We start from the raw sequence: 144,179 nt of genomic DNA, 5'->3' as shown, positions 1-144,179 counted from the left end.
TTAACGTGATATTGGGACAAATCAAGAGGTGGATGGAAGAACACTGATCTGAAAGTAAATGGGCATGCCCACTGGGCCCTGTCTGACTGTCCTTCTGGTAGATAGGCACTGTATATCCCAAGAAATACAGATCGAGCAGCAAGAAAGTATTTTCTATTATCTTTGCTACTTACATTGCATCTGGCAGAAAGATTGCCTTACGCTTATGTGTCCAAAAACAAGTAGGCAATTCTACTTTCTTGTCATATTTCATGTAATGTCATTTCGGTGAAAAAGTTGGACAGACAGGGTTTGCATCTTTTTCTTAGAGTTATGGTAGAAAGACACACACAAAAACTACTTTATATAGCCTATATGATTTTTACTTCCCTTGTTTGTAACAGATAAAGTTAAACTTAATGACATCAACATACATAATACTAATTTTAGTATATGTTTGGGCAAACTTTGTGACGATAACATGAATGTTCGCCACAATATGACTTGCTTATATATATATATATATATATATATATATATATATATATATATATATATATATATATATATATATATATATATATATATATATATATATATATATATATATATATATACAGTGCTGCCACGTCGAGGCTACCGTATCAAACACGTCGCGAAGTTTGGCGACGGTTCTCGACTTTGACGTTTTGTGATACTTTCATTAAAAAAAAATATATAAAAAAAAGAAGAAATCTCGCACAGGAAGTCGTGCACTACCACACAATATATCAACATTATACTCGGTCATCGTAAGTTATTATCGTTTGCACAACTCACAAACAGTAACCACTTGTATAGCTCTTATTTGCGAAGTCCTGGTAGAAAATTAGCAAAAAACAAAATATCTGCGTTTTCTATAACACTAGTTCTAACCTCTTTTCAAATGAACGATCACATTGCCCACCGACTTGAGAAACATGAAACTGTGTGCTAGTACTTTTTTGGTTGAAACGACACATGCCTATCCTTCCTGTTGTTACTTATGTTGTATGATTCGTTAGTCTGTTTGACCAACTACGTTGAACGCTTAGGCTGCATATCGTATACGAGCTGTCGTCAAATGTACCACATATTTTTTCGCACAATTTTAAAGATGGAATCAACGTTTGGCGACACTTTCATATAATATGTGAAGTTTGTTCGTAGGTTTCATTATTTCACAAGTACATCATTACCGTACCCTGAAATTTCTTTATTTGCTGTGAAGTTGTTGGAAATATAAGTAAAATCTTTCACCTTTTTAATGTGAAAAATCTCTTCCATTAGGAACATTTTAAGTCGGGTATGATTCAATTGATGTAACCCATCCATGGGGTTGGGGATATATAACCAAATTACGGTTCATGGCAGGATCAGATTATTTATTTCAATAAAACTAATTTCAAACAAGTAGAGTGCCTTGAATAAATTCAAATTGTTCATTTCGTGTCTCCAATGATAATGATAATGATTCACGAACATGTCCGTTACCATATCAGATGCAAAATTTATTGCACATTACCTTTATGGAGACAATTACAAGTCGACAAATCTAAAACCACGTGTAAACTACAAACACGTTTTTCTTTAAAGGGAATCAACAGGGACGTTTGGACTATCTTGTTCTTACTTCCACAACTCAAGACGTCTGAAGTGTGGGAATAAACCTTAAATCCATGATGGAGGTTTACCCTTTGAGGGATTTGTTTAACCATAACAAACTATCCCAACATAAACACCTTATTTACTGCATTTGTACACTGTGGTTTATCATCAATCGCACTCTGTATTTCATATTGTGTGAATATCTGTTGTTTAACATGAATGTTAATGTTTATGAGATTTTCATTGGTATTAAAGGAATTTCTCTTTGATTTCAATGTGCAATGTTTCGAGGGAGCTCTATGATGAATTGATAGTAGTCTCGTCATAAGTGACAAGTTTTTCTTCCTTGATATAATTGTATGTAACATGAGGACCCTTAGGATAATCTTGATATGTCCAGTCCTATACAAAGGAAATAAATGAAAATACAGAAACTTACCCTTTAATTTTGTAAGTTGTCACAATATCCTTTGACAATAGTTTACTAGACACTGAATAAATGTTATTTTTTCTTGTCAGTGTAGTATATCCACGGACGCGAGAAGATCCAGGTATTGTAACTTAAGAATAAGCGTTTGTGAAACATCGAACTTTGTAACAATTCAGTTGTCGTTGAAGATTTTCAATCGGAACAAAATTCATAAAATCCGTGTACATTTATGTCTTTATTATAGGATATACACTACCATAATTATTAACTAGTCGGATTGGCTCATAAAGACATACTGCTGAATTTCCGTAGTCAGTTTTTTAATTACATCTAACATTGTCTCAAAAACCGTTATACTTACACATTCCGAAGAAGAAAAACCGTTTGTCAACGTGTACACAATTAGGTATTTGGGCAAAGCAAAGCAAAAGCGATCACAAATTATTGTTTACAAGTAAGCACACGGAGCTTCCAAGACCTTTCCAAACTTATAGAAACTAATGAAGTGTCTGAGGTATACAAATATTGAGAACTATAAATGTTACAGAACGGGGTAACTAAACAGTTCCAAACAAGTTATGTTTCCTTCTATTCCTACGAAGCCTAAAATTCTGAACACTGTTGCCATGTAGGGTAATGATTCGCTACTGATAATTTTCAAATTATTATAGCTATGCAATGGTGTGTGACAATATCTATCAAAAGAGGTGACGACTTGTATGCTCAGTTTGATGACGCATATGGAATCTACCATTTGGGGGGGGGGTGCATGTTAACATTATCGTCGAATACTCCTAAACATTACTATTACGGAACCATTTCATGTGATTATATATGAAAATCATAATATGCAGCACGTGCGTCCGCCAACAGTGATGCAGTAGTATCTCTGACAACAAACACACTGTTTAGACTTAAATTGTTAATCCACCTTTACTCGATCATTTGCAAGTGGTGAGAACTGATTGAAAACATACAAGAACTAGTCAATCGTGACGTTCGCAAGCCTTGGTAGAGAGAACTACAAGCCAGTTGTATGTTGACCAGTGATCACGCACTTTTCACACGTATTCCATTTGCTTCTGTCTATTAAGTATTAACAAAACTAAAATGTATGATCTTCACAGCTAGAATTCCATAACACACGAATCAGTTACTTTATTTCGCTGTGGTCTTACAAGTATCGAACCACAATTAATTGTTCCCTGTTACTTTCACACTAAACTCGTCACTTTTCTTCGCCAATAGAACATATATAGAGGTTTTCAACTGAAAGTCCTACCCACCATATGATAGAAAATTGCTGGGGCTATTTTCAAACGTTCAACTTTGCCACTTTGCTGTTGAAATATCGAACTAGATCATTTAACCTTTACCGTAGTGATCCCCTTTCTATCTGCCAGCTGTTTCACCCAATATTTTCTAAAAACACTTATATCACCTTCAAGACTCTATAACTAGGCGTGATCGTTATAGTCAATCGTTGATCGTTGTTAAGCGTCGCAAGCCTTGAAGAAAGAAACACAAATAATCATTAGTGATCACCCACTATTTTCAGTACTCTATTTGTTTCTGTCACTAATGTAGAAAATAATGAAAATACATGAACTTCGCAGCTGGATTTCCATAACAAACACCAGTAAAGTTCTTTCATTTTGCTGTAGTCCTGTACAAGCACCTACGTATCACATAATATACCGTGGCATGTGTGTATTACTTCAAGGATTTTTCGGGAATATATACAGTGGTCGATAATTATAACCTTCCTAACTGCCAACAAGAGAGAACTTTGGCGGAAGATAATGTAGACGTGAGAAGTTAGACCAGCAAACCGAAGCAAAATTTAACATACTTGTTTGTGTGAATATCCATCAAACGCCGAGTGTGACTTACTTTTACGAGGTGTCTGATCCGATATATCCCTGACATATATACTAGGTTTAACAAATACATACAGAGAATACGTTCTAGTACAACCCACAATATATATATTAATATATATATAAATATATATATATATATATATATATATATATAAATGAAAATCGTAATGAGTTGGAAAATCAAGAACAGTGAAAAAACTTTCAGCCTCCACCGGGATTCGAACCACGGGCCTCCCGCTCTGTACGCGGACACCCTAACCACTAGGGTATGGACGCTGATTGTATGTCCAGAGGTTCGAAACCGGTAAGGAAGATCGTAATTCCACTGTAGGCGTTTGTCACCTATATCGAACAACACTAGTTCTGTTTTTGGTGACATATTTTGCCCTACTCTAGAGATCAAACATGATGCTATCCAACTCGAAAATCATTTGTGATTCCTAAAGCCGGATCTCGAAAGAGATACTTTGAACAGACTTTATGTTAATGCAATGGAGGTAAACGACAAAGGCAAATGAATATATATAATATATGTATATATATATATATATATATATATATATATATATATATATATATATATATATATATATATATATATATCTATAAATATAAATTTGTTTATATAAAACTATTAACGAATAAATAAATAAATATATATATATATATATATATATATATATATATATATATATATATATGTATATATATATATATATATATTTATTTATTCGTTACATATAAATTTGTTCATATAAAACTATTAACGAATAAATCCAACCTTCACCTCTGCCCTCCATAGTCCATACAATTAACATTTACTTTTGAAAAGAGCGAAAAATAATACAATCCTGCTAACCACTACCAATTCATTCATAGTGCGTGCAGTCTTATTCAATGATGTGTGACGATCGCATAGAACAATTCTATTAAGGTGTTATTTCTAAATCGGTAAGATAAACCAGGACTGGTAATCATGGCCAGGATAACTGAGAAATTCAAATAGAAATTCTTCTGTTATAATTATTCATTCATTCGTAGCGTTTTGGTTGATTGCACTTAAATGGTTCTAGACTTGTTTGTTATTAACGGCAACTTATTACACGTATATATTGCAAATCGAAGGTATACATATGTTACACACATCACACTGTGTGCCTCCATTAAGTATGTACACCAATATGACTACATCAAAGGAAACGATATTCACTATAACGGGTACTTATGCATCACACAATAAGCTAGGAAAGTTGTTGAAGGCAAAGTTTTAAAGTTTTGTATTTGTAGCTATTGTAATATTTTTATTTCGTTTAAATAGAAGTAGACTTAAGGTCGGGGATATTTGCATTTTTGTAACTCAAAGCAGCCTTATTTATCATCGCCATTGACTAAATCCAACATTGATTATTAATATAACTTATGGTAGCTATTATTTCTTTTGTATTAAATGAGATTTGAGATCACAACCCTTTCCCCGAATCGCACATTGTACTTGTTCCTAGCTGTAACCTACGTCTAATTCAATGACTCGGTAAGCTACACTATATTAATTAAATTTTGTATACATTTGGATTGTGCAGGGTTTGTTCAACGACTTATTTTACATAGTAAAAGTGTCACGTGAACCAAGAAGAAAATTATGGAGAGAGCTATAAATGGCTTTAAGGGTATACAGTCTCGACAAAACCAGATACCTATTCTATACAGAAAGGTTTGACGATACAAGCACAAGTAGGGAAACATTGTCAGTCCAATAAGAATAATAAATAATTACATAGCTCGCGGAAACATTGAAGACCGAAACAAGAACGTCCGCAATTTCTTGAACGTATTTCTACAATGAGTTAATGTATAGCTGCTTGTCTCGTCAGTACAATGACAAACTGGAAACTTAGTTGATATTATATATATATATATGTATATATATATATATATATATATATATATATATATATATATATATATATATATATATATATAGCACTGGATTGGTATTTACGTTTACTTCTCCAAGTTGGTGCTTAGGTTTACCTGAGGTGAAATGATTGGATCAACTTGAAATTTTACATCAGTATACCTTATGGTACTAGGACTGCATATCAGTCGTTATAAGTTGCTACCTACTTTTTGGGTCATTTGGCAAGGAAAAATCCAATTGGTCAAACCCTTACGGTAAACCTAAGTCTTGCTCTCAAAGTATATCCCCCAGTTGGTATATAAGTTGACCTGACGTACAGGCATCCGTAGTTTTCTTCACAGCCACAGCGGCAGTAGCCTGTATTCAGTGTATACGTTCTACACTGTGTACACTGTATACGCCAGGGCTAACGCATACCCGTAGATTGCATTGCTTGCAACCCATTAACAGTTTCGGCTAATATTAGATGATGTGTAGTATCTGTTCCTCTCGATGCAAGGGCACTGGGCTTGAGATCGGGTCAGTCGTTCGCCGGGTAGTTTGGTTTTCGTGTCCAGGTTCTTTCCTTGTTGACTTTTTCTTAAAAAAGTACCGTTAACACGAAAACGTCTCACCAACAACTTCAGGTAAGGTCCATGAGATTAGTCAATAAAGTTTGGTGATATTAATAACGTTGATATTATAACGTTGTTGCATACACCTTCACGTTATTTGTTCATACCCATATTTCAATAGTCTAGCTTGTAGCCTAAAACTTGTAAGGCCTAGCCTACGTTCGGCTGTAGCCTAGGGCCATAGTCCAAGTCCTAACAATACCTTAGCATTGGGTCAAGGGTAAACTGGTCTGTAGTTTGAGCTACAAATTAATACCAACTGCCAGAGAAATTAGATTTCAAGTAGGTCAGCTTAACTTCTTAGCCTACTGTGCATGTATGTATGATATATGGCCTTAGATTTTGCTGGACAATTATGTTACTGTACATTGCCCTAATCATGACCAAATACTGTAGCATGGTGGGCTTATAATTGACGCACTTAAGGATTTGATCAATGATATCTATCAATGAAAAATCCAAATTACTCAACTGTATGTGTTTTTCATATGTGTAGTTCCTCAGAAATGTTCTGATCTCAAAATATTTAAGGTTCTGTGCTTATGCACCGTACAATTGAGCAGAATTTGACCACAAAATGTCTGCCGAGTCAAGTTCTTTCATACCCCTAAATTGACACATTCGTCGATAAGCTAACTGTAGTGTAGGCCTTAGTATACATCCATTGACTTTAGATGCTGTTTGCTATGCTCTGAGCCACTAAGCTTTGACAGGTCATGTCCCAGAGAGTAATGTTTTCATATTGAGGTAATGTTGGGTATTTTAAGGGTGTAAGATTTCCAAATGGCCAAAAAACGTGCAAAACTGGGGGGGAGGGTGTTAAAAGCTTAAAAAATACCACAATTTGGTCAGCAAATACCCCAAATGGATTCAAACTCATGAAATATGTAATTCTGTTTGACTGCAAAAAAGTTTAGGTGGCCTGTTGCATCGTTGCTAGTAATAATTTAAGGTGCGTCAATTATGGAGGTGCGTCAATTATGAAGCCTTTACTATACTGTACAGTAGCTATGCCTAGATTATTAGAGACTGAAGTCACCATGCAAATGTAACTTACAAGTAGCCTGTATTGAATAAGAGATGCTATAATTGTTAGAACTTTTCAAAAGGTTCTTGGAAGTCTTTACTCTCCAAAATATTCTCAGACATTCTAAACACCACTGTACTGTAAGATGTCTGAATATCCCAGTGAGGGTATCAATAAAAAACAATTAAAGGATATATCACTAGAAAATCCAGCATCAAGTTTGGGCCAATGCAGAATACCTTTAATCTAAGTCTCTTAAGTGATGCATTGTGTTTCAAGTGTCTTATTTATAACTAGCCAAAATTTGTACAAAATAACAATGCCATGCATCCAAAAGGTTATTGAGTCAGTACATTTCCATAATGTAACTATTACAAAAGCTGAGTGCACCTAATTAAAAGTTAACATCCTCCAAAAATCTATATAACACAAAAATTTGATAAAGCCTTCTATCCCTTCCCTTGCATATACTGTAAGTCATTTTGTTAAGTCTATTTAGATCCATAAGTAATACCAAGTTGACTAAATGTGCAATATTCAGTGTTAAAGATCTGAGCTCTGTATTGCCCAAAATATATTGGAGAGAAGTGTACAATAAAAATTGAAATAATGCACATCTACACTCTGACCATTTGATATTTATTTGATTGGCACTGTTAATGTTTTCTCAGACAAATGTGATGATCAACATTCTCAATCTCAAGATGAATGACATCATTCCACTATCCAAAGGAAAAACACTGTACGATGAAGCTGCCATGCAGTGAAAAAGTCAATGTTGGAACGGTAGCAATCATAGCTAGAGCACAGATGCCATCTGGGACAAACTGATGGGGTGACCTACTGCATCATTGACAGCAAAATGGAAGATATTTTCTGAATTAACCAAAAAGTAAGTTAATATTCTGTAGGTTTGACATCGCATAAACTTGATTCCATAGGACTCTATTATCTCAAATACGAGTAACAACTGAGGTAATTTATTCCAAAGTTATGGAATGAAGAAAGAAACAATCAGAAGGGATGAAAACTTTTGTATATCTGGTTAATGTGGTGGTATCTTTTCCTCTATGTCCATAGTATTTAACTACACTAGAGCTATATCCACTCTCTGGTTTTTAATCTTAAAGGTCAATGCAAGACAACACCAAATTGTCAGGCTAGGTCCACATAAAATGTACATACATTTATATTTAAATTTTGAAATCTTTACAATTGGTAAAGCTTGAATGACTTGCAACTTTTAAAAGCACTTGCTATGGTAGGGAGCTGTTTCAGCTCCAATTGAATGCATGGCTGCATAAATAAAATGTGTAATGTTGTATACAAGGCAAGATGAATCAAGAATTAATGGGAACAAAATGGGATGGATAAACGAATTGAAATTTACAGTGAAAATAGTATATATGAAAGGTTGTGAGATGATTAAAATATTGGCTGAATTACAGGAGATTTAGTTTTGTAAAGCAGTTCATTGTTTTCATCATTTGTAGAGTGTGAGGTCATGTGAGGTCTAATCGGTAATCGCAAAACATTCCAAGCTATATTGCGCGTGCTATAATTGGGACCAAATCAGCATATCTTTAAGAGAAAGCTTTTCTTTTTGTACCAACAGATGGATAGATCTACAGGCTAATACAGCAAAGGATATGCTCTAATTAGAAATGCCAGGCAAGATTATCACACAGTTTACAGTGGGGTGAATACAATCATCAACCAAGCTTTTCATCATGCTGTACATAGTGGTATACAGTAGCTCCTTGTTGGGCTTATCAAGTAAAAGCTTGCATAGAAGCCGATGCCAAGCAAAGCAAAAGTATGCCCTGTAAATCGCGAAGTAGATTCACACATCTCATGTATATCCTCTGGGACACAGCACATCTTTCAATGGAGTTAGGAAGTTGCTGGGAGTAGTTGTTGGATTGGCACAGTAATGTAGTATTTGCTTAACATAAATGCAGAGCAGTAACAGAAAACTAACTAGTTCCAGGATATGTTACACTGTTACACCATATAAAAGATAGAGGAAATTAATATTATAAGCTTCAAGCAGACAGAACCAAGAGAATGCAGACCAGTCTTCATGGGAAGTCTTCTACATATTTAACTGTATAAATGGACTCATTCTTTTGCAATGTACTTCTTGAAATATTTTAGTTTGGTGACATTGTGGCACTACATGTTTTTGTAAGTATTAGGGAACATTTGCAGCTGCTTGTCAAGAACATGGAACTTGTTATACAACTGAAGTGGTCCTGATGCTTAAGTGTTGAGGTTACTGGATATTTTGCTGCCTTACCTTGCTTTAACTGTTCTTAAATGCATTTCTCATGTTTTAAGATGTTTTAATTTTGTATTCCAAGCAAGATCAGCAAGCCATAGTACAGTAATTTTAAACAACCACCACACAGATACTTGTGCAGGACTAAGGGTATTTGTTAAGCAGATTACTATTATAAAAATCTTTCAAACTTTTATCCCACAAAATCTCCAGGGGTACACTGCATTGTTTCTGAACCACACTTTCACAATTCTACAAGTGGGGTTCAGGGGTTATGCTATGGGAAAAGTTTACAATGTTAGGCCTGACTTAATTACTGAAAGCTTTTGGTCTTTTATTACACCAAGAACCAGTTTATTCTTTTAACAAAATTAATTTTTTTCCCCTCAAAATTGAGGGGAGTGAATACAGCAAAGGCACATGCAACTAGCACCAATGTCATGGAAACCTAGTGCAGCCCAATGAAACATACTGTAAAACCACAACATTTGTAACTATAGGTATGAAATTGTGCAATCCAGGGGTATTGTGTATAATTGTGTCCCTCCAAGCATGGAAACTCCATGATATTGTGGTAATTTGCATTGGTTACGGTATTAGATACAGCCTATACTGGTAAGTCTAGATAAATACTTGAGGTATAAGTTAGTTCCCAAAATGTTTCTCATGTATGAGAGAGGTCAGTAAATTGAGGTCATGAAATAGTGCAAGTATCCTGGTTTATGTGAAATAAATCTTGTGGAAAATATAAACTGGGATTGAAAATACAATCAACTGCTTGAATATGATTGTACAATTTTTATTGTGTCTCGTCTTTTAATATCATGCTAATCTCCACTACTGTATGTGTTTGGTAATAAGCCAGATTTCTGGGTAGAAGTTTATAGAAAAACAAATCTTCAACAATTTTTGATGAATTTTAAGCAATCACATTCACTGCCTCTATCTCTGTTTACGTTTTGAGTCAGCAACACAGTATACTCTACAGTAGTGTACAGAAAGGGACACTTTCTGATGTATTCCTGATCAATTGAAAATTGTTGTTTGACTGTTTGTAGCAGTATTCCTCGGAGGAGTGAAAAAAATAAACATACAGTGAACAGTTGCAACTGCGCATTCATTTATACATTACTTAAATTATGTTCTGATGCAATTCATGTATTATTCACTGTCAATTTTAGTTCAAAACTGCCAGTATACCATTAGTTCCTGAGCCATAATTTTTTTGCTTTAAAAATCTGGCTTTGAGTGTATAGTATTTTGTCAAAAACATAAAAGTGGAGGGGCTGCTTATCATCATTCCCTGAACAGGCTTTACCCAATTTGTTAACTATAAAGGTAACATATCAAAATGTCTGGGGACTTGCCACAGTGCTGACAATTTTCAAATATTTCCATGGTTACCACCAGGGATGTTAGAGATGGACAAACAACATTTGAGCTTTCTTTAACGTTTGTTTCGTGCCGACATTAATACTGTTTTTGGTCCAATACTAATACCTAAATAGGGTGACAGGACAAAATCCCCCCGGACAAAGTCCCCCTAGGACAAAATCCCCCAGAGCCAAAATCCCCCTGCACAAAAAACCCCCTAAGACAAAATCCACCCAAGCCAAAATCTCCCCAAGCTTTAAAAAATCCCATCAATTCTTTACAAAAATGCGTCATCCCGGTCCCTGCTATCGTCATCCAGTACCGTCATCCGTTACCCTCACCAGTATTTCCATTGGTACTCTCAGTGGTACTCTCAGTGGTTCCCGGACCAGTACTCCGACCATACCCCGACCGGTACCTTAATAGTGAGCCTGACAGTTACCCCCACCGGTACTCCTCCCTGACCAGTACCCTGGACTGTACCCCGGCCTGTACCCCGGCCGGTACCCAGACCGGTATCCCAACTGGTATCCTGAAAGGCACCCTGACACATACTCTGACATGTACCCTTACTAGTACTGGTACAATAAACAGTAATTTGACCAGTACCTTGACCGGTCCCTTAAATGTCACACCATGGAGCTATATCCCATGGCCACACTAACAGGTAGCCTCGCAATTACCCTCAATGATCTCCCGACCAGTCCCATGACCAGTATCCGGACTGGTATCCTGACCAGTACCCTAACCAGTACACTGAGTGGAACCCTGACTGGTAGAGTGACCAGTATGATGACCGGTACCCTGACCAGTCACATGACCAGTACCTTGACCGGTACCCTCACAGGTACCCTAACAGGAGCCCTCACAGTTACCTTGCCAGTACCCTCACTAGTACCCTGACCAGTCCCCTGACCAATCCCCTGAACGGTACCCTAACCAGTGCAATGTCCCATGCCTTGACTGTAACACCTGGGCCATCCCTGGTTGTTGCAGGCAGGCTTTGTATGGGTCATGGGGATATTGTCTGGGGGGATTTTGTCCTAGAACCCCTAAATAGCACTCAAAACGGATAATGGTACCAGACGGTACCTGTACGTTGTCTGCTAGATTCATACGATGTCAAAATGCTAGAACATGCACTATAATACCGTTATCAGTCGTCAGTAGGTATATACCACACTCATCTCATATCAGTATTTGTTTCTAATGTCATAACAGGCAGTGGCGGAGCGTCCATACAGTCAGGCGGGAGGGGGGGCGGACTCAAATGGGAAGCTGGCGCCCTTTTCAGCTATTCACCACTTTTTACTTATTCGCGATTATTTACTATTTTATTGCGCTCTCATCTACCTATTGACATTTGTCACATTTTGTTGGCGATGACACTTATACCTAAAGGTTCATTTCCGGCGATATAGGGAGTATCTTTACTCAAAAGATTTCTGTACGCAGCTGCGCCAACCTGTGGTGGCGCTCCGCTTAGATAAAGTCGAAAGCGCCCGTACAGACCTTTCTCGCCCCTCTGACCAATATCCCTAGATCCGCCACTGGCTCCCAATCTTCTTCCCCGTCAATCCGTCTAGTATCCCCCCCCCCTTCCCCAACCGAACCTCGTTTGTTAAAGGAATATCTAATGATTAGAGACACATATTCTAATGTTAAATCAGCAAAGAGCAAGCAATAATGATTTTATCACTAAGATTTTTTTTTTAATTTCTCAGTTACACCGTCATTTAACTTCCCACTCAATCTTACACTCCCTGGTAGGCTGGTACTCTTCCATCCCAATGTAGGAAACTTCATCGTTACACGCAGCACGCAACGATCTTTGTTCTACTTAATTGATCCTTACTGAGTCTTTCAACTTAAAAGCATATTTTTTCCAAATAGCTTAGTGAAAGTTACACAGTTTAATAAATTAGAAGCATCTCCTTGTTAAAGAATTGTATTATCGGCGTATAGTCTTCCGATAAGCGTAACTTAGGGTTGAAAGAAATCAGTGAGAGCAGGCAGTAATGATATAAACTTACATATATATATATATTTTCAAATCTCTTATTGAACGAATTATCAGCCCCCTGGTTACATCGTCATTTATCATCCCTCCCCCATCCTGCCCTACCCTTCTTCACCTCACACACTCCGCTCTATAGGGTTAAAAGAAATCAGCGAGAGCAGGCAGTAATGAAATTTACTTACATTAATGATTTTTTTAAATCTCATTTAGGACAAATTATTAGGTCCCCCTGGTAACATCATTTACCCCCCCCCCCATTCTCCCCTTCCCTTCCTTACAATCACCGCTTCTCTTACACCTAATATATGAGATATCCTCGCAAAGCGTGATGAACTAGGTCCCGCATTTATCTAATGCGTGGGAGGAACTCGAAACTTTCTTCCTTATCCGCATATTCCAAGCTTTCTCCGAGAAAAGAATTACAGTACCTATTACCCAGATTTTTAAAATAGCCTCCCTCCTCATAAAACGTGATGATCTATGTCTCTCATTAATCTAAAGCATGGATGAACTACCAACTTTAAGCATATTACAAAGTTTTTCCACAAAAGAGCTACGGAACCTACTACACACAAATTATGTAAATGTCACTAAACGGCATCCGTAGGGACATCGTGTTTTTGGTCCACATTTGAGTTTCCATCATATCTTTAATCTGCTTTTCATACATATCTTTTATTGTGATTGTTATGATAACCACATCTAAGGACTTTTGAGTCATATTATTGTATCCAGTGGAATTGTCTCGCTGAGATATAAAAGGATGAATTTTCCGTACGTTTTCACGGTAGGCCCCTCTGTTCAAGGTCAATGCACGACTATAACATTAGGTCCACTAAGTGCGGATATTGGTCTCCATTTGCCACTATTGCAGTAAACCCAACCGAGCAACGTGTCTACGGTGTCTCTTAAAAGACAATATTATTAACAAATTCGAAAAGAATTTTTAATCTCTTTGGTGTCATTTTAAAAGTATTTCTGATAACCTTACGTACAGAATTCTTTTATATGAGAAAGGTACATATAAGAAACATGACAATGACCGTGATAAAACCAATTTCAAGATTACTAGCGATCAATTCGCTCAATTTGTTTCAAAAAATGATTGAAAAGTGATATGAATTCCTCCTCATTCATTCTTTTTATTTGAGCATGTCGAACGCTTGCGATAACATGTCATTACGAATCATTGCAGACGCTCACCCAAACCGTTAAAAAATACCGTCCCTCTCCCCCCGTCGCTTCCTACACTGAGCTCCCAACAGTGGCGGAGCGTCAATACAGTCAGGGGCGGATGCCCCCCCCCACGGACTCATAGGGACTGCTGGCGCCCTTTTCAGCTATTTATCACTTTTTTTTACTTATTCGCGATTATTGACTTTTTGATGGCGCTCTTATCTACCTATTGACATTTGTCACATTTTGTTGGCGATGACACCTATTTATTCTTCGATTATCTCCAAATTAGCAAGGCCCGGAAAGGGTCATTTCCGGCCATATAGGGAGTATCTTTACTCAAAAGATTTCTGTACGCTCTGCCCCAACCTATGGTGGCGCTCCGCTTAGATAAAGTCGAAAGCGCCCATACAGACCATTCTCACCCCCTCTTACCAATACCCCTATAGCTCCGCCACGATAACAGGAGTGACTTTCCATATGTTATTGGTAGGAAATTGCAGGAATTATTGGAATCCTCAATGAAAACTATACGTAGGTAGTCTTGTTTGCGTGGGGATTGAGTTGTGTAGGTGTTACACAAAAACGTAGATATGCTTTCTTTGTTCTTGTGGAAAGCCGCTTTCACTTTGATATCAGATAAACCTGTGGTACATGCAGTGACGTAGCCAGGATTGTTCCAGTGGAGGGGGTGGGCGCTTGGGGGGGGGGCTTGACCAATTCCTGGGAGGGCGTCTTGTTACTACCTGAGTGGAGTGCCACCATGGGTTGGCGCTCAGCGTACGGGAAATAAAGCTATAAAGACCTCCTAGATCGTTGGAAATAACACTTCCCAGGCCTTGTAAGCTGCTCTAAAGTTTCACAACATCCTTTATTTTGAGATCCCCATGTCTTGATATGGTCATCAAATAGTTTAGAGAAATAGAAGAGAAAAGACAATCTGGTAAGTTGCTTTGAAATATCATGACATATCTCGGCCTATGCGCTATGTCACGTCAGGTTTTTCAGCAACTATAGCCTACTGCCGGTCCGCGGTCGAAGGGTCGTTCATGAGTGGTCATCATGGAGATTCGATACCATGCAGACCAATGAATGATATATTTTTCGCACATGTAATTTTTTCGACACCCAAAATCCCAGTGGGCGGGCGACAAGCTTTCATGGGGCTGTCGCCCCCACCCCCCCCCCCCGTTGCTACGCCACTGGGTACATGGTGCCGAAGCACATATCTTCAAAGTACTGTCTCCAACTTTCAATTGTTTCAAGCTACTATGTGACCAAAAAGAAGTTCTCAAGATGAAGTTGCAGATCTGAAAGGACCAGTAATTTTACTAGGAAACCTTTCGACCACGTACACCTTTGAAGTAGGATAGGATTACACAGTATTTGAATTCTTCATCGATCGGCTTGTATTAAATTAGCTGAAACTCTATAGACCAGTCTTGCAAGGTTTAAAGAAATGGCTCCTTACATAGTTGGCATGATTCAAATTCATCCAGATGCAAATTCATCAATATAATTGGTCGAGAACTTGCTAGAACAGTAAGCTGTCTGAATTAGCATCTTCAGATCGATTATGGGTTTGCTGAGTTAGGGAGCAATATTTTCGAAGTACAAGGACCAACCAATGAACACAATTTTAACATAAGAGGCAGAGATAAGACACTATAGCAGAAATCATTATGTCTTCTTTCTATTTATTACTGATAAATGCAAATATTTTCATTAAAAATCATTATGAAATTTCATGTTACTTTCAGAAATATATAAACAAAGCAACTTCTACAACTTCAGCTCATTCACATTCATGCTATCAGCTAGAAAATTTACCATGAGGCACATTTTCTATGAGGCATTGATGTGAATACCACTGACATAACTTGTGCTATTCAAATGGATAAAGGGCTTGGTCAAGTCATGAATAAGGCTCTGCCCCATATATTGCACATGTACAAAAAGGGTTACTGCTGTACATGCAATACTTTTTTGATGGGGGAGAGAGGGGGGGGGGGATGTGGTAACATGTTGAAAAGACCACATCTTTTAATATTTCATTTTTCTTTTGAACATATGCAAATGCTAGAAATGAAAGCACTTGGAAATTTCTTAAAGAGATAGGCAGTTGTTGCCCTTGCACTGCTTTGAAGTCTGCACCACTGTAAATATTGTTGAAGGAGTGGAGTTCTGCGAATCTCTTGATAGTCAAGTAATAAATTTTTCTTTCACTGTTTGTTAAACAGCTCCTAGCAGTAATATGTATTTACATGACATTGTATCTGAGGTTCATTATGTAACCGGTGTTTTCTACATACAGTCAAATTAAAAACCAATGTTAAACTTGTTCACCTGCAATGGTCTAAATTCAAAAAGTACATCAATATCATAACTCTTTTGCATGTTGTATAACGGTACTGAATTTGAAGTGGATTATATTTATCAATGAATATAGCAATGTTTTGGGTAAAAGCAATTAAAGCATCCACTTGAACTTCATGTTTTCCTTGCATTGTTTGCTACTTCCTCCTATCTAGATTCGAAAGGGACATATAGATAAATGCTCAATACCTCAAACAACATTATTTAACCTTGTTTCCCACAAAAATGTTCTGTCCCAGTTTCTGTAAACTACTCGGGATAAATGGAGGGGTGGGGGGGGGGGGGAGTTGGACAGGTTGGGAAACTAAATATTTGACAGATGTTGTATTTGACAATAAAATTCACCTTCCCAAGGAAGTAATACAGTTCTTTAAGTGGCATTTTATGAAGGACCTACAGTATGTAATGATAGCAGAATTGTTTATTGCCTCCTGCTGAAATGTCCAATAAAGACTCGCAGTATTGGAATGTTCATCAGATTCCTCATTTTATAGAAACATCTGTGTTTATTGAAACTTTCCTAGGATGTTGCCAACAAGATGCAGTTGAAGTCTACTGTACCTTGTTGTCAAAGGTGGAGCTCACAAAAAGTCCTATCAACTAGTCTTATTCAAGCAGTGGCAACATATGGGAAAAAAGAAAAGCAAAATATGGTACAATTTTGTTAATATTATTTTGAACTATTTATCCCAACACCCTATCCTCCTTTTAAGACTTTTGCAAGCTTGTAAACCAGTTACAGCACTCATGCAACATGATATGACAAAGGTTCATTGTCAGAACATGAAACTAGCAATTTGGAGTAAATTTGTTAAAAGAATGATGAAGTTAATACACTGAAATATTGAATGGGGCTCAAAAGAGCTTAAGAAGTCTTTTGAGGTACATTACTTGTTCTGATAAATATATTAATTGCCCTAAGATTCAGCTATTAAAGCAGCTACTAGTCAGATACTAGATAGTATGGGATCATGAAGGTTTTCAGATTTTACCTATATTGGCCTCAAATAACCTTTGACTTGGCTAAGAGCACTCAGCACATGATACACCTGCATACAAACTTCCATTCATCATTCCAATATTGAACTATCATGTTAACATGGCTTTCAGTTTCATATATCTAGTTATCTCACATGGGCTTCTGCTATACTGTACAAATTTATAGAATAGTACTCAATGTCAGAAACCTATATGCACTACATATGACTACCAACTTTTCCTTGTTGAGTTAGATGCTCTATGTTACTCTACTGACCTTGAGTAGCCTTTGACCCTCAATGAAGCCAACACCTACTGAAAATTCCAGTATAAATATAAAATTAATGAAATGATTCAGAAAATACTTTAACAGAAAGGAAAACTATTATAAACACTTCTGTTCATACTGACCTCAGCGTAAAAAATTTAGAGACCAAGAACATATGGTATAATAACTATTAGCTAACATTTCTTCCTTCTACTCTGCAATTTTGAGAGAACAATAAGCAAAATTGATACTGGCAAATGTAACATAGCAACAATAACAATAATTCACAAATGATGATGACATCAGAAAAAGTAGCAACCAAGACAATGATGATGATTTGAAAATCTTAATGAGCAATCCTAAATGTAACTAGAATATCACTTTTAGTAGAGCAGGGTTCTCACAAGCACGTTCTAAGCTGGCCGTGGTTGTGGTTTGAATATGATTTTGCCTCTCCCTGCATGGTTTGAAAATTGAGCGCCCGGGCTGAACATTTATGAACCAGGAAAAGCTTGCTGCGACTTATCTGGTCCGAAAAAATTATAGCATGAGGTTAATTTCCTCCTGGGTGCATAATTATCATAACAGTTCAAGAATTTTTACCAAAGGTGATCATATTTGAATATCTGGAGTCGGCTCGGACTTGAAGGGTCTTGGATTTGGCTCATACCAAGTGAGCTCGGACTTGGCTCAGACTCTGGCTAATTGGACTCGACTACAGCTCTGCCATAAATATAAAAAGATAATGGATTGTTAATAATTTATTATATGATGTTGAGAAGGTAGAGACTTAGAAAGTTAACTCCTAAATGTAATGGATAGCATTAAACTCTTCGTTTCACTAACAAAAGGATTCTCAAATACAGTACTAGCAACATTACAGCTGAAATAATGGATCACCAATACGATGCAGTGAAGAAAGGGGGTTAGTTAGTTTCACTAACAAAAGGATACCACATGCAGTACCAACAAGAGGGATGCCCATTATATTGAGGGTCCACTAGACTTAAGGTTTGCTAGACCCAACACCCCCATTGTGGGAAGCATTATTGAGCGTCTAGTTAGCATTTATTGGGTAACTGAAAGTATTGAAGGACCTTGGTGACTCCCCTCCCAGTAGTTTTATAACATTTATGAACCAGGAAGAGCTTGCTGCCACTTATCTGGTCCGAAAAAATTATAGCATGAGGTAAATTTCCTCCTGGGTGCATAATTATCATAACAGTTCAAGAATTTTTACCAAAGGTGATCTTTGGTATCTGGAGTCGGCTCGGACTTGAGGGGTCTTGTATTTGGCTCAGACCAGATGGACTCGGACTTGGAACGGGCTCTGGCTAATTGGACTCGACTACAGCTCTGCCATAAATATAAAGAGATAATGGATTGTTAGTAATTTATTATATGATGTTGTGAAGGTAGACACTTAGAGAGTACTCCTAAATGTAATGGATAGCATTAAACTCTTCGTTTCACTAACAAAAGGATTCTCAAATACAGTACTAGCAACATTACAACTAGAATAGTTGATTACCAATACGCTGCAGTGAAGTAAGGGAGTTTAATAAAGAGCATCCCTCAATGTAATGACTAGGATGAAACTCTTAGTTTCACTAACAAAAGTATACCACATGCAGTACCAACATGGGGGGGGGGAGGATGCCCATTACATTGAGGGTCCACTAGACTTAAGGTTTGCTAGACCCAACATCCCCATTGTGGGAAGCATTATTGAGCATCTAGTTAGCATTAATTGGGTAACTGAAGTATTAAAAGACCTTAATGTCTCCCCTGCCAGCAGTATAACAACTGGAATAATGGATTGGTGAAACAATGTTTTATTTGATGAGGAACAGATACAGTGAAGTAAGGGAGTACATGAATAATAGTTAATGCAATGAATATGATTAAAATCTTTGTTTTACTAACGAAAATTATTCTCAAATACAGCAACATAAGAATTTGTATAAATGGATTATTAATAATGAATTTTATGATGCTGTGAAGGAAGAAAATTCATTAACAAATTTTAATTTGTATGCTGCATGTCATATACCTGTCCAGAAACTAAAAAGAAAAATTCAAACTCATAGAATGCACCGTACCTGGCTCCAAGCAATGACATATAAATCTAGTCCTCATTGTATCTACAGAAGTTGTTTGTCCAATTTTAATCGAAAGCCTTTCCTTTCATTGAAAATTTTGATCTTCAGTAAAAATATTCTTCTGTCTGCAGATTTTATTGATGACAGTACTTCCTTCTCTTGTGGAGAAATTCCACCAGCTCTTGTTAACCTACAACAAACCAAAACAACATTTCAATCATATGTCAAAGTTTCACTGAAGTACATTCCATGTAAATATTTTTTTAAAGCCTCACATTTTGATATTGACATTGTTGCAAAAGGTACAAATAAACACATCATAATCAAGGTTAAAATGTGATGGTGTGTTAACACCTCAAGTCTTTGCTTCACAATCCTACCTACAATTCATTCCAGCCTGCCAGATGGCAGATTTACAGTACATTTGGTTTTCAAAGACTACACATTAAGTCATTTCAATTCTGATAACATTCTATGATGGTGGAAGTAGCAAAGTAAAACAAAAGGTTTGGCAGTGGACTTGGTGGGAAGTGGAAAGTCTTTCTTACATTACTTTGTTAGCCGTTGCCTTAGATCGTTTTCATTTTTTGAAAATAAACAGCAAATTTTCATCATCTTTTTTCCTGTTGAAACTTAGTACAGTAAATTTATATTATGTATAGTGTGTGTTGATCAGACTTAGAGGATATTAAAGGGAAGACTTTAGAAAACTAATTTCAGGTCATAGGGATTTAAAATATATCTCACAGTCAATACTTACTGAATATCAAAGACAACTAGGGATGTTTGCAATATATGCTTGTGGGAGCTCCTTATTTCCATATAAGCCATTTCTCGCTGCATCCCATGGTCAGCATGAACCAGCAGCTCAAAGTTACAGTATTTTGATATCCTGTGTCGACCTTGAAATTGCAGCCCTGTACTTCTTGCAATAAAGTGGAGCATATCTGCTGTGGTGTTCTCATTCTGCATTCATGCATTCCTCAAATTGTGCCAAATTTAAGCAATCTTTTCTGACAAGAGAATGAACATAAATAAGTCCAGATAATTGTTTCATAAATTGCAGGTGGAAGTCTTGACAGTGCAGTTCCCTATTTGATGTCAATACTTAGTGTACATGTTGTCCAATATTCATGTCAGTTTAGTTAATTTAGCTATCACTTTTTTCATGGAAACCGCATATATGCAACAATTGAGAAAAATGCCACACTAACTAAGTTTGAATATTGATCTATTATTTGGTATGTAAGTTGTACCCAGGAATTTAGCATGCAATCACTTCAAGAGATTGACTGAGTATTCATGCATGGTTCAATGCCTCATCCCGCATGCAGTTCATTTACTTAAAAATTGCATGCACCCTAGACTATGTATACCGGTACATTTAGTCCCTCAACGTATCATTTGGGGTTTAAGCTCAGGACTACTTGTGTACACAGACTTTGGCATTATGACTGAGCTCATTTTTAATGTTTGGTTTCAATGATGTTGAAACTTTCCACTCACGATGGCATATGTGTGCGTGTGCATTGGTAGGAGTACTGTGTTTGTGATCCTACTGTAGCTTGTAAACACAGTTTCTCATGACAGTAAGCTTTATTGGACAGATCTCACAGTTGGTACAGTATGTATGTATAGATGCATCACAAGTACAAGAAGCCTATTGTTTTTGGGGAAGGTCAAAGGAAATTTAGGTAAAAATGGTCAAATTGTGAAAACTCAATTTGAAGCATGGATAGATCTATTTATTGGTATGTCTAGGACAGTGGTTGGGTCAACAGGACAAACTTGTGAAAACCTTATTTAAACCATACATCTCAAAGCAGGGTACACTAGCTTGCAGAGATATATAATGTTTAGTATCATGTTATATCGCTACAGAAGGCTTTCAGTGTTCTTTTTAGATCCCCAACTGTCACTTTGAAAATGTTGTTTATCACAGTTCTCAATAGTTTTTTGCTGTATATTATTAAGATACAATAAGTTGTACATGCAGCCTACACATATACAGTAGCATACATGTCAGATTGACAAATTCATAAAATGAAACTTATTACATAATGGAAACCATGTGCAGTGCAGTTTGCATAATGGTGATCTATTTATACACCCAACCAGCTAGTATCGGATCATAGCAACATGTTACCACATGTATGCATTTAAGTGTTTTGTCACACAGTACAGTGCTAACATCATACAAGGGAGTTTTATTTGTTCCATAACAACTCTGATCATAATAGCCTGTTCGTGCAGGGAGTTGTAATGGAACAACTCCCTGGTTTGTGCTACAGTATGGACATGAGAACTATCTAGTGCCTGTTGAACATTAGTCTTGTGCATTTTCATGTTACTTACTAACACCAAATTACTGCACACAGATGGTCATTTTTAAAAGTATGAAAACTGAATACAATCAAGAGCTTTTATTTGGACATGATACCCAATATGAAACTACTTTAGTTCCACATACTGTATGTATGCTGGTTTTTATCATGAATGATTTTTATAGGAGCCATGATTTTTTTTTTTTATGAAGTAGGTCTGGATTCCCTTGGCATTATAACCTGATTGAAATTTAACCTTTGTGATTGCACTAATATGTGAGACCATTGATCAACCTAATTAATAGCTTTTAATGATGAAGACACTGATAACAATTTCATAACTCATTAGTGTGAACACAATGCAAGGTTCAATGAGGTACTGTTTACTTCCTTAAAATGTATAGCTGGTGGTTTTTCAACATACTCTAATCCTTTCAAATATGTTACATTGAATCTTTACACTTTTCCATTGATATATCACAGACTGTGTTTTTTGTTATGGGACTCTGTAAAACTGGATCAAACCTAGCAATTTTGGACAAGGAATTTGCTCTTTTTGCAAAAACTCCTAAGTGCTCAAGTGACTGTACAGTAGGTCACCCTGTGAAGGCATTGTGGGACTTTGAGGAATACTTTTGATCAAGCTATTACTTCAGCACTAGTAACACTACCCACATCATAACGTTAATATCAAAATGCCTAAATAACTTAGCCATGATTGCGTTGTTATTCTAAAATGAATACTCAATTGTTTACCTTCAGCCATGATTCATCCCATAGGTGCAGGGGGAAAAAACTCATGTTACAAAAAATTGTTGTACACTGCTACACTGAGGCCCTGTGTGACTTAGTTCTCTGAATCAGAACCAATGACACACCACTACTACTGTACGCACAGGGCTAAGTGATGCACACTAACACATATAGAGAATATTGTGGGGATGAATATTGTACCGAGACGGCAAACGTTTTCACATTTTTTACTTTTGTAACTCGTTTATGGAATCTATCTGGCCCTTTCTTTTACTGTAGTGTTCCGTTTGCTTGAGTATCTGTTTTTGTGGAGTTGTGACTTTCTGACTGCCTTATTTTATGGCAGAGAGATTGAGACATACCCAAAGATTTATATTTCGTGAAATGGTTCAAAATTGCATCGCACGAATGCAAGTTCTTTCATACCCCTAAATTGACACATCTGTCGATAAGCTTACTGTAGTGAAGGCCTAAGTAAACATCCATTATCTTTGGATGCTGTTTGCTATGCTCTGAGCCTCTAACCTCAGAAAGGTCAGGTCCCAGAGATTAGTGGTATTATATTGAGGTAATTTTGGTTATTTGTAGGGAGTAAGATTTCCAAATGCCCAAAACATGCACAAACACAATTTGATCAGCATATACCTGAAATGGATTCAAACTCATGAAATATTTAACTCTGCTTGGCTGCAAAAAGTTATGGTTGCCTGCTGTATACAGTACTTAGTTGCTAGTACTAGCTACAGTAGTAGTAGGCTAGTATAGTAATAGTAGTATAGTAAAGGCTTCGTAATTGACGCACCCCCGTAATTGACGCACCTTCAATTATAACTAGCAACGATACAGCCCGCCACCTAAACTTTTTGCAGTCAAGCATAATTACATATTCATGAGTTTTGAATCCATTTCAGCTATTTGCTGACCAAATTGTGGTATTTTTTAAGCTTTTACCACCCTCCCCCAAGTTTTACACATATTTTGGACATTTGGAAATCTTACTCCCAAAAAATTACCAAACTTACTTCAATATGATACAACTACTCTCTGGGACCTGACCTGTCTGAGCTAAGAGGTTCAGAGCATAGCAAACAGCATCCAAAGTCAATGGATGTATACTTAGGCCTACTCTACAGTTAGCTTATGGACGAATGTGTCAATTTAGGGGTATGAAAGAACTTGACACAGCAGACATTTTGTGTTCAAATTCTTCTCAATGGTACGTTGCTTAGGCACAGAACAATAAATATTTTGAGATCATTACATTTGTGAGGAACTACACATATGAAAAATGGATGCACTTGAGTGATTTGGATTTTAGGTTGACAGACATCGTCAATCCAATCCTTAAGTGCGTCAATTATGAGCCCACCATGCTACTAGTAGTAGGCCTAGTAATATTTGGAGGTGCGTCAATTATTAAGCCTTTACTTTAAAGATCTGGAAGATCACCAGGCTGCAAAATGTGTAGGTTGACCAGTCTGTTACAAGTATATACTTTAATTTATTTATCACATTTTATATTCCGAGTATCAGCAAAGGCAGTAGCAGGCAGCTGTGATTTACCATAGCCAGTAATACTGATAGGTCCAATTTAGGGCTAACGTTAGGCCTAGGCTAGTCTACTCTAACTCTAACCATGGTCTTACTTTATTTGTGTTCAGCATGAAGGTATTTACTCTAAATGTTATTAATATATCAGGAACACTTTTAAGGAATTTACTTACAATGCATATACTCCACCAAAGTTCCAAAAGCCAACTTCAAATGGGCAACGTTTACGGTAACCTGTGGCACTTTCCTTTGTAGACTACATGGCTAGGCCCACATAAAGTAACGTTGAATGTAGGCTATTGGGATAGCAACGATACGATCCGATCGACTGCCCTACCACCGAACACAGAAAGAACTGCTTATAGATGGGGGCGTTGTTTCGTTACGTGTAAATTTGCCAGTTAAAATAGAAACTCTTATTTTCTTAAATATCCCAAATTAATGGAAGAAAAAGTACAATTACGAAGATTTCAGTGTAATTAGAGGAACCTTTAAGTTTCGGAACTATATATAGCCGCATTTGGTCAAAATCGAGGTGTAAAGTTGGGATCAACATATATACCATGTTCGTAATTCTGTTATATACCCTTCGGAATTACCTCCACTTTTGAAGGGAAATTTTACCCTTTAAATGAACGATTTTTTTTTTGTAACTTCGGAATTGAAAAGTTTATGAGGTTTTCTCTTAACTCGAAGTAATCATTCCTCAAAGGGAGTGATATTGATTGAACAAGAAGACCCTAGACTTAGGTTTACCTGGTGTCAGGTAAACCTATCCCCGAGGTAAACCTAAGTCCCAGCTATCATGCTATGAAGTAAACCAAAATACCAATGTGTATATATATATATATATATATATATATATATATATATATATATATATATATATATATATATATATATATATATATATATCACACGTATAAGTATAATCAGTAGTAGCAGAAAGTGCTCAATACCGTAGTAGAGCAATAATATCACATATAGACAAGATATACAATTTACACCATATTGCTACCCTGGGTTTCACGCACGCATAAAGCGACGATCTTCAGGCCAGTGGATGGCCAAAAACAGACTACTTCTTTTTCAACCGTTTACGGTTCAATAGCTTGGGGTTCCCTTGGCGACACGAAGAAATAAGCTCGGATCTCCTATTGATTGTGTCACCTCTTGTGCGTAGGATTTCCAGTTTTTCTTCTATACAAAGGTTGCAGTTATCCGATTCCCGCTGATAAGTGCCGGATTGCCTAATTATGTTCCATCTAACCGAATAATCCACCTTTTGTCTCTTCAATCCCCATATGTGTTTAGATAACTCAGACTCCTTTTCGTATTTTATCATAAAATCCCATAATGCTAAAGTAATGAAAAAAATTCAACCTGGGAACCCCCATAAGAACCTGCAACTGCAGAGATAGAGGGTGAGTGCCTTGTCAGTGCCGTGGTATATAAGGCCACAGTTACTTCCGGTGACGATGGCGCCACCAGGTCATATGTCGGGCTTACCGGGGGCGATGTCAAATCTAGATATAATAACCACACTAAGTCTTTCAGAAATAGTAAATTAGAATTTTAGCAACATTTTTAAAGAAATTGGTGATGTAATAACTTTACAGGATACTGTAAATATATAGCTCAAAACTTAGAGAGTAGTAACTGTCTATAGAAAAGTGATAAAGTCAGGCGACAGACAACATTTCCCATAAGCCTATTATCATGTCTGTATTTTCTTCTTGAGATGATACAAGGGTCGGTCATTAAGAAAAGGGTAAAGTCAAAGTATTAACCAATTTAAAGTTTACACATGGTGTTTTTATACGCCCAAATTATTCATTTAGGAGATTACTCAGAAGCAACTGTTCCACTAGTGAGTGGAAACACTGGGGGTTGTGAAAATAAGTGAATAACTGCTTCACAACATATAGTAGTGAAAACATAATAGTGTGTTTGTCATTTCCATATATATTTTGGAATCTCGTACAATCATAACGATATCTATGTACTTAGGCGCGTAGTAACGGTTCAGTGTAAACAAAACGCAATTTACGTGTAAATAAACTTTCTTAAGCAAAACGATTTCTAGCGAATCCTCCATTGTCTTGGTTTCTTTCATTAGCTCAGTACTACGAGTGTGTATCTATTCAGAATATTGTTTAAGCATGATACGGTTCAGTAGCCAATTATAGTAAAACATTATCGGTTATGACTACGCTTTTCTTGTTACTGGTTACACACATGTACACTCTGCTGTTTTCAAACGTTCAACGGATATTGTTATAGCTTACCGTTGTCACACGTACATATGTACAGTCTACTGTAAACTAAAAACTAAAAAAAACTTGTCTTTTCTTTAATAACAAATGTATTATCCAACGCAGGACCTATCGCGAGATCGATCGAGGTTAAAGCTCCTGTATTACTTGGATTACTTGTTTTCAAACGTCTAACGGATATGGTTACACCTACCGTTGTCCCACGCATTCTCTTTTTACTACTCCTCTGAAGATCAAACCATTTTGAAAGCTAAATCACACAAAAAGGCAAAGTTAAGGGTTCACGTTACGTTCAAAGCAGTTACAAATATTTTATTTACCGAAGATAATTGAAAATGAAAAATTTAAGATACATTCTGACCATTTGTTTTATTCCCGAGATGAGTAATATGTGACTGGGAATGTACTCAAATATGGCAACATTGCATCCTACTCCCTAGTTCATGGAATGCGTTGCAACAATAGTATTGACAACATTAGTGCGCTTCTAGAAGATATTTGTTTGTATAGTGTAGATTTAACACACATATTCCGCTTCAAAACCTATAAACCTATAATAATCCCATCTTAATATTTTCTCGAACTATCAATTCTAATCTTTGCTGTGCTGTCTGTGAAATGTGCTCATTTCTGTTGGTGGTCACACGTGATGCTTTTCATGATACTAAAATATAATCATTGGAAGCCGTTCTGTAATCATAGTTGCTAGGAGTATTCGGCGAGAATGTTAACATCTCTCACACGAAAGAGATATAGTCTGTACAAGTCATTCATTTCTGGCATTACTGATATATGTCAACATAAGAATCTTATCCTTAATCTGACAAAATCCAAAGAAATGGTGTTTGAAAATATTAACATCAAGCATGCAGGTCTCATCCAAACTAAATTCGAAAAACTTGTAATTGAGGACTCTGAAGTTGAACGTGTGTCTCATACCATGCGTCTTGGTGTGCGTATAGATAACAAATTAACATTTATATAATATATGCTGTGCCTGTTTGGTATCATTTTCTACTTGCCTGTGATAAACAAAGAATCAGAGCATTCTTGAAGTATTGTGCTAAGATTTTCAGGTTGGATTATGAGAGTATGGTTGATCAGGTCAATGGTGGAGCTAAGCGTGAATTTATCAGACTAAGTAGAAATATTCAAAGAGAAGACAATCATCCGCTTCATGCAGAACTTAAATCACTGTGTCGACACACTAGCTATAATCTCAGGAATCGTGCATTGACACCAACATATAGAGTGCAAGTTTTCAGAAACTCGTGTGTATACAGAGCATTTATTTTTATTCAACATGACACTTTAAATGACTTGATTTGATGTAATTTGCATAGTTTCCACATTTTTTATTCCCTTATTGGGTTACTGTTTCCTAACTTTTATACATTTTATGAATGCACATAACATTTTATTTATTTTATTTCTTAAACTCACCATTTATCTATTTATGAACTGTATTTTATGCGCATTATACTGGAATAAACGAAACGAAACGAAACAGAAACTAACACAATTTTTTGGAGAATATCCATAAAACGCCCATTGTGTCTCATCTTTAGATCCGAGGTATTTCATGTCATATATCACAGGCATTTACCAATACATACATATGATAAGTTCTAGTACACTGGTGCATCACGTTGTCTATTAGATAAAGCGCTGATACAGCAAACCATGAACCTTGCAAGAATAATATACTTCGTTACAACCGCTGCTCCTCTCACACCTGCAAATGTCACTTTAAATTATAAACCATAAAGTTGCTACATATTTAAAGTTACAATGTAAAACAATCGTTTTCTGTTAATTTGGAATAGAGCGCACAGGTAAGAGAGGTGACAACATTTTAAAGGCTGGAAAACTTACATCTTATCAAACCAGGGTTAGATTTGAATACATATGCAATTTGACATTGCAAGCACACGCATTTGACGCTAGACATCATGTAAACAAATTCAAGTGTGCACATTTATTGTTTTATCTACAGTGTATAAATACGGCGACCACATAGATAGCCATTGTTCTAGCAATTGCACGATACGCCAAAAATTGTACCCTATCGGAGAAGGAACTACATTTAAATTATTTAAAACTAAATTTCAGTGTGAACTAGAGAACATATGAAGAAAATCAAGACAGCAGACACAAAACAATCTTTAAATTAATACTATTAGGTAAACATGTATAAATAAGAATGTAGTCTAACTCAAGGTATTACGCAACATGTAAGGGTGCCAAAACTAGCAGAATGTAAGAAAATTGCATCTAAAATCAACATTTAGCTTCGATGATCTACCGTTTGAAACGTTAGTTTCTTTGTTCAGCGAAGACAACATCGACGGATGGTGGCAGTTTTACTTCACCATAGTTAATGTTAAACAACTTTTACACTTGTACACGCATATCTCCTACCATTTTTATTCATTTCATTGGTAGGTCGATGATTACAGTAAACTCACGACTGACACGAATCACATATTACAACCTTAGACAAATGAAGAACGGTAAAAATGTTCTATTTAAAACTTCCACCAGCTAAAAGGGGCTTCAAGAATAAGGGTAATTCTAAAATATGCAGACATATGTATATCCCACGGTTAAGCAGTAATATTGTACAGTTAATCGCAGGAATATGTTAGGATGACATGTCTTTCTGAAACATTTGAACATTAAATACTGGTTACATCCAACCTTCAACTCTACATGTCATAGTCATTTGAACTTCCTCCTTTAGTCCATTTGAACTTCCTCCTTTAGTCCATATTATTATAAGCAACTTTTTAGAACAGAAAGTAACACAGTCCTGCTAGCCACAACAAATTCCTTGACGATGCTGTCTTTAGTCAATAATGTGTGACGATAGCGAACAACAATATGTTAAGGTGTTATTTCAAAATCGGTTAGATACAACAAAAACTGTTATTCATCGCCCAAGGAAACCGAGACAATCGCATAGCAATTCTCTTATAATTGTTCAATCAGTCGTGTTCTAGTGGCACGTACTACACATGTCTATATTGCAAATCGAAAGTAAACACAATACACACATCACACGTTATGTGCTTCCATAGCATATGTACAGACAAACGATTACATCAAATGAACCTTTATCCAATATAACGTGTTGTGACATATCATATAATAAGCTTAGGAACTTATCGAAGGCAAAGTTTCAAAGTTATAGTTATTTGTACCAATATAGGTATACTTTGACGGTTTGGATATATGTTTTTAGGAAACACGAAACATTCTACTTAACAACGTATTGATTATGTCTAACGTTATGTACTAATTTACTATACGAGAACTATCTTTTATTTTGTAATTAAATGAGGACTGACGTTACAGCCCCCCCCCCCCTCCTCTCCTTCCCAAATTGATAAGTGAAGCCATAGTCCTAGCTGTAATTTACGTATACGTCATTGGCGCGATGAGCTAAACAATAGGTATTTGAATTTTGCTCGTATTCAATTTTGCAGAAAGTGTGAAACGGCTTCTTATACATAATAACATTATGTAAGTGTCACATACACTAAGAAGTCAATTGTGGAAAGAGCGAGACTGATATTGAAAGGTTGACGATTCGAAGACAAATAGTGACACATTTTCAGTCCAATATAAAAAAATAAAAAAATTAAATCGCCCAGGGGAATCGATGAAGACCAAAACAACAACGTCCACATTTCTTGAACGTATTTCTACAACAGGTTAATTTATTGTCTCTTCTCCGGTCAGTTATATGACAGGAGGGTAATTTAACAGGAGGGTAATTTAACAATAACTCTAATAAATATAATCTTCAAGGTACATTATATAAGCTTTTTTTTCTCTCTCTATTATTTAAGAAGGTTAACATCATCGTATCTCGAGTCAAATATCATACCAATTTTTCGTGGAGGCTAGCAACTAATCTTGTGTGTGTTGTTGAAAAGTAGCGTTGTATATATATATATATATATATATATATATATATATATATATATATATATATATATATATATATATATATATATATATATGTATATATATATATATGTATATATATATATATATATATATATATAAATATATACATATACATATATATAACTGATTGACTACCAAAGACAGACACTTTTTCTGAAACGTTTACCCTTGATAAACTGAAACTAGATTGATGATTTTTAGATACATATTGGTACACTTTAGAAAACCTACCGTGAACACTATGGTAGCTGCATTTCTTTACGAACAAATGTAAAAACTAAAATGGTTAAGCAACACGCATTTCATTTATTGATTATGTGGTATTACATATTCGTATCTATCAGGTATATTACGTATGATAGATACCTTTATGCCCCTAGGTTTTTCATAACTATATAACGTCATTTAATAGTTGTTAAGCAGTATTAGATAATATCACCATGCTTGTTGCAAACTTATGAAATGTTCTTGGTATGCCATATCCTGATGGTATATCGATCGTTATCTACATAAGTATCAGAGGTTTGAAGAAAAAAAATGTTTAGGCATATTAATAAAGAAGTTGGTGAAGACATAATTTCACCGGATACTGTAAATATATTGTTAACACTTAGAGAATAGTAATTTTCTGTAGAAAAGTTGTAACAACAGGCAAAAGTCTTTTTGTTTTGACTAAAGGCGATGATTAATCAGTTCCATTTCTATTATAGATAGCTTTGTCGTGTGACCTTAAATACAATACACACATGCAATGTAATTAGATATATCTACATGTTTGTATAGCTGTAGATAGTGAATATTACTTAAGCCATCAATAATTAAACTTTCCATACGTATATTCTCATGCAAGCAGCGATGGGGGGGGGGGGTGGGGTCGAGGGGAAGTGGGAGTTAGTGTATGACACAATCACAAGTTTCGACATGGTATTGTAATTAACCCAAATAATTCATTTCGGGGATTATTCCGGAGAAAAAATTGTTATGACACAGAAAATAAGTTAATATATGCTTCACAACATGCAGTGGTGGCAACCTAATTGTGTCTTTGTCGTTACAATGACTGTATCTGTTCTATAATCTCGAAAAATGCCGAACACTACCGTTGTACCCGAGCGTGTAGCAACGGTTCACTATAAGAAAACCAAGCAATACGAATACACACACTTTCTTAAGCAGAACGATTCAAGCGAATCATTCTCCTTTGTCTTGTTTTTCTTTCATTAGCTCAGTACTACGTATGTCTATGAGTTTCGATAATTGTTTAAGCATGGTACGGTTCAGTAGCCAATCATAGTAAAACGTTAACGGTTATGACTACGGCTTTGTTGTTACTGATTACACATATGTACAATCTGCATTTTTCAAATGTTCAACGGATAGTGTTACACGAAAAATTTGTCCCACGCATTATGTTTGCTACCACTCTTCTGAGTATCAAACCATTTTGAAATCTAAATATCACAAAACAAGTACATTGAAAGTTTCAAGTTCAAATACTGAATAACTTCGATGTAGTTACAAATGCCATTAAGTTACCGAAGATCAATTAAAGATGAAACATTTTAGAAATATTATGTTCCTGTATGTTTTAATTCTCTAGACGAGGGATCTGTGATTGGGAATGTAGTAAGATATGGCCACATTATCTCATACTTACTAATTCGTGAAATACATTGCAACAAAGGTATTTGCAGAGATGGTTTTTGACAACACTAGTGCGTTTCCAGAAGTATGACTTTCTTTGTCGTACAGTGTTAATTTAACACACATATTCCGCTCTACAACTTGAAACCAATGACAATCCTGTCTTGACGTTTTTACTCCAACTAACAATAAAGTATCATTTAAATCGGAAATACTGCGACTCAGAAAGGGGATATACCATGTATGACAACATTTGTCTAACTAACGTGCCCTAAAGTTAAAGATATCACCGATTGATTATTTTGCAAATAATTGGTTCACTCGCGCAATAAGTGGACAGAATGTTGACAACAAAAGGTCAACTTCAAATTTATCATGTTGTAGTGTTTTGTAGGTGAACGTTTACAATACGTGCTTGAGATCGTGTGTGAATTTGTGAAGTCTTGCGTGTGAATATAGCCTCAGTCAGTATGGTGTCTATTTTCCTCAGGAGGTAAACTGAAAGTAAAAACACAGGTTCGACTAAAATTATACTTCTCATACTGGCAATGTTATTGTATATGCATCTCGATGTAAATGATGTTACGTGTGTTGACACGCATTTTCTTTGTAATACAATGCAGTAGGTGAAGACGGTTTAGCAGATCCTTTATTTTTTTCATGAGGAAATCGGTAAAAATGTCAGATTTTTTTTTTCCTTTTTCTGAGGGGGGGGGGGGAAATCGATTAACCGCAAGAGAATTAAAATCACGGAAACGTTTCTGCTTTATATCACAAAACTATTCAAGTTCACGTACAATGATAATGACATGGAGACAAAGACCTATCGTTATTTACATGTATCACGTGTAATGTTTGTTTTCGTTTGAACAAGTTTATTTTGTAGTATTTTTACATATTTCTACACGTCATTTCTATTTTCGTGCATAACTCCATTACGCACCATCAGACATATGAGACTGTTTTCATGCAAAATAGGGACAAACAATAACTGTTTTAATTTATTCAATATCCGTCTATTAATTAGGTGCTAATAAACTATGTACCGTCTGTTTATTGCAGGATAACCCACGAAATGGATATAACTCAAGTGATGCATCGATTCACACAAAACACAAATAAATACTTCTGTTTTATCTCTTGAAATCAGCTTACTGTGTAGGATACTTTAAAACCACCAACTAGAATGAAAGAAAATTCAGTGCAAATTAACGATCAATTAACGAGCAATTGTCTCAAAAGGGTCCCACGTTAACGTTTTGTGAGTACGCTACTCTTCAACCGATGATGTTTTCATAATGGGAAAAGGTCCACTCACTTAACAAAGTAAGGCCCTGTTATATACGCACATCAAAATCAACATATTGTAACATTTGGACGATACATACTGTATTCGATGTTCCTCAAATGTCCTCTAGAGAATCTACACAGGTTATTACCCTGAAATACTTTTCTTTTATACTGCTATTATGTTTCTGATAAGTGCTTTTTAAATGTACTTATGATACCATATCTGTGCATGTTGTAGAAATCTGTATAACAATATGATTTTATTCTTGTGTGCAAAGATTAAAATATTTCCGTTTTTGGTCTAAGTTTCAACGTTATTAACTCCCGGATCTATAATAGATAAGTCTTTCTTAATTTAAGTATAATTATTTGAGAGATGTGTCTTAAAATATGTTAATGACCGACATATCAATTCAGAGACAAAGCAGAAGCAAACTTGAAGATTTATAGATGGGAGTACGCTCCTTGGAACCCCGGGCTGCGACTATTTTTTTTTTCCCAAGCTGAACTGACACTGAAATAATAACCTCGATTCTGATTGGCTCTCAGCGAGCACATGATATACTTTAGTATTCAACATAGATCCCTCCACACTCTGTCGATTTCAGTATGATCAACCCGAACATATTCAAGATATTCACATTAGCAACTTTCCAAAACTTTTGGTAGGTATATATGAACGAAAGTAAATAGTATTCTTAACAAAATGAAGCAACTATTCCCAACTACTGCGCCCATTATAGGCAGTCCTCGATCCTTTGTTTACTCGCTTGACTCCGCTCTACACAACACATTTAAATCAATGTAGCCTATTTTATTGTGTATAGTATTAAACACAATAAAACACAGTGCATTTCTAAGTGAATACATGCAGCTGATGTACATATGTACTAGGTGTTTGTGTACATTCGGAGTTGCGATACTTTTAGTTTTATAATCATAAACTCAAAATGTAATCAGTCAATGAATCATGATAGGCCTAGTCGAATATGCAGTGGCCATGAAGACGGCGAGCGAGTGTGTGCCAGCCAGTGAGTGTACAAAAAAAAAGGTATTTGTCGATATGTCTGTGTCCTTTGACTTGTTAACTAGTTGTATGTAGCCTTATAACCTATACGTACGGAAACCTATTGGCTCGCTGAGAGCCAATCAGAATCGAGGAAATAATTCCAGTGTCAGTTCAGTTTGAGAAAAAAAATGTATTCGCCGCCGGGCTTCGCCCTTGGACCCAATCAGAGCCTTTAGTCGGGTGTCTGGACAATGAAGGTTTGCGCAAAGGCGCTCGCCATGTGCGCTAGGCGCACTCTCCCCGTCAATGTCATCCATGTTCAGTCATTCATGTTCCAACCTCTCAATTTCTAACTGGGATTGACACCCCTGTGTTATTGTAGTACGTTTTCACAGCAAAACTCGATAACATCAGTTCATCGAAAAGACTTTTGAACATAAATAACGAGTTTTTCACCAGACATTGCAATAAACAGATATATGCCGTATATATATAAATATCATGTTTTTTTCAGTCTCGAACATATGATATTTTACTCGTTTAAAATAACTTTTACTGCGTTTTTATGCGATATTTCATCGGTCCTGCTTTGATAACAAAAACCTTATTTTGTTACATCTGTACTACTCTCTCACTCCTGTATCTGATATCAAGAGTTACCAACTCATCACAAAATGATAATTTATAATGCAATTGCGCTGCAATATTAGGGTTAGGTTTTCACGTAACGAATGATCATCTGTTTTACTCCCGCGTAGACTTACCTAGTTTGCAACATTAGGGATTTAAACCGAAAACCAAAAGTCTTTGCTGCCGTTAATTTATTTAAATTTCAAACATTATCGTCTTGAAAATGGTATTTTTGTTGCGTCGTATTCAATGCATTTAAGAAAATATTACCACTAATTTATAAACAAATAAATAAAAGAAAACATCTGAAGAAGATCCTGCTGGGATCGAAACGTCAGGCCCACGTAATATTACACGTATTTATAAAGTAGAAATATTAATTCTCATCTGTTTATCCTAAAATAATTTCCATTATTGGATAATGCATGTTGGGAAATATAACAATTGATGTTTATTATGCCATAAAATTGATGTAGTACCGTACAGTATTCTCCCAAAATATGATTGACATTGTATTTTGCAGGAAATATGGTTGGAGGAGTGCAAACAGGGAGGAGATAATAACTTTCGTTGGTGATACCTGTAGAGGGAAAGTATCTGAAGGGCAAAAACATTTTCTTGCCGGATAATCATGATTTTCCCTTCTGTGTAAGATGTACCCTCCCTTTATTGTTGAGTCATCAGTTGATGGACGATAAAGTGAGCATTAATATAGAAATATCACGCAGCGACTATGTAAAATAGAATGATACACTGTACAAAAATAAGTATAAGAAATAACTGATCTTTACTTAAACTGGAATTTGTCCACCTGTTTAACACAAGCAAACAAAAATGAAAAATCATGTAGCCTATAGATGATCCTAGATTTCGATTTAAATTATTTTTATATTGTTACTACATCTATTCGAGGATGTTTTCATTGATTAGTCAATTGGTATGCTATTGGGTAGGGTATTGTAAAATGATTCCAGGCCTGTCTACCTCTTGATGTTTCCCTGATCTCTTCGTCTGTCTGCCTTCTCTTCTCTCACTTGAAGGTATGGTGTCTTTGAATATAGACCTTACAAGATCATTGACCCTGTGACATATACACTTCTTGATGGTGAGATGATGTCTCTTCTGAATATGCTTTATATGAATTCAGAAACATTATATCGCCCCCATCTTTGTTTCTCCTGGCGGTAGGGGCAATTATTGCTATTATTTACATTGCAGATATATTGAGCCAAACAAGTATGTAACTAAGCAGCCTCCACCTCCTCCTTCAAGAAAGAAAAAGAAGTCAATAAAGGTAAGGTAGTTTGTCACAAATATTGCACTAGTCTACTGTCGATATAGTCAGCCTTGTAGACAACAGCCTTGTAGACAGTCTTGTACATGTATCTTTACTTAAACTGGAATTTGTCCACCTGTTTAACACAAACAAACAAAAATGAAAAATCATGTAGCCTATAGATGATCCTAGATTTCGATTTAAATTCTTTTTATATTGTTACTACATCTATTCGAGGATGTTTTCATTAATTAGTCAATTGGTATGCTATTGGGTAGGGTATTGTAAAACGATTCCAGGCCTGTCTACCTCTTGATGTTTCCCTGATCTCTTCGTCTGTTATTGCTATTATTTACATTGCAGATATATTGAGCCAAACAGGTATGTAACTAAGCAGCCTCCACCTCCTCCTTCCCCCCAAAAAATAAGTCAATAAAGGTAAGGCAGTTTGACACAAATATTGCACTAGTCTACTGTCGATATAGTCAGCCTTGTAGACAACATTGTACATGTATATGATGCATTGTCCGGAACAAGGGATTGGTGACTGTCAGACTTGAAAAGTCTATACTCATCAGTACTTAACTTTTCAGCGCTTATTTTGGTCTTTTGATAGTAGTTTACAACCTCATATTCCAGTTAAGTGTTGCGCTTTGCTCTTTTCCGGTAGCAAACACTACATTCATTTTGGCTAGCGTTAAGTGAAACATCGTCTTTGACATATTAGGGCTACCAGGTCTTGCTTACCTTGCAGAGATACATTTGTGTTACATGTTAATAACTCCCCCCCACACAATATACACCACCGTCATGGGTAGGCGACCAAGTCAGGAATAATATAAGACAATTGTGTAACTATTGGCCTATACAACGAGTAGGGCTTTATATGCTCATATTGAAATCAGCTTACTTTGTAGGATACTTTATAACCACATACTAGAATGAAAGAAATTCAGCGCAAAACCAACTTAACGGCGTTTGAAAGTCATAGCATTATCGATATTTTATTATACCTAGTTGATTTTGCTGAAGGTCGTAGCGTCATCCGTTAAAATGTATCCAACGTCGGTACATATGGCAACCATAATGTAAACGTTTGTAAGAGAAAATAATAGATTCACGCTGTAAGGGATGCCCTCTGATTGTACCAGAACACAGAGTCAACAATAATGAAAACTCATTACTTTGGGATATACTGCACACACAAAGCAACATGATTATTTACATCATGTCTAGATTGTCTGTTCGGCGCATGCCGGGCTAACGGCATTAACAAAAGGGCGCCATCTAATGTATTACGATGGAGACGGCTGTACTATACAACTTCGGAAGAATAAAACAGACACTGTAGATCAATATTAGATTCAAATGTTGAACGTAACTTATGTGAAATATGCGGTAAATGTTTACAAGCACAAACTTTAACATGTGAAGCGAGAAGTTCCTGATACCAAAGGGACATAAGGAAATATACAGAAATGGGGAAGTTTTCGGTCTGCCAGTTCTGTTAATATTGGGGAATTAACTTATGGCGCAAATTGTACATCATCATTACGGCTTAATAACTCAAGTGACAATGTAAATCAATATCAGTTTATAATTACTCCTACATATTCTTAATTTGTTAAGGCAAAGAGGATTAGAAATAATTATCATAGGTTAAGTGACATTACTCGTTAATTTTAATTATAGTTTGTAACAATCAAAGTGGTCCCAGATGCCAGCAAGAAGCAGATTATCCATAGCGCCCTCATCAAAAACAATGCAAAAGAGACCTATAACACTAAGGAAGGATAGCAAATAAGAAAATACCATTAATTGTTTAATTTAACCATGTTATATATTGTGTGCAGAAATATTGTGCTATCAATGACCACCATAAACGATTAAAAGGGAAGTTAATGTTTCGATTATATTTTGTGACTATCGAAGTTATACATTAATTGCTTAATTGCACTTCGACTACAATAAATATCATTGAAACGGATTAATAATGTATTACCGTTTTACTGGCCCTCATATAAAGATTCAAGTCACTTCTTAATTCAATGGGGGAATTTTAAAGGTGAATATTTTTTATTTGTACAATGCTGCCTTAAGAGCTACTAAATCGGACCTAACTTAAAACGGAATATCACGGAGAATAAGTGTTTATAAATTTCATTTGGTGAAGGGGAAGCTGGGGTGCTACCAGTGGCGTAGAGAGATTTTTGAGCCCGGTTGCAAGAGTAGAACATTGCGCCCACCCCCCCCCCCCACACTACTGAAAGAAAAATAAATTGCGCACGAAGCGTGCGAACATATTTAATGATACTTTTCAGGCAAGTCGCCACAGTCTCTCACCCCCCACCCTACTAAATCAAATTGAACTACCACGCCTATGATATTTCCACCTTTCGAAAGTTAATGCCTTGGAAGAGTATATTGAAATACCCGTGACATTTCCGTGACATGTTGTCATTACAGAACACAGAACAGAAACAAACAAAAAAGAAGAGAAAACGGTCGAAATGAACAGAAAATAAAATCACAATCTGTATTCAGTAACTGTATTCAGTTCAGATTCTTATTAGTAACTGGAATATATGCATGCCTTACGAGATACATCAATTTCGTAATGTTTTTCTAAAATGTGCATATTTTTTTACGATAATTCTCTCATTTCAGGGCCCCCTCAACCCGGCGCCCGTGCGCGTGCCCTTCCTTGATCCCCCTAGCTACGCCACTGGGCGCTATATCAGCATCAGCTCCAATTACCCCACGGCAACTCCCCTTCGAAGTTTATAACATGCGTAAATTCGCCTCTGGCCCTTCACCGATGTTTAGCCCCTGAACTTTTCAGGGGAATTTGAATTCCTCTTCCCACTGTCTTGTACGTCAATGGCGAGGGAATGCCGAGTCATGTGAACTTCGCGAGGTATAACTTTAATTGACATTTCATTCGTTGAAATCCTGGGCACGACACTGTTGTGAATGTTAACTTCATTTTGTTTGCATAAACAATGCATTCGCTAATAATGACAGATACGTCTAACTTGCAAAACAGTCTCATATTACTAACTTATCCTTTCTCGCTTACGATGTTTGTCTCTTTACAGTCTGTTGACTTGGTTGAACATTTGTTTTCTCAATTTGATTTGTCCAAATTACCATAATAGGGGTGCTTTAGTGTCAACGTACAGTGACGTCAAAAAGAAGTATTAAGCTTGTTTAAGCTCAATTATATGGGAGTATTTTTCGGCATCCGTAGTTTAGTGAGTGCATGTGACTGTACATGTGAACAGAACGTCGCTTTATAGTATTATACTCATTGTTATAGTCTATGTTATAGACAATGATGTTTGGCTCACACAATGCATCAGGAAAGTAACATGGAAGCAACTATCTACATGTCTTTTCGAGTTTTTCTTATCTTTAACATGGCCCATGCTGTGATTCCAGCTGCTGTACTTAATTACCGAAAAGCGGTTAATGGATCTGTTTTGCTTAATGCTTGTCACACTTGGGAAAACAACTCCCTTGATTGGAAATTTCAAAACGCATTACTTTTTTTTGAACATCTATTATTGCGTCCTGAATTTAATGAAAGTTTGCACTTGTTTCAAAATAAGTCATTATTCATCCAGCCGATCTCGTTGCTGAATATTGGAAAGTACGAATGCATCAAGAACCACGAGACTTTGCAAACGTACTTCTTAGACGTGGAAGGTTTGTAACAGTTTTGTGTTGTCACGTATGTCACTAAGGCTACCACAAATCACGTTTTTCCTTTCTTTCTTGAGGCAGAGAGGATGGGAGCGGTTGGGGGGTTGCTGGTTTTCCATCAACCAGGTATAACATATTGCCAAATGAGAAAAAAAATAGTCAATCATTCGTTTGTTTCGTGCCATAGTTAAACGTTATATTAAGTGTCTAGTTGTATGTCCTTAACATATTGTCTCTCTTTTAAAATCGTTTCTTGCCACAACCAGTTCCACCGACTTTATCTGTTACTGTAGACGGGCATTCTTACCATGATAATGGAGATACGTTTTACATACCTTACAATACAACCATATCTGTATCATGTTACGCTACTGGTAGCAGACCTCCAGTAAATATTTCCATTACGGTGGACAATGTAGAAATATCACCATCAGATAGCAACACTACAACCAATGCAATTTTGAACGGCAGCACTTTTGATTCAAGGATGAGGTTTTCACTGCAAACAACCGAAGAAACAGGAAATATTTCGTGTCATAGTAGCAGTTTAAGCTACTTCCCAGAACAACGGTTGGATGTTACCTACTCAACTTATGGTAAGAAAATTATATTAATAACGAAACTATATAACGTTGAAACATTGCATGGACCTTTTCGATGAAATAATTAGCAAATTAAAAACCGGTTTCTTTTGTAACTACAGACGTCCTATATTATGGTCAATGTCAAGACACATCGCGCTAAACACGAACTGTCGATTTTTTTTATATATACGTGTACATGAAAATGGGTATCGTTTGCCACGCATTTGATGATACGTTAACATAATTCCTGGTATAAGTCTTCAACTTTAGAAGTTGCTGATGGTTTTTAGTTGGTTTTTATTTCAACAAAAATCATACAGTCGTGTGAACATATTCTTATTTTGCGCCTGTGATATGATCTTTCAGAGTGGAACACCAATTTCGGTTAAAATATAATTTCATTAAAAAAGAAAACATGATCATATATTAACAGCTCTACAAGTTAGATGACAGATTAGTTCTGTTTTTTCTTTTAGGCATCGTTACAAATAATGCAGGTCTTTTTTTTCTATTGACGGAATACAAATATAGAGTATATCAGAGTAAACAGCTTACATTAAAAGCAAATATTAAGAGCTAAAATAGTATATCCTCTTTGAAAATAACTAATATGTCTACTACTAGATGATGTTTAAATTCAGAGTTATTGTCTTTTATATATATCATCAGTATTTCTTGTCCACCTTCCTTTGTATTAGTTATGTAGTTGTTGTTATCATGAAACAGACTACATTATCTGCAAGTCAGTTAGATTTTCATGCCCTAGTGTTTCGGATATTTCGTATATAAATTAAAATAAGTTGAAAGACTGTTTAGGGACGATGTTGCACCTTACCATTTTAATGATTAAAAAAGAAGGCATATTTAAAGAAAAAAAATCTTTCGAGATGCATTTATGCAATTAAAATACTTATATTTCACAGCAAATAACGCGTACAAAGCCCTTAAAGTTAGAAAGCTTCATTTTATCGTATGCTTCGACGACTCGGAGTTACATGCGTTTCGTTTAGTTTACATTTAATAGTTAGGGTGATGAGTGCAGTTTGCGAACGTTTCATTCTTAATGCAGACTCTATAATTGCACACACAGTTAAGTGGTCTTGGGACAATGGATCAATATATTTCTTCCTTTTAATGTATCTATCGGTGTGTTGGACCATTCACAAATGTATCGTTAGGGGGTAAGCTTAGTTCACGTCCGTCGGTGATTTTCAACAAACTGGTATATTAGACTGACGTTTCAACATGACATGAGACGAAAGCTTAATTCGACATGTCTAATACTAAATTCATTTATATTGGTTTTCATTTAGCTTTCGGTAAATAAATAAAAAATAACAAACTTGATAAGAACCAGGGTGCATCATGCAAATAATTCATATCAATACACTGTTACCAGACTTGAGTGCAACATGCCATATATTATAATAAAGTATATTAGCTGATGCTATGGGTTAGTGCGACAAGTTGAATTTTCCAAAGCAAAGGGCATCATCTGAATGCAAATCCATATCGTGATTGTATACTAAATTAAATTGTTTTAAAATATAACCTTTATTGTGTCCTTAATTTCACCTAGTAATCGACTGATCGTTTCAGAAGCTTCGCTAACGTAAACAGTTTGTCTAAATGATGACTCCTGTAAAGATAAATTTACAGTGATAATTTCCTCATTACCTTACGTCATTATCCGTGCAAGGAAGCATTAACAAGCAATTCAAGATCAAGTTGAAACAATTACAACATAAAATGTGCAAGTTATATCCAGCAAAACTACTGGCTCGATTGAGGGTGATTTTGTTGAGTAAATGCGTATAACTGTATTGTTTTTTGTTGTAAATATAATCATTTATCTCCCGTAGGGTGCACTTAACCTAATATAATTTCCACCAAATATTAAAGACACTTTATTGTTAAACAAAAATTTAACATAATAACAAGCTTCATCTAAATGATCTCACGAAGAACCCCAGTTATATGCATCCAACGTATAAGCTATATACATAACATGTGGTTGCAAGAGGGACGCTAAGGGGGGGGGTGGGGGTGAGAATCATCGTGTACTATCTTGACAACATCGACGCAAGTTGTCAAACTTGGAACAAATGATTTTCCTTTGTCGAATCCTCTCAGAAATAACATAGTCACTAAATAATTGTATTTTACTTTTTTTTGCATTTACGCAGTTCCACCAATGATGTCACTGAAGATTAACGAATTTCCACTCAATCAATCTTACTTCTGGGTTCCCCAGTACAGACGAACGGTTATAACGTGCTTTGCTTGGAACGCAAGGCCGAATGTGAACCTTTCCTGGTTAATAAATGATCGCGATAGAATCTATACACAGAAAAATGTGACAGAAGGTGATACAAAACTATACAATTCACAATCTCTTCTGGATTATATACCAACACAATACATTGAAACGATTTCCTGCTATGGCAATAATGTGATATCATCAGAGTACCATGTAGGAGTGTCACTGTATACTTATGGTAAGCAAACAGCTTAAATTATCGTAGCACGCCAATGATAAAATCATAACCTTGCAAATGTATTTCGTACACACCAATTAATAGATCACAGCATCAAGTGGCATATAGCAGTTCAAAAATTCGGTTAAGACAAATCATTATAGTAAGTGTTCAAGAATATCAGAGTAAATATACGAACACGAAGAATTAATCTAAAAGAACGTTCACATCTTTTCTTATTAACCGTACCCTCTAATCTTTTCCGGAGACCAGACTTTATTAACAGTCATGAATGATTTGCAAATAAACTCGATACCCAAATGTAAGTAGCAACTGATGGCATCAAATCTATGAATCGATTTCACTAACCTGACGAATTGATACTTTTGAAAGCCGTAGATTCTAAAATTATGTATTCCATTGAATCATATCCTTTTGTTTATCCAATTTCTTGTAAGTCCTTATGTCTAACCAGCAATTTAAATGACAGTTGAAAAAAATACATCTTGAAATTTGCAAGTATAAGCAGCAAAACTACTGGCTAGATTAAGGGTGGTTATGCTGAGTACGTGTGTATATCAGTATTGTTATTGTTGTGAATAGATGAATTAAACTCACGTAGGTGTGCTTTATTTAATATGATTTCCACCATATATTACAGAAAATTCATCAAAATTTTTAAACAAAATATGAACACAATAACAAGCCTTATCTGAGTTATCCCAAGAGGAATCTAAGTTATATATTCAACGTAGCTAAGCTACTTAACATGTGTTAGTAGGAGGGGCGTTAATCGGGTGGGGGGGGGGGGTGAGAGTCATCGTGTACCATTTTGACAAGAGCAAAGTTGTCAAACTTGAAAGAAATGGTCATCTTCGTCAAATCCCTCACAGAAATTACATAGTCACTAGGTAATTGTATTTAACTTTTTTGTTATTTACGCAGTACCTCCAAGGATGTCACTGAAGATCAACGAATTTCCACTTAATCAATCTTACGTCTGGGTTCCCCAGTATGAACTAATGGTGATAACATGCTTTGCTTGGGAAGCAAGGCCAAAGATGAACCTTTCCTGGGTTATAAATAATCGCGATAGGATTTATACAAAAACTAATGTTACAGAAGGTGATACTCAAATATATAATTCAAAATCTCTGCTGCATTATAGACCAACACAAGAAAATGAAAAGATTTCCTGCTATGGCAATAGTGTGACATCATCAGAGTATCATGTGGGAGTGTCACTCTATACCTACGGTAAGTTAACAGCATCGTGTATCACAGCACACTAGGAAGCAAACTGATAGAAACCAAATATTGTTAAATGTAATTCCCGCAACGTGTACATTTTAGCGCATATATAAGTCGGTATTACAAAAATGTTTTACAGGTATTTTATTTCTTTTTATAGCGTAAAAAATGGTGCATTTGATTATAGTTAGTAAGATTTCCCTGTTCAATGTTATCCTCCTTGACTGTAAAAATATCGCTCTTCCAGTTTAAAGTGCACAATAATCAAATACAATATACAATTCTAGTATTCATTCAACATTAAACAAGCTTAGATTTCTTAAATAGCATCTTAAGGTATGTCTGATAAAGCTAATCGATACCTAATATATGTCACAACTGCATGTGTATTTCTTCTGTTGATATAAGTTTTCCCACAGCTTTACATTACTTTGAATGGAGAAAGAACCGATAAGAAGTATGTTTCTGCTGGAGAGAATTTGACTGTCATTTGTCATGCGGATGGAGCAAGACCTACAGCAGTGTTATCATTTAATGACCGCAATGAAGTTGTGACTGAAATGACCCCGACCACAAATGCGTCCAGAAGAATAACGTTTGTTTTGATAAATCCGCTGAAAGAAGAGAATGTTACATGTACGAGTACACAACGACGAGACAGTGAACGTGATCTCAAAACAAGTGTCACGGTGACCGTTACTCTGTCTGGTAAGCAAACAAAGCCTTCCACTACGTTATGTAGACATATATGTCATTCTTAAACGTTGTTACAACTGAGTCTTAAAGTAGACAGTCTGCGCTTCTAGTAAGACGCTAGATGACGAGCCTATGGATTGAATGTAAATCTTCTGGGAACTTGGGAAAAACAAAATCCTAAAAAATTAAACTTACGGAACGTTTCAACATTATAAACATAATTTAATGTGGGATATCAAAGAATGTTAAAAGTTCGGCTTTCTGTTTCCCAGTTCTGCATTTCGTAAGGTGTCTATTTAAGCTTTGGTTTTTTAAGCATGCATTTATGTAGAATGTTAGCTTTCATCTTCATATGTTTTATTCCAGAAAACAAAAACAAAAACCTAACAGTGTTTATAACATTTCCCTATGTATCCCTTTTTCAAGAAATAAAAAATATGTGTCAAATTGGGTGACACTGAATATCATATGTCCTTAAGTCAGTCACTTCAGTTGATGAACCTCAAGTGATTAACTTATCTTATGATGTGGTAAGAATTACACCCTTAGAATTATAACAGTATTTTTTTAACTCTCTACAGCATATCAAAGTTAATATTGTTCCGTATCCTTCAATAAGATTTTGAGTGACGAAAATAGTTAAACATATTTTCTTCTCTTACAGACGAGTCGACAACTCAACCAACACTTTCAGGATTGGATATCATGAGTAATTTATGCTAAGGCTAAAGAGCTCTCAAAATATCTAGTGATGATCAATAACTTTAATGCTTTGAATTTATTTATTCTAATCTCATATATTAATATAGTTTGGTTTGTTTCTTTGTTACAATATTTCGCAATGTTGTTTCGTTATGAAATGATCATTGAGTAATCATGTAATTTTAATAGAATGCTTACTACAAAGTATAAAGTGAGATCAACTTACAGTGAAAATTAACTATTACAGAGTTTCGTTTCTTCTAATTCTTGCTTGAAAATAACCAGCTACAGAGTATCATCATTTTTTTTTTCTCCAACCGGTCTCAATTTTCCTTCAGATAGGTCAACGACAGAACCCCACACCTCAGGACCGCAATCTTCAGGTTTTCTTCCATCAAGCTATTTATTTAATGCTAATAGATTAATTCACGATGGTAGATCTGTAGCAACAATGATGCAGAGGGGAATTTATTATTGAACTCTCTAGTATTGATACTATTTTTTTCTAATTTATATTATCACACTTTTCTTAGATCCATAGTTATTCTTGGAATATACGGAAATAGGAGTTAAACGAACCTCTGACGTCATTCAAAGTTACTTTACTTAGACTTGAGTAGGCACTAACATGTGAAACTAGTTGAATGTCCATTTACAAAACATGTCCATGATTGTATTTAATGATGTTAATTGGTATTTCACCTGTAAAGTATCCATATATAACATGTTTCAATAAATTGTTAAGATAATTGGTAAAGTCTCAACTTTCTTTCAGGATTTGGCTATCTTCAATGGATCATACTGAGTATTGCTATTCTGTTAACTTGTTTCTTGTTTGTCTGCATCTATAAGATAACAATGAAGATCAGAGGTAAGTTAAGTGGCTTACAATTGGTCTGGTATGCTATGCTATGAGATAATCATGAACACAAACATTATGGTTGTGCGAACTTTACTATCAAGAGAACCAATTTGAAGTAGACTTACGAAGTATCCAGGGTGATTGTAAATAATGATAACTGGTTTGTAGGCATGTTCAATATAAAATGTTTTAATGCTGGTTTTCAGATCCCTTCAGTCTCCAATATATGGTAGAATAATTTTGGAATTAACACGATATTTCCATATTTTCTGCAGCTTCGATGTCTTTTAATTTGTCAACGTAAGACTTTCATTTTCGCTTTTTTTGTATTGTTGTTTATATACTTGTAAACTCTCGACTTTTTTACATTAACATTTGCTTGGTATTGACTTCAAAATGACATACTCAGCAACAAAGAATCAGACTTTAGAATAATGGTCGTCATTGGTTGGTTATACAATGACTTTCTAGTTTGCTCTTTAGCCTGATTTATTTTTGTAGGTTACTATAGTCTTATCCTCTTAGCTGTTTTATCTGTATATTGTATGTCGTATATTTTTGAGTTTGCATCTTTTGGTTTCTTAGCCTGGTTTTTCTGTTGATGACTTTCTTTTTACTGTACAGCGCTTCGAGATTTTTGGGAGGCGCTATATAAGTAGTATTTATTATTATTATTAGTATTATTATTACTTAGAGTGGTCACGTAAGTTATGGTATATGTTATGACGACTACATGTCCATCCAGTCTATGTCTCTGTAAAATGAATATTGCCCTAAAATAAGGTCGCATGGATGCAGGGTTAACTTGGTGTGTACTTTGTAATACATATTTATTTAGGTATTAGACTCATTTTTTAAATGTTCAAACCTGCAAGCTTTTCTAAACAAAGGCTTTTGGTTTGGAAATTAAAACTGCAGATAAGAAACGTTTAAAGATAACAAAAGTTTAACTGAATGTTATTAATTTAGAGATGCAGATACGACCCTCGGTGGTTCAACTCAACTGCAACTCAACACTTTGCCGGCTGAACAATCACGTAAGTTAAAAAAAACGTCTTAAATCACTATTATAAATCATATACATATCGTTTGTAGTTGGAATCTTTTTAACTACTACATTTCTGTCTTTACTTTAGTTTTACAGAATCCGTTACAAGGGAGTCTAAAAAACAAACAGAAGTAAGGACTAATAAACTAAAGGCCAAACACAATCAATGATGTTAAGAATATACATTGTAGATCTCCTTGGCTGAACTCAGAAAGCCCAAAGCTGCGTTTATGGTTTAAATATTTTCATGAAAGGTGTTTAGTTATTCATTTGACTGCATGCATAAAATGTTAACCTTTATTTGTTATGATATAATATGTCAACGATATTGTTTGAATTACCAAGGGATAACTCTAATTGTGTATAACGTAAACGTTTAATCGTGCTCAATACTTTTTTATCATGTAAATGAGTTTCTTTAATTATCTTTCGAGTAGTCGAGGGCATCTCAGATAATTATAACTAGCTTTGTTACTGTCTTCTTTGATGCGGAAAAGGTAGGTGATCGACAGTTTCACTTTTGTTGTTTGATTTCACTTCAGATCAGATCTTCCAAGTATTCCGATCGACGAAAGCAATTCCATCCACTCTAGCGGCAGTGAAAGCAGTAAGTTGGTTTTATCTTAATATGTCAATTGAGGCACAGTGCATAACTTAATGATAAATGCTAACATATTATTGTATTGTTATCGTTAAATGTATTTGAATACATGATATTATAAATAGCATGAAAAACAACATCATTTAAGGTGACATACGTCTATTGTGTACATATACTTATATTATATTTCCTTTATGCGCAATATTGAGATCGTCCAACAGCTGACTCTGCCTGTAGATAGTATAAGGTCACATTATAAAGATGTGTACTGTATGACCTGTATATTATGAAAACGTATATTCCTTATAATATATACTGTCACCGTGTTACCTATAAAACATGTATGGAGTTTTCTTAATAATCATGTAAAACCTTAACTTGTGTTTTCTTACGTCTGCTTCTGCTTTACAGATTATTACTCTGCGGCAGAGGACAGAGGGACAAAGGACAGAATATTTACTGAGAGTGAGTTCTGCATCTTATTAGCTATAAAGGTCGGAACAATATACAATAGATGGATGGGTACTATAAGAATGTCCAGTGACGTCAACAAATGCGCGGTTCTGACGACAATCACAGGTAGGTCGCAGCATGATTGTTGGTACCCTTTATGTTCACCCATGTGCTTCAAGGGTAAAAATTTTAACGAAAACCTTCCGCTTGTGTTAAAAAATAGCGCTTAGGAAAGGAAACAGCGACTTGAAATGTCTCATTCATTTTTTTTAATTGTAAGTCAATTACCTTACAGAGAAATGTGCCTTCCTTGCTAAAAGCATATATGACCGGTACACTGTTGTGTTTATTACCCCATTTTTCTGCATTAGAGGGAATAACGAAGAAAAAAATTATCCATTGGAATTCATTTGTGAAACGAACACTTGATCTACCTACGACCGATCGTCTTACGAGAATTGAGGGAATAGCAGTCGACAAAAGTGAGCTATTCTTTCATCACGTACATTCATACATTACACATCCATACTGGTACAAAACTAACATCATGTTTTTTGTTGATATAACGCAAGGATTATTTCGATGTAGTCAATTACAATGCCAGCCAAACGCAGAACCCCATAAACTAATCATTTACTAAGTCTGGAATTTAGTAATGTTTTAAGAGGCATTGTCTAGGACTATTCTATACTTGTTAATTCACCAATTGTGTAATCATCATGCCATAATTAAAGCAACATAAACTTAAAAGCAATCTTCAACAATCAGTGAAGGGCATAATCGGATAATTGATGGTATTCATCGTACTCATTGCAGTTACGAATAGGAATGCCTCTTTTCCTGGCGTATACATAAATATTCAATGGAAACATATAAACGTATCATCGAGCTGCAAGAAGTATTATCATCAATCCTATATCATACTAGTAGGATTTTTATTCTTACAGCCAATCTTTACCTCGTTACTGAACATAGTGTATGTGAGACTTTGGAAAGCCGCCTTACATTTGACCCGAGTTCACATAGCAGTCCATTTTTAGTACTGGATGTAATGAAACATATCACTGCCATTGTGGAAGGAATAGAATGTTTGCAGTCGTTTGGGGTGAGTCGGTGGTACAAGCATGTATCAATACTAATGTTGCTTATTAGTTGTTGTTTTTCCAACAACAAAAAATGAATAATTATGATCATTACTATTGAAAGTATTTATAGATTACGCTACACCTGTGTTAGTGTGACAACCGGGTAACCAAAAATTCAACAAACAGAATCAATAACAACTTGCCACATGAAATTTGAATACAAAAAATGCATAAGTTATCATTGTGAACCGAATCATATAATCTCTTGATAATTATTGTTGACGGCAACAATCGAACCGCTTTTCATAATAGTTAATAGAAATTTAATAAATTGCTCCCTGATCACATCAAGCCGGCCTTGTTCAATTTGTAATAGTTTATTTGTTTGAAGTTATTACTTGTGTTTTATGTTAGCTTTGAAAGATTCGATATCAGAGTTTTCCTTACATAGTTGATTCTATTATTTTCAACAGTTTTTGCATCCAGGGTTATCGACTAAGAAGATTCTATACACAAAGGAAGGCATCTGTAAATTATATGATTTCTGCCTTGCTGAAGATGCGTCAAAGATAGTAACTATAAAGAAAACACAGGTGATTATTCATCCAGAACCAATTTTGAACGTCTAATGTATGCATAGCAATAGATTTTATTTAACATTATTTTGATGAAACTAATTCACCTCATTCATTAAACAAGCTTGCATGTTATTACATAAAATATCACCAAACAAAACGTTTGCTTACTTAATATTTCTGTCCAATGATGAAAAATATATATAACTGCAAGTCACATGTTTATTAATGATGAAAAGGGCACAATTTCTTTCTTGGTTGTCTCTGATTATTCACTGTGGTTTCCATATGTTCTAAAAATAAGAACAAAATAAAAGTAAAGAAGATAAAAAATAAATGTTTCATTCTCAGTTGTTTTTTGTAAATAAACCATGTTGCCAATATGTACGAAAAAGTCAGTCATAGTTGTAGTTTTTAAAGGTCAACTATGTAGAATTTTCGATGAACATAAAATACCACCACTGTGCATGTATGTAAGTGTATGTAATACTTAACATTGCTGTATTTAACTTTACCAATTTCGAACGTTTAACACGTAAACATGGAAAGAAAATACAGCTTTTTCGGCAACCCATTTCAGACATTCCTGAAACATTCCTACAACATTAGGTGACCATATGACGCTATATTTGGTATACAGCACTCAGAACAACACTTTTAGTCTGTTAAGTTGTATACTTATGCTGCCAAAAACTGCAACGATATTACTACCTTTTCCCCAATATGCCACAATTCTGTATTGTTGGAGATGGCAGTTATACATCAGCCAACAAAAGCATCAGAGTAGAAGAACCGACCTAAAACGCCGTAGACTTTGGATCAAGTTTGTGAGATCCTCTCGGAAAGATTTTTCAGCACCCGGAATAAATCATGCCCATCAGTCCAATTGCATGACCTTGTTTATGTGTGTGCCGCAAATATCTCATTCTGCGAAACATACTTTCGACAGCTGTGGCGGACATAGCTAATTGGAAATTGACCCTTTCAAGTCTCCTCGTAAACACGCCCTGGACGTCTTTAAATGTAACATTATATCACGCAATTGACAGTATACTATTTACTTTTTGAGATGACCGTATGTAGAACGTGTATAGACCGTGTATCTAGATAGATACACAGGGGCGTATCCAGGATTTTCCAATAGGGGGGGCGCCAGGCATGAATGATCGCCGTCCTGGGGGATGGGTCTAAGGGGAGGGGGTGTACAATTTTTGCTTTCAAAGAAGGGCTGAAATGCCAAATGGTGTCATATGCATGGGCGGCGATCCGTACTTCCGAGTGGGGGCGGGGGATATGACCTTGTTGACTATCTAAGCGTAGCGCCACCATGAGTTGGCGCGAAGCGTACAAGAAGATTTTGGGATTAACAATCCCTCTAGATGGCCGGAAACGGCACTTCCCGAGGTTTCCAAGCGGCATATACCCAACTTTAAAATAGGGATGTCATGTCCGAAATATCTCATAATCAGGATCCAAAATAATTTTTTTTTTAATTTCGGGTGTTATTTTGGGAAAATTGCCCCTGTCAATCTTGCTTCAGGCGCAACGTTAGAATGTTCGAGAGCTCTGTTATATTATTCGATGAAGAAAATGGCCTCATGCAGGCTATTATAGGCCTATACACATGCAATACACAATTACACATAGTTACATTCCTAGGTACCGATTGCTAGGGCATCCAGGTGAAACGTGTATTAAGCATTACCCTGGTTACATGAGATTCTCAGCTGTTCGAGGGAACATGTACGTGTGTAGGCCTACTATAGGGCCTATATGAATACTATGAGGGTGCATATATGTACTATATCAATACCGTGGGCGCAATAATACATTTTGTTGTTATAGGGCCAATGAAGCCTACAGTCAACTATTTTTGCTTTATAAAGACGCTTTATTTGAAAAGATCGCACTGCGTTTATGGTAGGCGAGAAATGAAGCTAAAAAAGAGCCGTACATTAACGAAGATGCATAAATGTAGGCATGAAAATATTCTTATCCCTGGCATTTGGTGGGGGGGGGGGGGTATGGTGCATTACATCCCCTCCACCCATTTCCATGGGGGGATATATCCCCCCTCCACCCAGGATCGCCGCCCATGGCCATATGTGATCCATTTTTCGACCTTAATAATAAGCAACATTTCCAGTAAATATGGACACAAAATGCACAATTTAGTATGGCTGGCATGTCATTTAGTGTTTATAGTGATAATACAAACACAATTACCATCTATGTTTCTAAAACTATTATGCCGCCGAACTTCGCCAGAACCTTTTTTTGGCAAACAAAAAATAAAGCATACGGGAGGGGGGGGGGTTGAGCGATCACCGACATCTCACATAAAGGTCGTCATCAATTTTTTTTTTTTTTTTTTTTTTGCTAAACTTTTTTCTTTTTTGGTGACGGCCAATAGGGGGGGCGCGCGCCTGTTGCGCCCCCCCTGGATACGCCCCTGGATACATATGTAATATTGTCCGTTTTGTTTGTTGTGGCATCTGTATGGTCCAAGGAGTGGATAAAACGGTACTATCTAGCAATCGGACGTTTTATTTCGTAAGTAACTGTGTTGTGATTGTAGGATGTTAGTGATCAAGGCCTGTTTTAACTAGAATTAACTCTATGGAATTGCATAAAGTCCCGGTAGTATTTCGCCCAGGATTGAACGTGAAACGTGGATTTGGATATTCACTGCTAAAGTTGGTTGATGGACGGGATACTTGTTTCTGTGTTTGTAGTTTTGGATATTAAAACGAGTAACTAAAGGGCTATGTTCAACTGAAGCTTAGTCATGCATATGCTACCCTGGCAGATTCGGGCAAGCGTCTCCTCGTAATTGTTCGATTATGTTTAGTGTTTTTTTGGGGTAATCGCGCATTCTTCTGTTCAGTTTGCGGTATCTTGCGATCAACTTGTATTAAGGAATCGGCAAGCTGCTTGCATGCTCTACAGTATATTGTATCTTACGTACCTATTGACGCTCCGCTATGTAAAAAATGCCTCCATTTGAGTAGAAATTTTGCATATAACATAATCAATTTCACTCTGTCTGCTTAAAATTGTCTTAAAACTAGTTGTTAACATTCATGTATTCTTGTTTTGAGCTAGCAGCTTTCCAAACGCTCGAAATTGTAAGCCAAATACAGTACCATTGTTTCCTATCTGTGTATATACAGTACATATATCAGCGTTTGATTATCGCGGTATACCTAATATGACGTCACACGGTGACCAGAGGCTCCTTTTGGGTAATTCTCTGTTTTCAGACATTCCAGAGGTACATGTCACGTGACTACCCAAAATGTCATCTTTCGTGGTCGTTTTTTGATGGTGTATAGAAGGTTTTCGGAGATTTTGTTTTACACATGTTGATTATGGATATGTTAACTCCCAAATTAATGGAAAATTCCCCAAAAATTGTGTTTCCATAGTTGGTGTTTACAATTCTTTTTTTTGCCAGATGAATACTGTCTCTTTCAATCAGTTTCCACCAGAATCTTTCTTCCGTAATGAATATTCTGCAGAGAGTGATGTATGGTCCACAGCTGTAGTAATATGGGAGATATTATCAATGGGTAAATAAAGTATACACATGTATTATGTGTATGAGCCTAATCCATATATATGGTCGTTATCATAGTATAGTGTTGCTAACATTTGTGTATGTTAGGAAGACGAATATTGAAAAACCAGATTCGATTAAGGTAGCATGACGTATGAAAGTAGCAATTTTGGAAAGTTGCTTTGCTTGTATTTTTAAAGTGTCATGGCTGATTTTAAGGCTATCGATATTAAAATCGTTGAGAAATCGACCTATAACCTGTCACTTAATCTAGAAAGCAACGTTTATGTTTCTAGTTTCTTAATACGCAAAATAATGTGGCTTAAACTAAAATAGCCATACTTTCATGAAAGGTGTATCGTTTTAGTTCCATGCGTTTTAAAGTACACAAATGTATTGAACCAAAGTTTTGTTTTCCCTTTTTGATAGAAAAATGTTGTTAGATACAACACACTAGTTCATTGTAAGGGATATTCTCTGAAAAATAGCATTTATGATTATTTTTTTTTCTCGAATATTTCCCAAAGGAGACTCTCCGTTTCCAGTTGATGAAGATATAAAACCCGGTCAAGATGTTAAAGCACCGACGTTAAATTGGCCTCAGAGATACTTTCAACTGAGGTATCCTTTATCTACTAAATTGACTAAATACCATGGCAATCGTTAATCATTTATTCATTTAATATACATTATGTGAACCATCGCAGTAATTCACATAAATATATCATGGAAAAAAGATCATTATATTTTTCATCGAGACTAGTAATGAAAAAAAATAACGATACAAAAATCCTGCACTAAGGTCGTATTTTAACAAATGTTAATGTGTTCACATGAGCACTGGTGAGAGATAAACAACCTCACAAAAAAAACACACAAAAAAAAAACGCATGATCCGGTTCTGCCAAAATCTTGTCAGAACTCTACGTGATGATATGGTATATTAATAATTAGGAAAATTAGGACTAGATATATAAATGAGAGAACTTAATTCTCATCTCACACCGTAATAGTGGGTGTAAACATTTAACCCATTACATTGAATACCTTTCTTTAGTATTACACATTCTGAAAGTTATATACGATAACCTTAGATCGTTTCGCAAAATATGTTATATATAAGGTTGATAACAATTTCACTGTTGCCTTAGAGAAATAGTGTGTACCAAGATGAACCAATGAATATATCATTCTGTATTTTCGTTTGACAGGAACTTGGTATTATTTGATTGTTGGAGTCAAACATGTTCTCTTAGACCTTCAATTCATCATCTTAAAGAATCATTCAAAGCAGTAAGTGAAATCGTTTCCTAAGTTATGCATTTATTTCAGATGAACAGAAAAACAAACAATGTACATTTTATTTTATAATGTTACACATGAAAAAAAGAATGTGAATTTTGCTACGTTACCGTTAAAGCCAATCTAATGCCAACCAGCTTAAGTTAATATGTTAATTCTTGTCTCGAACACCAAACTATGTGTTTAACTTGTTTCTTGGGAATTCGAAAATGAAACTTACAACGTGCCAATTATTTGTAAGTCATTAGAGACTCTCATAACTAAGAAACAACTTTTTTTTTATCTAATCATAAGTATCCACATGTAATTTTTTTTGTGTTCACAGATTTTTGAAACTCTAATAGAAAACAGTTTCTATGAGATACCACTTTCCGAATCATACATGCCAATGGGTGGAACTGCTAATTAAAATTAAATTGAAGGAATCACCGAACGAAGATAGATGAACAGTATCAGATGGTAGCAGAACAATTCGGACAACTACCGATAACCCATATATGCACATAGAGGATATTCATAACTTCAATTCTAGTTAAAAACAGAAAGCACAATGTGGAGCTCCTTGCAATTGATAGAGAAATTTATTTGCAACTGGAGGCGAAAATCAAACAGAATGATAATTACGTCAGTCTCGTTTGAACAGTGCGAATTGATATACTTGTTAACTGTTATACTTATATTGGCTAGTTATTTTCAATTGATAGTGCTGACAACCCGTCTTAGCTATTACTACAATGCACTAGTCAACGTAAATTGTGTTATTTTATGTTTTGTCTATGACTGTGATTACATTTTTTTTGAATTTGTGTCTCAATGGATAAACCTGCTAAACTATCCCTTCTATAAATATGAGGAAGTAAGCAATAACACAATATATCTCAACACGCTACCGTTTCCGGCGGCTTTACCCACTGACCCAGACCAGTGGTTTCAAATATTCCCATTTAAATTGATTCCGTGCGTTCTGAAGAGGGAAATATTAAAAAAAACTGTTTATTTTTAGAAAAAAAAATAACTTACTTTAATCTGCTTACCTGACTAACCATGCAAAAAATGAGGATTCACCTAGCCAAGTTGAGCTAAAACGTTGACTCATGATTTAAACAAACCAATGAGAGAATACATGGCAATGCATTACGAAAAAAAGCCATATTATTACGAATAACCGCTGATCGTCGATGTGACTAGCAGTCTAGTGACAACAGTAATAAATTTGCAAAATCTAGCCTATGGTTACTTATTAATATTACACTTGATATCACATACCTCCGATCATCTTCACAAGACCTCTCTGACTAGGCCTAATAGCATAACTTTATTGGACTAGGCCTCTGACTATGGTACTAATATTATATTAAGAACTAGGCTACTAACAGCTAGCTCAAGTTCCAATCGTTCGATCAAACTGATCGAAGGAATACTAACTCACTATCTTTATTGTATATTCAATTCAGCATTCTCCCCACCATAGTCCAATGTTATGAAAATAGTTGTCCGGTAATAAAACATAGTTTGGAGAAGCTATACGTCGAGAAGAAAAAAAGCGGTGTCACTATGTATAAGTACAGTACTACTACTACTACTAACAAGATCTTGCATATGTACAGTATGCATACCATACCAACGTTTGCATAAATATGATGTTACAACCATGGAACTAGGTAAATACATAAATACAGACCATGAGACGCTCAGCGACCACATATGTGGGTGACAACCGCAAGGGCTTGTGGGTTACAATTTCACGGCGGGTGGCTTCCAATTCAACAGTGTAACAAATTTAAAGAATATTAAACTAAAATTGCAGAAGTATTCGTTACACCAGTGACACTGGCACTGTGTAGTTTAGAATGTTTATTGCTAATCTCACATGTAGGCGTAGTCAATCCATTATTATGTGAACCGTTTGCGACATTTTACCGTTTTTACGCCGTTTCTGCTAGTATTAACAACAATCAATGTCATTTGCGGTCAATAAATGACATTTTATATATGAAAACATATATAATATGATGAAAATATATATATGATAATTATAATGAAAACAAATAAAAGATGAGTTGGAATATCATCTGATGTTTTATTTCCTCTACTGTACGCACTTGAAATTGAATATGGGTTTTTGTGCTTGAAAATTAGTATCACAAAAAAATATATTCCTGAAAAAGGAAAATGTCTCAGCTGAGGTGCCCATGATCCCCACCAGTGCTTGGTATACATCCTTCCAAAAACTAAATTTTTCAATTTGAATATATATTTCATTGCTTTCCGTGTATTAGGAGGGCGTTGTGGTCAAGTGGTTAAGGCAGTGGACTTGTGATCTAAGGATTACAGGTTCGAGCCCTGGCCAGATCATTGCGTTGTGTCCTTGTGCAAGGCGCTTTATCTCCATTGCCTCTCTTCACCCAGGTGTATAAATGGGGACCTGCGAGGTAACTTGTAAATATAGTTGCGTGCGCCGGTTTGTGGCTGCACCCTATGGGAAGTCCCCCGGGGGACACGTGGTTGTGGTGCACTGTGGTGCCCCAGGAGAGATTGATTGAATTGTGCACACTTTGGTGTGTAGGTGTGACAAGTTACCAATGACCAGGGGTTAAGTTGTAAAGTCGTGTGAGGAGGCATTAGCCTCATACAAGACTGTAAACCTTCAACTTTTTTTTATTAAGTTTGGCATACACGTTTTGTTTCCTTCAAACATAAAAGTTGGATGTATCTTTAGCCATGTACATGTCGTTAGATCTCTTTTTCTGTAATAAGATCGTTGGGTGCAAACTTCAATAAAAAGAATAACAGAAAATACAAGGAAAAATAAAACAAAATAACTTCATAACAAAAATTGACAAACGTAGCACGATACTGTGTTGGATTGACAACAATTCCAATAAGGAAACGTATTACTTGAAAATATTAAGAGATAATCCACACGTTGCATCAAGTTAAACTACAGCGCATGAAAGTTACTTCGTTTGACAAGCATTTGGCCTTTACGAATTTTGTATCGGTTGTATCCTGAAAAACAAACATATCTTGTGTATTAGTTGACAGATGTATCTACGTAAATTAATTGCATACTCCCTGTATATATATTAAGCAAAATAAGACGTGTTAATGAAATAGAAGTATTTAGTTTTAGTGAATTAATTCAATGTTCAGATTGAATTTTAAGAATTAAATGAGTAATCATAAAATACGAGCTAGAACAGAGTTATCCTTCAATGTTAACGAAAAGGGGGCTACAAATGGAAAAAGTCCTGATAGGAGATATATAGGTGTTAACACTTAAATGTGTATAGCTGCACTTTGGTAGCACGTTCTAGATAAAGATATACATACAAATTGTGAGGCACATGTTCTTCAGACATATTTTATAACTGGTAACTGTGGCAGATTCATTGCAAATGCTACTGAATACAATTGATATGTTAAAACATTCTTATCATTAGATGCATATGATCATTAATTCAAATGCAGCTTAATCAATGAGACAAAATGAATGCTTCCAAACGTATCCCTCTATAACAGAAAATGGAAGAGAGAAACTGTTTTGCCCCGTAGTGGTTTAATTGCACCAAATAAGCCATCGTGAGACTTGGCTAATATATATATATATATATATATATATATATATATATATATATATATATATATATATATATATATATATATATATATATATATATATATATATATATATATATATATATATATATATATATATATATATATATATATATACATATATATATACATATATATATATATATATATATATATATATATATATATATAAATATATATATATATATATGTATATGTATATATATATATATATATATATATATATATATATATATATATATATATATATATATATATATATATATATATATATATATATATGTGTGTGTGTGTGTGTGTATATAAAATGTTCAACCTTTAAATTTAGGTTTACATAAAAAGTTCAACTAGTCTTCCATAATTTGACAGAGAAAGATAAAGTTCAATATATGTATCTAAATATGAAAAACAAGAGGGCAATACATTTCTATCATCGCCAGCAAACACTGCTTTCAATTGAACACATTTAGTATAAGTTACTCAATCTGAAAATACCAGTTTTGGAGTAAAGATGACTACACTGAACAGAAGATACCCGCCAAATGTCAACTGGATAGAGCGGATATTATAACTTAACTGGAAATATCGGGTCACCATAAGTCCGCGACTTTTCACAGTACACTCATTACGAACGCAAGAGGGACTGAAGAAACCCGGAAAGGAGGGTTATTCTTAAGAACGCACGCGGACTTCAAGTACCATTACGCAAGCTTGCACACTAAGGGAATTATTAGCCTTGCGGACTTGAAGTACGAGTGCGTTCTTACGTGTGAACAAGGCAAATGAGAACAATGAGATAATTATCACAATTTGTTTTACCTATGTCGATTACAACAAAGTGATGAAGACCACTGGAATCACCCTACTTCATCTTAAAGTATTCCTAAATCATGTTACCATATAGTTGTTGCATCGGCACAGACTACTGAATGCACTTATTTCTGTTTGCAAAAAGATGATGTAGATGAAAAGGGGAAGGATAATGCATGCCACTCCAAGCTTCATTTTTCCTATTTTCTTGTATCCTCTTTCTTCTTAATAGCACATACTTTTTATATAAAGATACGTTGGTGTTCAAGGCAAACTATGTACATTGGTTGGTATACGGGATAATGCAACCCATACGATCGCTGAGAGCTTAATATGTATTATGTCAGTTAAGGTTAGACCACAGGACCACCAATAGAAACAATAGGGCAATCCAAGGAGTTGCCTATCTGATGGACATTTCATATCTAGTTCCTTGCCTTTTGATGGAAGCAAAAACAACAATTGTACATTCTCGTTTATTGGGATTGAAGTCTGCTACATAATTACCAGGTGATACCGTTGTTTGCCTAATCAGTCCATACTGGAAAATGGCAATTGCTTTACAGTATGTTAACTGATAGTGTCACCGTAAGTTAATGATGATACTTTCTTCCACTTGCTTTGTGTTATCATCGAATATATATATATATATATATATATATATATATATATATATATATATATATATATATATATATATATATATATATATATATATATATGTATATATATATATATATATATATATATTTATATATATACATATATACATATATACATATATATATATATATATATATATATATATATATATATATATATATATATATATATATATATATATATATATATATATATATATATATATATATATATATATATATATATATATATATTCGATGATAACAGAAAGCAAGTGGAAGAAAGTATCATCATAACAGTCCACGCGTGATAGATTTAGTCAACAACTTACAACTATATCGTATTGCCTTCAACAACTTAAATGTGATAATGAAAGAAGGAACAATTAAAGCCCCGATATTATCCTGTTTTTTTCCTTTTCAACACTTACACTTTCGACTTAGAACAAGGAAGTTCCCAACATTTGTTTCGCTTATTGTGTTCAAAGTAGGCCTTTTCTACCTTTCAACTCCTAGCGCGATAGCCAAAAATACATTGCAAAACCCCTTCCTTGACTGTTAATTATACTTAAGATAATTAAAGGTGTACTGTTTCTTTACCCAAGCACTGAAATATTAAAACCTGAATATCACCATAACGGATTTCGGTGACATACATTAAAATGTTCGTGTCGCAATAATACAATAGCATGTTGCGTTTCGGTATTTTTGTTATAATTGAACATCAGTATCATCTGCTGTAAATCTTATGGAATGTATAATTCACCGCTGTTATAGTACTTTGGTCAGTCCAATCTGACATAACGTAGTTTTGTTTATTCAATGTTCATCACCATCTTCCAATACTGCATTAGCAAGTCAGACATGACTATTCTGGAAAGTACAATAAGAATACAAATACTGACCTTGTGGTTATAGGTTTAAAAGCATCATTCTCTTTCACCAATTGTACCTAAAATGTTTACTCATAGTTGAGCTTTTGTGGTTCACTACCATTCCTTGTCCTATGTGTGCTGCAAAGACTCAGTAATCGTATCTTCTTCATAATTATTAAGGCTACCTGTAAAAGCTTTTCGTGGAATGCCAAGGTTAATTTTCATTTTCATTTTCTCGCATTAACTTATTTAGATGTTAGTATATGCTTCTAACGATTTTAAATTTACCTCAAATATGTGTGGTGGGCATTATATGGGTCTGTCTAATACTGGCGAGTATGGCACTCAATGTAAATCAGTAACCTGAAAATTTCAAAGAGATAATACACAGAAAGATATTATTTTCACCCAATTAGTGAAGAATGTATCAATAATTAGAGGCTACAAACAAAAATGAAAATAATAAACAAACGATGCAGTTTTATATTCATCATAAAGCATCCCAATTTAGTTAAACGTCCTTTATTGTACCATCACGAAGCAGCTTCAGTCTTCTTAAGATTGCATTTCCTATTTATTTTGAATCAATCATAACAAGACTTGTTTACAAAGAAGTGTTGACTCTGTAGTGACATGTTTAGGATATGTCAAGGTAAAAGTAATAACGTTGGTTACCGAGTGAAGCGATCTGTGAAGATACTGTTGTTGATAACATAGAATATGTGCCTGATGAGCTATGTAGGACAACTGGTTAGAGATGGAGTAAGATACTGTGACACGGCATGTACCAAACAATGGGGAACAGGAGGTAATCTCTGGCTCATCAGTATCCGTAGTGAGTGAAATGGCGGTGGACTACATAATTAACTTTTTGATAACATTATTTATGAGTCGAAACAAATAACTTATCACTCATGTTACATGTTCCAACAGAATAATAACTTTTAATGGGATGAAACCAAAATGAACCTTAAAAGAAAATGCCGGTCAATATGCAAAACATGTAACTATTATATTAACTCAAACTTATTGCAATATGATACGGTTAAGTGTGATCACTTGTGATCATTTTACAAAGTGGATCCCTTTAAAGCAGCGAGCTTGAATTCACACTCCAGACTATTACAATACATCAGAATAACTATTATGTTGCAGGGGAGATACACGTTTACTTAAAGGGTCTCATTTGATGAGAGTAATATCAAATTTACATGTAGTCCAATACACCATCGACTGATGGGCAAATTGCAAAAAAAAAATCGTGTGTCTCTCACTTTAACCAATGAATGTGAAATTAATGGTAACATCATAAACACTTCCGCACAACACGCTTATTAACTGGCTTCACAGAAAACAAAAGTCAATGCGCGTTACAAATGTTTCCTGTGTGACTTTCGAATAATAGTGTATTGACTGTCAGTCATTTTGACGTGTTAGTTACTGTGTTTCACTACTATTCAACGTTATATATACTGTGATACGGTTATCGTGCAGTATCGTGCAGTAGACTACAAGTTGACACTATTAAATCATTATTTCCTTTGTGAATTTCCTTTACTGCTTGTCACTGTAAATACGGATTTTACCTGTTGTACATCAAAACAGGAAATGAGTAGGATATTTTAGAATAGAGAATTACCCTAAAGAATATATGAGAAATTTAGTTTAAATTTAAACAATGTTTATCTATTAAGAAGGCAATAACTGTAATCTAATATAACTTGACTGATTCCATTTAAAATGAAAACAAAAACAAATACCGTGGTGCATTCCATAACAACAAGCATATTGGTAAAACAGATTTGTCTCCTGATCGTAAAGAACTTCTTTTACTATTTGTGAAGTAAAATACAATCAGATATATCTAATTTACATATCTGTATCAAACAATAGAACTTAAAACTTGAAGCAAACTAATATAACTTTGAATGATTCCATTTAAATTGAAAACAAAAACAAGTACCGGAAGTGCATTCCATAAGTATATGTATATTCGAGAAAAGAAAGAAATTGTCACTTGATCATGGAGTAATTCGTATGTAATACTATGTGTGAAGTAATAACCTTAGATAAATCAATTTTACAGCTCTATGTCTCAAACAGTAGGACTTAAAACATGAGCTCATCTGCGTGCTGATTAAGAAAACAACTTATATACAAGTGTTAGTGTTCGTGTCTACGCAGGGACAGTGGGAGTGACTATGACGCATGTGCATTTAACAACGTACATCGTTTTGGTTCAGTGTACACACGAATAGTGCATTAAAACTGTACAACTACTATATGGGGTGCACAACTGCGTAGCTTTTACTGAACTGTATAATATGTACACAAAAGCATGCATAATATGTTAAGAAAGTACATATGATGATGCTAGTAAATCATCAAAGAGAATGCCTAGTGTTCACATCAATTGTGTGTCAAACTATACTGTGCAACAACCGTGATAGTTTTTCGTAGTTATCAATGTAAACTTTATCTCCAGTGTTCATTGTCCCAATATTAAAAAAATATAGTGCAAAATCAATCCTTATAATATTGCATTACAAATTTCGATGAACACTTTATCTCTGCTGTTATCACACTGTGTAAGCAGTGTTCAAAGAAGTGCAGGAATGATTCCTTATGATAATGCAGTATAATTATCATTGTACACCCATCTTTATTATCTAGTGTACTCCTTTTTATAGAAGTGTACAAGTGCATACGTGGAATCTCTGAAGTATTAACAGCTATTGATTAGTTAAAGATCTATTATGCGAGGAAAATAAAAATAGAACAGGAATATATAAATCAAATATGAGAATGCATAATAAAATTATCTGAGCGGTTATAGACATGTTCGGAAAAAACAAATTTAAATGAAATGATCAGATACTTGTGTTATCATGAATTGAGTCAATAACATTAAAGAGATCGAGACGAATACTTGCAGAAAATATATACCAATACGTTTTACCGATAGTCACAATTAGCTCATATACCATTATAGCACAATATTGAAATTTGAGTTTTATAAATAAAAATTAATATGAAAAACAATCGCCGCGTTTAAGATTAACGCCCTTGTTAAATAATGTATTCTGCATAAAATAAAATAAAAATACCTGTAAACATGCTACAATGATATGAATGTACCCAGGGGGTAGGAATCTTCCAAAAAGTGGGGTAGGGGCACAGCATCAGAGGGGCACTTTCTCATTCCACAACCATCACTCGTTATGCTATGAATCGATAAACACTGGCCATATCACTTAAATATAATGATGTGTTAGTATGCTATCAATACTATTTATTGAGATTGTTTATCGTTTACCATGCTACAAAAGATATGGGATGCCATTTTAAAAATAGCATGTACAGACTACAATTAAAGAATTAAAACACAATATTAACATTAAAAAAGTCTCAATATCCAGAAGTCAGTTCTTCATCAAAGGGGCAAACTTAATGTGCCAGTGAGGCACATTTGCTATTTTGAAAAAAAAAGTAGAGAAGTTATATGGTATTACGCAAAGTTTTGTTTTTCTTAATGGCAAAGTTGGGTTCCAATATATTCCAAATTCTACACATCAAGTACCGATTAGTGAATTATCTTTTAAGTTCTATCTCTAATCAAGCAAAGTCAACGGTTTGTGCTTCAAAAGTATGTTTCTAGACGATACCAAATCACATCATATTCGAAATGAAAACAAATGAAAAAGTATAAACTGAGTGATTTAAACGGCATCCGTAACTTAGTGTGTACACGTGACAGTACAAATGAAAAGAACATCGCTTTGTCAGAGTTATACCGATTGTTATAGCTCATGCTAAGACAATGACGCTTGGATCACAAACATTTTCAGAAAAGTAATATGGAAACAGCTACAATCTACGTCACTTTTCAACTTGTTCTTATCTTTTACATGACCTATACTGCAATACCTGCTAGTGTTTATACATACCAAACAGTGGTGAATGGATCTCTTGTTCTAAATGGTTGCCAAACCGATAAAGATGACACAATTAATTGGAAATTTCAAGGACGACTTTTCTTTTTTGCAGGTAATTTATTGCAGACGAACTTGACGAACAGTTTGCACATGCTGACAAATAATTCAGTGTACATCAAGCCAATCTCTTTGCTGAATATTGGAAAGTACGAATGCATCAAGAACCAAAAGACTTTGTCAACGTATTTCGTAGACATTGAAGGTGTGTAGTAGTTTGTCTTGTCACGTATGTCAGTAAGCCATCACATACATATCATTATAAATTAATTGTTCAGGTTTTTTCTTTTTCTTTTTTCTCATTGAGCCAGGGAGGATAGGTTCGGTTGGGGATGTTGGTTTAAAGGGCGATTTGTACTCGTTAAATAGTATGTACTATATATAACAGGTTAATTAATTTTCCGCTCAACCTGGTGTGCAATATCGCCAAATGGGTAAGCATTATTTTATAGCCTCCAGAATTCCTTTGTCTCATACAATAACTAACATTGAAAAGGTCTTCTTCTGTTTCCTTTTAAACAATGTCTTTCTTTGAAAATCGTTTCTTGTTACCATCAGTTCCACCGACTTTATCTATGATTGTAGACGGGCATTCATACCATGATAATGGAGATACGATTTACATACCTTACAATAAAACCATACCTGTGTCATGTTACGCTATTGGTAGCAGACCTTCAGTTAATCTATTTATTACGGTGGACAATGAAGAAATATCACGAACAGATATCAACACTTCAACCAATACATTTTTGGACGGCACCACTTTTGACACAACGATACAGTTTGCACTACGAACAGCCGAAGAAACAGGAACTCTTTCGTGTCATAGTAGCGGTTTAAGCTACTACCCAGGACAACGGTTGGATGTGAGCTACTCAATTTATGGTAAGAAGATATTAAGGTAACCATATTTCATACGGAAGGAATTTAAATGTACTTTTTTGATGAAATACTTAGCAAATGAAATGCCACTTTCTAGCCATAAGCCATATTATTAGAAACTCAGTGGCTTGTTTATAGGGAGAGAAAAGTAGGGAATTAAAATAATGGGTTTTTCATCCAAATTGCAAATAAGGAAGTCTAACTCGAGAGTTCGTGCTATATGATATTTCAGACATTTCGTAAACAATGAACTAAGAGCAAATTTACTTTTCTTGAATCTACGATGGTGGATTTTATCGTTTTCGTATGTACTTAATTATGATAAATGTTGCACAACGACGTTTGGATGCTCATGAATGCTAAAAATCGTACTTTGACTAAACACATATTTCAATTATCAGAACTTAATGAGTTTAGATGTAGGAATTACAGTGTGAAATTCCAAAAGAGATTTGGTAAATAAATGATAAAAATAACACTTCTAAATTTTGGAGGCTTACATGCATTATTTTCCAGTTAATTATACGTTAATCGTTCCGCGTTACATTAAAAGGCGCAATTATTGTTTGTCTTGGCTACAATAAGTGCATAATGGCGTTACGTTTAATTTTAAGTACACTGTTTTTTACTATTCCTGTTTACAGTCGATTCATCAACGTGTTCCAATTCCCCACCGAATCCAAATATTCTATCCGCATGGAAAATCGACTTAATGACAACACGGATGATATTTAGTCCATCCAAATAAAGTGTTTTTGTTTCTTTTTATCATCGGACATACATTTTAATGTGAAGACACATTGTGTTCAACATGAACTTTCTAGATTGTTTGATATGCATGGGAATGAGAACGGGTATCGCTTGTAACTCATGTGGTGATATTTTAACATAGTACTTTGCATTAGTCTGCAGTCATAGAAGTTGTTGATGGTTTTAAGTTGTTTTTCCAACAAAAAGTTTTTTTTTCAGCGGTTCGATCTTTTCTAAGTGAAATACCGATTACGGTAAGCATAGGAGTTCATTTGAGAAAACATTGCCATATTTGAACAGCTCAATGGGTGTATAGGATAGAAATGTTATGTTTTCCTATTAAGCATCATTGTAAAAATATTGCAGGTGTTTTATTTTGACGGAGTACAAATACAGCGTATTCCACAACAACTTACACGAGAAAATGGTCACTATGTTAAATGGTATCCCTCTTCGAAAATAAGTTATTATGTCTACTAATAGATTATGTTACAATTCAAAGCTATCGTCATGGACGCCGGTTAATCAATATGCATTGGTCATTGACCTATGTGGTAGGTATATAGTTGACATATATGGTGATATCATACACTGCTTTGTTATGTTATTCATCTCTCGGTCAGCACGGATATTTCAATGCGCGTGTGTTGTGTGCTAGTTTGATTGAGCAATGACTGAACAAGTAAATGACTTTCAGAAGATCGTTATCAGTTTTCCATTATTAAGTTCTTAATACAAATGGCTTTATACATTTAGTGAGTATAAATATACCATTGATACGACTGGTAAAAGATCTCGTGTATTTAGGTTTATGTCAACTATGCTCATTGTCTCATATTCTCAACTGTTTTTCTCTTACTCGTAGTATTCCTGGAATCAGTGGACCTAGCCCTGCTTTGTGACAAGGCCTATATGCCGTTATGATGAAACTTACGCCGGCTTGCTTTGCATTTTTACGGACAATACATATCTCAAATAGTACGTATATTAGTTGATGTTTATTTACTTGTATTTGCAGTTCACCATGTATAACCCTTATTGTCAGTAGCTCGCGGATTGCAAGTAAACCAACCATTACTGTGCGAGAATAGAGAGATCACGTTCATATAGCATTTCCCAAGCCCTCTATGTGACTAATGCCCGAAGCCGCTTTTATTTCCCAAGCTTACAACTGTAAGACTAAACGATGTAACAATTAAAACCAGGTTATTATCCTGTTGTCTCTATTTCTTCACTTACACTTTTGACTTGAAATACAGGAAGTGCATTGCCTATTGTGTTCAACGCATACTACTTTTCTGAATTTTGTACGGCGATAGATAAATACAAAGTCTACATTCACACATATATATATATATATATATATATATATACATATATATATATATATATATATATATATATATATATATATATATATATATATGTATATATATATATACATATATGTATATATATATATATATATATATATATATATATATATATATATATATATATATATATATATATATATATATATATATATATATATAATGAATGTGTAGCAAGTGGTATGACAGATATATAGTAAATAAATAAAGAATAGCACACTATAAACAAAATCCACTTCACGACCGGTTTCGTCCTTTGGGACTCATCCGGCGAAGATAGGAATCGAACCACCGAGTGTTGTGTCACAGACCACAGTGATTGAACTGGTGTGTGAATGCGTATAAATATGCATATCTTATTTACGGCTTCGCTTGCCTATAAAGAGTGGTTAGTCTTTGTAGATTGTCAGATTCAAAGCACCAGGGATGCACTCTTTACAATCATAACACTTGGGTAATACGCCCTCAGTCCACACGGAGCACTCACGGACAATGCTTCTAGGAAGCTCGAAATTATCTTCCATCCTCACGCCTATCCTGGGGAGGGGGTTAGGGCCCACATAGTTATGGGCAATTTACTTTCTTAGGCACTCTCACAGGAATCAATAACAAAGAGATCCTCGTTGCGCCTCCTGGAAAAATAATCCATCAACATTCTTCCCATAACTTGACCGTCGTTCTCTCATCAGACCTGGCGTCTGTGCGGGCTCGTTGGGCCTCCCACAACAGTTACATTGTCACTATGTGGGTAGGTTAAAGGAGACAATTAAGTGAGGAGTGAAGATAATCCCTCAAACTTACTGGATTTAAGTATTTACGAACGACGACGCTACCTGTCCCTCACCCACCGCTCACGTCTACACGCGGGACCTACACGGCACTAACTCTTATCGACGCAAATGTGACGACTAACAGCTGACTTTTCCAGTTGACAGTCTTTGCCGAAGTCCGATGGAGAGCGAGAGATAAAGAGAGGTGTAGAGAGAGGTGGAGCTTTCATGTTAATTACATATTTAACCTTGTCTTAGTACCTGTTCTCTGCTTCTTTTATTACAAGAAGTCATCATTATGTCTTCATTCCGTAGTAAATCGATGAGTGATACAATCGATTTTGTGCTTTGTTAATTCGTCATACGTATGTCATTATGCTTTTCACCTCCATTTGTTCTCGCTAGTTCTCACTCACGGATCTCTCTACCTCTTGCACTCTTGATGGGCCGACTCGATTGTCTCTCGTACACACCCCTCCTCCATCCGTACACAGAGCGCCCAGAGCTAGGTAGAATGGATAGATCTGGAAGTAGGAGAACACTGACCTTGGAAGGGTCATTGAAACGCAGTTTAAGAATGTTACCAGGTATTATCCTAATTATTGTTAGGTTATTGTAGGTCTTCATAACCTGCGCACCCCCATTGACTCTAGCCTATTAAATTGTAAAATGTGTGTACTGCCCATCCAGTGACCCTTTATAAAATTAGTAACCTCCTTCTGAATATGTCCTGCTGATATATCTATATCACGCGTGGACTTTTCAACATTATTTTTTTTTTAAGTCAGACAGAAATATCTTTATCTTGTTCATCTACAATGAATCATCTGCTTTATTATCCTTCACTTTATCATGTTTGATTGCATGTATTTTCTCTTTCAGGATGGCAGTTTACGTGTATAGTATGGTGTGTATGTACCAGGTGTTCCTTAAGTGTGGAAAATGCCTCCGAACAAGTCTTTTCTCTGCATATTTAAGCATCCCGCTCTAGAAACGGGTTTTTCAAAACTCCGTATGAGCAGTTTGGGTTGTTGTTAGTAAGGCCTTAATTCCTAGTGCCGTAGGTATTTTATGCTGGGACCTATTCTTCGGAACATTCGTTGATCTGTGCCTTTCGGAGTTGTGTTCTAGTTGTGCTAATGTTGCATCCTGTATCATTCCCTTATATCGTTATTGCTTTGTTATTGGGTTGTATGTCGTTCTTTTCCTTAATTATTCCTACCAAATCAATAGACGAAGTCTTCAAAACAAGAAAAACTACTTAAAACGTGACACCTGATCAATATTCAGACCGGCTCGTCTCTGGGACGACCATGAGTTTTACCAAATTACTTTTCTTGTTCAAGGAACCATCTGTGCGAAAACAAATATCTCTCCGGAGAATTGGAAGGGCATCAACTCGTAGATAGCACTAAGGAGTGAATGGATATGGATCAAATAGAACAGTTACAGGCACCCGCGGGTACTCATGACTCTTTAAGTTCTCCGAGAAAGAACCAACTGGGGAAAAAAAGGCTCGGATCCGGATCCAAGTATAGGGACATTGCTCCACAAACCTCGTCCTCGAACCCGAAGTCGAAAGGAGAGGCTTCAAACAAGAACAAAAAAGGCCCCAAAAGCAAAGAGAAAGACTTTCTGGAGTGGAACCTCTCGAGTCCGAACGCAACCTCAACAAATGAGAGACAGAGAGTGCCAGACATCGGCTCTCAACGATATTTAATCGGCTCCCAGGCCGAGATCTAGGAGTAGATGGATGAGCTCCCCAATGCAAGAACGTTCATTTGAGAACTCGATGCCGGGTAGAAACGGAGTCCAGGTAGGAACAATTTACTTCAGTCGTCACCTAGCTGTCTCTTATACCTACGTCTCGATGACCCCATCTAAGGTCACTAGCTTCCTTTTCCCCAATCTACATCCTAAAGTGTTTAAAGCGTGTTTTGTATTGCATTTTTTTCAAACCACGTTTTGACGCCCGGTTTACTTTCTTGAAGAGCTATTTTGGATTCAAAAGCAAGTCTCGTATTCTAGTGAACCTAAAAAAATGCTGCCTAATATCCTGAAATGGTTACGCTTTTTATACATGTACGTTTCCTTTTATGATCGCCCTTCCGTGTAAGTTTGGTGATCCTGTACCAGTTGCGCGAAATGAGCCATTGGGGCTTAGAGAAATGAGACAGATAAGTACTATCGTTAGTTAATACCCACATAAGTCAGCTTTGTTGTGTCTACGACGTTCACGTCGGCTCCCAAACTTACCCCAATTGGAACCCCGATGCCAACGTGGCCTCTTGCTTCCAACGCAAATAGCACCTGGCTGCTTCTTTATCGCAGTTGTCTGCGGTTTTTCTAAACATCAGTGGAGCAGCTGACACCAGTTTCACCGGCTTTGACACCAATGCCCGCACTACCAGCGTTATCGGCTCCAATCCATGAAGTGGTTACACCCAGACCGGCTTCGGCCTTAAGCTACCCGCACATACCAGCTCCTGATCGGACTGCGAGCTTTCTTCAAGGCGGTACAACATACAGGCCCCAGCCCAAGTAGCAACCCCTCCCCGATTTCAAGATAGTAGTAATCCGAGCTTCCGAAACCCGGTCGGAGTTTGTCGACTGACAGGAAAATGTTCAAGAAGGGTCCCAATTTCCCTATAAAACTTATGGCAATATCGATCAAAATATTCTTGAAGCGATTGGGGTGAACTGAATTACATATCACTGCGGGGCCCAAGACGTCCAGGGTCATATTGAGGGTTACACAAGAATCTGAGGAACAGTCAGCGTCTTCATACCGGTAAACACGGCATACCGGTAAACACGGTATGTTTGACCAGGTGGATTTCTTTCAAAAGAATGGAAGTTGACGGTTTCTCAGTTAAAACAAGGTCTTATGTGTGCATGAGCAAATGTTCAAGTCCACATGGTGTCGACAGAGGTGAAGGAACAACTCCAGGCCGAACATGGAAAGTCCTTGGGTACCTTCATTGACCCCAGAGAACGAAAACGGAAGAGCTCCTCGTGGACTAAGCTTCAATGGCCAGAATGAAGTTCTCTTCAACATGATAGCTTCCGAAGGATCTTTCCTCAAAGAGGAAAGCAGCGCAGATCTTGTAACTCTTGGACCCTTCGGTTATATTGAGAATTGGAAGGATGCCACTGCTAATGGCACACTCTAGACGCACCAATATTAGAGGTGCCCATCCTATCACGGATCTCCCGATAGTAAGGAGGAGAATTTAGAACAGTGATAAGCCTAAGGAACGTACGTGATTAACGAGCTTTATCTGATCGAATTAACATGAGTTACGATGTAAAAGTATTCACAGGCAACACGAAATGTGTGGCATACGTCAACGAAGCGGAGGACGAACTCGATGACCCGTTGCAGAGCAACATGTCAGGATATGTTAAGAAGGTTCGAGCTACCGAAACTTGATACATTCGCCCACCGAGTAATACGACGCTACCAACGTTTAGAGAACGAACGTTGATCGCTCTCTTGTCTGTGAAATAGACGCGATTCGATCAGCTGGGAGGGAAGAACCGTTATGTCTTCCCTATTTCCTACTTATACAGAAAGTCCTTAAATATGACGACGAGAACCAGGAGGATCCCGATTGCCTCATGGTGGTCTAGGATGCCCTGGTTTCTACTTCTGGTGAATATGCTCCTCGATGTCCCGCCGAACCTTTAGGACTCATCAGATCTAATACCCCATTGTTAACATGATTAGCGACCCCCAACTTGTAGATTGTCGAGTATGCTCTCAGAGGGAACACTTTTTGTAAGTGGCTTTCAATATGGCTGTATCCACCTGAGTACCTGAGACGTCTCGAACGTATCATTCAAGACTGAAAAATTTAGATTAATCCAAGATAAACCTCCCTATCCTAAATAGCTGACTTATTCAAGTCAATGTCGGAAAAAGGAAGAAAGGTCCACCATCAGAAACGACAGATCTGTCATCACCGCAAGTTACCAGGATTTCGCTGATTGCGCTACTTAGGGGAATGGCAAATCGGAGACCAATCCAGTCGTTTTTACCACATTCATGGAACATCAGCGACATATTACAGGATCTTTAAAAAAAAAAAAACTTCCAAACAAATGGCAGAGTCACACCCTTGGAGGCTCTCATTTTTAAAACTCTTGTTTCTGTAGCGTCTTTTTGACACCCACAGTTCACAGTAGTGTCAATCAAATTCGTCTGATGAACTATTTTTATTCAAAAAATCTCTTATTTCTCCTAAGTTAGAGAGAACAAATTAAGGTGTCCAGAGTGGGCACTCATGTGGTATCTAGTGCAGAAAAGGGAAATAAGGCCTTGTCCAGGCTCCTAATTTTTCATTATATAGAAGATATCCTCAATTTGGCCTCCTTGAAGACACCGTTGACTTTCGTTGCAACCTATCTAACCAACGTTTTTGCATCAGAGGCAGCGGTTGGGCGTGCGGTATTGATATATTTTTCGAACATTTCCGGGCCGTTGAGCCTCCCACTACAGTTACAGTGCCATTATGCACCTAGTTAAAAAACAGGTATGTTAAGAGTGAAGTAAATTCCGCAAAAGGTACTGGTTTGGGTGTTCAAGAACGATGATAGTTGATGTCTCTCACCGAAGCTCTCAACTCTACGTGTGGGAGCTTCGCCGCACTAAATTCTACTGACACGGACGGGCCGGATGATCGCTGAGTTTTCCGGAAGGGGGGGGGGGAGGTCTGTTTCCCGGAATTTGATCATTAGAGAGAAAGGTAGAGAGAAGGAGAGAACCATCCTGCACCTCACACCTTATTAGACCAACTTAGATTTTACGTTGTAAACCATCTATCGTCCCTGCCCGGAACGCAATGCGCCTAGAGGCATGGGTAGATCCGCAAGAAGGTAGTTAGTGACATAGGATAGGTTCACTGGTGGCGCATTGCAAGAAAGTTACCAGTTAGTTCACTATGGTGGATAAGAATGTATATTTAAAAGAGACAGGCAAGTATCAGGGCTTTGTTAATAACCGAACCAGTAAGTTTTGGGATATATCCCTAGTGCATTTTTCATCTGCGGGATTTGAAGCGGGATACCCACGGAAACCCAGATGTACATATTCTGTACCGTCGGCTTCCAACTGTGAAAGTGATTGTTTGCCCTCCTATGTGGTCACGATGTTTCGGCAGTTGGGTCCTCGTCTTCACATCCCAGTCCCATTCCCAGACCGATTCAGAGAAATTATAGCAGAAATTTGCTAAGCCGGTTACAAGCCTGCATTTAAGACCTTATAAAGGGCCTTCATCGTTTCCGAGATCAGTCCCTCCCTCGGTTTCAACGCCTTTTCTCCGGAAGCTCCGGATCCTGATGCCATTGACTTAAGTGCCTCTAACATATGGGGATTCATGATCTACAACTTTCATTGAAGACTAACTACATTCAAATTGAGTGAAAACTAATAAATCTAAATAGAAGTCAGCTACCTTTATATTGGTGGTTACGGTGTGCCTCGATAGGATTGAACTTCTGCAGTGAGGAGAAAGTGGACAGCGTTTTTTATCAAACAAGACGCTGTTGCGAGTGCTCCTTGTTTTTTTCACCATTTAAACAAATGCCAATATATGCAGAGTGATCAATATGTAAGCTATACCACACTTTTAACACCTCGAGATTTCAAAGCGGATAAAGATGTTCGGATTGAAATAATTGAGGGCAGCTGACAATAAAATAGACTGAAATTAAAAGAAAATAAAGATGCCTAACATACATATTCCTGTTGATAATAACAATTATAAGAGTACATTTGCTTCCCTTCTTGCAATACCTCCAAGAGGAAGGTTGCCACCCGGTCTACTGGGCCCCCACGGGATCGGAAGCGTTACCCAATATTCAGTAGTAGTACTACTGTTATGAAATAGTAATACTGCCTCTTTGATGTTACCGAAACACTCCATCGAGACACCTGAAAGGCCCCTTACATATTGATCTAGGTCGAGGATTTATTTTTCCCACAAGAAGTTTTAACTATCTTATTGAATCTTGTTACAGGGCCTTTTCCAAAAAATAGATTCCATTGTGTCTGTGGAACATCCGAGAAGGTTCTTCTCATGTGGTTTGGACTTCCAAACTCCCAACCAATCAGGGCAGATCATCGAAATCTAGACTAATTTTTATATCGTTAAGTTAATGCAGGATGAGCATGTTATTGGCTGCCTTCTGATTGTGCGCAGCGGGATTTCGTTGGAGTAATGTATAAAAGGCGGCATGTTCTCGCAAGTTCGTGGGTTCGTCACCATTTCATCACCCCTTTGAATTGCGTAATTGACGGAGTCAAATCATTGTTATTTTATTTAATTAGAGAAGAGAATCGACAGAGAAGAAATTATAACGAATCACCAAATCAAATCCTATCTTGTACAACTTGTTATTCTGTGAACTCATTGTTTCCCTCTATCTTTCGTCACAATATTACACTACAGTAGTAGCACTATTGCAGTCTCAAGTTGAAAGTCATAACATTGGATTGCCTGGAATTTAAACAGTAGGTCCACCAGTAACGCAATGAGGAGTAGACATCATGACTGGTTGTGCAAGCATGTCGCGACCAGAAGCATGTCCGCGCCGGGGTGACCTTGACGATTTATTTACGCGGCAGTCGTGTTGTTGTCCGACCGTACTGTGACGATGTGACCGCTAAGCGATCCACCAAATAACGTAGGGCTCTCAGAACCACCTGGAAGTTAGAGAGTAGTTCTGACGCCGACTCCGTCCGTTTACAGGCTTTGAGCTTTCCAAGTGGCCCCATCGGCTGAGGGTGGCATCCGTCGTGACCGACGTCGTCGGAACTGGATTCCGGAAAGGCTGTCTGATACGACTAGAACATGTCTGCCTACCACGCAAGGAGCGGGCGTAGCTCCGTCTTGAGAGAGGAATAGTTACTTGAGTGACCTTTTCTTGAGCCTGCAAACTTCCAGGAGATGAGCGAAGCGCTCGATATTCCCAAGCAGGCGTTGTCAGGTGGACGCATAGGCGCTTTGTTTGCTGGGCTTTGCCAATCAGGCTCGCCGTTCTTTCAGGCGTCGGATAAACCATGCCTCCGGCTAGGTCGAGGCGAGCACCCAGGTAGATGATGTACAGCTTGGGGACAAGGGTGCACTTTTCGTAGTTGGCAATCCAGCCCAGTTCCTTCAGTAGTGTGACAGTGGTGTTCGTATTGGCAAAAGTCTCTCGCTGGGAATTGCCGTGGAAGGGCCAGTCGGCCAGGTAGGTGAAGACCGTTGCTCATTCCTCAAGAAGCTAGGTCAGACAGTCTCGTGTTACCCAGGTGAAAATCCTGAGCGACGTGAAAAGGCCGAACGGGAAGGAGCGCTGGTTTTTCGATGTATAGGAATATGTAAGTAAGCACTGTTTAAGTAGATGGACGAGTCACACATTCCCGGATGCAGCAAGGGGGAAAAGATACGAGAGTCTCCATTCTGAACCTCTTGTGATTGACGAACCTCTGGTTGAGCTACTTGAGGTAAAAATGGGTCGCAACGTTACATCTTTGGTGTTAGGAAATTATAAACCGGATGGAAGGGGTGGACGTCTGCGGCCGTCGACTGAGTGATGACGCTTTTGTCGAGGAGTCCACTTATTTCCTCTCTTGAGCGGCCAGCTTTTACTTCGAGTACTTAGGGTACTGCCTTAGCTCTCAAGATGCCAATCAGGGTGGGGTAGCGGAGAAACTATCTCACGTAGCCACGCTTGTCTACGTCAAGAACCCTTGCGTCTGGACTAATCTCTTACAGCAAACTACAATTGAGTTTGTTCGCCAACCCACCTTCGCTCTGGGTGTTTCGGTCGGGTAGGCATCTCTAGGGCCATTTACCGCAGCCCCTTCCGCGATTTCCCCGGTATTGTTGGCGGTGAAGTATGCGTTCCGTTTGCGCGGGGGTGGCGTACTGATCCGATATCAAGTAGCCCTGGCTCTGTGAGTAGAAGGGTCTCGGTTGTCTGTTGCGGCTGTTTTGCCTCGGGGTGTAGCGCGAGCATTAAGACGAGGACAAGCGGGACATGTATTTGTCGGCCTCCCTAAGTGACCTAATCCCATTCCCCTCTTCTCGTGAAAATTGCTTCCGAAGAAGTCGCTCCCCACAATCGGAAGGTTGCGGAACTCATCTGCTAAGGACTGGAAATACCAGTTTCTGGAGTCCAACACCAAGGTCATGCGTGTTAATGTCTCCTTAACCGACACCCGCGAGAACTGGTCGAGAACAATTCTAGAGACAGGGCAATGAAGGCTAGTACGGACGCGGCATCCTTCCGCAAGATCCCTGAGGGGTGTGCCTTCTGGAAAATCTACTCAGTAGAAAAGAAGCAGCAGGGGTGACGAATACTTCATGTTTGCTCTGGAGGCCCAATCGACGTCAGAAAGGGAGAATCAAACGTTCTCGTGTCTTTGCCTTTGATCATGTCCTTTTAGTCGAGAACGCTCACCGAAATTAGTCTCTCCCGGACTTGACGCAAACTGGCTTTCCCAGTCGGCATCCTCGATGTGGAAGGTGCGGTGTGGTTTTCATTGGAAGGCGGTCCGTCGTTTTGTTTGCGCCACCGCCTCCAAATGTTTCCGACATTCGAGGTCCACTGACAAGGACACTAGGTGTTAGTGGGCCGCCCTGTTCGATATCAGCTTGGATATTGGCTCTCCCTGGGCACCTGCGTTAATTTGTATCCGGAAACAAGGACCCGGCGTGTCTGGTAAGGGGTCCCCCTCGTCCTCCTCCGAATCGCCACTTAGAAGGTGAACACTCGCTGCGACCGACAAAGTGTCGTCAGCTCTGGACGAAGTGTATTCACACGTGTCCTCTGACCCTTGTATAATCTGGTTTCGGGTCACCCGCTCACGGATCCGGTGGGAATTGCAATGTGGAGGGTGCAGCTTGTCCCGGCTTCTGTAGAAACTGACCAGAAGGTCATTGACCTGTGAAAGGAGAACCTGACCCGAATCTGAAGAATTTCTTCTCCTGCACTTCGCCGATCTGCGATTGCCCGACAAACGTCCTCTTGAGGAAGTGGACGAAGAGCCGGACCTCGACAGGTACTGAGATGACCGGTGTCTCTCTCGGCTGGTAGCACGGCTCTTCACAAGTTTTACTTGGCCAAACTGCTTCCAGAGTTAATTTTCTTCTCTCAGTTAATCACTGTTTCCTATCAAATGCTTTCAGTACTGATTAAAAAGGCTGGATAAGTTTTTATATGTTGTCTTTTTTCCCTTCTTTTTGTGGGCAGTGTGAACCTATACCAAGTGGACAACACATGATGAATTGCTTAGTGGAAAAACAATTTGTCCGTAAGATAACTGACCTTACAACAAAGAGGATTGCAGGAAAGTGTTACAGTAAGTGTTGGGTGATGTGTTAAAAAGAACTGTAAAGTTTAATTAAATGTCATACATAGTTGAATTTGCTTTATTTTTGTCCTTCATATACAATATAGGCCTATATTATCTTCATCACTGTTCGAAAAATTCTCTTACTCTCATGGAATATTCTATGTTATTTGATACTTGGCATGATTTGAATAAATGCCTGAAACAAAACACAAAAGCTGCCATCATGTAAATGAGTATTATAATGTAATAAAAAATGATACATACTGATTTATATCTACTAGATACTTCTCTGAGACTTCTCACTTAGAAGGAGTTTGGCAAATACTAAGCACAGTTTAAACGATTTAAAAGCTACATTATATTGTTAATTAATCTGTATTCTTTCTTTACCCTTCCACAGATATAACTGAAGCATTTCTGAAAATTGCAAAACGTGAACAGGTGCACCTTTGGCAGACGATAGTAGCAGATGAAAAGGCGCAGAGATGGGATGAAGTTAATTATTAATTAGAATAACTAAATGACTGTTGCAACTAGACAAATAAAGCATAATTGTTCAAAACAATTTATTAATTTCTTGAATTTATTAGGGAGGCGTATGAACATAATATTCTCAAGGAAAATCCTGATTTATATTTTTGTTTGAATGAGCACTTTTTTATTTCTCTGTGAAGTGTTAGTGTGTCATTGGATCAGGAGCAGATATGTGTTCCTTGTTGTTTGATTTGATCTGCTTTTTCGTATATGTTTAATATTGATATGAATCTTCGAATCAACTTGTGACACCTGCTTCATTATCGAACAGTCAGTCAGAACTGCATTTGTCAACCCTGTTTTTTTCGTCTGTCTCACTCACTCAGTCCCATGACTGTGAAGTCTTCGGGGCGACATGGGGGCGACATGACGGTCGAAGCTGACATCGTCCTCCATGGAGATCTGTAAGCAGCTGTGGCGAGCAGGTCTGGCATGTCCAAGCCGGTCCAGTCCTTCACGTTGTCGGACCAGTTTCTCCTCTAGCGTCCACTTCTGCGACAGCCCTCCACAGTACACTGGAGTATTATCTTGGAGAGGCTGTCATGTCTGGTGACGTGGCCAAACCACGCCACTTTCCGGCGTTGAATGTTGACAGGAGTGGTTCATGAGGGCCCACCGGGACTCCGACCGTTTCTTGAACATAATCGTTGGTCTTAAGGTCGGTGAATATGATGCGGAGCATTTTTCACAGGCATTTGGTCTCGAAAGCCTGGATTCGCCTTTCGCTTTCAGCCAGAAGTGTCCATGTCTCGCCAGGTCATTGCTACTGTCGCTGAGGCAATCCGAATTCGGATTTCTTTTGCAGATCTGCCATTTTGGGTCAGAGTCACTCCCAGGTATTTGAAGCTGGATACTTCCTTTACAGCCTCGTTGTTTATAGTGATATGAGCATTGATGTTGTTCCTGCTGTTCACTAGGACTTCCGATTTCTCTGTGCTGATTTCCATGCTAAATTTGTCCGCTGTTGTAGCACGTTTGTTGGTGAGGTCTCCGAGCTAGTTAAAGAGGCCGTGAAACCAAAAAATACAACTAATCAAGAGTAACTTCCTCTGAATCTATGAGAAAATCTATGTACAAAACTATCCTCATCACCTTGTAAACCTCAAGGACTAATTAGAAATTTACGTTTTAATATTCGCATCCGAAAATAGATATCTGAAAATGCGACTTCAAAATAAGACAATGATGACGTCATGTTAGGAACACAAGTGCCAAGCCCAGGCACGTACCGGATGCGCGACGATCTTACCGTCACACATATACGCACATTTTCACTGAGAGAACAACCACTGTATTACGCTATATTGCTAGAAATTTCAAGTTTGTTTTAGAACATGTAAAATATCCGAGAGAAATGCCGGTCCGTTGTTTTGTTGGGGGCTGCACAAATATCATAACAACGCATATAGCAATAAGCCTTCATCGACGGCCGAAGGACGAAAAAAACACGGTAATTATGATAAAGTTAGTGCACAACACTAGCGCTTATTCACTGGGCCTAGCCAGTATACGGCTTCGTATGTAGCGAAGACTTCACGGAAGCATACTACGACCCTTCCTTTTTTTACGAAATAAAACAAATGGGCTTTAGCGGGTCGACGTAAACGAGTAGTTCTTCTATCAAGTATTCCACATCAAAAACTCCGTAGACCAGGTTGGAGAACAGAAAACCTCCAATAGGCAAGTGGCGATCCTTGTTCATGTATATGAATACATAGCCAACACATTGTACATATGGGTTGTAAATCACCGTAGCACAACGTACAATACGGTTCAGGGAGTTCCGAGAATTCCAACAACACATGCACACAATGGACTGGATTTTGTTTCAAATGCTTCGTTAATAAATTCTTACCACGTTGTATGTTCCTTGCAATAGTTCCGAACGGGTTTGTTCTTCCATATGTTGTGGAGCTTCAATTTCGGCTCGTTTAACAGGCTCGAACTGATACGGTTTTAACACCTCAGGTCCACTCTCAACGTTCGGTTCAATATTGGCATGATCATTGCCTTCACTCTCTGCTTCGAATTTGAGAAAGGGGAATCTAATTATAGCTCAATTTCACTACCTTGTGAAGAACCACTATCACTTTGAACTTCGGTTGCCGCATTTGGTTCTAAATCTGACATTCCACGGGAAATTTCGATCTGATTTCGCGCCCACTCGTTATCGATTGTTTTGTGTATTTCTGTACACTTGTCGTACTGTAAGTATGATATGTGTTGGGAAATCAGCGAGAGCCGAATCCTGTTTATAACATAACGTCACATGACGTCAGGAGATTAGGAAAATTTTCAGCAGAACGAACTTTTCAAGCCCGAAGAGGATAAATTAAATTTCAATTTTCGAAAGAAAAAATCATTTTTTTTTACTGGCAGAATGGTTGATATATACTCAAGAGAGCATGCTTAGATGGATCCCCAAAAGACAGGAAGTTGAAATCTTCGTGCCATGGCCACTTTAATGTTGCCTCCCATCATGTCTATATCAGCAGCACACCGAAGATTGCAGATTGGCCGTCCACCAATGGGGATAGAGGTATGGTGGTCTTGGAGAGTTTCCTGCATGGTTCTTTCGAGGAATAAGTTGAAAAGAACTTGAGAAAGTAGATAGCCCTGTCGAACACCCTAAGTTGTCTGGAAGAACTCTCCTAGCTGGTTGTTCAGAAGAACTGCACTGCTAGAGTGACTGTACTGTGAATGGATGACTTGAACAAGTCTTTAATCGATGTTGAATTCTCTGAGGACATGCCAAAGGCCATCATGCCAGACTCTGGCGAAGGGCTTTTTGAAATCGATGAAGTTGTAGCAAAGGTCGCGCTGATGCTGGAGATGTTTCTCAGTAAGTACCCTGTAGTTGAAAATTTGCTCGGTGGTGCTCCGACTAGCTCTGAAACCTGCCTTTTCTTCAGATAGTAAGTCCTTGGCATTGGAGTTTAGTCGGTATAGAATCACACGAAGCATTATCTTGCTGGGTGGCTTATCAGGCTTATGGTCCTGTAGGTTTGACAACGCCTAAGTTTCCCTTCTTCGGTAGTGGTATCACCAGTGATTTCATCCCACTCATTGGGCCATTTCTTCTCCTCCCAGATCGTCTGACAGAGGGCAGTTAGGGCCATGGTTAACTCCTCTCAACAACTCAGATGGTATTTTGTCCACTCTTGGAGATTTACCTGGTTTTAGGCTGTGTATAGCTGCTTCAATCTTGGCTTTCAATACAGTCAGACTGTCCTCCCATCCCGCAGAGCTATTACCATCCGTTCCGGTCTGGCCTTGGTCCTCCGTTGGGGGGGGGGGGGGGGTTGTTGGTGGTTCTGCAGTATGCCGATGACAGGATTTAGCTCGTAATTGTAGAGGTCGTTGCAGTACTTAGTCCATCTCTTCAGAACATCCTTGTTGTCTCTGTCCTCGATGATGGCTGCCTATGGTTGTGTAGGTTTAGTGACGGCTTTGAGGGTGTTATAGGCATGTTTGCTGTTCCCTGTCTTCATGTCGCGCTCAATAGCACTGCATCGTTTCTAGATCCATCCTTCCTTTGCTGATTTCATTCCTTTCCTTATCGCATTGTTCATCTGTTGGTACTGCATTCGTGCCTTCTCGCCCATATTCCTTTCCCCATTCAGCACTCGCCTCTTATTCCAGAGTTCAAGGATTTCATATGTAACCCATGTTTGGATTTTCTTCCGGTATTTACCCAGTACAGAGTCGGCAGTGGTTTGTAGAACGTCCTTGATGTTGTTAGCAAGCGAGTCTACGTCACATCAAGCAGGTTTAATGCTGCAAACTTCCCTCCGACTTGGGACTGGAATACCTGGGCAACATCAGGGTTCCTCAGCTTTTCTAGATCAAAACGGATGCGCAGACTCTTGAGGGTGCGTTTGGCCTTCAGTTTCATCTTGAATGACATGGGGACGAGATAGTGGTCGCTTCCGATGTCAGCGCCAGGGAAGGTTCTGGTCTTGGCTTTGTTTATGCTGGATTTGAATCAAAGTCAATCTGGTGTGAACTCTTCCATTGGGTGAATGCCAGGTTGCAGATCTGGAGAGCTTGTGAGGTTGGAGAGAGTTGGTGCATAGACCCGGATGATGGTCATGCTGTGTGGTTTTATGATGGATATGGTCATGCTAGAGATGAGAGTGCACCTAATGACACTGTTTGCACTCTCCTTCCGAACAATGAAGGCGACCCCGTAGTGATGTTTCTTTTCCTTTCCGGAGAACCAAATCTTGTGTCCTTCTTCGGTTATCGTTTCTCCAATCCCTGTCCATCTGACTTCAGAGGGCCCAATTATGTCCCAGTGGTAGCGCTGTAGTTCATGGGTCAGCTCGTGAATATTTCCGCAGGCATACATGGTACGGACATTCCACTTGCCTATTGTGGCACCCCTCGTTGGTAGTTTAAGAGCGTTTTTCACTTCAGTAGTCCACTTACCATGTCCATCCTGGAGTGAGTCAGTGGAACGCGCAGTCGCTGTTCATCCGGGCCTTGACCGATACGGCATGGTAATGTTAGGCTTTTTCATCATGTCTTTTCAGTGGGCTTGTATACAGCATGGTGGCGCCTATCTCCCCTCAAAGCTGTTGATTGACAGCCGAGGTCCACGGAAAATAGTGGATCGCCCTCAGTCACGTTCGCTTAGTCGTTGAGTCAGATCTGGAACCGACCGCCCTGGTCGTTGGCCGACAGGGTAGCTCGTCGGCCCTGTGATGTAGCGAAAACAACACCCCCTCACGTAGTTTAGCCCGCCTGCTGAGGCTGTGTTCCAGGGTATGGCGCTAGGAGCCACACGTGAGAGGGATCGGGAGATGGGTGAGAACCAGAGGTCTGTCCATCCCGCTGAACCAGTGGAATGCAGCAACCAGAAACCAAAGATGCTATCTCTATCCAGAGCCCCCTATACCCCAAAATGTTAATACCATATTACATGTCATAAGTTTCCCATTAGGCCATTAGTTTCTTTTCAATTGTATAGCATTATTTAGCAAAGTGGAGAAAAGGGATACTTCAGATGAAGTTAGGGGACGCTTACGAAATATTTGAAGACACTTTGTTCTGCTAATCCATTCTTTCCATCCAAATATCTTTATTACATTCTTAAGCTTATGTTAATATTAATCTTCTACTCAAACTTTTGAAATTGCGTTTTTATTGACCGATCAGTCAGAACTGCATTGGTCAACTCTATTTTGTTAGTATTTTCATATGTTCTCGTTTTTAAGGATATTCTATATTCCATACTACATATCATAAGTTTCCCATTAGGCCATTTTTTATTATTTCAATGTAATAGCAAGAAGTTGTGAATAGCAATGTGTAGAAAATGGATACTTTATATAAACTTAGTAGGAGGCCTACTTAAAGTCTCAATAGGGGTTTGCCAAATTATAACTTCGATGTTTTCAGCTTACTGCCCTAAAAGCTCAGTAAAAATAACAACGTTGTATGCAATTTGCATAGTAATAATCATTATTTTTATTGAGTTTTCTGTCGCTAAACATGTTGAACTGAATTACAGTTGCCAGTAGTTTAAGACTTCTAGATTATACAAACTCCACTCAAAATCATCAAGCCCCGCTCAACAGATCATGCCCCATCTAATCTCTCTATTTTGTTTAGGACAGTTAAGCAAGGATGACGAGTGGACGATATATATATATATATATATATATATATATATATATATATATATATGTATATATATATATATATATATATATATATATATATATATATATATATATATATATATATATATATATATATATATATATATATATATATATATATTAAATTTGTTTAATAAACATGCTGATATGGGAGGTCTCAGTGATTTCAAGGTAAATCGTTCACACGATAAGGGCAACATAAACTAAAATTCTTTCTTTTGATTGCGACAGCATTTTCCATTAAACCCACCTGGTCAGAGTGCATTTAGAATAACGAACATTTAATCTGCAAAATTCATCAGCAAACACGTATTGGTACTTAAACAAAAGTAGTTTTGTTCTGTTTATCCATTCTGTCCAACCAAATTTGCTATAAGATGCACTTCTAAAATGTTATACTGTTGCAATATGCTACTTTTTAGTGAGGATTTAAACCAAGAAAGTCCAGTCAAAAGTGTCAAAACTTGCCAATAAGAGTGCCACAGTAGGCATTTGATAATTTAGTTATCACTGAACACAAATTGAATAATAGCTGCCATAGACATTCAAGTCATTATTTATTATGTTAACATTTAAAAGAATGTATACTATATTGCACAATAAAGAGACATAACCTTTACATTTTTTGGAATTTTTGTTGAATTGCCTTATAATATTCTGGAAGTTTAGCTAACATGTATTAGGTTTACTATTTTTGATGGTGAACTGAACAAAACTTGTGAATTAGATGCAATGCAGATTCTTATGTTTATCAACTACTGGTGACATAAATTTGCTCACTTATTTTTATTCCATAGTATGGTCACATTTTTTAATGTTGATTTATCAGGAGCTTTGAAGATTGAAGATAAACTCAATTGTGAGTGTGCAACCTAACATTTTCAATCCAGTGTTGGTGCTCATCCATACAGATAACTCCATTTAGCATTTCCTCTAGCAAACTTGCACGAAGCCCTGTTCACTTATAAAATGATGACACTTTGAGCATGACTACATTCTTTCACCAGCAATTTCATGGCATTTAGATGAATATTATCTGGGAAAACGCTTTCAAATATAGAATCCATGCAACTTGACTGCGATGTATAGCCTGTAAATATATATCAAGTCACCAGAGATATGTTTACTAAGTGCCAGATACTGCAGGGAGAAGTTATGCCTGTGTCACATTCGGTCAATAAATTCTACAAGTTCTTTGTGTCTGAACATTCATGAGCGCAAACAATGAGACCCCTTGAGTGAATGAAATTTCTGTTTTAATTTTTAAAAAAAAGGTTACATATAGATTGTCTTATTACTCCAATCGTAACGATACTGTAACCTGTTTTAAATGAACTTTCTTGGTACAGAAGCATGAGCATCTGTTTAACTTGTGCAATTAGTTAACGTTTCTGATATCGTGTTGGGAGCTGAGTTCATGTAGTTGTTCTTCAATTAAAAGTTACAAGGACAGAGTACAACTTGTACAACTCGGACAGTGAAAGTAAGTTAACATATTGTTGTGCACTATTTACTTTGTTCGATCACCCTCGAATAAATGATAAAATAGACTATACAATAGAGCAATTGCCGACATTGATGAGCTTTCTTCTTTTTGTAGAAATCACCCATTGTATGGTTTCACGAGCTTGTCCAATTTTTGCTGGCAATATTCAGAAAATATAAGGAATAAAATGTTAATTAATATGACCACACGTTGAAATAGTCAACGGATGATACCGTTGTTTTGTTTTATAATTATCATATGCTTTAACAATGACGCCCTTGCTTCTTTATCATAACTTAAGTGCTTGGGCATGTGACGACTTTTTTTTCTTCATGACAACATGCTAATTCTAATGAATTGCGATTTTCTACATATCAAGTGCCGAATAATTTATACTTCTAATCAAGAAGAGTCGTCTGTTCGTACTCCCAAAGGGTCTGTCTATACGGAACCGAATTAGAATCATCTTTTAAATGTACAATACATAGCAAACAAATGTACTGTGATGTAATAGAGAAGTATCTGGACGAGTTTAATTCGTTTAAAATTATTTCTGTGAGAGAACTAACCGGCATCCGTACCTTAATGAGTGCACACAATTACAAGCTAAGTCAACGTTGCTTTTGTCAGCATTGTACCGATTGTTCAACTCACATTAGGAACATGCTCTTTATATAACGCAATACTTCAGAAAAGTAACATGGGAGCTATTATCTACGTATGTCTGCAAGTTTTTCCTATCCTTAACATGGCATACGCTGAAATTCCTCCTAGTGTATATTATTACACAAAAACAGTGAATGGGTCGGTCTTTCTTAATGGTTGTAACACTGAGAAAGACAACAAAATTGAGTGGAATTTTCAAGAACAAATTCTATTTGTGGAAGATTTCTTAGTGCGTAGCGACTTAAGAGAGAGTTTGCAATTACTACACAATAAGTCAGTATACATCCAGCCGATATCGCTGCTGAATATTGGAAAGTACGAATGTATCAGGAACCAGGAGATTTTGTCAACGTATTTCGTAGACGTTGAAGGTTTGTAGTAGTTTGTGTTGTCACGTCGTCAGTACGCCACCGCAGATATATCATTCCAAGTTAAATTTTCACAATGTTATTTTCTTATTGAGGCAGATATGATGGGTTCGGTTGGGGATAATTGTTTAAGTTACGATTTGTACTTGTTAAATGTTGTGCACTAAACAAACTAGGTTAATTTATTATCCGATCAACCAGATATATCTCCGACCAGGAAAACAACATATTTTGAAATCCTCAAGCGTTCCTTTGTACGTGTAATAACTATACCTTATTATAATTTTCTACTTCTATTTCCTTAACGTATTGTCTTTCTTTGAATTTTTTTTTTTTTTTTGTCATCATCAGTTCCACCGACTTTATATATGATTGTAGACGGGCATTCTTACCATGATAATGGAGAAACACTTGACATACCTTATAATACAACCATACCTGTATCATGTTACGCTACTGGAAGCAGACCTGCAGTGAATCTTTCTGTTACGGTGGACAATGAAGAAATATCACCATCAGATACCATCCATACAACCTTTGCAATTTTGAACAAGACCACTTTTGACACATGGATACGGTTTGCACTGCGAATAACTGAAGAAACTGGAAATATTTCGTGTCGTAGTAGCGGTTTCAACTACTACCCAGAACAACGGTTGAATTTGAGCTACTCAACATATGGTAAGTCAATATTTCAAATAACGTGGTTTATACGTTAAAGCTTAGCATGGACCTAAGAACAATATTTGATGAAATAAAAACAATGTTTGTAACTACGGACGTCCTATCAACGGTCTGAGCTATTATGCAGTTATACGCCGCATTGCTATAAAATCGATGGCTTCTTGATGAGAAGAGCAAACAAGATAATTGATTTTGATTTATTTCGCCAAAACTACAACTAAGGAAGCCTGATTCAGTACTACGTGCTTGTTGTTATTTCGGACATTTCGTGTAACGAAAAATAAGAACAAATTTGCTTTTTGTGAATAGACGATTGCGCATTTTATTGAATTATTATATACTTATTTAGGCTTATTTAGAATATATTATTCTAAGTGTTGCACAAAGACGTTTGGTTGCTCATTGATGTTAAGAATTGTATTTTGGCGAAAGAATTATTTCAAATATGAGGACTGAAACGAGTTTTGATGTAGAATTAACGGTGTTGAATTTAAATCATATCGAGATATTACACTCCGAGGGATTCAAACGATTTTTTTTTTACTTTCTGGACGCAAACATGCGTTTAAATTATTTATTTTCTAGTAAACTACGCATTAAAGTTCAATATTGACGTTAAGCTTCTCTGAATTGCATTCTGTCATTACGTTTAAATTGTGAGTACCCCATTTTGGATTATTCCTTTATCATCTAACCATATTGTTGATACATGATATATAACAATTCTCTACTGAAATCCATCTATTTTACAAACAAACAAAATCAACAATATTACGAAATGGAGGATCTTAATGCTAATCTTGAGACGTTTTAAGTTTTAATTTTATTGTTGTTTTTTCCTAATTTGATGTACTTTTTTAATGCCAAAGACACATTGCGTTGAATACTTACTGTATAATTTGACTGATAAACATGGTGGTGAGAATGGATATCGCTGACCACTCATTTGGTGATATTTTAGTTATAGAAGTTGTTGATGGTTCTAGCTTGTTGTTTTATTTCAACAAAAAAACACATATATAGTCGATTGGATACAGTTTGTTTTTTTCTCCGTTGCAATCTTTTTGAGTGGAATATCAATTAAAGTTAGAATAAAAGTTCACTTTAGAGAAAATGGTCATATATTAACAGCTCTATTATGTATCGGATGGACTAGTTATGTTTCACATTAAGCATCGTTACAAAAATAATGTGGGCTTTAGCTATTGACGAAGTTCCAAAAAAAACGTATTTCAATATAACTTGCATGGAGAAAATGTTTAATACCTTAGTATTATATCCTTTTTGAAAATAATATAATTAATATGTAAACTACTAGATGATGTAACAATTCACAGCTATCGTCTTTACATTCGGTTTAATCAGTATCCATTGCGTATTTATCTTTACGATAGGTCTATAGTTGATATTATCATAATGTAGTCAATAATCATGTAACTACATGATCATGTGTGCGTTATTCATATTTTTCTTTCAGTCTGGATATTATAATGTGCATATGTTGTGTGCTAAATTGACAGCATAATGAATGCACAAGTAAATGACTTTCAGAAGCGTAATCAGTTTCCCACTATTTTGTTCGTTATTACAACATAGCTTTATATCCATACATTGTATATGTATAAATATATAAAACAATGATATGACTGATACCAATCTATTATTATTTAGGTCTACGTTAACCGTTGTTGTGGCAGAGTGGATACAGGCAATTGAGGCAATGAGGCTTATCAATCGGGAGGTTCCGGGGTCGATACTCGGCCGAGTTATAGTAAGGTATGATTTTTTTATCAAAGAGCAACGTACGATTTTCCCATTTGAAATGAACTTCTAAATTCAAAGATTCCATTATTTGAGTTAAAATGTTGAATTTGAAGCCACCCGACGTCTTAGTTGTAACCCATTAGCGATTGCTGGTTTCTCCCATAGCTGTGGTCGCGTTGAAAGCTTTGTAACAATTACTTCTGATTATTGTTATGATTAGTATTATAATATAAAGATATACAATCAATACTACGACTGATTACCGATCGAGTACTATTTAGATCTACATTAAGGATGCTCCTTGTCTACTATTCTCAACTATATTTCTCTTGCAGTATTCCTAGATTTAGTGGTATACCTTATATCGACAAAGATAGTTCATCTCTAACGGAATAGTTTGAAATTCACATTCATAAAGCCTTACCTACAGCCATCTAGAACACAAAGATGTGCAGCAAACCTGAAACCAAATTGATTTCCCTTGCTTTACAAATGTAAAAAGAAACGATATAGCAGTTAAAACCAGGATATAATCCTGTTTTCTCCTTTTCACCTCATCACTTACATTTTTGACTAGGAAGAATAAGAGAATTGTTATTATGTTTAACGAATTCGACCTTTCTGAGTTTTGTAGGTCGATAGCGAAATACACAGAATGCACTCAGTTTATCTAACTCTTTCATAATTCCGAAAGGATTTTCTTTTTCATGTTAATTTTAACCTTCTAGTTTTGTCTTGAAACTTGTTCACTTAATTCAAAACACTTCAATAATGAAAGACGATAAATGCAATAACAGATTCCCGTGAAATATTCAGACTTTCTGTTTCGCAATGATACAGTAGTAGATTGCCTATCGGTAAAATGTTTATCTAACTCGAAGCTCATCTGCTATACATCTTATGGAATATATCATTTACCACTCTGCTATTAATATTTTATCTAGGTAAGCAATAGCCCATCAGTAGACTTCAGTTGAATTTGACGTAAATTCATCACAATTGTGTTATGTAAAGTGAATAAGCGATGAACCATTCAGTCCGTTGAAATTGTCTTACGCTAAGATATATTAGATGACCTGATATTAAAATGTTATTGTGAAGATGATAAAATTTGATTTTTGTCAGTACATTTAGAGAAAACCATGTAGGTTAAAACAAAATATAAAATATCCAGCCAGCCCACAATTATGCCGTATACCTAAGACATGTTTTAATTTCCACGCTTTATAACGATAAGACTTAAATAAGGTATAATTAAAACCATCATATTATCCCATTTACTCTATTTCAAATATTAAATTTCAACCAAGGAATAAATCCAATATTTGTTATGATTATTACATTAAACGTATTATACCTTTCAACTTTTGAGCGAGATAACAAAACACAGTATATATTCAATTTTTCTCATTTCTTATTTATTCCTCATTGGATTGTTAATGCCTGTTTGGGGCTTTTTAATGTGTATTAATTCTAAAAATTGCTTTATCAATCCAAATACTGCAATAGGCTAAGTTGAATAACCAAAAAAAAAAAAAGGTTTTACGTGTAAAACTGTAAATTTCGTTTGCAATGGACAGTGGCATGTTGCCGTTGTGTTAAATGACTATCTAACTCAAGTGTAAACATGTATTCGTATTTGTAAACATGTATTTATAATGAAGATGATATTTCGCTTGGCTTGCTATTGAGTTTTCATATATAAACTGTCAGTAGCTAATATAGTTCAGGTATACCTTGCATCGACCAATTTATTTAATCTGTTAACCTAATACATTATGAAGAGGACAGTGGACAGTCCAATATTTTGTCAACCCAACTTGCCTTCCACCCACCACACACACTTGCCCACCCTCTTCTCCAAAATGACATTGATTGGGTCAACAAATATTCGACGAAATTAAATAATGCATTTAGAGTTCAGTTTATCCAGTTCACAGTTGCTGTTAATTGACAGAAATTCTCAAATTACTATCAGGCCAATTGCTACTAAAGTTACAAAAAAGCACTAGTTCGCTTTTTGTCATCACTACGAGGCCCCCTATACTCGCCACACACGCTTCCCCACGAGATAACGTGCTACAATGCTTCTTATGTGATATGAATATTTATAACGTTATTTTATTGTCATATCGACCGTCCGAAGTTAGTCCGATATTGTTACTTGGATGCTGCAACATAATATGTTATGTATTTCAACATCGTTCGTGTAAACCCACAGATTGATCAGCCGTTTGAATGTGCCTATTTGATATATTGTTTCCGACAACTATACAAAATTAAACCGGAGCAACAACGGAAGATGTACCTGGACACACAGTTTTTGTAGTGGTTGAATAAATGAAGCCTAAGTCTATGAAGCTTCATATACAAATTTACTTAAATCATAGTTATAGCAAATCATGTTTCATTAGATAGCTTAAACTGTAATGCTGATGTAATAGTCCAGGCCAACATGAGAACTTCAGACAAAACAATTGAAAGGACGAGAAACTGAACCCACATGGCAAAATCCTATCGCTATAAAAAAGAAATTTGTTTCGGCAATAAAAAGTTTCGATGACGAAAAGAATCATTCAATTACCGTATAAATAAAATATATACACTTTGTAGAAAAATTGTGAACGACACGTGTATTAACTGTAAACTACATGAGTATCACAAGTTATCAACTGAGGCTATATTGACTTTCTATTCAACCTGTTAATGTTATAATCACAGTTGGACTATTCCTTCAAGGACTTAGCGGATGCAACTCAGGAATACGCAGTTCAATATAGGTAATGAAACATTCATTCCGTTTGTCATAGTTTCAAGTGTTTGATGCATAGAATGACCAAACTTGTCTCACGCGTTGCTAACAACAACACCCCCCCCCCCCACCTGGAACTCCCCGCCGATGACAAAGTCTAGTTTACGATGAAGGCTACATCCATCTACAATACACGACTGTGCCGTATGCATGGGACTGACTTAACGTTCCACACTAACAATACAGTACTAAACAGTTTAATAATTTAAATCAGGATATAATCTGTTTACACCCTTTTATCACTTACAGTTTTGATTTAAAACAAGGAAGTGTCTAGCATTGTTTACGCTCATCGTGTTCAATGTATCTTACCTTTCTAAACTTTGTAGCGCCATATGCAAGAACAGTATGGTTCCACTTTCGCTAACTGTGTACTTTTCCTTTCTTTTAGTTTCCTTCAACTCATGACTCAAAACATGTGACCATGATTATTCATTGTCACCATGAAATAATATATTTAGCACACAAAGCCAGGCTACGTAAACAATAGCTCATCTGTAGACTTTAAATGAAGGTGAAATATTAAAACATGACGTCCCTTCATCAACATTGCACCATGATCATGTACATAATACATAAAATAAAAATAAATACATAAGCGATTTGTCATTCAGTCCATACCATGACTAGACTGTTAGCTGGATTACTATATTATGATATTTTGGGTGATCTGACATTTATTGCTATCATGACCTAAATTTAACAGTATGTTATAAAGTAAACCATGTACCTGAATGCAATTAACCAAAATGTTGCTGGGCAAAACTGAACTGTAGCAAGAAGATTACTTGTGTTAGGCTAATAATCTCCACTAAAACACATGGGAATGCGTGTTATAAATTATTGCTGCTAATGGTGGAGCGCATGCGTTATTAATCTGTGTACTTAACAGGAAGTCTAAGTCTAAGGTCTATTTCAAACAGACATACGTTACAGCGTTGGTTGCTAGAGGTCTATCGTACCTGTAATAACATCGTGCAATTCTGATGTTATTTCACATTCATTCTTCATTCATCTGCACATATGATACAAGTTAATGAACAACGGATAACTGATTCGGGAATCAAAAGCAGGGATAGAGAGTAAATACATCAATGCCTAGGACGGGATTCGAACCAGTGATCTATGTCGGTAGAGCTCTGGGCTGGTAATCTAGAGATGTACATCATTCCAGCCACGCATATTTACTCAATTGAGTTTGAGTTTGAGATTATTTCCACCGTATAGGTGGTATAGGAGGGCTGAAGAAGCAGAGCAACTTACAAATAGTCCCCTTTACGAAAAGGCAATGAATAATGACAGAAAATAAACAACAAAGGAACAATGGAAGATGAAAAGTCAATACCTATCTAGAAACGATCATCATTAAACATATGATATATCGGTTAATATTTAAAGGAAAGTACAGTATTCTGCCTAACCTTAGATAATTTGTTACATTCTTGCAGAGCGCCACCCATAACTTGACCTTAGTCTTTCCAGAATTGATACTCTGAAGCTTTCGAAAACATTAAAGACACTAAACTTCGTCTACATTCGCCATCAACAAATACTGCTTAAATATCATTTTTATTCGCATCCAAACGTACAACTTACCTCAGGATAAAGTGTCAAAGACTAGACAAGTTTTTTGAGTTACATTTGCGTTTGAACAACTGAATCAGGAATCGAAGGTCCGGCAAAGTTGTCTAACTTAAAAATATACAACGATTCACATAATGAGTCGGCTTCCACTATGCGTGTATATACTGTCTGCTATGAAAAACTGGAAACTCTCTAGATGAGGATTGATGTAAAAAGCTTTGTTCGACTCCAACCTTATCTTCCTAGGTTAACTATTGCCGTCGTTCACAATTTTCTCTTTCAGAACATTCAAAAATCCTTTGCGCACCTAATGCGCCGAGGCCATATCCGACTTCGATAAAGCTTTACGATTCAACATAAAGTGTGTGTCTACTATACTACCATGCTGTCGACAGAAATACTGTTTAGTCATCAGTAGCAACTACCAGAGGGGAAAATCTGATTTCTGACAGAAAGGCCGCTGATGCACTGAGCCTATTGGGTCCACTAGGAAGACTACTATTTGAAAATGAATCCACGTACATGGTTCAAACAAAGCTATAAGAGAAACTTGTTTCACAGAAACTCATCGTAGGGACGACTTTTTCGGGGCCAGTTTGCGTCGTTTCTTCCGGAGGAATTCACCAAAATAGATTCGATGACAAGAACAAGAAATAACATCAGTTAATACTTCTATCGTCCTATTCATCACCTTAATTTCCTCTTCATCCTCTTACAGACATCCTGATACGGTGACAGGTTCAAGAGCTAGCCATAAAGAATGATAAAGAACCGTGGTCGTTCATCGTGAAACTCTGCGCTGACGTGTTCATGGAAACGAAGCATCTCCAGGAATTTAATCCAACAGTACAAGACAATTGCGTCCAGCCTAACGACTGTTTATTCGGGAACAAAGCTTAACGACTCATCGGACGGTTGATGGAGACTAGCAAAATTTCAACGAACGGGAGAGTTTTCCGTTCAAATCCGTGGAATCTACGCGTGGTCTCGGAGGGTTATCGTATAGAATCCACCTCGCAGCCCAGATATTATCGGAAAAAAAGTCACACGAGTTAACCGGACCCGGAAATACTGGAAATCGTGACCAAGGCAGTACTCAACAAGAACGGAGTAGTTTGGAAACTGGAAAAAATGGTCTCTTTTCATTCATGTTATCAAAAAAAAGACATGTTCTGATTTAATTAGAGACCACTCAAAAAGATTTTCGTGAAACCGAAGAGATCTCGCATTGAGACATTATCAATGACCCATGTATCCCATAAACTGGGCAGAAGATGTGGTCAAAGATAAGTCACAGCTCATGTAATTTAGCGAAATGTTGGTCTTTTATAATTCAGAGCAGGAGGAAGTTACAGACGATAACTAATTGTAAGGCCTGCCTTCAACTGATAGGATCCATCAGCTACTTGCATGAATCCGCCAAAATTGTCGAAAGTCTCAGCAAAGTATTAGCTTAGAAAGTTTACCACGTTACAAGTTTGGTAAATTAACTCTACTTGTGTAGAACTCGAATTCGGCCGATTCAAATTACCTACTGCACTATTATAAACCATCCCAGTATGAGAAGATGGTTCCGCTCAATCCTCTCCACCCTCTTTAAGAAACCTTTCAAATCCATTAGCTCGTACGTATCGCTGTCTGTCTGGGGAGCCTTCCAGCAGTCTGTGTTATTTAATGAGTCCAAATATTTGCAAGATGGAACTAAGAGCGATAGAAACAACACTTGTTCACTTGAGAGCAAGTTACGGTTTACACTAACACTCACAGACTAGGTGGAACGAAGTCAAATGACTTAGGACCTCCTGCCTTATTCGGAACAATATATATTCCATGTGACTCATATAACGGTCAATGGAACTAACATTACAGATGCCCTGTCACAGGGCCATCTCGGTACAACGGAGTATTCAATGTCAAACAAAACTTGTAAGTCTCTCTTACGGAGATCTTGTCGATCAAACATCAACTTCTTTGTATCTACGATAAATACCAACTTGACAAACTGTGCTCTGTCATTTTACCAGCTAGTCTAAACAACAAATGGAATCGCGATCGATTGAAAAGAGATCGATTATAATGCATTCCCTCCGCTTTACCCGCAATGGCCGTTTGGAGTTACATCAAGCAGAACAAGAATGATCCAATTACTCCTGGTTTTCCATTTTACCTTAGATCCTGCTCCAGAACAGCAATTCTAATTTGTCTCTCAGATTACACTGTACACCCATTACTTCTGCTACAGGACATTTTCTTACACATCGAAATATTCAATTCTCAACCTGTCTAGTCTTTATTTAGAGACAAGGACTTTTTTTCGAGTGATTCAGATATAGTGGCAGCGTCAAAGGAAAAATCCACGTTTATGCATATATATTAGGAATGACGCTCGTCAGTTCTGGCTTCAGCGGAACTTTTTTCTTTTCAGCTGTATTTCAGTAGAAAACCAGCCATTATTTTGAATTATATATCTACCATCTCTATTGGAATGTTATATATGCAAAAAAAAAAAAAACATGTACCATACCTGTTTTCTCTACAATCTGATCTACCCTAAACTAAGAACTGGTTAAATTCTCGAACTGTGCTTTAATGACATCCTCTTAGGTCATTACTTTTTCTTTCTGAATATAACACTCAAACTTCCAGATACCCGTGTTTATTACAGCATATTTAAACTTTGTCTCAAACTTTATTTGAAATTCTTGGTTGATTCTTTTGAAGTCTGGAAGAAGTTTACTGCATTTAGGTTCGTCTACTAAAAATCACAGCGTAAGTATCTGTTAATGTTCTGTGTGTCCGAATGCGTACGTTTTTCACATTCAGCACCGTCATATGCAGTATATTGCAAGTGCACCGGTTTCGCGAAAGCGTAGTACATTAGTAATGCCTATTGTTTTCTACAAGTGTTGTTTTCGTATTCGACGTTTGCTATGGTGTGTTTCATTTAAAGTTCTTTGTACTCGTTTTGGTTTCACCAAGTGTTAAGACTCATGATCTACGAGCTGTTTTGCGTGATGACGGTTTCTTGTTTACCGTTAGTTAAGCCTTCAGGAGTAGTGCCGTAGGTTCGTTAAGTTCGGATCCTGGGCATCTGAGCGTTCCTACCTGGTTCACTATTTTACTTTCGACGCGCCACAGGGCTTCAAGTTTGTTATTTTACACTTTTTGCATGTTTTAGAATGGGTGTAAAATTTGCAAGTTCATAGCATTTGTTCGTGTTTGTTTACATACTTCTTCTCTTCAGATAGTTTATGATGTCTTCTAAGAAGAGAATTTCCGTAAAGTTTGCTGTTTAATCAATGTCCAGGCCGAAAAAATATCACTGGTTTGTTGGAGAAAGGTGCCGTCGTAAATATGCATTACCTTTACTCCACATAAGTTGAGCAGGGATCCTAATTTAAATGAGATCGAATCCTAATTGGTAAGAAAGATGCAAAAGCTCATAGAGCAGATGATTGCAACCCATCTTCGGGAGATATCTAGCCGGCCCCCAGACCTCATTTAAACCAAAAGGATCGAGTCCGGTACCCGTGAACCTTTAAATCACGTAGCTACTTTTTCTAACCTTAAGTCCAAAGGATCAACTTCTGGTAGAAGCTCAGGAAAAGCTCCGAGAGCAGAATGAAAACAATTACATCACTCCTCACTTACAGTTTTCTTTTCATACGTAGATGCATCCAGCTTAGCGCAGTAACTGATAACATTCTTGTACTGCGCCATCAATGACCCATTCCGATGTCACCGTCCTCCTTCTTCAGAATCTACCTTTCAAAAGCCTAGTACGCGTTTAGCTATTAAAATTCTTCAAGCCTCCGTTGCACACCTGACTTATATTATTTGTGCACTACTTTAAAGTCAATACAAAACTACTAAAACTAGGTTTCACCTACAACGAACCACTGTGTAATTATGCTTGATTCGTTAATGTTTTGCATGTGTTTTCATTTCAAGATCACACCTCACGTTTATATTTTGTTGTATAACTTCCCGTTGTATTAAATGTGCTGAATTTATTTTAGACATATATTTTCATATTTGATAGTGTTCATAGTAATGTCCTTTGCCTTAGTATTGGTTTTTCTGCTTCTCAGGGATTCTCTCTACACTCTTATTTATCCCGCGTCGTTGCACTTCTTTTACATTTTTCCGTAGAACCCTACAGTCTGTATGCGTTGCACTTTGCACGTATTTCTGTTTCTGAATGTTACCGTCGGATTATCTAGCGATGTCTTTGAAGGAGAGAAGAACCTTTATATATTGTGCTACCTGTTCGGCTTTCAGACTGGGTCTTCACTGGTACGAAATGATCTCTGTCCTAAGTTCCGCTTTTGCTCGGGGAAAGATCAATGCGGGACTTGTGCTTTGTTTGCTACATAAAAATAAAATGTAAATAGGAGTCGTGGATGGCATTAAGGAGGTAGAAATTTATAGATCAGATATATCAAGTTAAAAATCCGGCCGCTCAACATGATCCCTAACGCCCTCCGGGAAACAGCCAACCGGCTCCCTCACCTCCGGAGCCCAGTAGTCTGGATCCGACACAAGCTCCATGAGCCCTGGCTTCCGAAGACATGACACAAAACCGGAAGTCGAAGTAGAAGACCTCAAACAGAGCAAAGGGAAATCTCATGAAGCAAGGAGAAAATAACTCACATACGGAGCTGCTCGAGTCCAAAAACAGACCCAGAATTCACAACTGGAAAGTGTGACGGACAGATAGCGACGACCATTGACTTCCCGTAGACGTTTCACCGGCTCAAAAAACCGAGATCTCGGGCATATCAATTCAAGACTTTTTAATTCATGACTCTGGTGTGAGACGGACCGAAACCTAGACACAGACAGTATCTGGCTCCCAACTCGACTACCACACCAAACTCGAGACCCACATCAACACCGGTTCTTACACAACCAGCAACGTAGACTACGGTCTTGCAAGAGACGTGTCCCAATTCGTCTCCGAACTGTAGGTTTCAGTCACAATCCCATCTACGGGAAGTTACAGCAGACCAAAACCGGCATCGAGACCGACCTCTCCCTTGGTTCTGAGATACGTGCGGGAAAATTACCTGGTCTCGGATTCTCTCGACATCCGAACTTCCAAAACCTTGCCGGAGGTTGTCGACCGGTAAGAGGAGTTTAAAGGAAATGAATTCAGTCAGAAAGATGTGAGCTGGAGGATTAGGGAACCTAAGTCGTACACATGCATACTGAGGGCAACACACAAGTTACATGAGCCGTTAACTTCTTTAAAACCTTTTGACAGGGTATGCAAGAAGGACCTGTTGTTAGAAGAAAATAATGTGGACGGCATTCCCACCCAAACAAGACAATGCTTTGAAGGTACAAAAGAATAATTATTCTAAAGTACCCGGAACTGGCATCACGAACATGCATGAAATTTACATCGGCTTCCATGCTAGCACCAGAAGTAATGCTCAGACATTATCAACAGCTCCCAGAAGACGAAGTTTACATTCCGAGCAGGGACGCAGCTCATGTATTGTAGTTCTTAGGACAGAATGTTGTGCGACCAGTTTGCGAAGATGTCTCTATCACCGGGAGAGATTTAGGACTAGCTCCAGGGCCTTCGCATGTTGGGAGGTGATCTCGTTTGCACATTAGGAGTTAACTCAAAGGGAAGAACCTCTCAAAGATCGAGCTTCAAAAAAACTGGTAAATAACAATTCCCAAGTTGCCAGATGTATATACCAGCCCAGACTGTCAGGTCCCATTAACTACAGGTCGCTCTCGGGATCCAGCATCGCTCGTTTGCTACGAAGACAGCAACCATATTTAAGGTCCCCAGTAAACATGGCCTTCTACGGGGGGGGGGGGGGTTACCGTCAAAAGAACAGACCTCGACAGGACTCTTGCAGCCAGCTGGCTAGTCCTACATTCGAACCCATATCCTAGGGTTGCCCACTCTATCACAGAGGCCCCATTTGGTAGGGGTAATGAAAGTAAAGCATTACCCATCATTCCTTGTAACGAAGTGCACAGTAGTAAGGTTTTTTTTGTTTACACAAAACAAGTCCTGGAGTTCAGGTTTGATTCTAAAACTTCTGAAAAAGAATTGTACTCGACTTAACCGTTTCCGGGTGGAGATACTGTTATTTACTATTCCATCTCTCAGACAGTACCAGTAGACTCCGACGGTGGAAGAAAATGCCGCATGCTCTCATGTACCGATGCACCCGGAAATCGTTCATAAATCTGCCGTTCAGAGGTGTTCATCAAGCAACGGTGAATCACCTCTTCGTCTACCTCGACGACTGGCTCATCCTTGAAAAATCAGAAGGAGACACCTTGTACAAAAATCAATGCAGTAAACGCTTCCTCTTGCATTTATGATGGGTTTTCAACAAGCAGGAATCCACCTTCAACCATCCCAGCCATTCGAGTACCTGGGTTCAATCCTCCAACGTACCCGGAAATGGCCAAGGAACGAGACGTTATGGTTAGTCAAATCCTGTGAAATCCTAAATCACATGCCAGACTCTGTTTACGAATGATGGGGCTAATAGCCAGCCTAGTAGACGTCATTCCATACTACAGGTAAAGCATGAAAACTTCTGAGAAACTTTTATCTCGATACAGGAACTAACATCCTCGGGTACCTCTCCCTACAATTGAACTGACCCATCTTCAATGGTTAGTGAATGCCAACAACATGTTACATCGTGTACGCCTCTTCATGGACGACATACCCCTTATATCAATCACCAAGGATGCTATTCAGACGAGCTGGAGCGCCTTTCTGAAAGCCCAAGCAGTAGTCGAAACATGATCTTATCAGTTCTCGCAGCGACACATTTGAAGCTCGAAGCAGTGTCTCCAACGCTGAAGGACATCAAACGAGAATTGGGATCATCACATGACCGTCTTCACGGAAAACAAGACGGTCGTAGCGTACTTGAACATTCAAGGGGACACCAGATCCTTAACTCTCTCAGACAACTTGAGTCTTCCTCCACTGGTGTCGGTCGTTGAAACAACATTGTCCAGGAAGCAACACAAATCGCTTGAAAGAGTAAGCAGTCGCCCTGTCTCGAGGCGAACCCTCACTGACCGAGTGATCCTTCTTACAAAATATATAGTGACTGAATATCGACCTATTCGCTTGACAGGTTTACGTGCTACTTTCAAATTTCTGCTCCGGGATATTTCACTCTCTTGCTTGGGCAACGGACGCTTTGTCGATCAACCAAAAGTCTTCATAAAAACGTCAACTATAAGAACGAAGATAAACCTCAACGCTCCATGGTGACCATAGGAGACCGTGATTCTCACTTCCTCTCGACCTGCTCGTTGACGCCTCTCGTATCCTTCTTGACTTTTCCGCATCTACTTCTTCAGGTTCAAAAGATATTCGTGGTTCCCAACATACGAGCACTCAACCTAACTGCCTGCAAATCGAGATTCCTTTCTCGATGAGCTGCCAATATTGCCGCAGCCAACTGAAGACCTGAGACGTTTCAAACTTACAATTCCAGACTACAAAGGTTCTACAAGTGGTGCTTCTACATATAAATTCAAGCGCAATTTCTGTATCACCACCAGCGATTTTTTTGTTTTCATGGAAGGGAAACAAATCTTTACAATCTAAAACTACATCACCACAATCGTTGCTATTCCCTAGGGTTTTCGGATTGATCAACGGTGGGTTAAAACATCGCCTTTTTTGAAGTATTGAGAGGAATTTCGAGCCAGAGACCGGTCGAGGCAAAGTTGCCGCATATATACCTGTAACAGCTGTGATAGCGAAAAGCCGAAATCTACCGTCACGTACTAACTTTGACCTACATGCATCAGCTAAGGCACTCTTAACAGGAATCAAGGTCGAAGAGTTCCCAAATAAAGCCTTCCATCTATAGTTGCTCGGTCAGTGATAGTATCAATTTTTCGTGTTTTGTTCATTATTCAAATCTGTATATCAATATGATATTCACTTCACTCAAGTTCTCTCTCTCTCCATTTCGTTTTTGATTGACCGGTTATGTTGTAACTCGTACATAACCCTCATCTCTCCCTTCCCAGGGTGCAAATTGCTTGAAAAATGGGTAGTTCCGGAAAAAGGAGGACAGTGAGCCGTGAAGGGTCCTTCGGGTACATTGCATGTATGTTACCAGTTATTAGGCAAAGTTAGGTAAGTTTATATGGTTAAGGAGACATATAATTACAGTCGTAAAATCCAAACCAGTACATGTTGGGGTTCTCAAAAGCAAAAAGTCTAGCCAGGCCCTTTTCTTGTACAGAAATCTTGACATGGTAAGCCGCATAATAGTAATACTTTCCCGTGTATACATGTACCGTGGTATTTTAGGCATGTATGACTTACGGTTGGCATGACTGAACCATGCACTACATGTAGGTTAACTAGTTTAGGGATGTTTGATAAAGCTAAATAAACTTAAACACGTTAGGATATTGAAGTGGGTTGGTCCCCTGTTACAACTGGAAGGAAATTTGGTATTTGGTCTGTCAGTCCACCCGAATGCATACAATAAAAAACTAGTGCTAGCTTACAGGCTGTTTGCCACCGTTAGCCATATGGACTCTTCCTAATTAAGATACAGAGCATTTAATTTATGGGGGGAAAAAACATAAAACTGAAAATGAGAATCGTAAAAGAAATGTATGCCCAAACCTCAACCAACTCATATATTCCTTGTGAAGTAAATAGGTGTGTTGTATCTGAATTTTTTTTGTACTTTCATTTATATTTTCAGAATATCACTGTAGAAGAAGAGGAAGAACTGCCCATTCCTCTCCTCCCCTCAACCCGCGTAACCAGCTAATACTCATAGCTAGTACAGTAGCTACTGTTCATGTTCCACAACCGTGCATCAGTAACTACTGCGCTGTGTTCGTAACACGGTAACATGTGTTCCAGGTGGCACAGTAATTTCTGCAAGTGTTTTCTTACTGCAAATTTAAAAATTTAAAAGTTTAATTTTTAAAGTTTACAATTTTAAATTTTAAAATATTTAAAAATTTAAAAAAATTATGATTTTTTTTTTAAATTACTGCAAATTTTCACCTGTCGGACTCGTAGTTCAACGTGTAACAGCTTTACAGTAATTACTGTGCCAACTGTATTACATGTTACCGTGTTGCGAACACAGCGCAGTAGTTACTGATGCACGGTTGTGGAACATGAACAGTAGTTACTGTACTAGCTATGAGTATCGGGTGGCGTAACACATGTTGGTACTGCTGGTGAACAACGACCACCGAAAGCCTCGGTATCAGTAAGGCCCACACCACCACCGTTGAGAAGAATTGGGGGGGGGGGAGAAGCTTCAAGGAGCGTTAGAACTGTTTGGAATTTTGTATATTCACTGTAAAAACCTTGACGGAGGGACTAATGAATATAGGTATATTTACTGTGCATATGCTGTTGTAATGTAAACAAAACATTAGTTTATATAAAAGAGCTTGCCAATACCAAGAAGGTAAGGTGTAAAGTACAGGTGATTGGGTGAGGCGTTAGCGTAAGCTTGGGGAGGGTGAGAGTATTATAGGGGGGTTGGCCACCCGATAGAAGATACGATTGAAAGGGCGAGGAATGGACTGGTGTTTAAGTTCAATAAGAAATTCAAACTAATTTGTTTCTCATTTTTAGTGTATTGCTTTTGTACAAGTTTCAATTGATGCGCATACTAATAAGCCTTTCATTATACCTTGGTCCAGTTACAGCAACAACTGAGTTGTCGAATATGATGTAGATGCACAACAGCTACAACGTATCACTCCAGAAGAGCACTTGACTTGTATGAAGACTATGACTTTGATATAAAACCGTTGTTATAGCCTGCAAAATATTATAATTATGCGCAAATGAAAATTTAACAAAACGTCAACAATCAGTCATATCGCTCACATTCAAAGCATTATATTATATATTCCTATACAAAGGCATGTATGGATTTATTCAGATATCAAAAGTCCAGTAGAACTCATCAAAATTATTCCAAATGTCAAAGCAAAGTACACTGTATCTAGAATGACCTTATTTGTATCTGTGCATTCTTTAGTTCAAAACCTTTCCAACAACACATATGTTCTTATAGAAAAAGTGATTTGATTTTGAGTATTTAACATTTGTAAATAACTTGATAATGACATGGTCCTTTGCAGGATAAGGGCTAACAATACCAAAGACATTTACATATACTTACGAAAACCTTCTGGTAATTGTTGAAATGGTACATCGTCGTTGCAACGAATGGAAGCAGATATTTTGGTTAACTTGAAGTAAACGTTTCTATGGTTTTGACGTAACTTTTTCGACAATCATATGATACTTTTTGCACAAAATTGTAAGACTGTTTTGGAAAGAAATCTCGGACAGGTCCTCGATGCGATACTCGACAGAATGACTATAACTCAATGTTCTTTAACTGGAATTACTCTAAAAAGTTTATTTAGAACTGTGAATAAGATTAACAAGGCTTATTTTCTGTTTTCCTGTTACTTATTAACTAAAGAATGGCTGATGATGAAAGTTTCAAAAGAAACGTTGGTCATACGTCTGTCTAGGGCGATGGACTCACAATGATTGACACTCCACGATGGTTCCATAATACACTCATAATAAAGTAAACAAGATCCAGTTTGACACAGTTAAAACCTAACAACTACTTTGCATACAACTTATAAAATAGACGTCGCTACACAATTAAGCACATAACAGATGGCAAATGCATGTTTGATGCAGAGGAATGTGACACAGAAATTTCTACTGCCGATGTAGGAAAGGTTTTTATTCACAACAACATGACGCAATATCATGGAATATTAAAGAATACAATTGAAAATAATTATAGCATTTTCTTCTGTAGTAAGAGCACTGGATTGATGTTAAAGGAATTGTCTGGTGGAAGATTTTTATACATTGTCCTTGTAGTTATTTTTTTTTTCTTTCTAACCATGTAAAAATTGTATCCATTCGACGTTTTTGTCTTGTAGAAATCTGGTTTTCAAATTCACCAGTTTCTCACCAAAAGTACCGTTTGTTCGAACGCATCAATATGGTGATTGACGTAGTGCTTGCAAATAGGCAAAACAGGCGACTTGAAGATAGCCCTCCCATTTCCGCAACAAATACACTCTCACATTTGTACTCGCACAGGTGACCGCCTTTTACATATTACGTACCTATCGCAAACGTTACAGCCTACCATGTTCAGTTGGTATACATGTAGCGTTGCACATGATATACTCTCACACAAACCACAGTTCATAAACTGTTCTTCGAAATCGCTGACATGAAATTCACGGATCAAATTAACAGTAAAAGGAAACTTGAAAAATATTCGTAACACCGAAAGATGAAACTTGGCGGAATCGATGTCAGAGCAGAATGTAGCACCGAGAAGCTTAGGCTTCGCAGAACTGTCCGATTGCAAACTCTAGAGTAGCCTACATGCGATAATTTTTCGCGTTGGAGCTGGATAGCGCGATGTATAAACAACGAAGAGTCTGCTCTTAAAATTTATCTTGCGTTACACAAAAACCACGAAACCACCGATCTACTTCATAGATGGAGTACGGCTTAAGGAGTTTTTGAAAACATATCTAATTTTAAGAAATTTCACCGCATATTAATGAAGACATTTATCTGTATACAAACGCGGTTTTTGTTGTGATGACCGTATAGGTACTGTGCGAAGGGTCGGGTATGTCGCAATCTGCATTAGCATAGCTGACGTCACGTTCTGTACTGTTTAAATCGTATTTGAAATGTCTATCCTTAACGGTTAAAAGATCGTTTCTCTGTCAAACGCAACATTAGCATTCTCATACTTTGACAACATGTTTGGAAAATTATTTATCGTTTTTTAAGGTAACTTCTTTGGGCCACCAGACAATCCTTTTAAGAAAGCTGGAGAACCAGACTGATATCAGCACATAAATGGAAATTTGATCAGTTCTATATAAATGCTTCTTCTTACAAAATACGATGAACACAATAAACATAAAGTCAATCGACAAATTAAATTGTTAAAGTGTTACCTCACTCTCTTTTCTCGAGTGACGTTCGGGTGGTAATTCAAGGCACACCGATACATGCCAGTTTTGCACAGTGCACAGACACGCACCTAACACCTTTGAACAAACCCGAATATTAAAACTAACATAATTTTTGTTTTGTGACAATTCCTATTAAGTGATGTTTAACTCATGAATTGATTGAACATCACTAATAGAGATAAATTTCCTAAAACTGTTACAATTCGTAACGAAGCGAACATTGAAAACATTAAACCATTTGCAATAACTAAAAACAAAAAATTGTCTCTTTACAAGCCATATTTATAGACGTAAGAAGCAATATTTTTCATTGTTATCACCCACTGGTACACTTAAAGTAATATATGATAACATATGTTTAGACCATGGATAACCGAGTCCATAATCCGTGCCTTAATTTGCCAGTTTTCGTTCATACATATCAGTTGGTTTGTGAACGATGATGCAGTCAGCGCTGGAGACCTACCGCATCTTGACATATTATTTTAAGTAAACTCAGTCGTACAAAAACGAACAGTATTCCTTTAACGTGTATTTGTTTCCTACTTCTACAGTTGTCTTCGTATGAATGAAATAAAATGCGTTCATACTTATATAGTACGTATCAGATGTTAAGTTCATTGGAGGTGCAATGTATCGTTAGGATGTAATTATATTATGTTCCGTAAATTTCCAGACCTTCCCACACGACAAGGGACATATTCGCAAGAGTCGATTATATGTCAATATACATTAGATTGTAGGGTTATTGTCAGCTCAAATTGCGATACAGTAAACAAGTATAGAAACAATCTGATATTGTGTTATATGTTATAAGCCATTAAATAAAAACTTGCTGCTGGGCTTGAATGTATTATACATGTGCCCTTTTGCTGCCAGTTGGTATGGCCCTGTGTATTGTATATTGTGTTCACCATATGCACTTAATAGAACATGTTTGCTCTCTGAACTTCCATGTAGTAGCTTCTGCTATAACTAATATGGGAGATGTATAAGTGACAAAAGATAATGAAACTGGTTTGGTTATACCTCTCTAAATATTTATTTTCCGCAGCCAAGTCTTCCTCAGTGTTGTAGTGACTTTTCTACTGTTAATGATGTGCATTATTTTACTAGTGGAGCGTGAGCCATTACAATCATGACTACACAGATAAAGACTACATTTCTCTAACTATACGGCGCTCCCTGAACCACCGTGCTGATTTATTTTTGTAACGATTGACGATCAAGTAGGTTGCGATTTTAATTGAAACATGTCACTACTCATTTTCACACATCGTCCATGATTAATTATTACCTTTCAAATATGGTCGTTGCTCGTATACGAGATATCCGTTTTAAGGAAAACAAATCTTCAGAAGTTAGAAGGAACTATAGGAACTTAATATCATCAATACCGTATCGGTGTTACTTAACATGTTATACTGTTTTACAAACAATAATATTGTTGATGTGATGAACATTATCTATCCTTGTTATCCGTAACTTCTAACAACAACTAAAGCAGTGTGTCATGTTGTTTTACATGCATGGTGATGTTAGGAAACTTTGTTGATGCGTGATTGGGGAACAGTCTAGGCAGATTTTTTGAGCTTTTTATCTTTTCAAACCGAATTCATTTTTAAAAATAGGACCATTTTGAAGTTCAAACATGGGTATGGTACTCTGAGCTGCTGAAAAATCTTAAAACAAATAATAAGTAACCACCAAAAATTAATCATGAAATAACATGACAATACAACACACAGGCAAATAATATTTTTCTTCATTTTCGTTACAACGACATCCATTATGCTCATTATGATTCATCTTCTATTTGTTAATTTCAAGAACGTCCCTTTGACTTAAGAAACTTGTATAATTTCTTTTTTGGAACTGTCCCTATAAACTGCACACTATACTCAGACGTCATTTTCATAAGACCAAGCAATTGAATTAAGGGATTTTTAAATGCTGACAAATATTTTGTCAATGGTAGCATGTCACGGGCCAGTTTGCTGTGGAAATAATGTCAAACTCAAACTCAATAATCCCAATGCATTTACAGATGCGATGGACCTCTAGCAGCCAGCGCTTTTGTAACACATGTACCTTTGTCATGTACCTTTGACTAAGACCGCCTGAATATTATATATTAATAACACATGAGCTCCTTGGCAAAAACAATTTATAACTCAATGTATAAATGAGTGTTTCATTTTATTTATTGAAGGTATGTAATCACACAGAATGATAATCTTGATGAGGTGTTGAATGTCGCTATCAAGGCCTTATATAACTACTTCTTAGAGACTGCGATTGGTAAAACAGTCATACTGTATGTATGTAATGTTTACTATTATAATGCAACAGAATCCTCAAAGTAGTAAACAAGGAATCACAGAAATAGCCTCTTACCATTACAAAAAGTTATAACACAACGAATAGTGTCCACCGGATTCAGCTGCAATTGCAGTAGGGATTATTAGTGAGAGAAAATAAGATCGTGATACGGATCTGATGCTGTTTACTGGATGTTGAAAAGTTTGGTATATGCAGTACATAATAAAGGTATTTCACAGAAATAGCAAAATCAGTCTTATTTAAATTGCAAGCGTTGTAACTTTAGTTAACTTCAACTTTTCACTTTATATGTAATCAGTGTACATTTCTTCCGGTTTTTGCTTTCCTATACATTATTGTAACGCCTTTAACGACAACATGATCATCCGATATACTAACCTCATTTCCATACCTACATGTATATATTACCTCATTCTATTCCACCAAACAAGGCTCGCTACATCTTCATTTCTCGCTTTTCATCCTCTACTCTATATATTCGTGTTCACCAGGTACGGCATATTTACTTTTGGATTGTTACACCTTAGTTTTCGGGATTTTGAAAGTTTGTTGAGTTTAGAAAATGCTTTCAGAGCTTTCCGTGCTGCCTATGTGTGAGAGATAATGTTTTTTTTTATCAATATATTGCAACTTCTACTTCTTGTTACATTTCAATTAGCACATATATATATCTTAGCCTACAGTTTGTTTTAACCTGCAAGTATATGTATTTTCTTTTTAAATGTACTGGGAAGTTTTTCAACTTGATTCATATAACACTTCAGGTCATCCAATACATCATAAAGGAAATAATTCAGCGTAGAGGTTACTCATTTTATTGATGGAATGATCCATCACTTATTTACTTTACATAACACAAGTTTTTTTTCCATCTCTTTTATTGACATTTATACAAATAAACATGATAATTTTGTGAGTTCTTTAATATTACAATACAACTCAATCATTGCAAAACAATTTAATATTTTCTTATCTTTAGTTTGAATAGTACATAACAATAAAAATACATACAGTGCAGCCGCAGAGACAAAATGTACAATAATATATTCAACTATAAAAATCGCGACTCGCATAACAATGAGAAGCAAAACATTTCGAAGAAGAAATACTAAACAGAAAACCAAACAAGCAAAGAGACCCTATAAAAAGAGCGCTATTTGCAAATGAAATCCTTCTTACTAAATGCAGTTTTAAACTCTTGAAGGGAGATCGGAGGGTTAGGCTTATTCTTACATGGATAATATTCAATTTGTAAGTTAAACTTAAATTAGTTACGAAATCTATACCCTTGGCAATACTACCCAAAGTTTTCTGTTGAAATATGAAATATTTTGCATGAAAAATTGAAAAGTTGTAGGGATATTTGAGAGTAAGTTTATAATAAAAAAACCGTCTTTTTTGAAAAACAAAACTGCCTACCAAATAGTGCCTGCTCAACATCAATAATGAAATTAGAGGTAACTTTACATTCCCAGAAAATATGTTCTAGTCTTTCATATTTTTCTCCACAAAAAGTAGGACTTTCCTCCTTCCCCATTCAATATAAAAGATAATTAGTGCCAATGATTCTATGAATGAAACGAAACTGGAAGTATTGAAGCTTACTTTCTCTAAGAGATTTAAATGGAATAATAAAAATATTTTACCATAGTATGTCGTTAAGATTTAAAATAGAAACTGCCCTTGGAGGAGAGACAACATTTTGAATTAAAATGTTGTAAATAAAACGTGATAAGGACGGATAACCATGAATCCTACCGAACAATGATCCCTCCCTATTCTCATTAAGATTGTTATCTACTTCTTGTTTTCATTCACCAAGAATGGCAAGAATAAACTGTAATGTTACAAAAAGGAGCAACGTAAATTAAACTTACTCTTAAAAAGCTGAAAACTCAATAGTTCTTTGTTATCATTAAAGAGGTCTTTTATACAAACAATACTTACCATGATTCATAAAATGTAATCGAATTATTTATTTTAATATTATAATTATTGCATAAGATCTGCTTCTTATAAGAACCACTTAGGACGCAGAAATTACATCTTGCCCAAGCATGACAAATTTCGTCAATGAAAACATTGCCGGTTTTTACGTCATCTTTATGAAAATTACATTGAAAAAGGAAGGACCCACCATATTTTCTTAGATAAAAATCAAACAACTTAGCCCAATGACATAAAAACGACATAACAATTTACCCATGTGCACTTCAAGCTATGGATAAAGCTAGACATATGAGTAACATTTAAACCACCTTTAGCAATAGGATATATCAGAGTACTACGCTTAACCTTATCCGGCTGGCCAGACCAAATAAATTGAACAAAATTGACTTGAGGCTCTTAATAAATGAAGAGGGGGGTTAGGAAGAACTTGAAAAAAAAGGAACACTTATTGAGAAAGGGCAAAAGAGTTGATCAACGTTATCTTACCGGTAGGAGTAAGGTCGCGATGTGACCACATATGAAGAATGCCTTTAAGACGTGAGAGTCGGGGAATAAAATTAAGCTGGGAAAGAGTTTTATCTCCCCTCTTCAAAGAAACACTCGACACAGTAATTGGACCAGTTGTCCATTTAAAGGATAACATGTCGAAAAAGTTTGGTTTTCTCCTTATAAAAGGACCCGAGGGATAAATAAAAGTGTTGTCATTGTTTACACTTAACCCTGAAGTACTCTCAAGAAGCTTAAAAATTGTAACTATTTCAACCTAAGAGGCTTCACTCCCCTCAAGGAAAAGCGTCGTGTCGTCAGCATACTCTAGAATACGAATTTCATTGTTGTCAATTGTAATACCTTTAATAACTTGATTACTCCAAATTTTTAATGCCAAAACCTAGGCACATAAATTAAAAATGTACGGGCTTAATGGGCAACCCTGTCTAACTCCCCTGAAAATAGGGAACGAATGGCAAGAAAAACCATTGTTACACACGCAAGCAGTGGCGTTGAGATATAAAGTACGAATCCAGTGAGCAAAGTCATTCCCGAACTCGAAAAGAACTAGGAGTTTTAAACACAAATTCCAATTCTAACTTATCAAACGCTTTCTCAAAATCAACAAACACTAAGCACCCTTGAGTCGAAATGGTATCCGTATAATCAATCGCATCTAAAATACAACGAATATTTTCTCCTATGAAGCGACCTTTCATAAACCCCTTTTGATTCGGATCGATTATTTTATTGATGACATGTTAAATTATAAAGCTAGGGCCTTCGAACAAATTTATAGTCTACGTTAAGCATACGCAAGTTTGATGAACTTATGTCATGTCTGGAAATTTCACCTCAACTTGAAGTCTTCGGATGAGCTATTTGACCTAGCGTGCAAATGTCCTTCAAAGGTGCATTTCTTGCTAACTATAAAACCTCATAACTTCAGGTTATCGGTAACGACATGAAGAGAGTTTCTAGTAAATATGAGAACTCATTCCACAATGACCGATTTAATAACCACCTTATAAATGTCATGGCTAAAAGCTATTGTAAAATCTTGAAATATACATTAACCAGATATAAAGTGAAATTCATTAATTGTTGGTAAGTGCATTATTCATGTTAATTGTTGCTCATTTGTGAATGAATCCTTTGGTGAAGCTTTACTTTTTAGAGCTTCACAACGAACAGTGCATGTCATATCGGATTCAATGAATTACTATTAAAGCGTTGGACTAAATATTCAATACAATTTATAGCAGGTTAGCTTCGAGTTAGCTGAACAATTTACCTTAAGGCAACATACAACTATATCATTGCGAAACGGAAAGTCTGAGTATGGCACGGAAATCTGTTATTACATGTTTCAGCTTTAATTGCAGTGTTTGGGTTAAATGACCATGTTTTAATGGAAAACAATACATTAAAAGGTTTCAAATAGCATTACATTTTTCTTTTCTGAGAATTTTAAACAGTTAGCGAAAGTGAATATTTACTTCGTATTCGCTATCGCCCTTCAAAATGCAGAAAAGGTAGAACACAATTAGTAATGTACTTCCTTATTCTAAGTCACAAGTGTAAGTGGTGAAATGGAGTAAACAGGATCATATCCTGGTTTTAATTGTTAAATCGTTTCGTTTTACATTTCGAAAATCGTGGGAAGTGAAATTGCTTTCAGGCTTTACGAAACATATGTGTGTTGCAGTTTGCAGTAGGTAAGGCGATACGAATGTGACTTTCTGAGTATTCCTTTATATATTAAATATATTTGTCTATATAAGGTATACACGAAATCCGCTAGTTATGACACTAAGGGCTTATACAATTATGCTGCGAGTTACTAGTACGTAAGCATAACATTTCATTCGTGATCTATTTGAGATACATACTGTATGTGAAAACGCAAAGCAAACCAAATAAAGCCAAAGAAAGTATCACCATCATGCATATAGGTGTTGTCACTACTCAGTGTTGAGCCTAATTATTCCAGGAATACTTCGAGTAAGATAATACAGTTGGAAATATTAGACAAGGAATATCGTTAACGTAGTCCTAAATAACACGAGATCGGTGATTAGTCGTAGCAATGGTTTAGTATATTCATATGCAGACTACACTTCACAAAACTTTCTTATAATGAAGAAAAACATAATATTAAACTAATTAAGATCTTCTGAAAGTCATTTCCTTGTTCAGTCATAACTATATCAAACTAGGACACAGCATATACGCATGATAATATCCAGACTTACATTTCCACTGCGTTTTCTTCATCGTTGCGTTTACTTACTGTATTGTCATATCAACTAGACCTCTAGGCCTACCACAACACAAATTAGCATGAAAACAGGAATCCTCCGGCATTAATGAGAGTAAAAACTGTGATATGCCAAGTAATCGGTTTATTGGAATAATACCCTCTATATTGCCAATGGAGGTTTGGGCAATATCTCCATTATAATTGCACAATGCAACAACAACAACAAAACATTTCTACTATCATATGAAACAGTCAATCTATTTTCGTTGCTCTTCTCTCAATTTAATTTTAAAGAGTAGTTCCACCCATTGGTATGTATGATTCGGAAAGTGGTATTTCATAGAAACTGTTTTCTATTAAAGTTTCAAAAATCTGTGAACATGAACAGAAATTACATGATTATATTAAAAGTTGTTTCTTAGTTCTGAAATTCTTGACTTAATTACAATCAATTGGCTCGTTGTAGGTTTCATTTTCGAATTCGAGTTTTCTGTTCGAGAAAAGACTTTACATATTAACTTAAACTTTTTGAAAGTACATTGGCTCCGACGGTTTCGTAGAAAAAATGCAAGTTTGCAACGTTTTGTATTTAAAGCATTAGAAAATCAACTCTACGTTGTGTGTCTTCTGGTCCTTTAAAATAAATATATATTTTAGTCGGGGATTTCACTTACTGCTTTGAATGATTCTTTAAGTTGATGAATTGAAGGTCTAAGAGAACATTCTTGACGCCAACAATGAAATAACACCAAGTTTCTGCCAAAAGAAATGTAGAATGAAACCTACTCTGTACACAATTACTATGCAACAGTGATATGATTATCGACGTTTGGAATAGAAACAATGTTTGCGAAAGTATAAGAGGTTATCCTAAAATAAAACATACAAACTGTTTAACAATAAAACATATATCAATTTTAATTGATATCTTAACACTCTGCTATTAAGATGTAAGACAATATTTAAGTTATCCTATTCATACATTTAGTGTCCGTTCACTTAAATATTAACATGCCATTTCATCCATTAGATCTGTGACAAGCGTTTGGTTGAACCAAATGATAATTATAATGTTTCACTACTGTTTGTTTGCGTTAAATTCATTGAGGTAAATGAATCTGGAGGATTCATGTCAATTGGGTGCGCGCGTACCATGTATGGAGGGTCATGTGATGTGTTCCAGGGTGGTACCAAACTGATATTTCTCTGTAGCAGTTCGGGAATAGTGTTAGTGACTTCGTAAAGATTTGCACCAAGACGGATCGGACATGGGAACTAACGGCATAAGGAGGTACTGGTACTTCAGGCCTTCGAAATAGTGCTAATATGCTAACGTTCAACCTTATTCTCTTGAATGAAGGCAGGCCTTCTACATAATAGATCTTACTTATTAATACAGCTCCAGGGTCAAGCTTTGTCTCATATGGCCTAACGTTATTACTACTTGCTATAAGTGAATGTAGAAATGGGAAATGTGGGGAAATGTTTAGTTCAGTGCAACCACGGAATTCGCCATGGAACAGAGCCTAATGCTGCTCGACGGGAATATAGCTATCACGTTAGGCTACAGGCACGGTTATTGCTAGGTAACGGGTGTCGTCTGCTGCTCAAAGCACGCAAACACATTTACGCACTAGTTGGGTGAAATCATCATGCGTAATAGGGAGAGTAGTATATTAGTACCACCCTGGAACACATCACATGACCCTCCATACATGGTACGCGCGTACGCGCGTATTTACTGTGTGATAGTTTCTCCAGATTGATTAAACTCGTGGTTAAATTGCTTATCTGGTAGTAGTGGTTTTGTAACTATTACATATTGTTAAAGTACCATTATCATGCATGGTTCTTTTATTGACAATACTGGTCTACTAACTTTGCTGAAAAAGAGAATGATCTTCATTGATTTGTCGTATTTCCATGTGAATTATAACAATAATTCACAGGCATGATAATAAATTTGATGAATAAATGATAAACGATTGACATTATATTAAGTCAATTTTGTGGGTAAATTATACCTCAGCTGTAAGTATCTTTGAGGCCAATTCAACGTCGGTGCTTTAACATCTTGGCCGGGTTTTCTATCTTCATCTACTGGAAATGGATGTTCTCCTTCGGGAAAAATTCAGAGAAGTTATAACAATGCTAGCTATTTTCAGATACATTTCATTTTATGTGATAGTGTTTTGTACATTAAAAAAGGGAAAAAAAACGTTAGCAATAACTTTGTTAATTGTAATACACAGGAACTAAACAAATACAGCGCTCATTGCAGTACAATGTTTCTCTAACCCACATTATTTTCCATATTAAGATACTATTAGCATGAACGTTACTATCTAGATTGCATGTAATATTTTAGGTCGATTTTTCAAACGATGTTATTATCGATAACCTTACAATAAGTCATGACACTATGAAAATACGAGCAAGACACCTTTCCAAAATTGCTACGGTCATTTGTAATTTCACCTTAACCAAATGTTAATCGAAGAATTGTTGTCTTTCTTACATGCACAAATGGTAGTAACACTATATTATGATAACGATCATGCTATATATATATATATATATGACTCATAAACATATTATATGTGTACACTTTATTTACCCCTTGATAAGATCTCCCATATTACTACAGCTGTGGACCACACATCACTCTCTGGAGTGTATTCATTACGGAAGAAAGATTCAGGAGGAAACTGATTTAAGGAGACAGTATTTATCTGGCAAAAATATGAAATTTGAAAAGCTGTTACTATGACTGACTGTTTCGTTCATATTGGCAGCATGGTATATTTACAAACATGGAGAAGTAAATATTTAGGTGTTATTTGCTTTACATTTGATCATTTTTCTTGTTTGTAGAAAAAAATGAAAACCACCGTTAACAATCAGAGACAACCAAGATGGAACGTGATAACCATTAGTCGTTAATAAACATGTCACCTGCAATAACATATGTTTGTTTATGATGGAACGGAAATACTGATTAACTCTAATGAAACGTTCTGTTTGGTGACACTTTATTTGAAAATGTTATTTCGTTTCATAAATGAGGTGAAAATATTTTATGAAAGTAAATATCAAACAAGCTATAGCTAGAAATACATTAGACGTTCGAAATTGCTATTAGAAAAACTATCACCTGTGTTTTCTTTAGAGCTACTATCTTCGACGCATCTTCAGCAAGACAGAAATCATATAATTTACAGATTCCTTCCTTTGTGTATAGAACCTTCTTAGTTGATAGACCCGGATGTAAAAACTGTTAAAGTAAATTGGACCAGATATGAATAACAAATCTGATATCGATCTTTCAAAGATAAGATAATACACAAAGAATTAATACAAACAATGAACTATTTTAACAGTAGAATGATGAACAAAGTCGGCTTGATGTGATCAGGGTGTGATGTATTATATTTTTTTAAACTTTTACGAATAGATTTTGGATTGTTGTCATCAGAAATTATTTCCAAGAGGTTATAAAATTCGTTTCCTTAAATTGTCATGTGGCATGTTTTGTTGATTCTGTTAGGCTGAATTATTAGTGCCCCAACTATCATACTTACGCAAGCGTGAGAGTAATCCATAAATATTGTGTTAATAATGATAATAATATTACAACATCTTTATATTTGGAAAACAATACTTATAAGCAACTATATTATTGATACATGAGTATACCACAAACTCACCCCATACGACTGCAAACATTCTATTCCTTCCACAATGGCAGTGATATGTTTCATTACATCCAGTACTAAAAATGGACTGCTATGTGAACTCGGGTCATGTGTAAGGCGGCTATCCAAAGTCTCACAGACATTATGTTCGGTAACGAGGTAAAGAGTGGCTGTAATGAAATCCTACTAGTGTGAAGCAGAATTGATGGTATAACATCGTGCAGCTCGAATGTTACGTGTACACATATCCATTGGCTATATAGGTATAGCCTACGTCAGAGAGGCTTTCCTATTCGTAATTGCATACAATGAATGATCCGATTATTCCATTTACTGGTGGTTGAAGTTTGCTTTAACTTCATTATCCTTGATTTTTGACACCACGTTAACACAATTGATAAAGTAACAAGTAGTGGTTTGTCCTAGGAAATGCCTCTTAATAAGTTGCTTTGTTCTAGACTTAGCAAAGGATCATCCTTCCTATGGTTCGGCGTTTGGCTGGCAATTTTATTGACTGTAGCGATTACTTATCAAATATAGATTTAAATTCAAAACCGTGATCATGGATATTTCAATAATTATAAAAGATGATCGGGAAATAAATAGTGATTTCAACATTTCTTTAGCCAGAAAATTTATCATTTTGTCATATGTTAACCAAAAATGCTTCAACAGAAAGTAGAATAGCGGTCTGTTATCTAAATCGTGTTCTACTTGACCGAAACAGTATATTCCTTATATGATATCACCAACAGCAACAAATATTGATGTGTAACTTAGGCCTCTACAAGGAGAGGATAACTTACTTTTGTCGACTGCTAGTCCCTCAATTCTCGTAAGACGATCGGTCGTAGGTAGATCAAGTGTACGTTTAACAAATGCATTCCAATTGATGATTTTTTTCTTTATCACTCCCTCTAAAGCAGAAAAATGGGGTTAAAAACTCAATATCTTTCGGGTCACATAGGATTTTAGCAAGAAAGGAACATTTCTATGTAAGGTAACTGACTTACAAATACACGAACTGCATGTGGTATTAAAATATATAAATTCACTGTTTACATTCCTAGCCGCAATACTTCAACACAAGCGGAAGGTTCTCGTTAACATTTTTACACTTGAAACACACGAGTGAACATAAAGGCTTTCAACAATCATGCTGCGACTTACCTGCGATTGTCGTCAGAAACGCGCATTTGTTGACGTCACTGGACATTCTTATAGTACCCATCCATCTATTGTATATTGTTCCGACCTTTATATTTAATAAGATGCTGAACTCACTCTCTTTAAATATTCTGTCCATCTTCCCTCTTTCCTCTGCCACAGAGTAATAATCTGTAGAGCAGAAGCGGACGTAAGAAGCAAAAACATGTTCATATTTGTTTAAAAATATGTAAAGGTTTATATAGGTAATAGGTAAAAACACAATAAGGTAGAATTGGAAAAGGCAGTGACAGAATATATCAACAGCGATATGCTTGTTTGTATTTAAATGTTGTTAAATACATATAACAATACAATAATATGTTAGCATTTATCATTAAGTTATGCACTGTGCCGCAATTAACATATTACGATAAAATCAACTTACTGCTTTCACTGCTACTAGAGTGGATGGAATTGCTTTCGTCGCTTGGAATACTTGGAAGATCTGATCTGATAAGAAATAAAGACATGAAGGAAAAGTGTCATCTCGTAACTTGTCCACATTAAAGAAGACGGTAACAAAGCTTATTAGAAGTATCTGAAGATACCTTCAACTCCTCAAAATCTAATTGAACAAACACATTTCTATTAAGAAAATAATTGAATATCATTAAATTCTTACAGTATGCACAATTACGGTTATGACACGGTAATTATAACCATATTGTTTACGTAATATGCCATATTAAATATAAATATAAATTATTAGGAATGCAGTAACATAAATTAATCAGCTCTTAAATTAACTCATTTAGCCACATACGCAGCTTTCTAAATTCACGCAAACAAGAACCACAACTTATATTCCAAATAGTATTAATTGCATTTGGCCAAAATATTTTAGTCCTTACTTCTGTTTGTTTTTGAAACTCCCTTGTAACGAATTCTGTAAAACTAAAGTAAAGACAGAAATGTAGCAGTGAAGAAGATATCAAGATAGTAACGATATGAATATGATACCTAATATATATATTTTTTTCACTTACGTGGTTGGTCAGCCGGTAAGGTGTTGAGGTGCAGTTGAGTTGTACCGCCGATGGTTGTATCTGCGTCTCTAAATAGATCATATGTATGATTGTTATTGCTGTGGAAAATCCAGTTCCCTAAAAATGTATCTTATCTATCAATATATCGGTCATTATTCAAAATCCGATTTGGATTTTGGGTGCTGGGAATACAATTTTAATAAAAAAAGGCCTCTTCAATGTAGAAAAAGTCGACAGCTTAGAAGTATGTAAACAATCATACACAAATAAATGGACAAAAAAGCCTTACGTTGACAAATTAACAGACGACGAAGCTGCAGAAAATATGGAAATATTAAAAGTGTCAATACGATAATTATTCTTCAATTATATGATCTTCAACGGATCTATAAGCAAACATTAAAATATGTCATTTTACACAACCTACAACCAGGTATCTACAGTCAATCTGGATAAATCATAAGACTACTTCAAATTGGTGGTCTTCATTTCTTTATTGTAAAGTTAACACATCCGCCATTTTCGTTCATGACAACTGAACTTAAGATATAGCATATCATATCGATTTTAAACAACTTAACTTACCTCTTATCTTCATTGTTATCTTATATGTACAGACAAACAAGAAACAGAGTAACAGAATAGCAATACTCAGTATGATCCATTGAAGATATCCTGTAAAGAAAGTTGATAATTTCCCAGATATCTTAAAAGTTTATGGAAACATGTTGATGCATCTACATATCATATACCAGTTAACATCCTCGAATACAATCATGGAACTGTTGGGCAGTAAACTATTTTCACATGATAGTGCATACTCTTATACAGAAAAAAAGACACAAAGAATTACGTCAGAGGTTCTTTTCACTCCTATTTCGGTATTTTACAGGAATAACTACGGCGGTAACAACGTGTGATTATTAAAGTAAGACAAAGCATACAGTATCAAGACTAGAGTGTTTATCAATAAATTCCACTCTGTATCAGTATTGCTACTGATCAACCATCCTTAATTAATCTATTGGCATTACGTAAATAACTGAATGAAAGAAAACCTGCATAAAGTGGTTCTGCCGTTGGTTTATCTGAAAGAAAATTAAGACCGTTTGGCGGTTAAAAACATATGATACTCTGTAGCTGGTGAATTTAAGCAAGAAGTAAAAGAAACGACACTTTGTAATAACCGACTTTGAAATTCAATGTAAAAGTGCTCAATTAGATGATAACTCAATGATCATTTCATAACGAAAACAACAAGGCAAAATATACAACAAACAAACCAACATAAATTAATATATGATATAGGTATCAACAAATTCAAAGCATTAAAGACATTATAGATCATCATTGATATAGCCTGGAATTGTTGGTTGTGTTGTCGACTCGTCTGAAGAAAAAACAGAGGATGATATGAGAATATGTTTCATATACTTTTGAACTATTTACATCACTTAAATTAAACAGATTGCGGGATAAGTGTTCTTCATCATCAGAATGGGTTATATGTATGGGAGGATATCTTGAGGAACGAAATTAACATTGAAATGTTGTAGACAGTTAAAATACAGTGCTATTATTCTAAGGGTGTACTTTTATACCATATTTTATTATACGTTAAACAATTGAAGTCCATCAATTAAACAGACTGACTGAACGACAGATGGTGTTGAATGTCACCCAATTTAACAACTTAAACATATTCTAATGTGTATTTCTTGTAAACCGGATACATCGGGAAATGGTATAAACACTCATTGTTAGGGTGTTTATTCCTCTTAGGCTATGAATGTGTAGATCTGTGTCTATGTAACGTGGTGAACGTTTTATTTTTAGCTTACCAGACAGAGTAACTGTGGTGGTGACAAATGTTGTGAGATCACATTCTCCGTCTCGTCGTTGTGTACTCGTACATGTGATATTCTCTTCTTTCAGCGGATTTATCAAAACGAACGATATTCTTCTGGACGTATTTGTGGTTAGTGCCATTTCAGTCACAACTTCATTGCGGTCATTGAATGATAACACTGCAGTAGGTCTTGCACCATCAGCATGACAAATGACTGTTAAATTCTCTCCAGCAGTAACATACATCTTCTCAGTTCTTTCTCCATTCAAAGTAATGTAAAGCTGTGGAAATACTTTCATCAGCAAAAGAAGCACATATGTAATATTATAATCTGCGCTCGTTTAATGTAGAATTAATATGATACTTGTATATTGTATTTGAATATTGAGCACAACAGACAGGAAAACAGATAATTCTCCAGTTTTGTAGGGAAACGTAAAACAATGAGATATTACTAAATATAATCAAGTGAACAGATGTTAACGCTATGGAAGTTAACAAAAATAATTTACAAAAAAACCTGTTTATAATACCGACTACTATTTGCTCTAACATTTACAAAGTTGCGGGAATTCAATTCAACAATATTTTGTTTGCCATCTCTTTGCTTCTTAGTGTGTTGTGATATATGATACTATTAACTTACCATAGGTATAGAGTGACACTGCCACATGGTACTCTGATGTTGTCACACTACTGCCATAGCATGAAATCGATTCATTTACTTGGGTTGGAATATAATCCAGCAGAGATTTTGAATGATATAGTGGTGTATCACCTTCTGTAACATGAGTCTGTGTATAAATCCTATCGCGATCATTTATAACCCAGGAAAGGTTCACCTTCGGCTTCGCGTCCCAGGCAAAGCACGTTATAACCGTCAGCTCATACTGGGGAACCCAGACGTAAGATTGATTAGGTGGAAATTCATTGATCTTCAGTGACAACCTTGGAGGTACTGCGTAAATTAAAGAAGTAAACATTTCTGTGAATGATTTGACAAAGAAGCCACTTTTTCCAAGTTTGAGAACTTGCGTCGCTGTTGTAAACCTGCACATGTTGACGCTCACCCCCCCCCCCCCCTTGCAATCACTCGGTTAGCAGCTTGGCTACGTTGAAAGTATATAACTGAGGATTTTTATGAGAAAATTTGCAGGAAGGTTGTCATTACGTTAAATTTGTTTAAACAATTTTGATAAATTATCTGTATTACCCTACGTGAGTTAAATTGCATCTACTCACAATACTAACACTAATGTAATACACATATACTCAGCTGTTGCTGTGTTGTTGGAACTAAAAAGGCCTTTGATGCAGTCAACCATGAGGTTCTTATACGTAAATTATCATATTATGGGATACGGGATGATAAGCTGACCTGGTTCTCTAATTGCATGACAAATAGAGAACAAATTACTATTATTGATGCGGTTAAATCTGATGCAAACCTGTTACAATTGGTTACCCTATGAATCGACATTAGGTCCACTATTGTTTCTCATTTTTATTAATGACCTTCCTACTGTAGTTTCGAATTGTAAGGTTTTTCTTAATACTGATGATGATGTCATCATGCATAGTTCAAGAAAAGGAATCAGATATTGAAAGTGTCATAACATTGAAAGTGTCATAAGTGTCTGAAAGCTGTTTCTGATTGGATGAACACTAATATGCTGATGCTAATGCTAATGCACCTAATGCTTCTTAAACCAAGGTTATGACGTTTGGTTCTTCTAAAATTATAAGAAAAAAACATGTTAATCCCCTGAATGTAAAGCTTGATGATGATATTCTTGGAAATATGTATTAATTAGATTCCTGGGTAGGTGGCTCGACCCGTTTCTTAAATGGAAATAAACATAATGGCGACATTACTGCAAAAATATCACAGAAACTGGATATTTTAAAAATACTTAGTTAATGTGTTGACCAGCATACACGTAATACTATGTACAACGCTCTAAGTGTACCCCATATTGATTATCGTTCTGACGTTTGGATAACAGCGACTAATAATTGGTTGACCAGGTTCAGGTTCTTCAAAATCGTGCAGCTACACTAGTCCTGTGGTGTGGGCTTCGGGATGTGCATGTTACATACATTCTTTTCTGAATGGCTAAATGTTCGTCAACGTGCATTATATTTCAGGAATATTCTAATGTATATATGTGTCCACGGCCTGGCTCTAGACTACCTTACTGGTAATACAATTCTACTGAGAGATAGCCATTCGTACAGAACTAGATCCAGCTGCTCTACTTATATTTTACTTGCTACTATTATATACGGGAATGGCAAAAGGTCCTTTAAATTTTCTGGAGGCAGGTCGTGGAACAGTCTTCCCAAATATTTGAAATGCTTGCCAAATGTTAATATTTTGAAACGCAATATGAAAACTTATATATTTTGTTTTGATGCTTGATATTTGTTAGTCTATCTTTTTGCCGTTTACCATTTTTCTACTGCATACTATTGAATATGTAATTTGTATTGAGGGCTCCTCTGGAAAGCAGTGCTTATGCACTGAACAGGACTACCCTCATTAAATATTGCAATAATAAAAATACAAATAAATTAGCTTTCGTATCATATCGAAAAAGTTATTTGGAAAATTACCGACTGACGTGACTACGCTTACACCCTCCCAATACATAACAGCATGTCAATGATCCAACACACCAATATATTAAAATGAAGCAAAAATTGACCCAATTTCCAAGATAATATTCAATCTGTTGTATTGATGTGTGTGTGTAATTATAGAGAGTCATGCAGCAAGAGAGAAACGTTCGCAAAACGGATATATCACCTTATAAAATGTAAACTAAATGAAAGCTGCAACTCAGAATGACCAAGGCACATGAACAAATGAAGCTTGTACGCGTTATTACTGGTAAATATAATAATTGAATTGCATGTAAGCCTCTCGACTTTACATTTTTTGGGGGAAATAGTCCTTGCTGTATAATTAATAACAGGGTAAAGTGTAACACCGTCTATAAACAATATGCCAACTATGCTTAGTCTATATCACATACGAAACATCCGAAACGAAAGCGCACAAAAACCCAACTTACTTGCACTTTAAGTTTCTCTTTCTTTTCTATCTAACCTTGATCATTTGTTTTTCGTATGAATACGCTACACGTGTTATAATATTGCGGTTTATAATGTCAAGACCCAGTCTGTAGTTATCAAAGAAACCGTTAATTTGTTTTTGCTTAACAAAAAAACAGTATGTCAACTAGTTCTCCGTCTGTGTCACATACGTAACTTTCCCAAAAATAGAGCAAGAAAACCCAATTTACTTGCAGTTTGAGCTTTTTTTTTACCTCGTTAGTTTTTGTTCGTATCATAAACAACATATGTTGTGATAATGCTTATACTTATAACTTATAGCTTCAAAACCCAGGTCTGTTTAAGGACGGCTTTAGTTATAAAAGAAACAGGTGTTTTATTTCTTTGTTATTTCTTAAAAAAACACAGAAATGATGTTCGTCTGTGTATATAATACAGCTTTTTTAATCATTATGTTGTAAGGTAATCTACAATGCCTTGAAGGTTAAATCACTCATGTTTAACATGATAAACAAGAAAAGATGCTTCGTTGAACACCATTCCCGTAATGAAAAAGTCCAGTCATACAATACGTCTATTTATATTCATTATCCTTGGAAGGGTAAGTCAAATATCGGTTTTAATTATTTAAGATACAGTCAACCCAGACATTTGAAATGTATTGTAATTTCTAAGATTGGAATTGATATATTTCTATACTGAATACAAATGGGTAAGAAAGTGTTTCTTGACCAATGTAAAGGACAGTATATGACTTTATTATAAATATTGTGACAGAGAGTAGTGTCATCCATTTTCCCATTTGACAAGAAATTACAAACAAAATTCATCATCACCATGCATACTTGTCTTGTCCCTACACAGTGTTGCGTCCACTGATTCAAGGAATACTACGAGTGAGAGAAAAACAGTTGAGAATAGTAGACAAGGAGTATCGTTAACGAAGACCTTAATAACACGAGATCGGTAAACAGTCTTAGCATTGCTTTTACATCTTAATGTGCACACTACATGTATTGAAAGCTATATTGTAGTAAAGAGGTACATCATGTGAAACTGATTACGATCTTCTGAAAGTCATTTCCTCGTTCAGTCATTACAATATCAATCTAGCACACAGCATATGCGCATTATACTATCCAGACTAAAAGAAAGATATTAATGACATATGTACGACAATGTAGTTACATGAGAACTGATTACATTATGAACTGATTACATTACGAACTATAAACCTATCAAAAGAGTATATTAATAATAAATACTGATTAAACTGGCAATAAAGACGACAATAAAGTGACATTATCTTACAGTAGGCATATTAGCTTATTTTCAAAATATTAACATCTTAAACCTTTTAATTCATGCATGTTGTTGTGAAATACGTTATATTTCTACTCCGTCAATATAAATTAAATCTGAATTATTTTTGTAACAATTTCTAATAGGAAAAACAGAATAATTCTATAATATTCCCATTGTGTGTGTATTCATATGACCATGTTTTTTCAAGTGAACTTCTTTTCTAACCGTACTTGATATTCCACAGAAAGATCGCATCGCAGAAAAAAAAAATTGTGTCCAAACTACTGTATTATTTATGTTGAAATAAAAACAGGCTTAGGACCATCAACAACTTCTGTATATACAGACTGATACAATTTATCATGTTAACTATCATCAAATAATTGGTAAGCGATACCATTTCTCATTCCCATGTATAGCAAACAATTTAGGCAGTTCGTGTTGAACGCAATTTGTCTTGACATTAAAAGGTATGAGCAAAAATAAAAAGCATAAACAAAAATGTATTGGGCTGGAATTAATATCCTCCGTGTTTTCATCCAGCAGATATTCCCATGCTTGTAGAACATTTGCATTCAGTGGGGAATTGGTACACGATGATGCATTGACTGTCTGGTAACATATTTTAAAATGGGGTACTTAACATTACACGTAAAATAGGAATTTTAAACGCATGTCGACTTCCAAAAGTGAGCATTTCGCTTGAATCACTTGAAGTGCTAAATCTCATTACAATCCTTTGAATTTCAAATCGTTATCCTTACATCGCAGCTTCTTTCTGATATATTTTCCAAGTTCTGATATTTAAAATAATTTTTATGTCGAAATACGATTCTTAACATCAATAAGCAACCAAATGTCTTTGTGCATTATTAATAGTACTGAATCTATTTTACATAAGCATAATTAAACATATAATAATACAATATAATGTCCCGTCGTCTTTTCGCAACATGTGAATTTGTTCTTACTTAATTTGTCACTAAATGTCTGAAATGACATAGAGCACGAAATCCCGATTTACGCTTCATTGCTTGCAGTTTTGGTTTAAAAAAAAAAAATATCCAATTCCCTCATTCGCTCTTCCTATCAACAATCGGATTTTATAAAAAAAAAAGTGGCCTATCGCTACAGAATAAAAACCTATTGTAGGACGTCCATAGTTTAAAATAAATGGTTTTAATTTGCTACTAATTTCATAATTTACATATTTTGTAACAATATGTTCATTTACATTTTTAAGTATACAAACTCGTTATTGATAAAATGTTCTTACCATAAGTTGTGTAGCTCAGATCCAGCTGTTGTTCTGAGTAATAGCTTAAACCGCTACTATGACACGAAATATTTCCTGTTTCTTTGGCTGTTCGTAGTGCAAACATTATCCTTGTGTCAAAAGTGCTGCCGTTCAAAATTGCATTGGTTGTAGTGTAGCTATCTGATGATGATAATTCTTCATTATCCACCGCAATAGATAGATTCACTGCAGGTCTGCCACCGGTAGCGTAACATGATACATGTATGGTTTTATTGTAAGGTATGTAAAGCGTATCTCCATTATCATGGTATGAACGCCCGTCTACAGTCATAGATAAAGTCGGGGGAACTGATGGTGACAAGAAAGAAGTTTAAAAGAAAGACGATATGTTAAGGAAATGCAACTAGACACTTAATATGATTTTAATTTATAGCACGAAACAAAGGAGGGATTTATTATTTAGAAACATGTTTTTCTCACTTGGCGATATATCATATCTGTTCATCGGTGAATGAATGAAACTAGTATGTATAGTCTACACTGTTTAACAAGGACAACCCGTCTCTTAAGCCAGCTACCCCCAGCCGCTCCATCCTCTCCTCTTCAGTAAGAAAAATACAAACAAAAAAGCAACCCTACAAAACGAAATTGGAATGATAGATCAGTAGTGGCCTTAGTGACATACGTGACAACACAAACTATTACTAACCTTCCACGTCTAAGAAAAACGTTAGCAAAGTCTCGTGGTTCTTGATGCATTCGTACTTTCCAATATTCAACAACGAGATCGGCTGGATGTATAATGACATATTTTGAAGCAAGTGCAAACTCTCGCTCAATTCCCTACGGAGCAATAGACCTTCTAAAAAGAGAATATCTTTTTGAAATTTCCATAAAATTGTGTTATCTTCCTCGGTGAGACCAACATTAAACAAAACAGATCCATGAAGCGCTTTTCGGTAAGTCAATACACCATCTGGCATTGTAGCATGGGCCATGTTAAGGATGACAAACACTTGGAAAGATACGTAGATAGTTGCTTCCATGTTAATTTTCTAAAATATTGTGTGATCCAAATATCATTGTCTTAGCATGGAATATAACAATGAGGATAATTCTAACAACGCGACATTTTATTAACGTATACAGTCACGTGTACTTACTAAGGTACGGATGCCGATAAATTGTCCCATAGAAATGATCTGAAACCAGCTTACAAAATGTACAGTCACTTCTTTATGACGCCACTTAACAATTATTGGCGATTTTTTACCCCGTTTAAGTATGATTTTATTCGGATCCATCTAGAAAGATACTTTTGAAGTACGAACAGTGGAATTTCTTTGAATAGAGTTAAACTTTTCAGGTGAAGTCACTGATCGTGGCTTGGTGTAAAGGACACAGTTAAACATTGGTACCTAATGTTGTTGTAATAAGAATAAATCGTCGAAATTCAGCTTTCCCCGCTACTTAAGAATTTTGTACGGCTGCCGAAGGTGGCTCCTTGAATTACTTTGATAATACATGTTGAGAGCATTAAACTAGTATGGTTTTCACAAGAACATCCAAGTCATAACTATTACTTTATGTCACCGAGACGACGCTCAATGAAGCTGAACAGGTGGTTGTATGTTTTAGCCCATTTATTCACACGCGTGGTTTGAACAAGACCATGTGAAAACTAGAAAGTAAAGATATCTAAACATCAATATACAAACATTGGTGAAATAAACATATGAATTGAACAAATCAATCATAACATAAAAATAACATAAAAATGCATTAAATTACTCCTTATAAAACAATGCACAAAAGGAAGAAATATAACAAATAACATTTGGCTGCATGAAATAAGACAGAGAAAGATTGGCGACAATTACATTCTTGATAATTAACTTACAATCGTTAAAGGGGCAAAACCAACAGCACGACAAACTGCGGTGAACAGGGGTTAACAGGGATTAACGGCGGCTTTCTGGGGTTAACGGCGGCTTTCTGGGGTTAACGGCGGCTTTCTGGGGAATGTACAGAACACCAACAAAGTATTAACCTCTGGCGATATATTCTACTCCAGATACTCTTACAAATAAGCAAACAACAAATACACAAAAAAGGCAATCAAAATAACAGGCACAAGCATACAGCAAAATCACATTAAAGGAAAATATCTATAATGAGATATTAAAAGAGATACACAATTACAAAACCAAGCCCCTTAATACTTGTATAAAACAATTAGAATACTTACATACTAAGGAACAGTGCTATAGGAGCACGTGCGACGCCTCTCTGAACCAGGAGAGGAATAAAGCATGTGTACTTCACAAAATACGCAAGTATACATCGATTACATAAATATGCAAATCGAGGAGGTGGAAATGAAAGGCAACTAGTAAATGGGCAGTATTGATCTCTGCCCGACCTCGACCAAGCGGAAATTTCCCTTTGGTCACGCTAAGCAAATAGCACACATCGGCAACGATGACACTCCCCCTACTGGAATACGTCATATTTAAGTACAACATTGCCTAGAATACCTAAAACACACCATCGATGTACATTAAACTCCAAACAGCTTTAGCAATCAAAATTGTGACGTAAAGCTTCTAAACCAAGTAAACAACTATAAAGCCTCACACACCTGACAGCTCAATAACGAAGATTAAAACAAAATGTATTTACATGGAATTTCAACGATAATGCTTGCAAACACTTAAGATGAGAATGCCGATTCAAGTAAAACAATCCTCTAGATCAACGGCCTTCCCTTAGTAACCCAAAAATCCTTCCTTACTATACCTAGCACCCACTCAATACCAACATGGGCGATACTGTGTGCGTCCTTAACAATAGACCCAGCAATAGGATGTCTACCAGATATTATACACGGGTGTTTGCTGTCAAACTCTTTCAAACGGCCACATACCCTGAGAAGCCCTTCACCATCTAGAAACGGAGTTAACGTTTTAAGGGAACTAGATGCTCTGACAGCCTTAACCTGACTTAACCTTTCTAACTCAGAACAGAAACTAGTAAACTGACTCTTACGGAGGAGTATATCTCCTGCTCGACGAACTTCTTGGACAGATAATCTGCCTAAAGGTTTCTGCTCCTTAAAAAATCGCACAAGACGCAAGAGCCACGCTAAACCTCTCTTCATTTTATACCATGAAGAATTATGATTCATTAGCCTACATACTGGCTCATCTGAATCTTCAGCAACACTTAACCCAGGAGGGGACACATGACCAGTAATAGTCGTATACCCCACGGTGACGTCAGTCCCTTTGACTTCAGGATCGTCATCCGTTAAGACGAGCGAATTAAGTTTAGCAGTTTGCCAATCATTTTTGTACCGACCCAATTTGTCAGGACCGTTAAACCATTAACTACTATTAAACTTTAAAAAGGAACAATTTCTAGTAACTAGATCAGCTGGGTTAGCGTTAGTTTCAATATGGAACCACTGTTGCGGGTAACTGAACTCCCTGATAAGACTAACCCTATTGCCAACGAAAACATGGAATCTTCTGCTATCATTGTGAATGTACTTCAAGACAATTTCCAAGTCTGTCCAAAAATACGACTTGGCAAATTCAAGAGCTAGCTCCCTTCTCAACAGAGAATCAACCTTCACGGCTAATACAGCAGCTTGCAGATCTAAACGAGGTATAGTACGTAGCTTTAAAGGAGAAACTTTACTCTTACCCATGACTAACTGTACATGAATTTCCCATTTCCTATTTACGCAACGTACATAACAGCAACATCCATAACCTTTAGAGCTAGCATCTGAAAAAATGGTGAAGTTCGATGAATGCATCATCAAAGGAACAAGGCTTTATACAACGAGGTATCCTCAGACGACTAACAGAAGACAACGACTGAGCCCAGGTGTCCCAAGCCCTTACAATATCATGGGGCATCTCTTCATCCCACGACAACCCACGGGATGTAGCTTCCTGGAAAAGGAGCTTGCCTGAAAGGACTACAAGACTTATCAAGCCAAGAGCGTCGAAAATTGACGAAACTATACTAAGTATTCTCCTCCTGGTTAACAAGCCACCAAAATCTTTCTCCAGCGCGAAGAAGAACCGTTGCGGGAAACCATCCACTTTATAACTAAAGCCCTGCTTTCACTACTAGTACCAAAATCTAAAACTTCTTTAGCCCTACATTCCACGGACACTTCAGCTAGCAATCTGAAATCATTGACTACGAACTTAGTTAACTTAAACCCTCCACTTTTCAGGGCCTTGGGGGTTTCCCTAATAATGATCTCAGCATCTGATTTACTTGACACAGAACTAAGACAATCATCTACATAAAACGATCTTTCAACCGCATACTTAACAAGCGGAATCACAGTCGGCAGATCAGTAATTGTACGCCTGAGAGCATAGGCGGAGCTAGCAGCACACCACACCCCTCCAAACAAATGTGACGTCATACGAAGGTATCTTAATTTACCATTAATGTACCATAGGAATCGTAGGGCATCTCTATCCCTAGCTGGGATCCTAACTTGATTATACATAGCTTCGATGTCTGCTTGAACTGCTACACTATGTTTCCGAAATCTCAACAAGACTGGCAGAAGCTTAGTAATCACGTCGGGGCCCTGCATACAGCGATCATTCAAAGACTTGCCTTTGAAGTTACTAGCGCAATCGAAAACTACCCTAAGTTTGCCTGGTTTCTTCTCTGACACTACCGCATAATGGGGTAAATACCATATCCTGTATTCCATGAACAACTCTGAATCTGGTACTGCCTCTTCATAACAGTTATCTACAAGTTTCACAATCTCAGCGTTATACCTATCATACAAGCCGTTCCTAATAAGTTTCTTGTACAACGAGTCTAACCTAGTTTTGGCAACAACAACATTATTTGGGAGCGTCTCCGACCTGTCCCTCCAAGGAATGGGAAGTTAATGGTGACCATCCACTTTCCTGCGCCCTTTGTCCCACAAAGATATCACCAACTTATCCTCGTATGACCAAGACGGGAGATCCAACCCCGCATTCTCTATTTCCCACAAACGAGAAACATCAGTCTGAAGAGTCGAAGTAGATATAACATTTGAAATTATCTTACGACTCGGAGGCTAATAGGAGATTGTCCATTAAGACTCCAACCAAACATGTAACGTAAGGCAAAGAGCTCCCCTGGACCACCCCGCCTAACCCCCAACGGCACAAGTGCTTCAGAATTATCTTGACCTATCAGAATGTCTACAGTGATATCAGTACTTTGATAAGCAGGTAGGGGACTGATATCATTTAGATGGGCATAACATTCCAGATCGACCATAGAATTCTTAACTGGTATTTCGTCAACTACGTAAACGGCAGATAATTTAAAGATTTCACCCGATTTAGAAGACAAGGACAGGTCTACCATCTCGGATTGCTGAATACCTGACCAGTTCAACGTTCTAAGCTCAAATTGATAAGAGTTACCAGTGATTCCTAATTAGTTGATCAATGCACGGGAACAAAAGGAATTACTGGATGCACTATCTAACAATACAAATGCTTCACACAAACTGTTCACGGTGGCCTGAACTAAAGGCATATGTGTACTTTTGCTACGAGAGAAGCTAGCATTACAAACTTCAATATCAGGTGAAGAATTCACAGTATTATCATCGCAATGAATGTACATGGTATGTTTCCTACCACAACCTCGCACACTACAAACAGAGCGCTTGCCACAATCACTAGTGTTATGAGAGGCACGAAGGCAGTTATGACACAACTTAAGCTTAATTACATCAGTCAATCTCTCTCTATGTCGCAATTGTTTAAACTTATCACAATGCCACAGACGGTGTGATTGTTCACTTGGTACACAAGGAGGTTCAGCCCTAGCGTACATTCCAGGTATTACTGCCTTTGCACTTTCACCAGTACACGTATTGGACTTAGACAAAGAGATAGAATAGCTGTTCGAAGTACTCATTTGTTCACGTTTACACTTATCTGAACGCTTGAGATACACGTTGCCATAAACTTGGTCATTTACCTCACTGGCGATTTCACCTGCGAATTCATTGAATTCTTTGAACCCTGGATAACAATCATCGGCTCGTTTGGCCTTCAATGCATATTTTTTTTTCCATCTCAATTGTACATAGTTAGGAAACCTGGCAACTATCTCAATTAAGACTGCGTGAGAATCAACCTCCTTCAGAGTTTTTAATTCTGAGAGTACAAGGAATGCATTTTGCATATCATCAACTAACTGTTGTATGTCTTGCGGTAGTCTAACTTGTTTACCAAATCTTAACTCGCGTATAAACCGCTCTGTAACTAGGTGCGAGTTTCCAATCCGGTTTTCTAATATGGACCTAGCTTTAGCATAACCGCTACTACCTCCAACTAACTGGCAACTCCTAATGGCCTCTTTAGCAGAGCCCGCTGTATACTGCATTAATCTAGACAACTCTAAATCGTTGTCATCACATACCTTATCAACATTGGCCTCGAAAGCCCTAATGAATTGATGATAATGTAATGGGTTGCCATGAAATATTTGCAGTTCTACCTTAGGTAAATTCAATAAATGTAGAAATTCTTTACGAGATAAATCTGCATTTCGATTATCCTTAAGGGATTGATCCTCACGTTTTACTACAAAAGAATTCAATACATCTTTAGCTAAATTTAACGCAGAAATGTAATCTTTCTGCTTGTCACAAAAATAGTCGTCGCTCTCGTCAATATCCTTCTCTATGGTAAGCGTCTCGTGGTACTTGTCGTGGGCCAACGTAAACACTTTGAAAAGATCTTTCAAATAAAATAAAATGATCGTTAATGTCCACGTTACCTTCGCGATATACTGCCTGACACGATTAATCTGCGTCGTAACAGCCCTCTTTGCTGAATTCCTGGCAGTCTTCAGGTCTCCCATGATTCAGCAGGCTGACGACTAATGTATACATTGGTGATACGGGAATCAGGCACGTGGTACAATATTTCTGCCACTTGAATACGATGGTGAGCTTTTATACGACAGGAATTGGTAGGCTTATAGACGACAGGAATAGGTGAATAAGAAACGACGTCCAGATACCAGACGGCAGAGGATATGAAAGACTTCCGGTTGTCGAAACCCAACGATTTTTTCACTGTCACCGAAACGACGCTCAATGAAGCTGAACAGGTGGCTGTATGTTTTAGCCCATTTATTCACACGCGTGGTTTGAACAAGACCACGGTGAAAACTAGAAAGTAAAGATATCAAAACACCAATATACAAACATTGGTGAAAGAAACATATGAATTGAACAAATCAATCATAACATAATCATAACATAAAAATGCATTAAATTACTCCTTATAAAACAATGCACAAAAGGAAGAAATATAACAAATAACATTTGGCTGCATGAAATAAGACAGAGAAAGATTGGCGACAATTACATTCTTGATAATTAACTTACAATCGTTAAAGGGGCAAAACCAACAGCACGACAAACTGCGGTGAACAGGGGTTAACAGGGATTAACGGCGGCTTTCTGGGGTTAACGGCGGCTTTCTGGGGAATGTACAGAACACCAACAAAGTATTAACCTCTGGCGATATATTCTACTCCAGATACTCTTACAAATAAGCAAACAACAAATACACAAAAAAGGCAATCAAAATAACAGGCACAAGCATACAGCAAAATCACATTAAAGGAAAATATCTATAATGAGATATTAAAAGAGTTACACAATTACAAAACCAAGCCCCTTAATACTTATATAAAACAATTAGAATACTTACATACTAAGGAACAGTGCTATAGGAGCACGTGCGACGCCTCTCTGAACCAGGAGAGGAATGAAGCATGTGTACTTCACAAAATACGCAAGTATGCATCGATTACATAAGTATTCAAATCGAGGAGGTGGAAATGAAAGGCAACTAGTAAATGGGCAGTATTGACCTCTACCCGACCTCGACCAAGCGGAAATTTCCCTTTGGTCACGCTAAGCAAACAGCACACATCGGCAAATATGACACTTCATAAAACAAAACCAGAAGCTATTGAATAAAAATCATAGGCTAATTTTGAAGCAGAAACTCTTTCATTCATTTTCTGCTTGTTCATTCTGGAGTCACATCATCTTTGTGAAGATTTCCAGGGAGACTTGTGCTCTAAATCCCGTTGTAACGTTAATCAAGCAAGATAATCACATGTCGTCACACACTATGTGACTTATCAAATTGCAAGAAAAATCAGAAACGATATTGACATTTACTCTGTTGTGTAAGTTTATTATACCATTTTATCTGAAGTGATTCAACAATTTTTATTTTCATTTTTTTATTCCCACTTTATATCGTATGACGTGATGTGAAATGTAGTTAGGGAGGGTGGGGGTGGGGTGGTTACTGATGAATCCCGTAGAAATCACTAAAATTTGTTTTACTTGTTTACTAAAAATGCAAAGCCTCATTTTGCGTAACAAGAAGCAATATAGAAAACAAAATCTTCACATTTTAATCGTAAATAGTGCAACAAAAATAGGAAAAGCCAGAAAAATCATCACGTGTTTACCAGGAAGTAATAAGGATAACGATATATTCTTGATTAACCGAATCGCGCACTTTAGAATATTAGTATAGCATATCATTATAGTAGGCGGAGCGCGTGTGTTACGATACTTAGGTACTTAGATCGAGGTACGCAGTCAGCTACACGCGCGAACGACTAACTTTACGTACGTACGTATGTACCTGTAAGTCGAATGTCTCTGCTCCTACTCAAATGACAGAAAAGTTAATTCAAGAGATCATAGTCGTCTGTCCAGGCTCTAAAGGTAATGCATGTTGTCAATTGTTAAAGAAGGTTATTCAACAACTTGATTAACGCAAGTTTTTCAAGTCAGTCAGAATTACATGCCGTGAAAGTATCCATTAGCTATAGGTTGCATTTAAAAACCCGCCGTTTGTACTGAAGGTTTTTTTTTTCAGTTGGTTAGCTCATGGAGGTAACCTCCATGGTTAGCGAAGTGATCAGTCCCATCTTTTCGCACCTTAGTTGAGCTGCCTATTCGTCTATTATGCAACTCATCACACAGATAGTAGCCAAATTACTATCAGATCAAGGCAGACATGGCAAAGTGTGAACAAATCAATACTCTCAAACTCACGAGTCTGTTTGCAGGAGAGATAAAGTTTCAGGAAGTTGAGGTCAAGAGAGCTGAAAAATGCAACCTATGGTAAATGGACTTATTTTTGTCATGTTAATTGGCTAGCCTAATTAGCCTAGCCTATAGTGTCATTGTCATGTGCACAAATGTGTATACGGTATAAACATTGAACTAGGAAGAGTGCTGAGACCGTGTATCGCCGTGTGTTTCAGCAGTGAAGAATCGGAAAGCAAAGGCGCTTTGCGTTGTACGACAAAGAGGCAAATCATTTGTATGTATTCATACATTGTGCATTCGACTTTGAAATTGAATTTGATTTTACTCGTTTTTTGGAAAGAAAAGGTGTACTTTTTCACAAAAGAGACATGTTGTGGCGACCAGAGTGGTGGGAATATATACTCCTGACTTAAGAACTAATTTTGAAAACATTTTTGTTCGCCTCAAGGCTCTAATAATTCGAGCAAGTTTCAATGTCTGCAAAGTGTCATTTCCGGTATCTGAGAGGCACACGGATATTATTGTATTAGTTTATTGCTCCACTCAGTGAGTGTCATAGTCATAGTCCATGGAAATGCAGTGAAAAAGCACCGCGCTCCCCCTTCCCACACACGCGTATGCCCTATTAGTCTGTGCATGCAGTTCTCAGTTTAATGTTAATGTTGCAAAGCTGTTAGTAGCTTATACAGGGACACATATCCAACCTTATAAAGATAGTAGTTTGAGGCATGGCTATATTAAATCACAGTCATCAAATGATGAGATGTTAGCAGGAGAAGTGTCTGGAGTGTCTCGTTTTGTCCATTAGCTTTGTCCGAACATGGCTAGTCAATATGTGTTAAACTATCTGTTGAGTAAATGTAAGCAAACAGCATATAAAGCTACTGCCCAGATTATACCTGGCTACGCTGAGTAGGCTGTGGCCTACCTCTAATATCAGATTAATGGCTAGGTCTATACTCCTAATGTATTTTTTACAAATTAACAGTGTTAGAAATTTGTTTCAACTGGAGGATGTCTTTGAATATTTTTACGATCCTAGATATGTTAAAGACTAAAATATTCTAGGCTTGAAGGAATCGTCTCATGGAAGATTTTGATACAATGTCCTTTCAGTTATTTTTCTATATTTAACCATGTGAAAATTGTCCCCAGTCGAAGTTCTCTTCTTGTAGAAATCTGGTTTTTATATTGTCCACGTTCTCACCAAAAGCACCGTTTGTTGGAAAGCATCAATTTGGTGATTGACGTAGTGTAGGCAAATAGGCAACACGAGCGCCTTCAAGTTAGCATTCCTATTTCCGCAGCAAACACACTCGTGTGTACACGCACAGGTGATTGCCAATGCAATATTACGTACATATCGCAAACGTATGCAGCTTATCATGCCCATTTGATATACGTACATTGCGTTGCAGATAATACACCCTATCATGCAATCCACAGTTAATAAACTGTTCTTCGAAATCGCTGACATAAAATTCACGGATAAAAATTACAGTTAAAGGAAACTCGAAAAGTATTTGGAACACCGAAAGATGAAATTTGGCGGAATCGATGTCAGAGCAGAATGTAGTACCGAGAAGCTTAGGCTTCGCAGAACTGTCTGATTGTAAACGTTAGAGTAGCTTGCATGCGAACATTTTTCGCATTGGAGCTGAACATCGCAATGTAAAGAACGAAGACTCTGCTGTTCAAACTTATATTGTGTTACACAAAGACCACGAGACCACCGATCTACTACATATATGGCGGCTTAAGAAGTTTTCAAAAACATATCTAATGTATAAGAAATTTCACCAAAAATTAAGGACGAAATTAATCTGCATACAAATGCGTTTTTTGTTGTGATTACTGTAGGTATTGTACGGAGCGTGGGTTGTGTCGCAATCTGTATTTGAAAAGGTGACGTCACGTTCGTTACTATTCAAATCATATTTGAAATGTCCATCCTTAACGATTAAAAATATATTTTCTCTGTCAAACGCAACATTAGCGTTTTTATACTTTGACAACATGTTTGGAAAATTATTTGTCATTTTTTAAGGTATAGTCTTAGGTCTAGCAGACAATCCGTTTAAGATATGACCTAGGCTTACCTAAGGTAGACCAAGGACTGTGTGCATCAAGTATGCATAAGTTATGCTAAACTTGATTTCCTCATATCGAATTGTTAGTGGTAAGCCCATGACATAGTCCCATGTTATTATGGCGTGTGGTTCTACCGGTTGGGATACCATTTTAAGTAAAACGGTTTTGTCATTAGGCTTTAGTCATACCGCATCCAAGAGGACAGCCGTAAGCGGTCTAAGGGCCTAGATTAATTGTATCAAGGTTCCAGTGAATAATACTATATAGCAGCTGAACAGACGACAGTAGTATAGTAATTAGATACCTATAATTGCTTATATATCATATCGCTTCCTAAGAGTTACAAGTGAACTGTATACCACTGCCAAATTGTTGACAATGTTGGCACCCAACTGCGGCACACGACATCACCGTTTTTTTAGTTGTTGGTACTTTTAATGCGCATGTTATACAATTTGAAGATAGCTAAATGATTCATTATAATGTCAACAATTGTGTAAATACACCAGGTACAGTGACGTGACCAGACTAGCGATCAAATGGCCGCATGGTTACGTCACTACGAAACTCGCCACTTCCCAGTATTGTACGTTCGCCACAAGTAGCTACGAATTACATCGTATGTATTTACAACGGTACACTAAGTGACATTGGGTTTAATGGTGTATTCGCCCACGTACTATTTATATACACCTTGATCAGAGCACCACGACGTTGTCACAGAATGTTAGCACCAATAAAAATAGATCTCAAAAAGTCAAAGGGTTTCAGCCTATCGCAGGCATTCCTGGATTAACAACATGTCTGCGCCCTTGTGTAAACTTAAGCCGACCCCGGTTTATGTTGTGTACAAGGAATTACGTTAGTTAAAAGACAAGGCTTGTATGTTAGTTACGTTGAACAACCAAAGTGAAGCCTTCAGTTCTTATCTTTAATATGAACACAATGCATGTGCCCGGTGACTGTGCTGAGGAATACTTAATAAAAATGGTCAGATTTGCACAGAATAATGTCGGTCTAAGCTATTGCTTTATTGTCAATTCTTCCATATGACTTCATGTTAGAAACTGAGACGTGAGTCGGTTAGACCATAATAATTAAATAGGCAAACACTTAATGTTAACGTTTACAGCTCTTAAGGCACCTGGACCTAATTATCTGAACACAAAACTCATGATGCGGGACGTGTTGAAGATTCGTGTGGATCTCGTGTAGGCTATATAATGTTTCTTCTCCATTCCTATGTTTTTTCAAACAAGAGGATAATAATTATTCCTATATCCCCATTATATTTCAGAAAAATGGTATATTTGAAGACAAACAATGGTCTGTTTAAGATGTTGAAATGCAATGATCTGCAATTGTGTAAACTCATTGAACTTCAAAAAGCCTACATGTTATAATATTCGTTACAAATTTGTGATTGGCCTTGGATTACACTGTTTGAAAAAAAAGTTACACAAGATTATTCTTCCCTGATGAAGAATTCTCAAACTCTGTGGGTTGTGTGGGATGCAATATAAATCTCCATTTATTTAACATCCTTGACGAATTCATCATATTTATACAGTCATACCCGTGGTGATAGTTCTCCAAAGTTTCGTTCCCTATGTGTGGCAATTGTATTGAGGGACGATTTGGGCTTTTTGACATTGAACTCCAAAATTGGACTTCATTTTTATACTTCCAGGCTTTAGTAGCATATACCAAATTTCTTTCTTTTTGGAACTTGTTAGGCCGTTATATAATCTGTTCTGGTGATTCAGAATTCATTCAGCAGGTGATTTAATTCCATCAACAGATATCATACAGCCAAACAGTTTAAACGAAGAAGGTCACGTACGCGGCACGTATGAGGAATTACACGAGTTTTTAGCGAGTTTTCAGCAAAGCTCTAGTTGAATTTACTCAAATTATCTACATAAGAATTTTCTCTGTGATAATTGTTCGTGTCCATCACTCTACACAGCAAATGTGAATGGTAGGGGTAATTCCATCAACAGATTGCATACAGCAAAACAGTTTCAGTTGGTGCGGCACCATAATGAGACTTTCAGTGGCAAAGCTCAAATTGAATTTCATCACATTGTCTACATAGGAATTTTCTCTGTGATAATGTCGCTTTTTAGTGTCCATCACTCTACACAGCAAATGTTGATGGTAGGGGTAATATTAAATTGATCATGACTTCATTACAGACCATTCACTGGTGTTACAATAAAAGACTCCAAATGAGTTGTTAGCTCGGCAGCTAACTTCAGATTATACACCAACAAAAACTGTGAAAAGGAAACATGTTCGGATGGTGCCATCTCATACTTTGGAACTACTGAAACAGATAACTAATATATAAAGAGAAGATCAGCTTTTAGCAAACTGGTTATCCAACATAAACCATGTGTATGGAAATGTCTGTAGTAAGTGGACCTGAAATTGTTTACCACCGGGATGGTCTGTAGGCCTATAAGTTTAAACAGAAAATATTTGTTTTATTACACACATACGTTTCTCATTAGAAAGCACAAAGTTGTGCATATTGGTCAATTATGCAAATATTACAGCATGTTGGCATGACTGAGCTCACAATGGATGATTTTGAGCAACTTTGCAACACATCACCCCAGATAAAGCTTTCATGAACAATGTGCATCTTGTAAAATGTTCTCCATAATTTCTCCCACTTAATATTGGCTATTCTGTGTTCCCCGGTATTCCATTAAGGACATGTATCAGTCACTGAATCACATGGAACAATTGTGGACACAGCATATATAAGCCTGTGGAGGAACATTACTTCAATAAGTTCCAGTACTTTATGAATAATTCATATCCACATACTGTATATCTTACGTTGTGCATAGTGAGTATGTCTGTAAAACTGATGTAGAAGGTGAGTATGATCTCACATAGAATGGTATATCAGGTCAGTGTCCAGTAAAATGAGACTTCAACTGCAATAGCAATTATCACTTGACAATTTATAAGAAAATGACAATGTATGAGAAGGGGGGTTGGGAATTAGGAACAGCATAATAAACACAAACATTGGTAACACTGTTCCTGTGGCTATGTATAGGTCTCTTGGAAAGTAAAATGTTTTGTGCGATACATAGGCCCGGTTAAGAATGTAAATATGAATTGAGAGGGTTTCAAGTAAATCACTAATTCCATGTGGGGTTCCGTTTAAAAGTATGATGTATTGGCCCCAAATATGAGATATTTATATATGGTCACCTTTGGCCCAAATCCTTAAACTGTTTTTTATAATAACCTTTGAGGAAATTTCCTAACTGGGACATTCAGTCATCTTGTGTGTTCCTCAAAAAAGAATTAAGAACAGTTTGGATAGTAAAGACCTCCATGGAAGTACTTTTTGAAAACTTGTAGCAGTTATAGCATGCTATAATTTAGAGCCTAAACTGACTACCTATCAAGCAAAAAGTTTGAAGATCTCTGTGTCAAAATACCCCAAAAGTATGGACAAGTAATGTTATTCTATAGTAGCTGAAAACGTGAACCACCTACTGTCAGTCAGCACTTTGTAGTACCGAGAGGTGTTGCCCATTAGACGCATAAACACAATATGTCGTTTGGGAAACAATATGTTTGATAGGTTTACAAGCAAATTACACAAAACAAAGAAGAAATGGAAAATAGAGACTTAACTTTAAACACGAAGGTAACATATGGGTTTTCTCCCCTGACCAATGCAGTACGTACAGAGCACACATCAGTTTGTGAAATGATTGTGTCTACGTCATGGTTTAATTTGTTCTATTTCAGCCATCCATCATAGCATCATCATAGCATATGAGTAAGAGCATAAACTTCATATTCGAATGAAGTTGACAAAACATAGTCATTGACATTATACCGAATACCAAATTATACCAATCTCACAAAAGCAAACACACAACATCTGAAAAGTAAACTTTTTCTGTTACATTTCCTGCATGAATATAAAATAGCGTTTGTATTACATAGCGACATGAAAGAAAGAGTCAAACGGCCACCTCCTCTCCTTTTTTGCCTGTGGGGATGACGACGAAATGTTAACTGTGCTACAAACAGATATGTGATGACATTTAGAAATAACATGTACAGACTAAAAATATATAATTAAAATAAAATAATAAAATAAACAAAGGCTTAAGATATACAAAAGACAGTTCTTCATCAAATTGGCACATTTTATTTTCCCCAGTTACCCCCTCCCTCGGCTACTACCACCTTACCCTAACCCTTGGTTTACCATGAGGGTTAGCCTGATTAATTATGGTGTCTAAATTACAAGGTCTAGGAAGCTGAACCTCCGAATGCATATTATGGTAGACCGATGCTTCCACGTGATATCCATATATTAGCTCAATGTAATTTGGTCTCCGGGTGAGGGCGCTTCATAAGAATACCTTCTAAGGCAAACCCCTTGTGAACTTGAAATCTACCTTGTATGCTAATTGCAAAGGTACGTTTTTTTTAATTAAATCCCGATTTTCCGAATTTCTACTCCAAGCGGATGTGACGTTGTCAAACGCGTTAACGTTAATTAGTCGGAAATGCATCATGCAATTGCAAAATAATTTACTGAGTCCATTGATGCAATTATCGAGACGATCAAATGTATCATTGTAGAGAGATTGAGAAGGGGAATGGAAAGGTGGATAATTATGATGTCATAACGAGTCAATACAGCTAGGGGAGGCAACGTTGACATTGAACTTCTGTTGTTGGTACAAGACCTTACATGGGACTAACTATTGCTTACAGTCTTTGCCCGAATTAAAATGTCTTAAGTGGTCAAACTGGCATGCAAATGTGGCCAAAGAACAAATCACCACAAATAGAAGGCGCTCTTTTTAGCTTACATTTAGAGTTTTTTGTTCTACGTACATTCAGAGCCATCTATACCTCTTTGTTTGCATTAATGTAAGATACATAACCTGGCTTTTTTCAAAGCTCAAAGTATTTACGTGTTGAGATGTTTCATCCTATCAGACCAAATTATGAGAGGTTATTGACCGCCCCCCCCCCCATGGCTGTAATATACTGCATGATGTTGGTGCGTACAAGAGTTTTGCCTGGGTATTGCTTTTTTCAACACTTTAATGATTGAGTTGTTGTTTGGCATGAGAAGGGCTGTTATAGCTGCAACTTTTCGAGATTTCTTTACGAAAACACTTGGGTATGTGGGAGTGGGCAAAGTGAAATGTTATACATAAATCACCCTCCCTAGAGAGATTGTCATGTGTTTTGTGTTAACATGAAACATGGACCCTCACATATTTCCATTGTACATTGAACATCATGTGATATTCTTACACTTGCAAAGTCACACACATCCAGTGTGAGGGTATGAGAGAGAGAGAGAGGGAGGGGAGGGGGGCATACCAACAATATTCTGCTCAGTATATTCGGTAGACATGGGGCGGAGTTACAGTGTAAATGCTGGTTGCATTGCCCCCCCCCTCCCACACCCCTCCCAGTGGTAACACCACAAATATTCTGTGATCACTAAACTAACAAAAGAAATCACTGCTTTTCCCATCAACTAGATCGCAAGTAGAATTAAGCAAGCACAAAGCACACATATTTATTCACATATGAAACACAACCAGCTATGGTAACAGGATTAGCAGGGACACTCTAAGTATGAAATGTTGAAGCAAGTTCAATAATTGCCGTACAAAGCCACACCTCCTCATAAATACACATGTTATCAATTGCAACACACATCGCCATGTATAGGCTACCTATCAATAATCACCATCATGAAACTGTAACTTATGATTGTCTACTGTAGTTATTGCAATCTGAATATTAAGGTATAACCCTGTGGCCTCATTATTATTCAGGATATGAGGCCTAAAATTAAAATGGTTTATCAACTTATTATGGACCATCCACCCACCAAGTATGGCATGATCAATCATTCCCTTGTTGAGCTATCGTGCATACAAACTTACGTGCCACACACATATACATATACACACACGCACACCGATCTGACTACAAAGGTTCTTTTGCTTTCAGCAAGGAACCAAACCTACAAAATGCCGTACACGAAATTTAAGTTTGCTGTTGTGTTTGATCCAGGCACAATGCAATACTATATTTTCTTGTTAATTAAACAAAGAGGTATTTGCATACTCACTTGACAGCAAGGAAATGTTAA

The 144,179-nt window shown here is 36.6% G+C and overlaps 4 protein-coding genes and 3 long non-coding RNA genes across 24 annotated transcripts in view; 4 read left to right on the top strand and 3 right to left on the bottom strand.

The window, feature by feature from the left end:
* LOC139983526 (uncharacterized) overlaps nucleotides 1–2,704 on the bottom strand; it is a 10,093-nt gene extending 7,389 nt beyond the window's left edge. The window contains exon 1 of one of the 3 annotated variants that reach the window (XM_071997141.1): nucleotides 2,045–2,704. The gene's annotated coding sequence lies outside the window, so the exon portion shown is untranslated. Of the gene's footprint in view, nucleotides 495–2,044 lie in introns of those variants that run through there. The other 2 variants (XM_071997143.1, XM_071997142.1) reach the window with 2 other exon arrangements.
* A 3,490-nt stretch (nucleotides 2,705–6,194) lies between these two features.
* LOC139983477 (uncharacterized) lies at nucleotides 6,195–10,541 on the top strand. The gene is made up of 3 exons (XR_011798707.1): nucleotides 6,195–6,462; nucleotides 8,149–8,369; nucleotides 9,093–10,541. It is a non-coding gene; the product is annotated as an uncharacterized lncRNA (long non-coding RNA).
* A 5,464-nt stretch (nucleotides 10,542–16,005) lies between these two features.
* Nucleotides 16,006–25,392, bottom strand: LOC139983257 (uncharacterized). Of its 4 annotated transcripts, XR_011798577.1 has the most exons (5): nucleotides 24,854–25,392; nucleotides 20,813–21,065; nucleotides 20,053–20,242; nucleotides 19,191–19,306; nucleotides 16,006–18,673 (listed from the first exon to the last, which is right to left on the bottom strand). It is a non-coding gene; the product is annotated as an uncharacterized lncRNA (long non-coding RNA). The 4 variants fall into 4 exon arrangements; XR_011798578.1 differs by lacking the exon at nucleotides 20,813–21,065 and having other exon boundaries at nucleotides 24,854–25,387; XR_011798576.1 differs by lacking the exon at nucleotides 24,854–25,392 and having other exon boundaries at nucleotides 20,813–23,840.
* Nucleotides 25,393–40,096: 14,704 nt separating this feature from the next.
* Nucleotides 40,097–57,751, top strand: LOC139982941 (uncharacterized). Of its 5 annotated transcripts, XM_071996154.1 has the most exons (20): nucleotides 40,097–40,488; nucleotides 40,752–41,081; nucleotides 43,256–43,567; nucleotides 44,492–44,803; nucleotides 45,206–45,505; nucleotides 46,158–46,202; nucleotides 46,534–46,578; nucleotides 46,971–47,066; nucleotides 47,333–47,357; nucleotides 48,027–48,094; nucleotides 48,194–48,236; nucleotides 48,648–48,712; nucleotides 49,118–49,285; nucleotides 49,531–49,641; nucleotides 50,107–50,264; nucleotides 50,718–50,837; nucleotides 54,277–54,391; nucleotides 54,906–54,999; nucleotides 55,590–55,671; nucleotides 56,006–57,751. In XM_071996154.1, exons 1-20 carry the CDS (start codon nucleotides 40,134–40,136, stop codon nucleotides 56,087–56,089), a joined length of 2,928 nt encoding a protein of 975 aa, XP_071852255.1. In that variant the 5' UTR covers nucleotides 40,097–40,133; the 3' UTR covers nucleotides 56,090–57,751. The 5 variants fall into 5 exon arrangements, with proteins under 5 accessions (XP_071852255.1, XP_071852257.1, XP_071852256.1 ...); XM_071996156.1 differs by lacking the exon at nucleotides 46,534–46,578; XM_071996155.1 differs by lacking the exon at nucleotides 47,333–47,357 and having other exon boundaries at nucleotides 48,029–48,094.
* Nucleotides 57,752–64,850: 7,099 nt separating this feature from the next.
* On the top strand, nucleotides 64,851–84,938 carry LOC139982938 (uncharacterized). Of its 5 annotated transcripts, none has more exons than XM_071996149.1 (7): nucleotides 64,851–65,821; nucleotides 66,175–66,504; nucleotides 68,117–68,229; nucleotides 69,800–69,981; nucleotides 70,741–71,210; nucleotides 78,638–78,746; nucleotides 79,141–84,938. In XM_071996149.1, exons 5-7 carry the CDS (start codon nucleotides 71,148–71,150, stop codon nucleotides 79,245–79,247), a joined length of 279 nt encoding a protein of 92 aa, XP_071852250.1. In that variant the 5' UTR covers nucleotides 64,851–65,821; nucleotides 66,175–66,504; nucleotides 68,117–68,229; nucleotides 69,800–69,981; nucleotides 70,741–71,147; the 3' UTR covers nucleotides 79,248–84,938. The 5 variants fall into 5 exon arrangements, 2 of the variants coding, with proteins under 2 accessions (XP_071852250.1, XP_071852249.1); XR_011798440.1 differs by having other exon boundaries at nucleotides 65,101–65,821; XR_011798439.1 differs by lacking the exon at nucleotides 70,741–71,210 and having other exon boundaries at nucleotides 65,101–65,821.
* An 874-nt stretch (nucleotides 84,939–85,812) lies between these two features.
* LOC139982937 (uncharacterized) lies at nucleotides 85,813–103,104 on the top strand. Of its 5 annotated transcripts, none has more exons than XR_011798435.1 (6): nucleotides 85,813–87,463; nucleotides 87,812–88,141; nucleotides 89,816–89,920; nucleotides 94,588–98,207; nucleotides 102,345–102,453; nucleotides 103,037–103,104. It is a non-coding gene; the product is annotated as an uncharacterized lncRNA (long non-coding RNA). The 5 variants fall into 5 exon arrangements; XR_011798436.1 differs by having other exon boundaries at nucleotides 85,814–87,463; nucleotides 94,588–97,073; XR_011798437.1 differs by having other exon boundaries at nucleotides 95,023–102,453.
* A 10,393-nt stretch (nucleotides 103,105–113,497) lies between these two features.
* On the bottom strand, nucleotides 113,498–127,855 carry LOC139982936 (uncharacterized). Its single transcript, XM_071996146.1, has 19 exons — nucleotides 127,478–127,855; nucleotides 126,787–127,116; nucleotides 121,774–122,085; nucleotides 121,120–121,419; nucleotides 120,639–120,668; nucleotides 120,337–120,366; nucleotides 119,864–119,953; nucleotides 119,568–119,592; nucleotides 119,279–119,346; nucleotides 119,144–119,186; nucleotides 118,678–118,742; nucleotides 118,254–118,421; nucleotides 117,890–118,000; nucleotides 117,096–117,253; nucleotides 116,543–116,662; nucleotides 116,006–116,120; nucleotides 115,413–115,506; nucleotides 114,063–114,144; nucleotides 113,498–113,760 (listed from the first exon to the last, which is right to left on the bottom strand). The coding sequence occupies exons 1-19, from the start codon at nucleotides 127,812–127,814 to the stop codon at nucleotides 113,677–113,679; spliced, it is 2,562 nt and encodes an 853-aa protein (XP_071852247.1). The 5' UTR covers nucleotides 127,815–127,855; the 3' UTR covers nucleotides 113,498–113,676.
* Between the last annotated feature and the right edge of the window lie 16,324 nt (nucleotides 127,856–144,179).

Source organism: Apostichopus japonicus, chromosome 16, assembly GCF_037975245.1.
Source record: "Apostichopus japonicus isolate 1M-3 chromosome 16, ASM3797524v1, whole genome shotgun sequence".
Taxonomy (NCBI): domain Eukaryota; kingdom Metazoa; phylum Echinodermata; class Holothuroidea; order Aspidochirotida; family Stichopodidae; genus Apostichopus; species Apostichopus japonicus.
This window is presented reverse-complemented; position numbering and strand designations above follow the sequence as displayed.

Coding starts and splice junctions, on each gene's coding strand:
- LOC139982941 (XM_071996154.1), top strand. CDS start 40,134: ATGCATCAGGAAAGTAACATGGAAGCAACTATCTACATGTCTTTTCGA. Junction 44,804..45,205: donor AGTGTCACTCTATACCTACG/GTAAGTTAACAG, acceptor TGTTGATATAAG/TTTTCCCACAGCTTTACATT. Junction 50,838..54,276: donor TAACTATAAAGAAAACACAG/GTGATTATTCAT, acceptor TTTTTTTGCCAG/ATGAATACTGTCTCTTTCAA.
- LOC139982936 (XM_071996146.1), bottom strand. CDS start 127,814: ATGGAAGCAACTATCTACGTATCTTTCCAAGTGTTTGTCATCCTTAAC. Junction 122,086..126,786: donor TCTGAGCTACACAACTTATG/GTAAGAACATTT, acceptor TAATTTACGCAG/TACCTCCAAGGTTGTCACTG. Junction 118,422..118,677: donor CTCTAGTAGCAGTGAAAGCA/GTAAGTTGATTT, acceptor TCTGCTCTACAG/ATTATTACTCTGTGGCAGAG.
- LOC139982938 (XM_071996148.1), top strand. CDS start 65,482: ATGGAAACAGCTACAATCTACGTCACTTTTCAACTTGTTCTTATCTTT. Junction 65,822..66,174: donor GTATTTCGTAGACATTGAAG/GTGTGTAGTAGT, acceptor TGTTACCATCAG/TTCCACCGACTTTATCTATG. Junction 66,505..68,116: donor TGTGAGCTACTCAATTTATG/GTAAGAAGATAT, acceptor TCTTACTCGTAG/TATTCCTGGAATCAGTGGAC.